The following is a 144,179-nucleotide window of genomic DNA, read 5'->3' as shown; positions in this document are numbered from 1 at the left end:
GTAGGTATCTAGGAGACTTGCACTGAGCGCACACTAAGCAGGAGGAAACATAAACCCTCACGTCTTTAGCTAAAGTGGGTCACCAGTACCTCCCACTAAGACAGCACATCATCCGATCAATCTCAGGATGACCAGAGGAGGGTGACGTGTGGGCCCAGTAGATCAATCGATTGCGGACAGCAGACGGAACGTACCGACGCACCGACAGCTGGACACTCAGCGGGAACGGGCTCTGCACCTGATGCCCGTTCCATGTCCATGTCCAGCTCCCACACTACTGGCGCCACCAAGCAAGAAGCTGGAATTATGGGAGTGGGATCCATGGACCGCTCCTCTGTGTCATACAGCCGGAACAATGCGTCTGCCTTAACGTTCTGGGAACCTGGTCTGTAAGAGAGGGTAAACACAAAATGGGTGAAAAACATGGCCCACCTTGCCTGGCGAGGATTCAGTCTCCTCGCTTCCCGGATGTACTCCAGATTGCGGTGGTCAGTCCAGATGAGAAAAGGGTGTTTAGCCCCCTCAAGCCAATGTCTCCACACCTTCAAAGCCTTGACGACAGCCAACAGCTCCCGGTCCCTCACATCATAGTTTTGCTCCACCGGGCTGAGCTTCTTGGAAAAGAAGGCACAAGGGCGGAGCTTAGATGGCGTACCCGAGCGCTGAGAGAGCACAGCTACTATCCCAGCCTCAGACGCGTCCACCTCCACTATGAATTGCAAAGACGGATCCGGATGAGCCAACACAGGAACCGAGGTAAAGAGAGCCTTCAGTTTCCTAAAAGCCCTGTCCGCCCCAGCCAACCACTGCAAATGCACCGGACCCCCCTTCAATAGTGAGGTAATGAGAGCAGCTACCTGACCAAAACCCCGGATAAACCTCCGGTAGTAATTGGCAAACCCTAAAAATCGCTGCACCTCCTTCACCGTGGTTGGAGTCACCCAATTACGCACGGCTGCAATGCGGTCACTCTCCATCTCCACCCCTGACGTAGATATGCGATACCCTAAGAAGGAGACGGACTGTTGAAAAAACAGGCATTTCTCAGCCTTGACATACAGGTTAAGCTCCAACAGGCGACCAAGTACTCTGCGCACCAGGGACACATGCTCAGTGCGTGTAGCAGAGTATATCAGAATGTCATCGTTATACACCACTACACCCTGCCCGTGCAGGTCCCTGAAAATCTCGTCTACAAAAGACTGGAAGACTGATGGAGCATTCTTCAACCCGTACGGTATGACGAGGTACTCATAATGCCCTGAGGTGGTACTAAATGCTGTCTTCCACTCGTCCCCTTCTCGGATACGCACCAGATTGTATGTACTCCTGAGATCCAGTTTAGTGAAGAAGCGCGCCCCGTGCATTAACTCAATCGCCGTGGCGATCAGAGGTAGTGGGTAACTGTTTCCCACCGTGATTTTATTTAAACCTCGATAATCAATGCACGGGCGCAGACCTCCATCCTTCTTCACAAAAAAGAAACTCGAGGAGACGGGTGAAATGAAGGACCTAATGTACCCCTGACGCAGGGAATCGGAGATATATGTCTCCATAGCCGCCGTCTCTGCTTGCGACAGGGGATACACGTGACTCTTGGGAAGTGCAGCGTCTACCATGAGATTTATCGCACAATCCCCCTGTCGATGGGGTGGTAATTGAGTCGCCTTCCTTTCACAGAATGCGAGAGCCAAATCGGCATATTCGGGGGGAATGCGCACGGTGGAGACCTGGTCTGGACTTTCTACCGTAGTAGCACCAACGGAAACCCCTACACACCTACCTGAGCACTCTCGCGACCACCCCGTGAGAGCCCTCTGTGGCCAAGAAAAAGTGGGGTTATGACTAGTTAACCAAGGTAGACCAGCACCACGGGATACGCAGGAGTGTCAATAAGGAAAATACACATTTTTTCCTTGTGACCCCCCTGCGTCACCATACTCAAAGGAGCTGTGGCCTCCTTAATCAACCCTGACCCTAATGGTCGACTATCTAAGGAGTGAACGGGGAAAGGCACATCCACGGGTACAATGGGGATCCCTAAACTACAAGCAAGAGCTTGATCAATGAAATTCCCAGTTGCGCCTGAATCTACTAGCGCCTTATGCTGGGAACGTTGCAAAAAATCAGGAAAAGTAACAGACACAAATATATGTGCAACAGAGGGCTCTGGATGAGAATGGTGCCTACTCACCTGGGGTGGTGCCAGAACACCACCCCTGTTACCTTGATTCCCAGAGGAACCTACCCGGCACCGACAAGCAGTGTGACCTCTGCGGCCACCCATGGTGCACAAGCGGGAACCCCCTCCAGTCACCCTGTGCACCCTCCCTCCTAATTCCATGGGAAGAAGAGAGGGGGTGCAGGAGGATGGAACCACGAGACCCCGATCTGGACGTCCGCCAGCAGCCAGCAGGTTGTCCAGCCAGATGGACAGATCCACCAGCTGGTAGAAGGTGAGGGTGGTGTCTCTGCAGGCCAGCTCCCGACGGACGTCCTCACGCAGACTGCAGCGGTAATGGTCGATCAGGGCCCTGTGATTCCATCCCGTACCGGCTGCCAGGGTCCTGAACTCCAGGGTGAAATCCTGGACGCTCCTCGTCTCCTGCCTCAGATGGTAGACGCGCTCACCCGCCGCTCTGCCCTCAGGTGGGTGGTCCAAAACTGCCCGAAAACGGCGGGTGAACTCCTCATAATGGTCCAACGCTGCATCTCCTTCTCCGCACATAGCGCTGGCCCATTCCAGGGCTCTCTCGGTGAGGCACGAGACGAGGGCGAAACTCTTCTCACGGTCAGTTGGAACTGGGTGGACCGTGGCAAGATAAAGTTCTAATTGGAGCAGGAAACCCCCAGCAGTTGGCAGCACTCCCGTCGTAACCCTGAGGCAAGGTTAGACTGATGCCACCGGGTTCCGGTTGGCACGGAGCGCTTCGGATAGACCCCGGTTGGACTGGTGGAGGCGCTGGATGAATTCCCTGTCTCTCCCAGCGGTCCAGATTCTGGACAACGCGATCCATGGCGGTGCATAGATGGTGTAGCTTCTCTGCATTCTCCTGGATGCGCTCCTCCACCTCCCTGTCCGGGGTATCTTCTCCTGCTGACTTCAATATGCTGGTCGGTGATTCTGTCATATTCGTATATGTAGGTGGCAAAGAAGTCAGGCACAGGAGAAACCAAGTTGGTTAATAATGGAGTATTTAATTTAAAAAAAAACTCCAAAACCAAAGTACAAAATAAATGGCTAAAGTATACCCGTCGCACACCGATACACAAACCCACGTAACATAACATCACAAACAATCACCGACAAGGACATGAGGGGAAACAGAGGGTTAAATACACAACATGATTAATTGGATTGGAAACAGGTGTGTAGGAAGACAAGACAAAACCAATGGAAAATGAAAAACTGATCAATGATGGCTAGAAGACCGGTGACGTCGACCACCAAGCACCACCCGAGCAAGAAGGGGCATCGACTTCGGCAGAAGTCGTGACACTCACACAAAAGTTCCGAAAGAATAAAGACATTTCAAATGTCATATTATGTATAGTGTTGTAATGATGTGCAAATAGTACAAGTACAAGGACAAAAGAGAAAATAAATAAACATAAATATAGGTTGTATTTACAATGGTGTTTGTTCTTCACTGGGTGCCCTTTTCTTGTGGCAACAGGTCACAAATCTTGCTGCTGTGATTGCACATTGGTATTTCACCCAATAGATATGCGAGTTTATCATAATTTGATTTGTTTTCGAATTCTTTGCGGGTCTGTGTAATCTGAGGGAAATATGTATCTCTATAATATGGAAACAGGAGACAAAGGGCTGTGAGACATGGATTTAGATCTAGACACATGAAAATAAGTAAGTTTACAGATGGTGCGGGGCAACAGAGGATGAACAGCAGAGGCGATAGTGATTTTGAAGCAGGGAGGAAAGGTCTCGGCTTCCGGGGTTGTAGCCGCTGGGCTATAGCGGAGTGCCAGCGCATCCGGCTTAACATCCTTGGGTACCGGTCGGTGTTGTGGAAGTGAAGAGGCCTGGGCCTTACTGAACCCCTCCCAGAGGTCTTGCCTGCCTCAGGAAGATGTCCCAGGGCAGGCAGAGCTGATTTCAGGATGAGCGTGGCAGAACAGGCTCCAGCCCATGATCGAGGGATTGTGTCACTGGAGCCAAGAGAATCCCAATACCACAGGAACCTGCGGAGACTCAATTAGCAGGAATTGGATCGTCTCGCTGTGGTTCCCCGACACTCATAGGTTGATGGGGTGGTATGGTGGGTGACCCAGCCTAACGTCCATGGGAATGAAGAGGGGATGCCCAGCTCAGACGCCAGGGTAACGTCCATAAGACTCATATCGGCCCTCGAGTCGATGAGTATCTAGAGAGACTTGGACTGGTCGCCCCACAGCAGGGTGACATGGAGAGGGGGGCGAGAAGGGGGAGAAGCAAAATTATCCTTAAGACCCACCAGAGTACTCATTCCTACCAATGAACTAGGTCTCTTGAAGGGACAGGTAGCCACATAATGACTGGCAGTGCCGCAATACAGACAACTCTGGGTGTTAAGTCTGCGTACCCGTTCGGCTTGGGAAGAGGCAAATCGGCTATCTTCGGAGGAACTCGGATAAGCTCGGATCCTCTTGGGGACGAAGACGTCGGGGACTTCCGAAGTTCATCAGATGCAAGGTGGGATCCTTGAGTGAGCGATTGCGACTGCAATCAGACATCTTCTCCCTCCTACGGTCCCGTAGCCGACCATCAATCCAGATGGCTAAAACAATGAGTGAGTTGAGATCCGTCAGGGTTCCAGGCACCCTCCGATGCTAGTGTGCGGAAATCCACCACATAGTCTGCCACACTGTGGGAGTACTGCCGAAGCAGAAGTAACTTCCAGGCAGCCTCTCTCCCGGACACCGGAGCCTCGAAAACTTTTGTCACCTCCGCCACGAATACCTCCAGACTGAGGTAGATGGCGGATTGTTGCTCCCACATCGCCATGGCCCAGGCGAATGCCCTCCCAGACATAAGCGTAATAATGTATGCTATCTTCGAAAGGTACGAGAGGAACAAAAAAGGCTGCAGCTCGAAAACGGGGGAGGTAAGCGGGGTTCCCGGGAAACCGGGGTGACGGCACTGCTACCAGCTGGGTTACTGAGGGGCTGGGAGGATACCGTCGTGGTAGGCTGCCTAGTAGGTAACCCACGGAATTGCTCCCGCAAAGCGACCAATGCTAGATTGTGACGTTCGGCCACATCCTGGACCCCTTCCATCAGACCGTGAAGCAACTCTTCGTGTCAACCAATGAGGGTTCCTTGGGATGAGATGGCACTGCGGAGCTGGTCCAAGTCTGCTGGGTTAGTCATGGCCAGTTCGTACCATCACATTTCAAGTAAGACCCAAATGCAGAATGTGTTGAAGTAACAATGTTTATTACAATAACAGGGGCAGGCAAACGACAGGTCAAGACATGCAGAGGTCGATAATCCAGAGTAGTGGGGCAAGAGTACAGGACGGCAGGCAGGCCCAGCTTCAGGTCAGGCAGAGGTCGGTAATCCAGAGTAGGGGCAAAGGTACAGGATGACAGGCAGACTGAGGGTCAGGGTCAGGCAGAGTGGTCAGGCAGGTGGGCTCAGAGTCAGGACAGGCAAGGGTCAAAACCAGGAGGGCGAGAAAAGAGAGACTGGAAAAACCAGGAGCTGAGACACAAAACACTGGTATGCTTGAAAAAACAAGACAAACTGGCACAAACAGACAGAAAACACAAGTATAAATACCCAGGGGATAAATGGGGAAGATGGGTGACACCTGGAGGGGGGTGGAGACAAGCACAAGGATAGGTGAAACAGATCAGGGCGTGACACATTGCCTGTCTTCTCTTGAGAGCCAGGTCTGCCTTCGGCGGCCTTTCTCAATAGCAAGGCTATGCTCACTGAGTCTATACATAGTCAAAGATTTCCTTAATTTTGGGTCAGTCACAGTGGTCAGGGTTTCTGCCACTGTGTACTCTCTGTTCAAGGCCAAAGAGCATTCTAGTTTGCTCTGTTTGTTAATTCTTTCCAATGTGTCAAGTAATTCTCTTTTTGTTTTCCCATAATTTGGTTGGGTCTATTTGTGTTGCTGTTCTGGGGCCCTGTTCACAAACACAAACAGACCCCACAGAGCCCCAGGACAGCAACACAAATAGACCCAACCAAATTACGGGAAAACAAAAGGACCAACTTGCTAAGGGGGCTCTTTTCCAGGATCATTTCTCTGTAGGTGATGGCTTTGTTATGGAAGGTTTGGGAATCGCTTCCTTTTAGGTGGTTGTGGAATTTTACGGCTCTTTTCTGGATTTTGATCATTAGTGGGTATCTGCCTAATTCTGCTCTGCATGCATTATTTGGTGTTTTACGTTGTACCAGGAGGATATTTTTGCAGAATTCTGCATGAAGAGTCTCAATTTGGTGTTTGTCCCATTTTGTGAATTCTTGGTTGGTGAACGGACCCCAAACCTCACAACCATGAAGGGCAATGGGTTCTATAACTGATTCAAGCATTTTTAGCCAGATCCTAATTGGTATGTCGAATTTTATGTTCCTTTTGATGACATAGAAGGCCCTTCTTGCCATGTCTCTCAGTTTGTTCACAGCTTTGTGGAAGTTACCTGTGTCACTGATGTTTAGGCTGAGGTATGTGTCGTTTTTTGTGTGCTCTAGGGCAAAGGTGTCTAGATGTAATTTGTATTCATGGTCCTGGCAACTGGACCTTTTGTGGAATATCATTATTTTTTACTTACTGAGATTTACTGTCAGGGCCCAGATCTGACAGAATCTGCGCAGAAGATCTAGGTGCTGCTGTAGGCCCTCCTTGGACAGAAGCACCAGATCATCAGCAAACAGTAGACTTGAGATCCTAGTAGAGTGAGGCCTGGTGCTGCAGACTGTTCTAGTACCCTCGCCAATTCGTTGATATATATGTTGAAGAGGGTGGGGCTTAACCCCTGGCCCTGTGGAAAGACGTGTGTGTTTTTTGCCAATTTTAACCACGCACTTGTTTGTGTACATGGGTTTTATAATGTTTGTACCCCAAAACCCCTTTCCATCCAATTGTATAGAAGACCCTCATGCCAAATTGAAAGCTTTTTTGAAATCAACAAAGCATGAGAAGACTCTGCCTTTGTTTTGGTTTGTTTGTCAATTAGGGTGTGCAGGGTGAATATGTGGTCTGTCGAACGGTAGTTTGGTAAAAAAGCCAATTTGACATTTTCTCAGTACATTGTTTTCACTGAGGAAATGTACGAGTCTGCTGTTAACCTCTATGGGCTAGGTGGGACGCTAGCGTGCCACCCGTGGTGCACTCCATCAACAGCAGGTGCATTTCAAGAGCGGCAAATTTGAATCCAAATAAATGTCAAAATTCAAATTTTTCAAACATACAACTATTTTACACCCTTTGAAAGATAAACATCTCCTTAATCTAACCACGTTTTACGATTTCAAAAAGGTTTTACGGTGAAAGCATAAATTTAGAGTATGTTAGGACAGTACATTTACAAGAGTTGTGTGTAATGTTTTGTCAAGTCAAAGACAGGGTCACCAAAACCATAAAACCAGCTAAAATGATGCACTAACCTTTTACAATCTCCATCAGATGACACTCCTAGGACATTATGTTAGACAATGCATGCATTTTTAGTTCTATCAAGTTCATATTTATATCCAAAAACAGCGTTTTACTATGGCATTGATGTTGAGGAAATCGTTTCCCTCCAATAACCGGCAGTCAAGTCAGTGTCACAAATTAAATAATTAAAATTAGAAAACATTGGTAAAATATTATATTGTCATTTAAAGAATTATAGATTTACATCTCTTGAACGCAATCAACTTGCCAGATTTAAAAATAACCTTACTAGGAAATCACACTTTGCAATAATCTGAGCACTGCGCCCAGAAAAATACGCGTTGCGATACAGACTAGACGTCATGTTGGGGAGATCTAAAATCGAAAATACTATGTAAATAATCCATTACCTTTGATTCTCTTCATCAGATGTCACTTCCAGGTATCACAGGTCCATAACGAATGTAGTTTTGTTCAAAAAAGCTCATCATTTATGTCCAAAAATCTCCGTCTTGTTAGCACATGATCTAAGCCAGCCGGACTTCTCGTCATGAACGAGGGGAAAAAATATATTTACGTTCGTTCAAACATGTCAAACGTTGTATAGCATAAATCATTAGGGCCTTTTTTAACCAGAACATGAATAATATTCAAGGTGGACGAATGCATACTCTTTTATAACGTATTGGAACGAGGGTACCCAACATGAACTCGCGCGCCAGGTGTCTAATGGGACATCATCGTTCCATGGCTCTTGTTCGGTCAGATCTCCCTCCAGAAGACTCAAAACACTTTGTAAAGGCTGGTGACATCTAGTGGAAGCAATAGGAAGTGCCAAAATATTCCTCAGCCCCTGTGTTTTTCAATGGGATAGGTTTAAAGTCAATACAACACATCAGGTATCCACTTCCTGTCAGAAAATGTCTCAGGGTTTTGCCTGCCAAATGAGTTCTGTTATACTCACAGACACCATTCAAACAGTTTTAGAAACTTTAGAGTGTTTTCTATCCATATATAATAAGTATATGCATATTCTAGTTACTGGGTAGGATTAGTAACCAGATTAAATCGGGTACATTTTTTTTATCCAGACGTGCAAATGCTGCCCCCTAGCCCTAACAGGTTAATGATAATGCAGAGGATTTTCCCAAGGTTGCTGTTGACGCTTATCCTCTGGTAGTTATTGGGGTCAAATTATTCTCCACTTCTGTGGATTGGGGTGATCAGTCCTTGGTTCCAAATACTGGGGAAGATGCCAGAGCTGAGGATAATGTTAAAGAGCTTTATTATAGCCAAATTGAATTTGTGGTCTGTATATTTTATCATTTAATTTAGGATACCATCAACCCCACATGCCTTTTTGGGTTGGAAGGTTTGTATTTAGTCCTGTAGTTCATTCAGCGTAATTGGAGAATCCAGTGGTTTCTGGTAGTCTTTAATAGTTGATTCTAAGATTTGTATTTGATCATGTATATGTTTTTGCTTTTTGTTATAGGGCCAAAAAGATTGGAGGTGGTTTATCCATACATCTCAGTTTTGGATAGATAAACAAACAACAACACAAAGAGTTAAGGTTTTCCAATTTTCCCAAAAGTGATCAGATTCTATGGATTCTTCAATTACATTGAGCTGATTTCTGACATGCTGTTCCTTCTTTTTCTATATAGTGTATTTCTGTATTGTTTTAGTGATTCACCATAGTGAAGGCGTAGGCTCAGGTTTTCTGGGTTTCTATGTTTTTGGTTAGATCGTTTTCTCAATTTCTTTCTTAGGTTGTCTGCTTGAAATGTTTTGATTTGATAGGGAAGCTGAGAGGTCAACTATACTGTTTAGGTTTTCTACTGCGAAGTTTACACCTTCACTACTACAGTGACAGCTTTTGTCCAGGAAGTTGTCTAGAAGGGATTGAATTGTTTTTTGGTATATTTCCACACAGTGGACTGACTGTGAACGCTCTAAGAGACTCTAAGTTGAGGTCATTGATAAAGTAGTCTACAGTACTACTGCCAAGAGATGAGCTATAGGTGTACCTACCATAGGAGTTCTCTCGTTCTCTCTCTCTCTCGTTCTCTCTCTCTCTCTCTCTCGTTCTCTCTCTCTCTCTCTCTCTCTCTCTCTCTCTCGTTCTCTCTCTCTCTCTCTCTCTCTCTCTCTCTCTCTCTCTCTCTCTCTCTCTCTCTCTCTCTCTCTCTCTCTCTCTCTCTCTCTCTCTCTCTCTCTCTCTCTCTCTCTCTCTCTCTCTCTCTCTCTCTCTCTCTCTCTCTCTCTCTCTCTCTCTCTCTCTCTCTCTCTCTCTCTCTCTCTCTCTCTCTCTCTCTCGCTCTCTCTCTCTCTCTGGCCATTACTCAGTCACATTTGTGACTTGGGATCAACGGTTTTGATGCAATCAATTACAGTTCTATTGATTGAAAGCAGAATGTTGATAGGATCTCTCCATCTCTCTCAGATAGGATTTATTTTCTCCTCCATATTGGCCTGTATAGCCATTAATTGGTGGCTGTGGCCGGGGGGAGGAGCTGGAGAGGATCTGTTACCTCTAATACTGAGACTCCAGACAGCGTTGATGTTCCCCTGTGGGGCTGGAGTGGTTCATTCTAGCTAGATTGGGAATGTCTTTTAGTAATGGGTAAAGATGTCAGGAATATCAACATTGGGAATGGGTTGGGTCAATATTTGGGAAATCAGAGGTGTTGGTAGGAATAGGTTCTCTCTCTCCTCTTACTTCAAACTTCTTCCACAAGCACGGCCCTCCTCTCTCCTGCTCCTCTCTTTCCCTCACTGCTCCACTATTGTTTGTCTCAACTCACTGTTTATCTCCTCTCCCCTCTCTCTCCCACATCTCTCCTCTCTCTGCAGTGATAGATTAATGAGGGTAAACAGTTGAAGGAGAAGGGCTTCCCTGCACCTGGCTGGGAGACACACACAGAGAGAGAGAGAGAGAGAGAGAGAGAGAGAGACAGAGAGAGAGAGAGAAGGGAGGATGGGACTCTCCTGCACCTGGATGGGAGACAGAGAGAGAGAGACAGAGAGAGAGACAGAGAGAGAAGGGAGGATGGGACTCTCCTGCACCTGGCTGGGAGACACAGAGAGAGACAGAGAGAGAAGGGAGGATGGGACTCTCCTGCACCTGGCTAGGAGACAGAGAGAGAGACAGAGAGAGAAGGGAGGATGGGACTCTCCTGCACCTGGCTGGGAGACACAGAGAGAGACAGAGAGAGAAGGGAGGATGGGACTCTCCTGCACCTGGCTAGGAGACAGAGAGAGACAGAGAAAGGGAGAGAGAAGGGAGGATGGGACTCTCCTCACAGTGGTGAGGGCTGCAGCTGTCTTTGTGCTCTTCCGCTACAGATATGTTCATATATTATATATTCCATGTATAATTCAATGTGGACACACAGAGAAAAATCTATATACTGTACATTGAAACATTCATTCAATCTTACAACAAGTGTTTGTCACCCACTACTGTAAATGTGATAGGGAGAAGCTGGAGTAACATACAGTTCTTTACTGTGTGTGAGTCAGGAAAGGCCTCACTGCTGCAGTCAGCATGCCCCCCCCCCCCCCCCCCCCACCAAACTAATAAGGCTGCTTATTGGCTGCGCAGTGTAAAGTAAACTTCATGAGGCTGAGTGGATGTTGACTCAGTCACAATGTTGCATCACTGTTTCTGTTTTAATGGAATAAATGAGTGTAAGTCTTCTGTTGACTTATAGCCACACACACACACACACACACACACACACACACACACACGATGATCTGTGAGCTCCCCATCCGGTTGGACGTCATTTATTCTTCACCCACATTTGATACTAATAGGACTTCTTGGATCAGTTTTATTAGAATGGAAATGAGCCGTTTGATTAACTGTATTTTTCCTTGGGGGAGGAACATGCATGTTTTACTGAAACACCATTTATTTTAGTGGTTTAGCAGACTGATTCAGACAGGTTTTGATGAGCATATGTTTGATTTAGGAATTGCAAATGGCAAGGTGTTTTTCTGCTTTGTGCTGATTTGGTCTGATTAACCGTGGTAAGGTAGTGTGTGTCTGTGTGTGTGTGTCTGTCGTGACTCTCCAAGCTCTCTGTCTGGCCTCACAGCTCTACAGAGAAAGAGAGAGGATCGGAGAAAGGGAATGCAGAGAGAGAGAAGGAAGGAAGAGAGAGGAAGTCAATGATGAAGAACTAACAAGGAGCTCTTTGCTTCTCCCCTCCTCTCCTTTCTTCTTCAGCTGAAAGAGGAGTGATGGAGTGATAAAGAAAGATGGAGCGTGTTCTTTCCACTTCTCTGACCCCCTGACATCTCCATCAAAATCAATAATCAATCAATCCCTCTCTCTTTCTCTCATCCCTTCTTTCAAGCTCCTCTACCACCACCTTTTCTCCTGTGATATCGAACGCACACACACACACACACACACACACACACACACACACACACACACACACACACACACACACACACACACACACACACACACACACACTAAAAGAGAGTCATCGTCCAGTGTAATGTCCTCTGTGGCCATGCATCAGCCATGGGAAGAGGCTGCTGCTACAGAGAACCACTGAGGCAGAAATAAAGGCTCTTCAATGCCTTCCCCCTGAGAGAGATGCTGCAGTGAACAAACACTCACTCTCACACACACTCACACTCACACAGAGCTGCAAACACATACACACACTCTCTCTTACATAAAGGCACGCACACAGAAACGTACAGACGCATACACCCTGGCCGCACAACGCAGTGCCACTCAACGACCTCTGTCAGATCTGGACAGATAGAAGGATAGGTTATGGTTCTACCTCTATATATATATATATATATATATATACACAGTGCATTCAGAAAGTATTCAGACCCCTTGACTTTTTCTATATTTTGTTACGTTACAGCCTTATTCTAAAATGAATGACATTCATTTTTTCCTTCATCAATCTACAAACAATACCTCATAATGACAAAGCAAAAACAGGTTTTCAACATTTTTGCAAATTTATAAATAAAACCCCCTGCAATATCATATTTACATAAGTATTCACGACCCTTTACTCAGTACTTTGTTGAAGCACCTTTGGCAGCGATTACAGCCTTAAGTCTTCATGAGGATATGATGCTACAAGCTTGGCAAACCTGTATTTGGGGAGTTTCTCCCATTCTTCTCTGCAGATCCTCTCAAGCTCTGTCAGGTTGGATGGGGAGCATGTTTGATCGGGCTCAAGTCCGGGCTCTGGCTGGGCCACTCAAGGACATACAGAGTGTTGTCCCGAAGCTACTCCTGCGTTGTCTTGGCTGTATGCTTAGGGTCGTTGTCCTGTTGGAAGGTGAACCTTTGCCCAATCAAGGATCTCTCTGTAATTTGCTCCATTCATCTTTCCCTCGATCCTGACTATTCTCCCAGTCCCTGCTGCTGAAAAACATCCCTGCAGCATGATGCTGCCACCACCAATGTTCACTGTAGTGTAGGGATGGCGCCAGGTGTCCTCCAGACGTGACGCTTGGCATTCAGGCCAAAGAGTTGAATCTTGGTTTCATCAGACCAGAGAACCTTGTTTCTCATGGTCTGAGAGTCCTTTTGGCAAACTCCAAGTGGGCTGTCATGTGCCTTTTATTGAGGATTGACTTCCGTCTGGCCACTCTACCATAAAGGCCTGATTGGTGGAGTGCTGCAGAGATTCTGAAAGCTTCTCCCAACTCTACAGAGAAACTCTGGAGCTCTGTCAGAATGACCATCGGGTTCTTGGTCACCTCCCTGACCAAGGCTCTTCTCCCCGATTGTTCAGTTTGGCCGGGCGGCCAGCTCTAGGAAGAGTCTTGGTGGTTCCAAACCTCTTCCATTTAAGAATGATGGAGGCCACTGTGTTCTTGGGAACATTCATTGCTGCAGAATTTTTTGGTAGCCTTCTCCAGATCTGTGCCTCGATACAATCCTGTTTCGGAGCCCTACGGACAATTCCTTCAACCTCATGGCTTGGTTTTGGCTCTGACATGCACTGTCAACTGTGGGACCTTATATTGACAGGTGTGTGTCTTTCCAAATCATGTCCAATCAATTGAATTTACCACAGGTGGACTCCAATCAAGTAGAAACTTCTCAAGGATTATTAATGGAAACAGTATGCACCTGAGCTCAATTTCGAGTGTCATAGCAAAGAGTCTGAATACTTATGCAAATAAGGTATTTTTGTTTTTTCTGCAAAAATGTTTTAAACCTGTTTTTGGTTTGTCAATATGGGGTATTGTGTGTAGATTGATGAGGGAAAAAACGATTTAATTCATTTTAGAATAAGGCTATAACGTAACAAAATGTGGGAAAAAGGGAAGGAGTCTGAATACTTTCCGAATGCCCTGTATTTCCAGCCTGGTATCAATGATATTTCACCAGAAATAGAAGAGACGTACAGAGAAAGATATTATTACTCTTTCTCTGCATAGACGGGTCAAGAAGTATCTACTGTAGTTACCATAAAAATCAAATAGATTTGCAGTTGTCTGAGGGGCTTTTTCCCTTCCCCTAATTATATTTATATGCTACTAACTAGGCCTCTCTCACACATGTTGCATGTCTATTCTTCCCTGATACCCTGCTGTGTCAATATGTGTGTGTTGTGAGGATCGGTGCCCCTACCCATCAGCCCCCCTGCTACCCAGTCTGGGTTAATGAGGAAGAAGTGGCGTCAGGCTCTGCACCTGTCCAAGAGGTTGTTGTGAACAGTTCACAGTCAATTCAGTGAAGAAATATAAATAAGGAGATAACAATTTATGTCTGGCTGCCTACAGGCTCTGATTATAGGAGGTGGGAGTGAGTGAGGCCAGCAAGGAGTATGCATGTGCATACACACACACACACACACACACACACACACACACACACACACACACACACACACTGAAAATATGGGGCACACACATTCGTGCACGACACATTGACGGGCACATACACCCTTTACCATGACCAAACACCCTTTACCATGACCAAACACCCTTTACCATGACCAAACACCCTTTACCATGACCAAACCCCCTTTACCATGACCAAACATATTTGATGACTTTGTCTCAGCTGCATAATGTGAATTCTCTATATTATAATCATCATAGTGACATTATATTCACCTATCACAGCATATCTTCCTGTAACCTCTAACCAGTAATGACTCAAGAACGAATCGGTCCCTATTTGCAAACCATCACTAGTTAGGGACATACAAATAATTTGATGGTCCATTCTGGCTTTCTAGCTGTAACAGCCACAACAGCTGAATAGAATGAGACTAGAATGAAACTAGTCTAGAAATGGCATTGACTGTACATAATGAGATTCCATTAGCCTGGTATAGTACACTCTGAGTGTTCATCCCACCTCTCCCTCTCCTCGTCACACACACACACACCACTATTCTTCTGTTTAGCAGTATGCACTGTAGAGTTATAGATTCAGGGCTGAGATGACTTTATAATGGAGGACTGGTAATTGTCTTTAGATAGACTAGGAACACCACCCTGCCATTTGACTACATCATACCCCCTTCTACCCTGCAATATGATTATCCTGATAGGCTGCTATAGAGGTCGACTGCAACCTTCTACCCTGCAATATGATTATCCTGATAGGCTGCTATAGAGGTCGACTGCAACCTTCTACCCTGCAATATGATTATCCTGATAGGCTGCTATAGAGGTCGACTGCAACCTTCTACCCTGCAATATGATTATCCTGATAGGCTGCTATAGAGGTCGACTGCAACCTTCTACCCTGCAATATGATTATCCTGATAGGCTGCTATAGAGGTCGACTGCAACCTTCTACCCTGCAATATGATTATCCTGATAGGCTGCTATAGAGGTCGACTGCAGGTGTGTGTGTGTTACCCAGCGAGCAGCAACAATCCAATCACTATGGTCAGCTAAAGCCAGAGCGCTGTGCACACAAAGCAAGGAGACGTCCTTTCTTTGGTCAATATGAACCTGTCCCCAGTTCCCTGTCTGTCTGTCGATGAAAGACAATTACCTTTCTCTGGACTGATAAGATGGTTGTCTCTCTCCCCTCCAGGCTCTGTCAACAATACAAGCCTCCTCGTTCGCTGTCTCTCACACCGACGCATGCAAGCACACACACACGCGACCACTGATAACACCAATGTAATTTACATTACACCAAAGTCAACCTACATCCGTTTACCTCATCTCAACGCTGGCATAATCTAAATCAATAACCGCCTCAGGACCCCAGCGACAACCCCTCCCCACCCAAAAAAAACTAAACACTTAATAACCACATGTTAATGAACTCTAGAGAGAGGTCAAGTCTAAACAAAAGATTTCCTCCTTATAAATATTTACCCTGATTAGCGATTAGAATGTAAACAGGAGCTAGCTAATGAATCCATCAGTGGTGACAGGAGAAAGGCCTCAGTCTGTTGATTAGCTCTTAGCTGTTAGCACTCAGGACAGGTTCCCTTGACTTGGAGTGATCCTCCACGGGGTCTAATGGGTCTGTCTGCTCCAGATGGGATAACAACCCTGTCGGATTTTTGGAGATGTCGGCTAGAACTGGAGGTAAGGCACAGAGACACAGGTGAGGGACAAACACACACGCAAAAACACACAAATACAAACAGAGACACGGGCGAGGGATAAACACACACGCAAAAACACACACACACACACAAATACAAACAGAGACACGTGCGTGCGTGAGCGCACACACTTGAATCAATACAGACCCTTAAGAGAATACCAAACCACTCTAACTCTCCAGTCAAATAGAGAATACCAAACCACTATAACTCTCCAGTCAAATAGAGAACACCAAACCACTATAACTCTCCAGTCAAATAGAGAATACCAAACCACTCTAACTCTCCAGTCCAATAGAGAATACCAAACCACTATAACTCTCCAGTCAAATAGAGAATACCAAACCACTATAACTCTCCAGTCAAATAGAGAATACCAAACCACTATAACTCTCCAGTCAAATAGAGAATACCAAACCACTCTAACTCTCCAGTCCAATAGAGAATACCAAACCACTATAACTCTCCAGTCAAATAGAGAACACCAAACCACTATAACTCTCCAGTCAAATAGAGAACACCAAACCACTATAACTCTCCAGTCAAATAGAGAATACCAAACCACTATAACTCTCCAGTCAAATAGAGAACACCAAACCACTATAACTCTCCAGTCAAATAGAGAATACCAAACCACTATAACTCTCCAGTCAAATAGAGAACACCAAACCACTATAACTCTCCAGTCAAATAGAGAATACCAAACCACTATAACTCTCCAGTCAAATAGAGAACACCAAACCACTATAACTCTCCAGTCAAACAGAGAATACCAAACCACTATAACTCTCCAGTCAAATAGAGAACACCAAACCACTATAACTCTCCAGTCAAATAGAGAACACCAAACCACTATAACTCTCCAGTCAAACAGAGAATACCAAACCACTATAACTCTCCAGTCAAATAGAGAACACCAAACCAGTATAACTCTCCAGTCAAATAGAGAATACCAAACCACTATAACTCTCCAGTCAAATAGAGAATACCAAACCACTATAACTCTCCAGTCAAATAGAGAACACCAAACCACTATAACTCTCCAGTCAAATAGAGAACACCAAACCACTATAACTCTCCAGTCAAATAGAGAACACCAAATCACTATAACTCTCCAGTCAAATAGAGAACACCAAACCACTATAACTCTCCAGTCAAATAGAGAACACCAAACCACTATAACTCTCCAGTCAAATAGAGAACACCAAACCACTATAACTCTCCAGTCAAATAGAGAATACCAAACCACTATAACTCTCCAGTCAAATAGAGAACACCAAACCACTATAACTCTCCAGTCAAATAGAGAACACCAAACCACTATAACTCTCCAGTCAAATAGAGAATACCAAACCACTATAACTCTCCAGTCAAATAGAGAATACCAAACCACTATAACTCTCCAGTCAAATAGAGAACACCAAACCACTATAACTCTCCAGTCAAATAGAGAATACCAAACCACTATAACTCTCCAGTCAAATAGAGAATACCAAACCACTATAACTCTCCAGTCAAATAGAGAACACCAAACCACTATAACTCTCCAGTCAAATAGAGAATACCAAACCACTATAACTCTCCAGTCAAATAGAGAACACCAAACCACTATAACTCTCCAGTCAAATAGAGAATACCAAACCACTATAACTCTCCAGTCAAATAGAGAACACCAAACCACTATAACTCTCCAGTCAAACAGAGAATACCAAACCACTATAACTCTCCAGTCAAATAGAGAACACCAAACCACTATAACTCTCCAGTCAAATAGAGAACACCAAACCACTATAACTCTCCAGTCAAACAGAGAATACCAAACCACTATAACTCTCCAGTCAAATAGAGAACACCAAACCACTATAACTCTCCAGTCAAATAGAGAATACCAAACCACTATAACTCTCCAGTCAAATAGAGAATACCAAACCACTATAACTCTCCAGTCAAATAGAGAATACCAAACCACTATAACTCTCCAGTCAAATAGAGAACACCAAACCACTATAACTCTCCAGTCAAATAGAGAACACCAAACCACTATAACTCTCCAGTCAAATAGAGCACACCAAACCACTATAACTCTCCAGTCAAATAGAGAACACCAAACCACTATAACTCTCCAGTCAAATAGAGAACACCAAACCACTATAACTCTCCAGTCAAATAGAGAACACCAAACCACTATAACTCTCCAGTCAAATAGAGAACACCAAACCACTATAACTCTCCAGTCAAATAGAGAACACCAAACCACTATAACTCTCCAGTCAAATAGAGAACACCAAACCACTATAACTCTCCAGTCAAATAGAGAACACCAAACCACTATAACTCTCCAGTCAAATAGAGAACACCAAACCACTATAACTCTCCAGTCAAATAGAGAACACCAAACCACTATAACTCTCCAGTCAAATAGAGAACACCAAACCACTATAACTCTCCAGTCAAATAGAGAATACCAAACCACTATAACTCTCCAGTCAAATAGAGAATACCAAACCACTATAACTCTCCAGTCAAATAGAGAACACCAAACCACTATAACTCTCCAGTCAAATAGAGAACACCAAACCACTATAACTCTCCAGTCAAATAGAGAACACCAAACCACTATAACTCTCCAGTCAAATAGAGAATACCAAACCACTATAACTCTCCAGTCAAATAGAGAACACCAAACCACTATAACTCTCCAGTCAAACAGAGAATACCAAACCACTATAACTCTCCAGTCAAATAGAGAATACCAAACCACTATAACTCTCCAGTCAAATAGAGAACACCAAACCACTATAACTCTCCAGTCAAATAGAGAATACCAAACCACTATAACTCTCCAGTCAAATAGAGAATACCAAACCACTATAACTCTCCAGTCAAATAGAGAACACCAAACCACTATAACTCTCCAGTCAAATAGAGAACACCAAACCACTATAACTCTCCAGTCAAATAGAGAACACCAAACCACTATAACTCTCCAGTCAAATAGAGAACACCAAACCACTATAACTCTCCAGTTAAATAGAGAACACCAAACCACTATAACTCTCCAGTCAAATAGAGAATACCAAACCACTATAACTCTCCAGTCAAATAGAGAACACCAAACCACTATAACTCTCCAGTCAAATAGAGAATACCAAACCACTATAACTCTCCAGTCAAATAGAGAACACCAAACCACTATAACTCTCCAGTCAAATAGAGAATACCAAACCACTATAACTCTCCAGTCAAATAGAGAACACCAAACCACTATAACTCTCCAGTCAAATAGAGAACACCAAACCACTATAACTCTCCAGTCAAATAGAGAACACCAAACCACTATAACTCTCCAGTCAAATAGAGAATACCAAACCACTATAACTCTCCAGTCAAATAGAGAACACCAAACCACTATAACTCTCCAGTCAAATAGAGAACACCAAACCACTATAACTCTCCAGTCAAATAGAGAACACCAAACCACTATAACTCTCCAGTCAAATAGAGAACACCAAACCACTATAACTCTCCAGTCAAATAGAGAATACCAAACCACTATAACTCTCCAGTCAGATAGAGAGCAAGATTTTGAACATTGAAATGGTGTTTTGTCCCTCAAATGTGTGTGTGTGTGTGTGTGTGGATTCTTTTGGTCTCACAGTGACCTCACCTACCCAATATTAGTCAATCATAGATACTGTAACTGAAGGAGATAATCATGTTATGTAGACAAAGGATGTCTGTCTGTCTGTCTGTCTGTCTGAGCACTGTCCTGGATGTCCTGATGTGTAATATCAGGGTTGCCTATAGGGATAACATAAACAGTGTGTTGGTTTTCTTATGGGCAATATTTCTACCGCAGCACTACATATAGACCCTCGACACAAAGCAACGAAAAAGACCACTGACACACAAACCTACCTTCACAACAGTGTGTGCGTGTGTGTGTGTGTGTTTAATAGCAACATGCACATCCATTGCATTGATGTGTCCAGTTTGTCTGAAGCAAAAACAAACAGACAGGATGGATGGATGCACAGTTGCAGCCTACTAAGAAGCCTCCATTGTTAAAAGGGGAACAATCTTAACGTAGTTAAAACAACAGCAAATCCCCACGGAGCCACACAGAATGGTCGGGGTAAAGCAATAATGTTAGGGTGAAAAATAATTTCAATCCCTTTGATAGAAGATTTTTATATATATATATATATATATATATATATATATATATATATATATATATATATATATATAGTTCAGGGGGTTAAGGCGTAAAGGGGATCCCATTTTCCAGCTGGATGGGTTTATGCATGGACCCTTTAACTGGTTTAGTGGCCACTGGCTGTCTGATATTCATGGGGCGAGTATCTCCTCACTGCATCTGCCTGGAGTCCTGTGGACAAAGCAGCATGAAGATAATGTGGTTGTTTGGTGAAGTTTAAAATGGCCGTCCAAAATGGCCACCTTTGAAGCTTTTGGACTACCTGTTGTGAGATTTCATGCCCAGGGTCTGATTAATGCAGGGGCTTACAGAGGCTGAAGCCCCAGGGCCCAAATCCATAGGGGGCCCTTGAGGCAGAGAAAAATAGAAATGTATACAGTATATATTTTATATTTTTTTACTGCAACCGCCATCCACAGGAGCCCGCTCTCAGTGAGTGTAGATAGTCTGCTGCCACTCTGCTAGTCATCAGATCAAATCAAATGTAATGTCACAGACCTTATCGTGAAATGCTTACTTACAAGCCCTTAACCAACAATGCCGTTCAAGATAGAGTTGATCAAATATTTACTAAATAAACTAAAGTTAAAAAAAATGTAATCAATCAAAAAGTAACACAATAGTGTTACTATTGGGGGTCACTGCCTAGTATATGGGGGGGTCACTGTCTAGTATGTATATAGGTCCTGGATGTCAGGAAGCTTAGCCCCAGTGATGTACTGGGCCGTACGCACTACCCTCTGTAGCGCCTTACAGTCAGATGCCGATCAGTTGCCATACCAGGCAGTGACGAAACCGGTCAGCATGCCCTCGATGGTGCAGCTGTAAAACCTTTTGAGGATCTGGAGACCCATGCCAAATCTTTTCAGTCTCCTGAGGGGGAAAGGGTGTTGTCGTGCCCTCTTCACGACTGTCTTGGTGTGTTTGGAACATGAGCATTTGTTGGTGATGTGGACACCAAGGAACTTGAACCTCTTGTTCCGCTCCACTACAGCCCCGTCAATGTTAATGGGGCCTGTCCACCCTCCTTTTCCTGTAGTCTACGATCAGCTCCCTTGTCTTGCTCACATTTAGAGGTTGTTGTCCTGGCACCACACTTCCAGGTCTTTGGTTTCTGGGGGAAGTAGAGGAAGTAGGGGATGCTGCCTTGGTTGGGTAATTGATTCAGGACCAGCCCTAGCCTTTTGGGGGCCCTAAGCAACATTTACCCACCTCGCAGGCAAAACACTTTAGTCACCCCCCTCTTGATAGCATATAGAAAGTTAATTTCTGGTAATTCGACACATTTTGCATTCGACATAAAGAAAATGTTACCTTTTTAAAGCAAGTTTTTTTGCAATTCTACACATTTTGCCATGGCACGTAAATCAAATGTTACCTTTTTAAAGCATGTTTTCTGCAATTCTACACATTTTGCCATGGGACATAACAAATCAAATGTTACCTTTTTAAAGCACGTTTCCTGCAATTCTACACATTTTGCCATGGGACATAAATCAAATGTTACCTTTTTAAAGCACGTTTTCTGCAATTCTACACATTTTGCCATGGGACAGATAGTAATTGTTGCTTTTTTAGAGCTAACTACCTGCAATTCTACATACAGCTGTAAAAACCAAAGCCTCGGGGCCTATGATTTGTTAATCCAGCCCTGTTTATGTAGCTGTGTAGCTCAACTAATCAGTTTAAAGTTACTTTGAGATTATTTGGATATGACATTTTAAACATGCTAATATCAGGAATATTCCCTATAACAGCAATATTAAAAGCCAAAGCCAGATACAATGTTTGGGGCTGGTTTAGACAAGTCAAGGAATGATCTTTCTGTCATTCATATTGGTGTAGCACAGATCCTCCAAACCCACTCATACACTCATTAGTTTGGTGATTGACACTTCCAGTCAGCAGGGTCATCCTCCTCTCCTTTCCCCTCTTCCTCCTCTCCTCCTCCTCCTCTCCCCTCCTCCTCATTTCCTCTCCTTTCCCCTTATCCTCCTCTCCATTCATCCTTCTCTCCTTTCCCCTTATCCTCCTCTCCCCTCCTCCTCCCCTCCTCCTCCTTTCCCCTTATCCTCCTCTCCCCTCCCCTCTCCCCTTATCCTCCTTTCCCCTCCTTTCCTTTCCCCTCCTCTCCTTTCCCCTTATCCTCCTCTCCTCTCTTCTCCCCTCCTCTCCCCTTAACCTCCTCTTCCTTATCCTCCTCTCCCTTATCCCCCTATCCTCTCTCCCTCCCCTCCCCTTCCCTCAATCTCATAAGGAAGAGAGTGTGTTGAAGGTAACCTTGTCACACCCTTATCTGTTTCACCTGTCCTTGTGCTTGTCTCCACCCCCTCCAGTTGTTGCACATCTTCCCCACTTATCCCCTGGGTATTTATACCTGTGTTTTCTGTCTGTCTGTGCCAGTTCCTCTTGTATTTTCAAGTCAACCAGCATTTTCTCAGCTCCTGTTTTTTCCCCAGTCTCTCTTTTTCCTGTCCTCCTGGTTTTGACCCTTGCCTGTCCTGACTCTGAGCCTGCCTGCCTGACCACTCTGCCTGACCCTGAGTCTGCCTGCCATCCTGTACCTTTGCCCCTACTCTGGATTACCAACCTCTGCCTGACCTGACCCTGCCTGCTGTCCTGTACTCTTGCTCCACTACTCTGGATTATCGACCCCTGCCTGCCTCGACCTGTTGTTTGCCTGCTCCTGTTGTTACAATAAACAGTGTTACTTCAACACAGTCTTCACTTGGGTCTTACCTGAAACCTGATAACCTTGGCTTTGGGTAAATAAGCCATGCACGCCACACACACGCGCACACACCTTTAATCAATTCAAATTGTATTTGTCACATGCGCTGAATACATTGTTGGTTAAGGGCTTGTTAGTAAGCATTTCACTGTAAGGTCTACACCTAGACCTTACAGTGAAATGCTTACTAACAAGCCCTTAACCAACAATGCAGTTTTAAGAAAAATAAGTGTTAAGTAAAAAATATATAAGTAAAAAAATCTAAAATAACAGTAACAAATAATTAAAGAGCAGCAGTAAAATAACAATAGCGAGGCTATATACAGGGGTACCGGTACAGAGTCAATGTGGAGACTATATACAGGGGTACCGGTACAGAGTCAATGTGGAGACTATATACAGGGGTACCGGTACAGAGTCAATGTGGAGACTATATACAGGGGTACCGGTACAGAGTCAATGTGGAGACTATATACAGGGGTACAGGTACAGAGTCAATGTGGAGACTATATACAGGGGTACCGGTACAGAGTCAATGTGGAGACTATATACAGGGGTACCGGTACAGAGTCAATGTGGAGACTATATACAGGGGTACCGGTACAGAGTCAATGTGGAGACTATATACAGGGGTACCGGTACAGAGTCAATGTGGAGACTATATACAGGGGTACCGGTACAGAGTCAATGTGGAGACTATATACAGGGGTACCGGTACAGAGTCAATGTGGAGACTATATACAGGGGTACCGGTACAGAGTCAATGTGGAGACTATATACAGGGGTACCGGTACAGAGTCAATGTGGAGACTATATACAGGGGTACAGGTACAGAGTCAATGTGCGGTGGGGAGGGGGGTGGGGTGTTCAGGAGTCTTATGGTTTGGGGGTAGAAGCTGTTAACAAGTATTTTGGACATAGACTTGGCGCTCCGGTACCGCTTGCCATGCGGTAGCAGAGAGAACAGTCTATGGCTAGGGTGGCTGGAGTCTTTGACCATTTTATGGGCTTTCCTCTGACACCGCCTGGTATAGAGGTCCTGGATGGCAGGAAGCTTGGCCCCAGTGATATACAGATAGCCACAGACAGTCACAGACAGACAGATGCAAGAAAATGAGAAAGAGAGAGAAAGGAAGGAAGGAAGGAAGGTGGCTGATAAATAGTATTGGTAGGGATGTAGAGCGGTGATGTAGAGTGATGATAAATAATATTGGTGGGATGTTGGTGGAATGTTGTTATAAATAATATTGGTGGGATGTTGGTGGGATGTTGTTATAAATAATGTTGGTGGGATGTTGTGATAAATAATATTGGTGGCATGTTGGTGGGATGTTGTTATAAATAATATTGGTGGGATGTTGGTGGGATGTTGTTATAAATAATATTGGTAGGGATGTTGTTATAAATAATATTGGTGGAATGTTGGTGGGATGTTGTTATAAATAATATTGGTGGGATGTTGGTGGGATGTTGTTATAAATAATATTGGTGGGATGTTGGTGGGATGTTGTAATAAATAATATTGGTGGAATGTTGGTGGGATGTTGTTATAAATAATATTGGTGGGATGTTGGTGGGATGTTGTTATAAATAATATTGGTGGGATGTTGTTATAAATAATATTGGTGGAATGTTGGTGGGATGTTGTTATAAATAATATTGGTGGGATGTTGGTGGGATGTTGTTATAAATAATATTGGTGGGATGTTGGTGGGATGTTGTAATAAATAATATTGGTGGAATGTTGGTGGGATGTTGTTATAAATAATATTGGTGGGATGTTGGTGGGATGTTGTTATAAATAATATTGGTGGGATGTTGGTGGGATGTTGTAATAAATAATATTGGTGGGATGTTGGTGGGATGTTGTTATAAATAATATTGGTGGGATGTTGGTGGGATGTTGTAATAAATAATATTGGTGGGATGTTGGTGGGATGTTGTAATAAATAATATTGGTGGGATGTTGGTGGGATGTTGTAATAAATAATATTGGTAGGGATGTAGAGTGGTGATAAATATAACCATCAGGCTAAAAGAGCCTTTAGAGCAGGCTGCCATCTGCCTGCCATTACAATAATGAACTGGCTGACTCTCTCTCTGCCACTGCCTGATGCCCGAAAACACAAGGATCCATCGGCACAGCCTGCCACGCCATAACAGCCTTTCTTAAGTGTGTGTGTGTGTGAGTGAGTGAGAGTGTGTGTGTAACTGAGATGAAGCTACCCCTCCGAGCAGAGGTACGGCGGCGCGGTGGCAGAAGCTTTACACCTCATTGGCTTGCGAGGAGCGCCAATCACCACCCACCGGTCCGCCCCTCAGCCTCCCAGCCAGCCGGCCACTCACAACCCTGAGCAGTGATTTAGAGAACAAGAGAGAGAGAGGGAAAGAGAGAGAGTGAGAGTGAGAGAAGGGGGAAGAAAGAGAGAGTTGGCAGCTGGGGAGGGTTAAAGGGAAAAATTCACTAATGGAAATGGGATTGGTGAGTCATTTTTGAGGATGCTGTTGTTGCTTTCTGTTTGGAGGCTCTGCAAAGTGCTGCTCTGGATCTGAACCAACTTAAACTAGCACTGAAGTTGGCCAGCCGCAGGTTAGTGTCAATAGGCAATAGGCTAATGCCACAGCTATTGAGCTAAAGTGTGTGGCAGATCGTAGGGCAGTGAACATACAGCCATGTGGTAGCAGAGAGAACAGTCTATGCCTAGGGTGGCTGGAGTCTTTGACAATTTTTAGGACCTTCCTCTGACACCGCCTGGTATAGAGGTCCTGGATGGCAGGAAGCTTGGCCCCAGTGATGTACTGGGCCGTACGCACTACTCTCTGTAGTGCGTACGGTATAGCTGTTGCCATACCAGGCAGTGATGCAACCAGTCAGGATGCTCTCGATGGTGCAGCTGTAAAACCTTTTGAGGATCTGAGGACCCATGGCAAATCTTTTCAGTCTCCTGAGGGGGAATAGGCTTTGTCGTGCCCTCTTCACAACTGTCTTAGTGTGTTTGGACTATGATATTTGTTGGTGATGTGGACAGCAAGGAACTTGAAGCTCTCAACCTGTTCCACTACAGCCCCGTTGATGAGAATGGGGGCGTGCTCGGTCCTCCTTTTCCTGTAGTCCACAATCATCTCCTTTGTCTTGATCACGTGGAGGATGAGGTTGTTGTCCTGGCACCACACGACCAGGTCTCTGACCTCCTCCCTATAGGCTGTCCCATCGTTGTCGGTGATCAGGCCTACCACTGTTGTGTCATCTGCAAACTTGATGATGCTGTTGGAGTCGTGCCTGGCCACGCAGCCATGAGTGAACAGGGAGTACAGGAGAGGACTGAGCACGCACCCCTGAGGGGCCCCCATGCTGAGGATCAGCGTGGCGGATGTGTTGTTCCCTACCCTTATCACCTGGGGGCGGCACGTCAAGAAGTCCAGGATCCAGTTGCAGAGGGAGGTGCTTAGTCCGAGGGTCTTTAGCTTATTGATGAGCTTTGAGGGCACTATGGTGTTGAACGCTGAGCTGTAGTCAATGAATAGCATTCTCACATGCAGTTGAAGTCAGAAGTTTACATACACTTAGGTTGGAGTCATTAAAACTCGTTTTTCAACCACTCCACAAATTTCTTGTTAACAAACTATAGTTTTGGCAAGTCGGTTAGGACATCTACATTGTGCATGACACAGGTGATTTTTCCATCAATTGTTTACAGACAGATTATTTCACTTATAATTCACTGTATCACAATTCCAGTGGTCAGAAGTTTACACTAAGTTGACTGTGCCTTTAAACAGCATGGACAATTTCAGAAAATGATGTCATGGCTTTAGAAGCTTCTGATAGGCTAATTGACATCATTTGAGTCAATTGGAGGTGTACATGTGGATGTATTTCAAGGCCTACCTTCAAACTCAGTGCCTCTTTGCTTGACATCATGGGAAAATCAAAAGAAATCAGCCAAGACTCCAAGAAAAAAAATTGCAGACCTCGACAAATGCCTGAAGGTACCACGTCCCTCTGTACAAACAATAGTACACAAGTATAAACACCATGGGACCACGCAGCCGTCATACCGCTCAGGAAGGAGATGCGTTCTGTCTCTTAGAGATTAACGTACTTTGGTGCGAAAAGTGCAAATCAATCCCAGAACAACAGCAAAGGACCTTGTGAAGATGCTTGAGGAAACAGGTACAAAAGTATCTATATCCATAGTAAAACGAGTCCTATATCAACATAACCTGAAAGGCCGCTCAGCAAGGAAGAAGCCACTGCTCCAAAACCGCCATAAAAAAGCCAGACTACGGTTTGCAACTGCACATGGGGACAAAGATCGTACTTTTTTGAGAAATGTTCTCTGGTCTGATGAAACAAAATAGAACTGTTTGGCTATAATGACCATCGTTATGTTTGGAGGAAAAAGGGGGAAGCTTGCAAGCCGAAGAACACCATCCCAACTGTGAAAGACAGGGGTGGCAGCATCATGTTGTGGAGGTGCTTTGCTACGGGAGGGACTGCTGCACTTCACAAAATAGATGGCATCATGAGGATGGAAAATTATGTGGATATATCGAAGCAACATCTCAAGACATCAGTCAGGAAGTTAAAGCTTGGTCACAAATGGGTCTTCCAAATGGACAATGACCCCAAGCATACTTCCAAAGTTGTGGGAAAATGGCTTAAGGACAACAAAGTCAAGGTATTGGAGTGGCCATCACAAAGCCCTGACCTCAATCCTATAGAAATTTTATGGGCAGAACTGAAAAAGTGTGTGCAATCAAGGAGGGCTACAAACCTGACTCAGTTACACCAGCTCTGTCAGGAGGAATGGGCCAAAATTCACCCAACTTATTGTGGAAAGCTTGTGGAAGGCTACCCAAAACGTTTGACCCAAGTTAAACAATTTATAGCCAATGCTACCAAATACTAATTGAGTGTATGTAAACTTCTGACCCACTGGGAATGTTATAAAATAAATAAAAGCTGAAATAAATAATCCTCTCTACTATTATTCTGACATTTCACATTCTTAAAATAAAGTGGTGATCCTAACTGACCTAAGACAGGGCATTTTTACTAGGATTAAATGTCAGGAATTGTGAAAAACTGAGTTTAAATGTATTTGGCTAAGGTGTATGTAAACTTCCGACTTCAACTGTAGGTGTTTCTTTTGTCCAGGTGGGAAAGGGCAGTGTGGAGTGCAATAGAGATTGCATCATCTGTGGATCTGTTGGGGCGGTATTCAAATTGCATTGGGTCTAGGGTTTCTGGGATAATGGTGTTGATGTGAGCCATGACCAGCCTTTCATGACTACAGACATGAGTGTTACGGGTCGGTAGTCATTTAGGCAGGTTACCTTAGTGTTCTTGGGCATAGGGACTAGGGTGGTCTGCTTAAAACGTGTTGGTATTACAGACTCAGTCACGGACAGGTTGAAAATGTCAGTGAAGTCACTTGCCAGTTGGTCAGCGCATGCTCGGAGTATACGTCCTGGTAATCCGTCTGGCCTTGCGACCTTGTGAATGTTGACCTGTTTAAAGGTTTTAAAGGCTACGGAGAGCATGATAACTCAGTCGTGCGGGTACAGCTGGTGCTCTCATGCATGTTTCAGTGTTACTTGCCTCAATGCAAGCATAGAAGTAATTTTGCTAATCTGGTATGTTCGTGTCACTGTGCAGCTCGTGGCTGTGCTTCACTTTGTAGTCTGCAAGTCCTGCCACATCTGATGAACGTCGTAGTCGGTGTAGTACGATTCAATCTTAGCCCTGTATTGACGCTTTGCCTGTTTGATGGTTCGTCGTGGGGCATTGCAGGATTTCTTATAAGCTTCCGGGTTAGAGTCCCGCTCCTTGAAAGTGGCAGCTCTACCATTTAGCTCATTGTGGATGTTGCCTGTAATCCATGGCTTCTGGTTGGGTTATGTAGATACGGTCACTGTGGGGACGACGTCGTCGATGCACTTATTGATGAAGCCAGTGACTGATGTGGTAGAACGAGAGAGAGACGAAGAGAAAGAGCCAGAAAGATCAAGAAAGAGAGCCAGATAGAACAAGAGAAAAAGACAAATGGGAGAGATAGAAAGGGAGAGAAAAATAGAACGAGAAAGAGAGCCAGATAGAGCGAGAAAGAGAGAGAAAGCCAGATAGAACAATTGACTGTGGACAGAAAGAAAATAGACTGAGGCTAGCTCTGTGTACGTTTGTGAGGAGTAGTGGCACAGAACTGTACTAAGAAGCAGTGAAGACCGAGGAGTTGGACCACAGATATACACTGAGTAAACAAAATATTAAGAACACCTGCTCTTTCCATGACATAGACTGACCAGGTGAAAGCTATGATCCCTTATTGATGTCACTTGTGTAGATGAAGGGGATGATTTTTAAGCCTTGAGACAACTGAGACATGGATTGTGTATGTGTGCCATTCAGAGGATGACTGCCTTTGAACGGGGACTGGTAGTAGGTGCCAGGCACACCGGTTTATGACAAGAATTACAACGCTCCCGGGTTAACAGTTTCCCGTGTGTATCAAGAATGGTCCACCACCCAACTCAATATGAGGAAGGTGTTGGGTATACTCAGTGTAGAACCCTGGTACATTTAACCTGCTATAGTGTCTATGATTAAGACGGGGAGAGTGAGGAGACGGAAGCCTAGAGGTCTAGAGGCCGGGTAACACCTGCTCCGGCCTGAACTCCCACCCCCTCTGAACCCCAGTCACCCCCACCCCCGCCCTAACCACCAAGTCAAACAGTGACTGACATGGAGGGATCAGACACAGAGACTTACTAATGCGCACACACTCCATTCTGTAGACTCTGTGTGTGTGTGTCTGACACGGAGTTGAGATCAGGTTCTTCTCAACATCTCCAGCTGGGATAATGCACCTGACATCCCAACAGACCAGTGGATATCACACTCACACGACACGCACACACACACAAACACAGGCACACAATGTCTGGTATAGAGTGCAGACGGCATTGTGAAGCAGTCTTGTCGCTGGTAGTATTAGTTTGTGTGTGGGGAAAGAGAGAGTGAGAGGAGCGGTAAAGAGATTTGTAGTCCTCCACTGAACTGGAGCAGCACAGAGGACTGATGAGATGTCAGAGGAAGAGAGGAGGATACAAGTGTGAGGAGTGTTCCCTCTCTTCCTTTCCATCTCTCTCTCTGGGTGGGTTTCGCCATCTCTTCGTCTGCCAGGTGCGTTGTCGCCAGGGAGACAAGATAACTGCGGCTCCGTCGCTGAAGAACAGTCGTCCTTCTGATGTCACTTACATAGAAATACACAACACAGAGACTACACAATAGGGAGTCTCTTTCACATTTAACATTGAAAGGAGTAATAAGCACACACACTCTCTTTCACATTTAATACTGAGAGACACATTCAACGACAACAAGGTCAATTCCGGTATCATTCTTTAATTTCCTCTGTCAGAAGTGATTGTGACACGGTTGGGATGAAAACAAAACAAGCAGATGCATTATTAACACACTGGAACACACACAACGCTCAGACACAACGGTGTGTGTGCAGGACAGTGCACAGGGATACAGTAGGGTGAAGCCTGGTGGATAGAAGTCATGTGATCATGAAGGTTTATATAGTGGATAGAGGGATACAGTAGGGTGAAGCCTGGTGGATAGAAGTCATGTGATCATGTAGGTTTATATAGTGGATAGAGGGATACAGTAGGGTGAAGCCTGGTGGATAGAAGTCATGTGATCATGAAGGTTTATATAGTGGATAGAGGGATACAGTAGGGTGAAGCCTGGTGGATAGAAGTCATGTGATCATGAAGGTTTATATAGTGGATAGAGGGATACAGTAGGGTGAAGCCTGGTGGATAGAAGTCATGTGATCATGTAGGTTTATATAGTGGATAGAGGGATACAGTAGGGTGAAGCCTGGTGGATAGAAGTCATGTGATCATGTAGGTTTATATAGTGGATAGAGGGATACAGTAGGGTGAAGCCTGGTGGATAGAAGTCATGTGATCATGAAGGTTTATATAGTGGATAGAGGGATACAGTAGGGTGAAGCCTGGTGGATAGAAGTCATGTGATCATGTAGGTTTATATAGTGGATAGAGGGATATAGTAGGGTGAAGCCTGGTGGATAGAAGTCATGTGATCATGTAGGTTTATATAGTGGATAGAGGGATACAGTAGGGTGAAGCCTGGCGGATAGAAGTCATGTGATCATGTAGGTTTATGATAGAGGGTGTGGTGATGGGGCGGACTACTGGCTTTGTAAGAGGGGTGAGCTGGTTGGGTGGTGGTGCGTGTTGGTAATGATAGTGGTTCAGTCCGTGAGGATATCTTCAGCGCTGGGCCTGCATTGGTTCTGGTGGACTCCGCCTAGGCTTAAACTCTCCGCCACTGCATGTATTCATGCGTCTCCAACATGGCGGACAGTTGCACTTCTCCTACTGCTGCTGTGTCATGGAGCTACTGCGCTGTACTCTTTAGGAAGTGCTACCGTTGTCCTCCTCCCTCGTGGTAGTAGAGATAGACATGCAGTGGAGTGGGGTGGGGGAGAAGGGGTGTAGGTACTGTAGGTGGGATCTTACAAAGGAGTAAAGGGTTTGGGGGTCAGTGGGGGTGTTGGGCTAAGGGGTGTCCATCTCTCTCTCAGGGTTGTCTGTTTGTCTTGTGTTCCTGGTTCAGGTCAGGTTGCGGTTCTGTTTCTACCTCGACTCGGGGTTGCGATCTCTTAGCCCCCAGTCCTCAACTTGTTCTGGAACAACAGGATAAAAAAAGAGAGAATGTGAGAGAGGGGATGAGGGAGGTAGAGAGGGAAAGAGGGGATTTCATATTAGCGATAACTCTTGCCACAAATCCCCAACACATCACGCTCCCTGTCAATCCCCAACACATCACCCTCCCTGTCAATCCCCAACACATCACCCTCCAACACATCACCCTCCCTGTCAATCCCCAACACATCACCCTCCCTGTCAATCCCCAACACATCACCCTCCCTGTCAATCCCCAACACATCACCCTCCAACACATCACCCTCCCTGTCAATCCCCAACACATCACCCTCCCTGTCAATCCCCAACACATCACCCTCCCTGTCAAACCCCAACACATCACCCTCCATGTCAATCCCCAACACATCACCCTCCCTGTCAATCCCAACACATCACCCTCCCTGTCAATCCCAACACATCACCCTCCCTGTCAATCCCCAACACATCACCCTCCCTGTCAATCCCCAACACATCACCCTCCCTGTCAATCCCCAACACATCACCCTCCCTGTCAATCCCCAACACATCACCCTCCCTGTCAATCCCCAACACATCACCCTCCCTGTCAATCCCCAACACATCACCCTCCCTGTCAATCCCCAACACATCACCCTCCCTGTCAATCCCCAACACATCACCCTCCCTGTCAATCCCCAACACATCACCCTCCCTGTCAATCCCCAACACATCACCCTCCCTGTCAATCCCCAACACATCACCCTCCCTGTCAATCCCCAACACATCACCCTCCCTGTCAATCCCCAACACATCACCCTCCCTGTCAATCCCCAACACATCACCCTCCAACACATCACCCTCCAACACATCACCCTCCAACACATCACCCTCCAATACATCACCCTCCAATACATCACCCTCCAATACATCACCCTCCAATACATCACCCTCCAATACATCACCCTCCCTGTCAATCCCCAACACATCACCCTCCCTGTCAATCCCCAACACATCACCCTCCAACACATCACCCCCCAACACATCACCCTCCAACACATCACCCTCCAACACATCACCCTCCAACACATCACCCTCCAACACATCACCCTCCCTGTCAATCCCCATTTCATACAGGCTATAGCATTTGATGCCTCACAATGAAACATTCCAGGAGAAGTGTGGTGAGAACAATTAGAGGAGATGGGGAGGGGAGAGGAAACCAATGTCGGGGGAGGGGAACACAGAAAAGTGGCCCCAAAAATGTTTTACTTTAAAGAGGGAGAACAAAGGAGAAAAACACAAATCGACTGAATAAAGATGGGGGAGAGAGAGGGAGGGGCAGTAGATAGATTTTTGTGTTCTAGATTAGATTCATCCATGTCGGTGCCTCCCTATAGCTGTCCAACACCAAGCGGATCAATTCATTCTACACACTAGACTACACTCTATACTACCATGACACCAGTCATTACAGATGAACAACATTTACTCTGTCCAACCTAACAGGCAACAACAAGCAATGAGGGCTCCAACAAGTCACATTTCTGAAGGCTGGGGCCTAATATAATGCTGTGATGTGACAGAACGGAGGTAGCCGATCTGAATAGATATGGTCAGAGAGCATGCTAACTGGTTTACAGCAGGATCACGTCAAACATAGAACAAGCTGTTTTAAACCCTGTTTAAACTCTGTGCAAAGACAGTCAACAAGGAAGATGTATTTGAAATTTTTACATCCCAAAAAAGCTATAGCAGCTAGTAAGACCTCAGATCCAAGATGACTGGGGGAGGCAGCAAGGCAAGAAGTGGGCATGCGGCAAGAATATGCAATGAAGAGAGAGAGAGCGAGAGAGATCGGCCCCCGTGATAAACGTTCTATTCATGGGCCTCTCAAAAGAGAGTCTTCTTCCTCTTTATCTGTCCTTCCAGTCGCTCTATTCCCCCTCTTTCTATATAATAACCCCAGTCAGTCGCTATCTGGACCCGTTTAGCATTGTGTGTATTATAAAGTGACAGGGAGTGTGTGTGTGTGTGTGTGTGTGTGTGTGCGCGTGCGTGCAAGAGAGGCCATCAAGATCTAAATATTATCGCGGGCCGATGATAAGGAATACTAGTAATTATCAGTCACAAAGGCCTGTCTGATGACAACCCTATAGTCTTTCCCCTCTCTTGGACCAGTCAATATTCAGACTGATATTATGTCATGTCATGTTATTATGTGTTCAATGGTGATGGAGTGGACAATCCTATCTGGGGGTAATTCATTACGGGCCTGTTTAGTGGTTTAGTGGGCCGTTTGAAGCTTGAAGGGTGCTGGGGTTTTGTGTGGAGTGTGGAGTGTATCAGGGCTTGTGGAGGGTAAGTTTGTCTTTTATAGCTAAACTGGGGCTCCTTCTCAATTCATCATCTTCCGTCGATTAACCTACTCCCTCTCCTTGCCTCCTTCCCAAAACACGTTGGAGAAGGTCAGAGGGGAGGGACATTGGGCTTTCTCCTTCAAGATTGAGAAGGATGCAAGGAATCACAGAAAGATGAATTGAGACACAGCTAAGAGTAGGAGTGAAGGTTGAGAGGCAGAGATTTGACCCCATCTAGGTCTTATCTGGTGCTTGATAAATTTGACCTTTTGACCCCTCCACATAGCTTCCTGCTCGGTTACTGTGTAGCTACTCTACCGCATCTGCTATAATAATAATAATAATAATAATAATAATAATAATAATAAACCATTACGACCCCGCTTTCATTACTTGTATTACCTCTTCCCTATTCTATTTACTAGGTTATATTGTCCCTCTGCAGTGGGCTGTATCACCTCTTCTCCTATTCTTTTAACTAGGTTATATTGTCCCTCTGCAGTGGGTCACTAGCTGTAGAGCTCTATCAGGGCTCTGTTTTATCTCTCACCTGATGATTGTAACAGCTTTCTTACACAGATAACACTCTCTACTACGAGTGTATTTGGATTTCGGGAACCTGATCAACTCTGTGGATTACCATAATATTCCAGGCTGATTTCCACATTTACAAGATCAGAGCAGTGAATGTGTGCGGCAAGGAACACACAGCCTTGTGGGATTCCAAAGAGGCTACAGGTAGGTAGCACTCGTACAAATGAATAATACATAGTGTTATTTACATGATGTATAGCTTAAAACCTAGCCGCACCCAGCAGCCCTAGACGTATTACTAATACCCGGGGGAGAGCGGCGGAACACAGTTCTCTAGAAACTGTCAAATTGTAAAAGAAAAAATCTAATAGAAAACCTATCTGAATATAAATTGGGTTTTGTCTGACTCCACTACTGTATATTGAAAAGTGCCAGAGGAGAGAGTGTGTGTGTGTTTACGTCTATCCTTGTGTGTTTTGTGTGTGTGTGTGTGTTTTGTGTGTGTTTTGTGTGTGTGTGCCTTTAATATCAACGTTGAGACAATACCATTTCCATATTACTAAAACACGTCCACTTTCCAATGACTTGAGAGAAATAAAGAAGAACGAGAGGACAATGGTCGTCTGGCCTGGTCGTCTGGCCTGGTCGTCTGGCCTGGTCGTCTGGCCTGGTCGTCTGGCCTGGTCGTCTGGCCTGGTCGTCTGGCCTGGTCGTCTGGCCTGGTCGTCTGGCCTGGTCGTCTGGCCTGGTCGTCTGGCCTGGTCGTCTGGCCTGGTCGTCTGGCCTGGTCTGACCTGGTCGTCTGGCCTGGTCGTCTGGCCTGGTCGTCTGACCTGGTCGTCTGACCTGGTCGTCTGACCTGGACCTTATTAAATTAAACACACACTTAAGCAGTGAAGGAAACCAGCCAGCGTCAGCAGGTATTATGGAAATAGACCTTTCCTCTGAACCTATAGTTTAGAGTGAGTTTTATGCAAGCGAGAAACACTATGGTCTCAAACGCAGGGGCAGCCAAGAGTGTTTGTTAGTGTTTGTTAGTGTGTGTGTGTGTGTGTGTGTGTGTGTGTGTGTGTGTGACCAGTCGAGCTATGCGAGTGTGTGTTTATTGACAGTGCTTTAAGATGTACATTTTTCAATGAGAGGGGTGAAGAGAGAAAGACGTGTATGTTTGGCCGGCAACAACCATTAAGTCATGTAGGAAGGAAATGAACTGTTCTAGTGGTAATACACACAGTTACCTAAGTACATCTGGGGTTTGATGAAGCTACATGTCTAGACAACACTGAGCTACTCTACTAGGAGAGACAGATCCTGGAACAGTACAACTTACTTTCTAATGTCTGTAGCGGTTGCCCATAGCTACTCTACTGGGAGAGACAGATCCTGGAACAGTACAACTTACTTTCTAATGTCTGTAGCGGTTGCCCATAGCGGGGCAAGATCATTATTGCCATTCTTTTCAGACAACAAAATCATGCAGCAATATGGGAATAAACAGAAGTTTTCATTAGATGTAGAACTCATTCATGTTTCACTTTTGAGACAGTAGAGATTTGTAAACAAAACAACATGTCTTATAAATTACAGTAGATGGGGATAGACACCAACAAAAGTTATTCATACGTATCCCAAGGTACGTACACACACACACACACACACACACACACACACCCTCCCCGTGGGCCCACCTGTTTAGCTTGGTTAACACACTGCAGGTAGCGGGAGGCGATGGTGGAGCAGAGCAGCGTCTTCCCACTGTGTTCCTGGTAGCACTTCAGGATCTGCCCCTGCAGATCAGCACACACTGGACTCGCCTCAAACCGCCTGGAGGAGAGAGACTTTACTATTTACAATCAATATCATACACTACACACATTAAAAACAATCACATCAGCCCTCACATACACACCTGCAAAACAAGCAATTACTAACATTCCCCATTTACTGACAGGAGGAGAGAGAAGAGAGCGAGAGACACACAAAAACATGAAATTGTCCTCCTCATTCTGCCCATTCCCCATCCCACAGCAGTGGTTCATCTGGGATCAGTCAGACTGTAGAAGAGATGGGGCCAAAGGTTGATCCAGCCAATGGAAGCAACCGTCAGCGCAACAGTGACGGGCATGCCAATCCATTCATTAGAGGCTCCCCACGTCAATGGAAGGGCCAGAGGACGTGTGAATATTGGCAAGCCGTGCTATTCTGTCACCAGGAGAAAGGTTCTATACCTGTCCCTCTGGAAACAGGAGATCTATCCAGGGTTTATTTTCTATGGACAATTGTGTTCTCTTTTCTCCTCAGAAAACACACTGGCCAATCAAAGTCTAATACGGACACACCCAGAAAATAAAACAGAGGAGAAAAAAAAGGATATAGAAAATGAACAACAATAAAAAGTTGTTGTACTGCGATAGGAAACCCCTCGTCATAGTGATGAAGATGATGATGACTCTTGTGGGTTTAATGACGACAGAACTGAGTATTGAATCAGTATTGATTGATAGAGCCTGCATGATTATAGGTTTCTGACTGTATTGACACACCCTCTCCTATAGCTAGCTGTCCCATTGGTCGTGCTAAGTGGACATTTTTTGACTGATGATTGATTATTGTACTGCACTGTTAAAGGGAACTGGCACAGACACATTTTCACCGCACCTTTTATACCTGTAAACCGTGTACTTGACAAATAAACATTTATTTGAGGAATACAGCACCCAAAGGGCTAGTCCTTACTTCTGACACCAAATAGCCATTGACACCGCGGCAACAGCTACTGACACCGCGGCAACAGCTACTGACACCGCGGCAACAGCTACTGACACTGAGGTGTCAGTGTATCAAACATCACAACTGCGCTAATGCTAACCAAAACTGTCTGCATAGTTCAGTACTGTGGAGCCACCAAATTGTTCCACTTTCGTGCTAGCTGTACATCGCAATGCTTATCTTATGCTAAAGGATATCTTCAGTCCAGAAATGGTCTTTCATCACCACTGCAATGCCATATGGGTCCCAAAGCTTTAGGGCCTTTTCGCTAACCTCAGCAGCAAGGACTATCAACTGCACCAATGATCTCATGCTAACAGCTAGCAGGATCTGTCTCTTGACAGTTAGCACACCCCATAAACCACCCATACTTAAAAAGATACACCTGCACATGTTAGGGCCATTATGCTAATGTTGGCATCATCCTTTAGCAGTTAGCACACAGAAGTGCTGATTTCACCTGTCAGCACCTTTCTGATCCTTGGAGAGGCATTAGGGGCACAGCTGAGCCCCTCCAGTTCCAATCAGGTGTTGGATTTACTGTCTGTAGTGAGAATTCACACTCCTGTAGTGAGAATTCACCCTCCTGTAGTGAGAATTCACCCTCCTGTAGTGAGAATTCACCCTCCTGTTGGGTTTGAAAGGACACAACGGCCACATGGTTCATTACCCAGGGTGCAATGCAGGGGGGCTGGATGCATGGGACTTCTGAGTATGGCCGCCAACACATGGCCACAGTATTATGGCCAAAGGGATGTCAGTCAATAATCCATCCTCCTCACATTTCTTGTCACCAGACGCCACTGCATTTAACAGCATGTAGGCGAGTAAGGCACCTATTGATACAAAGCAGCAAGTACCGGATGATCAGAAATAAATTCCTAACATTGTTAACCTTCCATTTAATGTATATTTCTGATGATACTGTAGGTTGTCACTATTCCTCACATTTGAACAGCGATCGAACATAACGCGCCATCTCATATACATAGAAGCTCTTCAAGCACCAAGAGAATCCACTCATTGCCTTCGGAGTGACATGCCCATTTCTCTAAGCGGTGAAGGATGACAGTGTGTCTCACACACACACAGACAGCAGAATTCTTCTCCTGCTGCTCCTATAACGTAGCATTCATTCCACTGCCTTTGGGCATCTTCAGGGACCAGGCAGCCACGTACACCCGCTAATTATTTTCTTAAGCGTTTGCGTTAATGCCAGGTGCAGCCTGCTGATACAACACAACTGTTTGTTTCTCTTAGAAGCCATTACAGATGACAGAGAGAGAGAGACCTTGAAGAGCAACTGGGAGATAAACCTCTGTTTTCTCGTTCCTTCCTTCTCTTTCCCTACTCCATAGAGAGACCCGAGACATTGTTTAGTTAATCAGGACAATAACACTGTCACACACACACTCTGGCTCACGCAGGGTCATTCATCATCCATCATTAAGATTAATATTAACTCATTCTCACAGCCACTGGTAGAGGAGAGAAGAGAAAGAGACCGAGAAAGAGAATTTCTGCCTTCTCAATATTACATTAGGCTCTCCCTCATCAGTTACTATCACCTGTAATACAGTCGGCCTGTGTGCTACATAGCCACAGCACAGCAACTGTATCTTCCCAATACAACCTCAGAGAAAGGTTTTGTAGTTTTGTTAGTACAGTAGTCAAGGGGAAGGTACTGTAGCACCACATAGTGAATACCATTCCTATGGAACTGTCTATGATATTCACTGCTCAAAAAATAAATGGAACACTTAAACAACACAATGTAACTCCAAGTCAATCACACTTCTGTGAAATCAAACTGTCCACTTAGGAAGCAACACTGATTGACAATAAATTTCACATGCTGTTGTGCAAATGGAATAGACAACAGGTGGAAATTATAGGCAATTAGCAAGACACCCCCAATAAATGAGTGGTTCTGAAGGTGGGGACCACAGACCACTTCTCAGTTCCTATGCTTCCTGGCTGATGTTTTGGTCACTTTTGAATGCTGGCGGTGCTTTCACTCTAGTGGTAGCATGAGACGGAGTCTACAACCCACACAAGTGGCTCAGGTAGTGCAGCTCATCCAGGATGGCACACCAATGCGAGCTGTGGCAAGAAGGTTTGCTGTGTCTGTCAGCGTAGTGTCCAGAGCATGGAGGCGCTACCAGGAGACAGGCCAGTACATCAGGAGATGTGGAGGAGGCCGTAGGAGGGCAACAACCCAGCAGCAGGACCGCTACCTCCGCCTTTGTGCAAGGAGGAGCAGGAGGAGCACTGCCAGAGCCCTGCAAAATGACCTCCAGCAGGCCACAAATGTGCATGTGTCTGCTCAAACGGTCAGAAACAGACTCCATGAGGGTGGTGTGAGGGCCCGACGTCCACAGGTGGGGGGTTGTGCTTACAGCCCAACACCGTGCAGGACGTTTGGCATTTGCCAGAGAACACCAAGATTGGCAAATTCGCCACTGGCGCCCTGTGCTCTTCACAGATGAAAGCAGGTTCACACTGAGCACATGTGACAGACGTGACAGAGTCTGGAGACGCCGTGGAGAACGTTCTGCTGCCTGCAACATCCTCCAGCATGACCGGTTTGGCGGTGGGTCAGTCATGGTGTGGGGTGGCATTTCTTTGGGGGGGCCGCACAGCCCTCCATGTGCTCGCCAGAGGTAGCCTGACTGCCATTAGGTACCGAGATGAGATCCCCAGACCCCTTGTGAGACCATATGCTGGTGCGGTTGGCCCTGGGTTCCTCCTAATGCAAGACAATGCTAGACCTCTGGAGTGTGTCAGCAGTTCCTGCAAGAGGAAGGCATTGATGCGATGGACTGGCTCGCCCGTTCACCAGACCTGAATCCAATTGAGCACATCTGGGACATCATGTCTCGCTCCATCCACCAACGCCACGTTGCACCACAGACTGTCCAGGAGTTGGCGGATGCTTTAGTCCAGGTCTGGGAGGAGATCCCTCAGGAGACCATCCGCCACCTCATCAGGAGCATGCCCAGGCGTTGTAGGGAGGTCATACAGGCACGTGGAGGCCACACACACTACTGAGCCTCATTTTGACTTGTTTTAAGGACATTACATCAAAGTTGGATCAGCCTGTAGTGTGGTTTTCCACTTTAATTTTGAGTGTGACTCCAAATCCGACCTCCATGGGTTGATAAATTGGATTTCCATTGATTAGTTTTGTGTGATTTTGTTGTCAGCACATTCAACTATGTAAAGAAAAAAGTATTTAATAAGATTATTTCATTCATTCAGATCTAGGATGTGTTATTTTAGTGTTTCCTTTATTTTTTTGAGCAGTGTATTTACATGTAGTCAGAAACAGCAGTGATTCATCCTGTTCCCATGAAACCTAAACACTGGGGCATCCGTAAACATCCCCCCCTCTCTCTCTCCACCCCTCTATCGATTTCTCGACCCCACAGGAATCAAAAGCACAAAAATGTTCAATGCTGTGACCTTTGAGGAGGAAACAGTTGGTTGTGGTCTAAGATCAGACTTGTAGCTAATATGTTCTGACGTAATGGGTCAGAAATCTGACGGGGACCATGGTTCATATTTGTTTTACAATGCTCTTTGTTCAGGGTTGGGAAGAGACCGAATGGCTCCTCTGACCTGTCAGTCATATAGATTTGTATGATCTCTGCCTCTCGGTTTATCTCCCTCTCGGTTTCTCTCTCCCTTTCCGTTTTTCTCTCTTTGTCTCGCAGTTTCTATCCCTCTTTCTCCCTCTCTTCCCCTTCTCTAACACAGACAACCAGATGATTCAGTCGCAGGTCAAATCCATCCGCTGTCAATCAAAAATCCCCTCTCACTGCATGGCCATCCCACCCCCCTCCGAGGCGCCTGGGATATTTAATAAAACTTCAGAGAGGGAGAGATTGAAACAAATGGAGACGTGTAGCTGAGCGGGGTGAGAGAGGGAGGTGTGTGTACTGTACCTACGGAGTGGGGGGACAATACATCTCTGCTTATATAGGAGGCCATCAGTAAAGGTCTCCATGCCAACATAGCTCTATTGATACGAGATAAGTTTCCCTCCATCCTCCTCTCTCTCCTTTCCTCCCTCTCTCCCTCTCTCCCCCCTTGATCCATAGATAGAGCAGGAGAGAGGGGACGCTTAGGGTTTGTTTCATATAGCTACAGTATGGTTTATACACCACAGCCACATAAATCAAGCTGGAGAGGGGAGACATATGACAGACCGCAGGGAGCCGCATTGAGATGAGATGCTTTATCAGAGACGGGGAGAAAGAGAGAGAGGGGTGGGCAAGAGAGAGGCTGAAGAATATGAACATGTAAAAAGCGAAAGCACACAGGAGAGGGTGGTCGGAGAGGAGGGGGCAGGGGAGAGAGATACACAAAATAAAGCCAGTAGAAGATAAAGCATGGGAAAGAGGGTGAAGGAGGAGGGAGATAAAAAAGGATAATGAAGCACGTAGGTTTGAGGGATGAACAGAAAGGTGAAGGAAAAGAGAAAACAAAAAAGAGGAGGAAGAGGGGAATTGATTCTATACTAAGCAACTAGTTGGTTAGCTATGCTGTGTTACTTCTAGAAACAGACCAACTAGATATGTCCCTCTATAGGGCGTAGAAACAAACAGTTAGCTCATAGAAAACCATCCTTTCGTCTCTCCTTCCCCTACACCAGTCAGCTCATTGAAAAAGCATAGCTATTCCACTGTACTATGAGTACGGTAGTCTCTCTAGCCAGACAAAAACGATCTTAACCAAATCGTACTAATGTATTGTATAAATATGCATGGACAGCAGTAATAGCAAATCATTGCTTCATTTTTTCAAGAAAATAAAACAGAGGCATACTGATATCTAAGTGACTTTCTCACTGTACAGTATTTTGTCACACATATAGGAGCAATACGTCTCCATCCATTTATCCAAAACCATATGTTGACCATAAACTGACACCCACAGTAGGATCTATCTTCCCTACATCCATGAGTATGGATTACAAGGCCCAGATTGAGTTCTCAAAAGGCACAAGGTCCATTTATCATCATTTACAAGCACTTGGGCTATAATAGGGTTAGGAGGTGAAGCTGGGGCCTCTTAAAAAGCCTTCATGTTCTCTCTGGTTAAGACCGGCTCCGTGACAGAGTCAGGCAAATAAATACAAATGATCCATTTAGAGAGAAAAATGACACACTTAACTCTCATCGCTTTTTAAAGAAGACCTGGCTGACCCCCTATGGTGATACCCATCAGGGAGGAGGGGGGGGGGGATAGAAGAGAGATACAAAAAGTAGAGATTGAGAAAGAGTGAGACAACAAAAGGAGAGAAAAATATGAATAAATGAGCACCAGAGAGAAATAAATAAGAGAGTGAGATAATGAGAAGGAACAGAAGAAAGGAGGCCTGGGCCCCCCCACTGACACTCAACCTAGCGGACATCTCCTGAGAGCGCTTGGAATGGAGTTTTGCTGTTTTTACCATTCACTATCACTTCCATACTATGGCTCTACCTTTGTCATCCCTTGCCAACGCACACTAACTAATGTTTGGTATGACAATCAACACGACAGAGAAGGCTGCATTGTAGTTTAGTTCTCTCGACTACTCAGACCACTCATAGCACAGGAAAGGGCTTTATGTCATGTGAATTTCATTCACGCACAGAAGATAAAGTGTCAAAAAATAGAGTTTACGATTGTTCTTACTCTCTCGCTGCTCGGGGGATGGGTTGTTGAGGGAAAACTACAAAAGGTTTTGGGAAAACTGAAACTTAGTCAAGATGTCCAGCCCTGTCCAAACCAGTGAAGATGAAACTGTACAGAACATCAGCAACAAAACAGAACTCTTAACCATGGCATCGAAGAACAACAAAGTAGAACTATTGTATTCCTATGATACATTACTGTTAAAGTAGAACTGTTGTATTCCTAAGATACATTAATGTTAAAGTAGAACTGTTGTATTCCTAAGATACATTACTGTTAAAGTAGAACTATTGTATTCCTATGATACATTACTGTTAAAGTAGAACTATTGTACTCCTAAGAGAATTTACTGTTAAAACATCATTTGTAGTCCACACAGAGATCTACAGATTTTATGATGTGCCACAGTCTGCCCAACAGTCCTTTTACAATGTGTTCAAGTCAGTTATTCAGTCACTAAAAGGTGTGTGAGATCAGAGAGCAGAGAGGGAGGCTTTACAGCCAGTACATAAAGGCTTTTAAGTGTGTGTGTGTGTGTGTGTGTGTGTGTGTGTGTGTGTGTGTGTGTGTGTGTGTGTGTGTGTGTGTGTGTGTGTGTGTGTGTGGGGGGGGGGGGGGGGGGGGGGGGGGGGGGGGTAATGGCAGCAGGTTGATGTGCTATCGTCAGGCGGGTCAAGTCTTACCTCAGCGAGACCGCACACACACTTACACACGCTTACACACGCTTACATACACTCCTCTGTGCCTCACAGATAACAGAGCCTTTAAAAACAGACAGGTTAGCTTTCTCTCCACATCACATATATCTGTATTGTTAGGGGTGGCTGGAAGAAGATTCAATAGACTCTCAGGTTTGTTCTGTTCCCATTTCCTCATTTAATGACTATCAAAATGCAGAGTTGTGTTAGGCTTTAATCACCCAGGCCAAAACTCTGCTCTAGGACTGTTTGGCTGTTGAATATGTATTTGGGGATGGAGGGATGGAGGGAGGGATGAGTGTGTCTCTTTCTCCAGCAGGGATGGGAGGAGTAGACGGAGAGGTGAAAGTCGACCTGTTGACCTGACTGCAAGGAGCTGAACATTATAAACAGTATACACATAGCTTTAAATGAAACCCGTTTTACACACACACACACACACACACACACACCTGTCATTCAGCTGTAACCAGCACAGTGCAACATTGTGCCCAGACACTAAGAGCCAGTGTGTTGGTAAAGGTTTCACGTACTGGACCAGACCGTATGACAGTCCATCTGGACCGGACCGTATGACAGTCCATCTGGACCGGACCGTATGACAGTCCATCTGGACCGGACCGTATGACAGTCCATCTGGACCGGACCGTATGACATTCCATCTAGACCGGACTGTATGACATTCCATCTAGACTGGACTGTATGACATTCCATCTAGACTGGACTGTATGACATTCCATCTAGACTGGACTGTATGACATTCCATCTAGACTGGACTGTATGACATTCCATCTAGACTGGACTGTATGACATTCCATCTAGACTGGACTGTATGACATTCCATCTAGACTGGACTGTATGACATTCCATCTAGACTGGACTGTATGACATTCCATCTAGACTGGACTGTATGACATTCCATCTAGACTGGACTGTATGACATTCCATCTAGACTGGACCGTATGACAGTCCATCTAGACTGGACTGTATGACATTCCATCTAGACTGGACCGTATGACATTCCATCTAGACTGGACCGTATGACATTCCATCTAGACTGGACTGTATGACATTCCATCTAGACTGGACCGTATGATAGTCCATCTAGACTGTGTTGGATAAGTGGTTAGAAGGACAGCATACAGAGCAGTTAGGAGAAGACACAGTCCTCTAGGGTACTGATAACTACAGGTAGAGAAGACACAGTCCTCTAGGGCCTTGATAACTACAGGTAGAGAAGACACAGTGCTCTGGGGTATTGATAACTACAGGTAGAGAAGACACAGTCCTCTAGGGTACTGATAACTACAGGTAGAGAAGACACAGTCCTCTAGGGTACTGATAACTACAGGTAGAGAAGACACAGTCCTCTAGGGCCTTGATAACTACAGGTAGAGAAGACACAGTCCTCTAGGATACCGATAACTACAGGTAGAGAAGACACAGTCCTCTAGGGTACTGATAACTACAGGTAGAGAAGACACAGTCCTCTGGGGTACTGATAACTACAGGTAGAGAAGACACAGTCCTCTAGGGTATTGATAACTACAGGCAGAGAAGACACAGTCCTCTAGGGTACTGATAACTACAGGTAGAGAAGACACAGTCCTCTAGGGTACTGATAACTACAGGTAGAGAAGACACAGTCCTCTAGGGCCTTGATAACTACAGGTAGAGAAGACACAGTCCTCTAGGGTATTGATAACTACAGGTAGAGAAGACACAGTCCTCTAGGGTACTGATAACTACAGGTAGAGAAGACACAGTCCTCTGGGGTATTGATAACTACAGGTAGAGAAGACACAGTCCTCTAGGGCCTTGATAACTACAGGTAGAGAAGACACAGTCCTCTAGGGTACTGATAACTACAGGTAGAGAAGACACAGTCCTCTAGGGTACTGATAACTACAGGTAGAGAAGACACAGTCCTCTGGGGTATTGATAACTACAGGTAGAGAAGACACAGTCCTCTAGGGTATTGATAACTACAGGTAGAGAAGACACAGTCCTCTAGGGTATTGATAACTACAGGTAGAGAAGACACAGTCCTCTGGGGTATTGATAACTACAGGTAGAGAAGACACAGTCCTCTAGGGCCTTGATAACTACAGGTAGAGAAGACACAGTCCTCTAGGGTACTGATAACTACAGGTAGAGAAGACACAGTCCTCTAGGGTACTGATAACTACAGGTAGAGAAGACACAGTCCTCCAGGGTACTGATAACTACAGGTAGAGAAGACACAGTCCTCTAGGGCCTTGATAACTACAGGTAGAGAAGACACAGTCCTCTAGGGTACTGATAACTACAGGTAGAGAAGACACAGTCCTCTAGGGTATTGATAACTACAGGTAGAGAAGACACAGTCCTCTGGGGTATTGATAACTACAGGTAGAGAAGACACAGTCCTCTAGGGCCTTGATAACTACAGGTAGAGAAGACACAGTCCTCTAGGGTACTGATAACTACAGGTAGAGAAGACACAGTCCTCTAGGGCCTTGATAACTACAGGTAGAGAAGACACAGTCCTCTAGGGTACTGATAACTACAGGTAGAGAAGACACAGTCCTCTAGGGCCTTGATAACTACAGGTAGAGAAGACACAGTCCTCTAGGGTATTGATAACTACAGGTAGAGAAGACACAGTCCTCTAGGGTACTGATAACTACAGGTAGAGAAGACACAGTCCTCTAGGGCCTTGATAACTACAGGTAGAGAAGACACAGTCCTCTGGGGTATTGATAACTACAGGTAGAGAAGACACAGTCCTCTAGGGTATTGATAACTACAGGTAGAGAAGACACAGTCCTCTAGGGCCTTGATAACTACAGGTAGAGAAGACACAGTCCTCTAGGGCCTTGATAACTACAGGTAGAGAAGACACAGTCCTCTAGGGTACTGATAACTACAGGTAGAGAAGACACAGTCCTCTAGGGTACTGATAACTACAGGTAGAGAAGACACAGTCCTCTAGGGCCTTGATAACTACAGGTAGAGAAGACACAGTCCTCTAGGGCCTTGATAACTACAGGTAGAGAAGACACAGTCCTCTAGGGTACTGATAACTACAGGTAGAGAAGACACAGTCCTCTAGGGCCTTGATAACTACAGGTAGAGAAGACACAGTCCTCTAGGGCCTTGATAACTACAGGTAGAGAAGACACAATCCTCTAGGATACCGATAACTACAGGTAGAGAAGACACAGTCCTCTAGGGTACTGATAACTACAGGTAGAGAAGACACAGTCCTCTAGGGTACTGATAACTACAGGTAGAGAAGACACAGTCCTCTAGGGCCTTGATAACTACAGGTAGAGAAGACACAGTCCTCTAGGGCCTTGATAACTACAGGTAGAGAAGACACAGTCCTCTAGGGTACTGATAACTACAGGTAGAGAAGACACAGTCCTCTAGGGCCTTGATAACTACAGGTAGAGAAGACACAATCCTCTAGGATACAGATAACTACAGGTAGAGAAGACACAGTCCTCTAGGGTACTGATAACTACAGGTAGAGAAGACACAGTCCTCTAGGGTACTGATAACTACAGGTAGAGAAGACACAGTCCTCTAGGGTACTGATAACTACAGGTAGAGAAGACACAGTCCTCTAGGGCCTTGATAACTACAGGTAGAGAAGACACAGTCCTCTAGGGCCTTGATAACTACAGGTAGAGAAGACACAGTCCTCTAGGGTACTGATAACTACAGGTAGAGAAGACACAGTCCTCTAGGGTATTGATAACTACAGGTAGAGAAGACACAGTCCTCTAGGGCCTTGATAACTACAGGTAGAGAAGACACAGTCCTCTAGGATACCGATAACTACAGGTAGAGAAGACATAGTCCTCTAGGGCCTTGATAACTACAGGTAGAGAAGACAGTCCTCTAGGGCCTTGATAACTACAGGTAGAGAAGACACAGTCCTCTAAGGTACTGATAACTACAGGTAGAGAAGACACAGTCCTCTAGGGCCTTGATAACTACAGGTAGAGAAGACACAGTCCTCTAGGGTATTGATAACTACAGGTAGAGAAGACACAGTCCTCTAGGGCCTTGATAACTACAGGTAGAGAAGACACAGTCCTCTAGGGCCTTGATAACTACAGGTAGAGAAGACACAGTCCTCTAGGGCCTTGATAACTACAGGTAGAGAAGACACAGTCCTCTAGGGCCTTGATAACTACAGGTAGAGAAGACACAGTCCTCTAGGGCCTTGATAACTACAGGTAGAGAAGACACAGTCCTCTAGGGTACTGATAACTACAGGTAGAGAAGACACAGTCCTCTGGGGTACTGATAACTACAGGTAGAGAAGACACAGTCCTCTAGGGCCTTGATAACTACAGGTAGAGAAGACACAGTGCTCTGGGGTATTGATAACTACAGGTAGAGAAGACACAGTCCTCTAGGGTACTGATAACTACAGGTAGAGAAGACACAGTCCTCTAGGGTATTGATAACTACAGGTAGAGAAGACACAGTCCTCTGGGGTACTGATAACTACAGGTAGAGAAGACACAGTCCTCTAGGGTACTGATAACTACAGGTAGAGAAGACACAGTCCTCTAGGGCCTTGATAACTACAGGTAGAGAAGACACAGTCCTCTAGGGTATTGATAACTACAGGTAGAGAAGACACAGTCCTCTGGGGTACTGATAACTACAGGTAGAGAAGACACAGTCCTCTAGGGTACTGATAACTACAGGTAGAGAAGACACAGTCCTCTAGGGCCTTGATAACTACAGGTAGAGAAGACACAGTCCTCTAGGGTATTGATAACTACAGGTAGAGAAGACACAGTCCTCTAGGGCCTTGATAACTACAGGTAGAGAAGACACAGTCCTCTAGGGCCTTGATAACTACAGGTAGAGAAGACACAGTCCTCTAGGGTACTGATAACTACAGGTAGAGAAGACACAGTCCTCTAGGGTACTGATAACTACAGGTAGAGAAGACACAGTCCTCTAGGGTATTGATAACTACAGGTAGAGAAGACAGTCTTCTAGGGCCTTGATAACTACAGGTAGAGAAGACACAGTCCTCTGGGGTGTCTCTTTTCAACCTCTAACGGCTGTCTCAACCTCTGAATGCTCGGCTATGAAAAGCCAACTGACATTTACTCCTGAGGTACTGACCTGTTGTACCCTCTCTACAACCACTGTGATTATTATTTGACCCTGCTGGTCATCTATGAACATTTGAACATCTTGAAGAACAATCTGGACTTAATGGCCATCTACTCTTATAATCTCCACCCGGCACAGCCAGAAGAGGACTGGCCACCCCTCAGAGCCTGCTTCCTCTCTAGGTTTCTTCCTAGGTTCCTGCCTTTCTAGGGAGTTTTTCCTAGCCACCGTACTTCTACATCTGCATTGCTTGCTGTTTGGGGTTTTAGGCTGGGTTTCTGTATAGCACTTTGTGACATCTACTGATGTAAAAAAGGGATTTATAAATACATTTGATTAGATTTTGGATTCATATGATACTTGTGTGTGTGTGATTCATTATGTGTTTACCACAGGCAAGGGCTATTAACATGAATTGTGCTGATGTGTGGAGGACCTCAGGGCAGATTCATAGAAGCTGGGGAGAGGATGATGAAAACTGAGAAAGTATTAGTGGGAGCCAGGTGTGTGTGCGCAAAATGAGGTCACTCTTAGGTAGCGGCGTTCCGGTTGAAAGAGCTCCATCATGCTCTGCCAGGAATACCGCTGGAACGGCAGGAAACAGCTGCACAACCCCTACACACTGCAAACACACACCTCTCTACAGGCATAATGTGTGCATAAACCACACAAACAACAAAAATGTACCCCTGCAGTGTCACTAGACTTACTACTACTAGCCTACTATTACTTCTACTACCAATACTACCACCACAAATACTACTATTACCACTACGAATACTACTATTACCACTACGAATACTACTAGCCTACTACTACTATTAGCCTACTATTACTTAGTCTACTACCACTACTACTTCTAGCCAATTACTACTACTACCCTACTATTACTTATACAACCCTACTACCACTACGAATACTACTATTACCACTACATATCTACTACTACTACCACCAGCCTACTACTACTACTACTACTTGCCTACTATTACTTCTACTACCACAAAAACTACTATTACCACTATGAATACTACTATTACCACCACTACTACTACTAGTCTACCATTACGACTTTTTCTACTAGCACTACGTCTTCTACTAGCCTACTACTACTACTACAAATACTACTAGCCTACTACTACTACTAGCCTACTATTACTACTACGAATACTACTATTACCACTACGAATACTACTAGCCTACTACTACTATTAGCCTACTATTACTTAGTCTACTACCACTACTACTTCTAGCCAATTACTACTACTACCCTACTATTACTTATACAACCCTACTACCACTACGAATACTACTATTACCACTACATATCTACTACTACTACCACCAGCCTACTACTACTACTACTACTACTTGCCTACTATTACTTCTACTACCACAAAAACTACTATTACCACTATGAATACTACTATTACCACCACTACTACTACTAGTCTACCATTACGACTTTTTCTACTAGCACTACGTCTTCTACTAGCCTACTACTACTACTACAAATACTACTAGCCTACTACTACTACTAGCCTACTATTACTACTTATTCTACTAGCCTACTATTACTACTTATTCTACTAGTACTACTTCTTCTCCTAGCTTATTATTATTATTACTACCACTACTAGCCTACCACTACTAGCCTACCACTACTAGCCTACCACTACTACTACAACTATTAGCCTACCATTACTACTACTACTACTACTACTACTACTACTACTACTACCTTACCACCACTACTACTAGCCTACTACTACTACTAGCTTACCACAACTACTAGACTACGACTAGCCTACCACTACTACTAGCCTACCACCACTACTACTAGCCTACCACTACTTCTACTACTAGACTACTATTACTTCTCGTCTATTACCACTAATACTAGCCTACTATGACTAGAAGCCTACTACTACTACTACTACTACTTCTACTACTAGCCTACTATTACTACTTTTTCTACTAGCCTACTAGTACTACTAGCCTACCATTACTACTTCTTCTACTAGCCTACTATTTCTACTTCTACTTGACTACTAGTACTACTAGCCTACCATTCCCACTTCTACAAGCCTACTAGTACTACTTCTTCTACTAGCCTACTAGTACTAATTCTTCTACTAGCCTACTACTACTAGCCTACTATTACTACTTCATCTACTAGCCTACTTTACTACTTCTACTATCCTACTACTACTAGCCTACTATTACTTCTTCTACTAGCCTACTATTACTACTTCTTCTACTAGCCTACTATTACCTCTTTTACTAGCCTACTACTTCTAGTCTACTATTACTTCTACCACAAATACTACTATTACCACTACGGATACTAATACTAGCCAACTACTACTACTAGCCTACTACTACTACTAGCCTAATATTACTACCTCTACTAGCCTATTGTTACTACCTCTACTAGCCTACTACTTCATAAATTTACCGACTATTACTACTTCTTCTACTAGCCTAGTATTACTACTTATTATACTATTACTACTACTAGCCAACTATTAATGCTACTACTACTAGCCTACTATTACTACTTCTACTAGCCTACTATTACTACGAGCCTACTACTACCCTACTATTACGGATACTTCTACTAGCCTACTATTACTAAGCCTACTACTACCCTACTACTGCTAGCCTATTATTACTATGAGTCTACTATTACTGCTACCAGCTTACTATTACTGCTAGGAGCCCAGGGTCCCTGCTCATCTGCGTGAACGTTCCTTAGGCATGCTGCAAGGAGGCATGAGGTCTGCAGATGTTGCCAGGGCATAAATTGTTGTTACACGTAATCGGTACATCCGAACATCACACCTGCGGGACAGGTACAGGATGGCAACAACAACTGCCAGAGTTACACCAGGAATGCACAATCCCTCCATCAGTGCTCAGACTGTCCGCAATAGGCTGAGAGAGGCTGGACTAGCCCCCCCACAAATATTTACACATATTAAGTTTGCTGAAAATAAATGCAGTTGACAGTGAGAGGTTTCTTTTTTGTTGTTGCTGAGATTACTACTACTACTACTGTTTCTACTACTACTAGCCTACTGTTAGTTACTAATGTTTCTCCTACTACCCTAGAATTACTAATGTTTCTACTTCTACTACTAGCCTACTGTTAATGTTTCTATTACTACTAGCCTACTGTTACTAATGTTTCTACTACTACTTGGCTAATATAACTAATGTTCCTATTACTACTAGCCTACTGTTACTAATGTTTCTAATACTACTAAAATAATATAATTAATGTTTCTATTACTACTAGCCTACTGTTACTAATGTTTCTACTACTACTTGGCTAATATAACTAATGTTCCTATTACTACTAGCCTACTGTTACTAATGTTTCTAATACTACTAAAATAATATAATTAATGTTTCTATTACTACTAGTCTACTGTTACTAATGTTTCTACTACTACTACCCTAGTATTATCAATGTTTCTACTACTACTACTAGCCTACTGTTACTAATGTTTCTACTACTACTAGCCTACTGTTACTAATGTTTCTACTACTACTACTAGCCTACTGTTACTAATGTTTATACTACTACTACTACTACTACTACTACTACTGTTTATACTACTACTACTACTACTACTACTACTAGCGTACTGTTACTACTACTAGCCTACTGTTACTAATGTTTCTTCTACTACTACTACTACTGTTTCTACTACTACTACTACTACTACTGTTTCTACTACTACTACTTTTTCTACTACTACTACTAGCCTACTGTTACTAATGTTTCTACTACTACTACTACTACTACCCTACTGTTACTACTACTAGCCTACTGTTACTAATGTTTCTACTACTACTACTAGCCTACTGTTACTAATGTTTCTACTACTACTAGCCTACTGTTACTAATGTTTCTACTACTACTACTAGCCTACTGTTACTAATGTTTATACTACTACTACTACTACTACTACTACTACTACTACTACTACTACTACTACTGTTTATACTACTACTACTAGCCTACTGTTACTAATGTTTCTACTACTACTACTACTACTACTACCCTACTGTTACTACTACTAGCCTACTGTTACTAATGTTTCTACTACTACCCATTGCCTACTGTTACTAATGTTTCTGCTACTACTAGCCTACTGTTACTAATGTTTCTACTACTACTACTAGCCTACTGTTACTAATGTTTATACTACTACTACTACTACTACTACTACTACTACTACTACTACTACTACTACTACTACTACTACTGTTTATACTACTACTACTACTACTACTACTACTAGCGTACTGTTACTACTACTAGCCTACTGTTACTAATGTTTCTTCTACTACTACTACTACTGTTTCTACTACTACTACTACTGTTTCTACTACTACTACTTTTTCTACTACTACTACTAGCCTACTGTTACTAATGTTTCTACTACTACTACTACTACTACTACCCTACTGTTACTACTGTTTATACTACTACTACTACTACTACTACTACTACTACTACTACTAGCGTACTGTTACTACTACTAGCCTACTGTTACTAATGTTTCTTCTACTACTACTACTACTGTTTCTACTACTACTACTACTACTACTGTTTCTACTACTACTACTTTTTCTACTACTACTACTAGCCTACTGTTACTAATGTTTCTACTACTACTACTACTACTACTACTACTACTACCCTACTGTTACTACTGTTTATACTACTACTACTACTACTACTACTACTACTACTACTACTACTACTACTACTACTACTACTACCCGCGTACTGTTACTACTACTAGCCTACTGTTACTAATGTTTCTTCTACTACTACTACTACTGTTTCTACTACTACTACTACTACTACTGTTTCTACTACTACTACTTTTTCTACTACTACTACTAGCCTACTGTTACTAATGTTTCTACTACTACTACTACTACTACTACTACTACTACTACTACTACTACCCTACTGTTACTACTACTAGCCTACTGTTACTAATGTTTTTACTACTACTACTACTACTACTACTACTACTACTACTACTACTACTACTACTACCCTACTGTTACTACTACTAGCCTACTGTTACTAATGTTTTTACTACTACTACTACTACTACTACTACTACTACTACTACTACTACTACCGCCTACTGTTACTAATGTTTCTACTACTACTAGTCTACTATTACTAATGTTTCTACTACTACTACTACTACTAGCCTACTGTTACTAATGTTTCTACTACTACTAATGTTTCTACTACTACTACTACTACTGTTTATACTACTACTACTACTACTACTGTTTATACTACTACTACTACTACTACTGTTTATACTACTACTACTACTACTACCACCCTACTGTTACTAATATTTTTACTACTACTACTACTACTACTACTACTACTACTACTACTACTACTACTGTTTCTACTAATACTACTACTAGTCTACTATTACTGTTTCTACTACTACTAGCCTACTGTTACTAATGTTTCTACTACTACTACTACTAGCCTACTGTTACTAATGTTTCTACTACTACTACTACTACTACTACTACTACTAGCCTACTGTTACTAATGTTTTTACTACTACTACTACTAGCGTTTCTACTCCTACTACTAGCCTACTGTTACTAATGTTTTTACTACTACTACTACTACTAATGTTTATACTACTACTACTACTACTACTAGCCTACTGTTACTAATGTTTTTACTACTACTACTACTGTTTCTACTACTACTACTACTACTACTACTACTACTGCTTCTACTACTACTACTACTACTACTACTACTAGCCTACTGTTACTAATGTTTCTACTACTACTGCTACTACTACTACTACTACTACTAGCCTACTGTTACTAATGTTTCTACTACTACTAGCCTACTATTACTAATGTTTCTACTACTACTAGCCTACTGTTACTAATGTTTCTACTACTACTACTAGCCTACTGTTACTAATGTTTATACTACTACTACTAGCCTACTGTTACTAATGTTTATACTACTACTACTACTACTACTACTACTACCACTACTACTGTTTTTACTACTACTACTACTGTTTCTACTACTACTACTACTACTACTCTTTTCTACTACTACTACTAGCCTACTGTTACTAATGTTTCTACTACTACTACTACTACTACTAGCCTACTGTTACTAATGTTTCTACTACTACTAGCCTACTGTTACTAATGTTTCTACTACTACTAGCCTACTATTACTAATGTTTCTACTACTACTAGCCTACTGTTACTAATGTTTCTACTACTACTACTAGCCTACTGTTACTAATGTTTATACTACTACTACTACTACTACTACTACTACTACTGTTTTTACTACTACTACTACTACTGTTTATACTACTACTACTACTACTGTTTATACTACTACTACTACTACTGTTTATACTACTACTACTACTACTACTACTACTACTACTAGCCTACTGTTACTACTACTAGCCTACTGTTACTAATGTTTCTTCTACTACTACTACTACTAATGTTTCTACTACTACTAGCCTACTATTACTAATGTTTCTACTACTACTAGCCTACTGTTACTGTTTCTACTACTACTACTAGCCTACTGTTACTAATGTTTATACTACTACTACTACTACTACTACTACTACTACTACTACTGTTTTTACTACTACTACTACTACTGTTTATACTACTACTACTACTACTGTTTATACTACTACTACTACTACTACTGTTTATACTACTACTACTACTACTACTACTACTAGCCTACTGTTACTACTACTACCCTACTGTTACTAATGTTTCTTCTACTACTACTACTACTACTACTACTACTACTGTTTCTACTACTACTACTACTACTACTACTACTGTTTCTACTACTACTACTTTTTCTACTACTACTACTAGCCTACTGTTACTAATGTTTCTACTACTACTACTACTACTACTACTAGCCTACTGTTACTACTACTAGCCTACTGTTACTAATGTTTTTACTACTACTACTACTACTACTACTACTACTACTACTACTACTACCCTACTGTCACTACTACTAGCCTACTGTTACTAATGTTTTTACTACTACTACTACTACTACTACTACTAGCCTACTGTTACTAATGTTTCTACTACTACTAGTCTACTATTACTAATGTTTCTACTACTACTACTACTACTACTAGCCTACTGTTACTACTAGCCTACTGTTACTACTACTAGCCTACTGTTACTAATGTTTCTTCTACTACTACTACTACTACTACTACTACTACTACTACTACTACTGTTTCTACTACTACTACTACTACTACTACTACTACTACTACTACTACTACTACTACTACTACTACTACTGTTTCTACTACTACTACTTTTTCTACTACTACTACTAGCCTACTGTTACTAATGTTTCTACTACTACTACTACTACTACTACTAGCCTACTGTTACTACTACTAGCCTACTGTTACTAATGTTTTTACTACTACTACTACTACTACTACTACTACTACTACTACCCTACTGTCACTACTACTAGCCTACTGTTACTAATGTTTTTACTACTACTACTACTACTACTACTACTACTAGCCTACTGTTACTAATGTTTCTACTACTACTAGTCTACTATTACTAATGTTTCTACTACTACTACTACTACTACTACTACTAGCCTACTGTTACTAATGTTTCTACTACTACTACTAATGTTTATACTACTACTACTACTACTGTTTATACTACTACTACTGTTTATACTACTACTACTACTACTACTACTACTACTACCACCCTACTGTTACTAATATTTTTACTACTACTACTACTACTACTACTACTACTACTGTTTCTACTAATACTACTACTAGTCTACTATTACTGTTTCTACTACTACTAGCCTACTGTTACTAATGTTTCTACTACTACTACTACTACTACTACTACTAGCCTACTGTTACTAATGTTTCTACTACTACTACTACTACTACTACTACTACTACTACTACTACTACTAGCCTACTGTTACTAATGTTTCTACTACTACTACTACTACTACTACTACTAGCGTTTCTACTCCTACTACTACTACTACTAGCCTACAATTACTAATGTTTCTACTACTACTACTAGGCTACTATTACTAATGTTTCTACTACTACTACTAGTCTACTACTACTACCGTTTCTACTACTACTACTGTTACTACTACTACTACTACTGTTTCTACTACTACTACTACTACTACTACTAGCCTACTGTTACTAATGTTTCTACTACTACTAGGCTACCGTTACTAATGTTTCTACTACCAGTACTACTACTACTAGCCTACTGTTACTAATGTTTCTACTCCTATTATTACTACTACTAGCCTACGATTACTAATGTTTCAACTACTACTATTACTACTACTAGCCTACTGTTACTAATGTTTCTACTACTACTAGCCTACTCTTACTAATGTTTCTACTACTACTAGCCTACTGTTACTAATGTTTCTACTACCACTACTACTAGCCTACTGTTACTAATGTTTCTATTACTACTACTAGCCTACTGTTACTAATGTTTCTACTACTAGCCTACTGTTACTAATGTTTCTACTACTAGCCTACTGTTACTAATGTTTATACTACTACTACTACTAGCCTACTGTTAATGTTTCTACTACTACTACTACTACTACTACTACTACTAGCCTACTGTTACTAATGTTTCTACTACTACTAGCCTACTGTTACTAATGTTTCTACTACTACTAGCCTACTGTTACTAATGTTTCTACTACTACTACCCTACTGTTACTAATGTTTCTACTACTACTACTACCACCGTTTCTACTCCTACTACTACTAGCCTACAATTACTAATGTTTCTACTACTACTACTACTACTACTACTACTACTACTACTACTATTACTAATGTTTCTACTACACTCTGACTACTACTAGTCTACTACTACTACTACTACTACCGTTTCTACTCCTACTACTACTACTAGCCTACAATTACTAATGTTTCTACTACTACTACTACTATTACTAATGTTTCTACTACACTCTGACTACTACTAGTCTACTACTACTACTACTACTGTTTCTACTACTACTACTACTACTACTACTGTTTCTACTACTACTACTACTACTAATGTTTCTACTACTACTACTAGCCTACTGTTACTAATGTTTTTACTACTACTACTACTACTACTACTAGCCTACTGTTACTAATGTTTCTACTACTACTACTAGTCAACTATTACTAATGTTTCTACTACTACTAGTCTACTATTACTAATGTTTCTACTACTACTAGCCTACTGTTACTAATGTTTCTACTACCACTACTACTAGCCTACTGTTACTAATGTTTCTATTACTACTACTAGCCTACTGTTACTAATGTTTATATTACTACTACTAGTCTACTGTTAATGTTTCTACTACTAGCCTACTGTTAATAATGTTTATACTTCTACTACTTCTAGCCTACTGTTACTGTTTCTACTACTACTAGTCTACTGTTACTAATGTTTCTACTACTACTACTAGTCTACTATTACTAATGTTTCTACTACTACTACTAGTCTACTAGCACTAATGTTTCTACTACTACTAGCCTACTGTTACTCATGTTTCTACTACTACTACTAGTCTACTGTTACTCATGTTTCTACTACTACTACTAGCCTACTGTTACTAATATTTCTACTACTACTACTAGCCTACTGTTACTAATGTTTCTACTACTACTACTACTAGCCTACTGTTACTAATGTTTCTACTACTACTACCCCTACTGTTACTAATGTTACTACTACTACTACTACTAATGTTTCTACTACTAGCCTACTGTTACTAATGTTTCTACTACTACTACTAATGTTTCTACTACTACTACTAATGTTTCTACTACTACTACTAATGTTTCTACTACTACTACTACTACTCCTACTACTGTTTCTACGCCTCCTACTACTGTTTCTACTCCTCCTACTACTGTTTCTACTCCTCCTACTACTGTTTCTACTCCTCCTACTACTGTTTCTATTCCTCCTACTACTGTTTCTATTCCTCCTACTACTGTTTCTACGCCTCCTACTACTGTTTCTACTCCTCCTACTACTGTTTCTACTCCTCCTACTACTGTTTCTACGCCTCCTACTACTGTTTCTATTCCTCCTACTACTGTTTCTACTCCTCCTACTACTGTTTCTACTCCTCCTACTACTATTTCTACTCCTCCTACTACTATTTCTACTCCTCCTACTACTGTTTCTACTCCTCCTACTACTGTTTCTACTCCTCCTACTACTATTTCTATTCCTCCTACTACTGTTTCTACTCCTCCTACTACTGTTTCTACTCCTCCTACTACTATTTCTACTCCTCCTACTACTGTTTCTACTCCTCCTACTACTATTTCTACTCCTACTCCTCCACCGGCAGGGTTCAAATACCCCAAAAGTGACATCCAAGCCTTCAGGCACTATTGTCAATTAATTTGATACCAATAGAGGCCAAACGCTTTCATGCAGGAGGCAACAGTGCTAGGCTATCAGTACAGTATCTATAGGGAAATACATTACTACAGTATTAGCAGGATATCAAACTACTGTTGACCAGAGCCTCAAATGTTATCAAACATTCTATTAATAAAGTCTGTGGGACCAGCGGGGAAATTAAGACGTTGGGCAGAAAGACATTTCTAACTTCATAAGCCCGATTATCATATCAAACCCATGTTAATTCAATCAATTATGTATATTCCTACTCTTTCCCATTTATCTCCAGGGCAGTTTCAACTTTCAGGAAATCAAAAGGCTCTGAGACTAAACATCTTGCCTTATTATTCCACTGAACGCCAGATACCATCTTATCTCCCTCGTTCATGCACTCTCTCTGTTGTATCGCAATAACGTCCATAGGGACAACTCAGAGACCTCTGTACGCTGCGCTGCACAATACTAAACAAGGTCTTTTCACACTAATACAGATCATGTACACACACACACACACACACACACACACACACACACACACACACACACACACACACACACGTGTGCGATGGCACCAAACACACCCAATGAAACCTGATTAGTGTCTACTAGCAGTAACCCTGTCCTCTCTCTCCCTGTCCTCCTGTAACACCAGACCCTCCCGCCATTTCATTAAACCACACACGCACTCACATCCTCCCTCCCCAGCCCCTCTAATCCAATCACAGCCCTGGTAATGCACCTCCCGTAATCCAATCAACCAATCAGGGCGCTTGCCACAGACTCCACCATCACGTGACCGCGCTAGACATGTGTTAGCAGTTAGCGCGTTGTGTCGCTCTAATGATATTCCAGCAATGCATTTCCTTAATGTGATTTGGGAAGCCTCAACCCCAGCTCTACCCTTAGCTAAAGCTAACCCCAGCGGATGGCTAATCAGTTTCTAGCATTTTGCAGGGAGACAATGATCCTGGCGTTAGCGCCGGCTAATGACAGGCTAACACAATTAGCGCCCCCTTCCCAGACAGAGCCATGGACTCTGGGCCCCATTCGCCCCACCTCCTGTGGACTCCTCATCCACTTTGTTACATTACTATGGAGCCTAATGGTCCCTTATTAGGAGTTATGGAACAGCGATGGACTGGAAATGAGATGTTCTTTAGTTACATGTACGTGATGGTTAATAGGGTCTCTGTGAATCTCACTGACAACCTAACATACAGGGGGGCAAATTGCTAATAGCATTGATGGACAAAGTTGTCTGACACATACAAAGGCATGTTTGTTGAAATATTTTAAAGGATTAGATGCTAGCAAAAAGCATAAGCTGACGCACACCCAAATATGTTGTAGAGGTGCTGACTAACAGAGTAAAATATAAAAAGAAAGTCGCACACTAATTATACTCCCAAACATTTAATGGGTATAGCAACCAACATTTCAGGACGCAGCGCCATCCTCAGGGTGCTGAAAGCACCTTTGTTGTTGGAATGACTAAGCTGGTTATAGTCTGATAAAGTAGGTAAACTCCCAATGATTGGTTCACAGGGACAACACATAGTCTTTAACAGACACACGGGCACACACACAGACACACACCATGGCCGTCACTGCAGCCATTACACATCAGTGTACACCAGAGAGGGCTCCATTTGACCTGTAACTATCAGTGAGCCGCATCATCAACATGAGCTAATAGGGTAGGCTAATCTGGAGCTGATTGAAAGACATGGGTTAGTTAGCATGTGGCTAACGGCAGTACTCTCAGTGGACTGACGAAGCTTTTAAATGGTCACTAACAACACTGAAGGAGAAAAAAAAGAGGGGGGGGAATAACCTGAACTTATCCAATTGGAATTTTCTGATGCAAAATGTTCCGTTACGGTATGCTCTAATGAACAGGACCCTAATATCCAAACCGTACACAAAGTTGACCAACATCCTCTGGACACATCACAAATACAATTCTTAGAATTCTGTGGTGTCTGTGGACCCCTTTGGAAGTTGGTTAGATGTGCTTGCAGTGTGGCCTACTTTTAAACTGACAGAGTAACCTTGGAAGAAAAGCGATACACTTAAAACCTTCATAGCCAACATCAGGTATTGAGCTCTTCATTGCCAACATTGGCCTTGAGGAGGAAGCATTTGAGATGAAAGCCTGTTCATTCTGCAGTGAATGGAGATATTGCCGACGGGGGGGGGGTGTCTACATTCCTTTATCCAGGATAAGTTGATACACTTCTGGTAATTAAACACAATGACGTGATTTTAACTTACTTAAACTTTGCGTTGATTCCGTCGGCAGCCTTGTGGTAGTTCTCTGTGGTCATCTTGTAGAACTGAGCACTCTGGAGGGAGGGAGAGAGGGGGAGAGATAGAGATTTAAAGAGAAAATGTGAGGAAGAGAGAGATGGGAAGAGAGAGAATGAGAGAGAGACAAATAAATGCCAAGTCAGAATCAGATTGGGCCTCTTACATGAAACAGTTTATTCCCATCGTCCCTGGGCCTTTAAGGTGGCCTTTATTTGGCATAGGAAACACTCCAGCTGAGACAAGCCTTTTCCCCCCTCACACACGCTTCCCAAATGGCACCCTATTCTATATATAGTGCCCCCGATACACCCTGGTAAAATTTTGCACCCTATATAGGAAATAGGGTGGTATTTGTGACACACATCTGATAGGCATGTACCCTCCACTACTACACTAGCCCATTAAAACTTGATGGATGGGGATATTGAGGGAGGAACACCATTAAGTAGTTGTGCAGGGGTTTATTTTTTTAATCTGGCTGTATTGCTGAGGGAGTGAGCTGTGTGATCGTTCAGTTTGACGTGTGTGTTCGAGTGTGTCTGTACAGTACCAGTCAAAAGTTTGGACACACCTACTCATTTGAGAGTTTCTTTATTTTTACTATTTTCTACATTGTAAAAAGTGTTAAACAAATCCAAATAATTTTTGGGGGAGATTCTTCAAAGTAGCCACCCTTTGCCTTGATGACAGCTTTGCACACTCCTGGGATTCTCACAACCAGCTTCATGAGGTAGTCACCTGGAATGCATTTCAATTAAACAGGTATGCCTTGTTAAAACTTTATTTGTGGAATTTCTATCTTAATGCGTTATAGTCAATCAGTTGTGTTGTGACAAGGTGGGGTTGGTATACAGAAGATAGCCCTACTTGGTAAAAGACCACGTCCATATTAAGAGAAATGTCCATCACTACCTTAAGACATGAAGGTCAGTCAATACGAACATTTTAAAGAACTTTGAAAGTTTCTTCAAGTGTAGTCGCAAAAACCATCAAGCGCTATGATGAAACTGGCTCTCATGAGGACCGCCACAGGAAAAGAAGACCCAGAGTTACCTCTGCTGCAGAAGTTCATTAGTTACCAGCCTCAGTTACCAGCCACAGAGTTCAAGCAACAGACCTCTCAACATCAACTGTTCAGAGGAGACCTATATGGTCAGCCCTATATGGTTGAATTTCGGCAAAGAAACCATTACTAAAGGAAACCAATAAGAAGAAGAGACATGCTTGGGCCAAGAAACACAAGCAATGGATATTAGACTGGTGGAAACCACTGTGTCTTTGTGAGACGCAGAGTAGGTGAACGGATGATCTCTGCATGTGGGGTTCCCACCGTGAAGCATGGAGGAGGAGTTGTGATGGTGCTTTGCTGATGACACTGTCAGTGATTTATTTAGAATTTAAGGCACTTAACCAGCATGGCTACCACAGCATTCTGCAGCGATACACCATCCCATCTGGTTTGCGCTTAGTGGGACTTTATTTTTCAACAGGACAATGACCCAAACCACACCTCCAGGCTGTGTAAGGGCTATTTGACCAAGAAGGAGAGTGATGGACTGCTGCATCAGATCACAACCCAGTTGAGATTGTTTGGGATGAGTTGGACCGCAGAGTGAAGGAAAAGCAGCCAACAAGTGCTCAGCATATGTGGGAAGTCCTTCAAAACGGTTAGAAAAAAATTCCAGGTGAAGCTGGTTGAGAGAATGCCAAGAGTGCGTAAAGCTGTCATCAAGGCAACGGGTGGCTACTTTGAAGAATCTAAAATCTATTTTGATTTGTTAAACCATTTTTTTGGTTAGTACATAATTCCCAATATGTGTTAATTTCACAGTTTATGTTTTCATTATTATTCTACAATAGTAAAAACAAAGAAAAACCCTTGAATGAGTAGGTGAATGCAAACTTTTGACTGGTACTGTATGTGTAAAGTGCCCTCCACTAATACTGGCAAACTTGGTAAATATGAGAAAAACAGCTGTGAAAATGTTGGTCTTTTATTCAAAATATTCACAAAAATGTAACCTAGTAAAATAACTGAAAGAAAAAATGTATTCTTATAAAACAAATATTTTCCTCAAATATACACTACCGTTCAAAAGTTTGGGGTCACTTAGAAATGTTCTTGTTTTCCATGAAAACATACATGAAATGAGTTGCAAAATGAATAGGAAAAATAGTCAAGACGTTGATAAGTTTATAAATAATGATTTTTAATTGAAATAATAATTGTGTCCTTCAAACTTTGCTTTCATCAAAGAAAGCTACATTTGCAGCAATTACAGTCTTGCAGACCTTTGGCATTTGTTGAGGTAATCTGAAGAGCTTTCACCCCATGCTTCCTGAACCACCTCCCACAAGGTTGATAAGCACTTCTTACGTACTATATTTTTTATTTAACAAGGCAAGTCAGTTAAGAACAAATTCTTATTTACAATGAAGGCCTAGGAACAGTGGATTAATTGCCTTGTTCAGGGGCAGAACGACAGATTTTTACCTTGTCAGCTCAGGGATTCGATCTAGCAACCTTTCGGTTACTGGTCCAACACTAACCACTAGGCTACCTGCCGCCCCATTTGGTCAACCTGCTCCCACAACAGCTCAATAGGGTTGAGATCCGGTGACTGTGCAGGCCACCCAATTATAGACAGAATACCAGCTGACTGCTTCTTCCCTAAATAGTAATTGCATAGTTTGGAGCTGTGCTTTAGGTCATCTTCTTGTTGAAGGAGGAAATTGGCTCCAATTAAGCGCTGTCCACAGGGTATGGCATGGAGTTGCAAAATGGAGTGATAGCCTTCCTTCTTCAAGATCCCTTTTACCCTGTACAAATCTCCCACTTTACCACCACCAAAGCACCCCCAGACCATCACATTACCTCCACCATGCTTCACAGATGGCATCAAGCACTCCTCCAGCATCTTTTCACTTTTTCTGCGTCCCACAAATGTTATTCTTTGTGATCAGAACACCTCAAACTTAGATTCTCCTGTCCACAACACTTTTTTCCAATCTTCCTATGTCCAGTGTCTGTTCTTTTGCCCATCGTAATCTTTTATTTTCATTGGCCAGTCAGAGATATCTCTTTCTTTGAAACTCTGCCTAGAAGGCATCCCGGAGTATCCTCTCCACTTTTGACGTTGAGACTGGTGTTTTGCGGTTACTATTTAATGAAGCTGCCAGCTGAGGACATGTAAGGCGTAGGTTTCTCAAACTAGACACGTCCAACCACCTCTCCATTTACTGAGGCCCCGTCCAACCACCTCTCCATTTACTGAGGCCCCGTCCAACCACCTCTCCATTTACTGACGCCCCGTCCAACCACCTCTCCATTTACTGAGGCCCCGTCCAACCACCTCTCCATTTACTGAGGCCCCGTCCAACCACCTCTCCATTTACTGAGGCCCCGTCCAACCACCTCTCCATTTACTGAGGCCCCGTCCAACCACCTCTCCATTTACTGAGGCCCCGTCCAACCACCTCTCCATTTACTGAGGCCCCGTCCAACCACCTCTCCATTTACTGAGGCCCCGTCCAACCACCTCTCCATTTACTGAGGCCCCGTCCAACCACCTCTCCATTTACTGACGCCCCGTCCAACCACCTCTCACCAATAATCTCTCACTTTACTAGCAAATCTTCCAATTAAAGTAACCAACTGAGTTGTGTTAGACCGGCTAAGAGTTCTATGTGAATGGCATGACTAGAACTTAACCAGTGTGTTTAAGATTTAACCAACGTTAGTGCAGACTATCCAGTCAGGGAACCATCAGTGGCAGTTTCCTCAATGTCACTGACATTAAGACTAGGATTTAACCAGTGTGTTTGTCTGTGTGTGTGTGTAACAGCAGTTGCTAGAATGTGGTGTTGGTCTCTGTGTTGAATACTAAGTGACTAATAATAATAAATAATAATAATAATAATAATAGTAATAATAACAATAACTGGATAAATCGCAGCGCTGCCACTAATCAGAACCCTAATCCATCAGGAAGCACAAACGGCCAGTGATTGCAGGGCCAGCGGGTGCACACACACACACACAGAAAAAAAGCAGACACACACGCCTACAGCCTGTGCTGGGAGACAGAGTGGGAGACAGAGTAGCAGACAGTGTAATTTGTGAGGCTGTTGTGTGTGATTAACGAGTGGGGCTCAAATTGTGATTTCCTGCTGTCCTCCTAACTGATTTAGAGGGCAGCAGAGCCCCTCAATCAGTAGGAACGATAGGACATGACCACCCTCGGGTTGATTTGGGTGCAACACTTCACCAACTCCAAAATCTACTATTTTGGGAGAAAAATACCTCTATTATGATTCAGAACCAATTGGGCTTGATTGGTGTAACACTAAACAGAAATAAGCAGTCTATTTTAGAATAGCCTGCTTCTCGTGGTTTCTAAGCTATAAATCGGTCCTTTTTGGTCTGCAAAACAGACTTCCTGGACTGTTCACAGAGCACCCTCATCCTTTTGATTTCTATTTACATCCCTGGGAGAGCTTTACCTTGTCTGGTGGTAAATAAGGCCGGTGGGGGTGTCATAGACAAATGAAGTCATTATGGCTAATGCACTCGGGTGATACAGAGAGGATAGAGAAGAGTAAGGAACAGAACCGGTGTGTCCAATTAAAAAGCCCTCTCCACCATTTTTAATGAGCAAAACAAAAGAGCTTTGTTAATGGTTATCTGTTCCCTGGCAGGGAGGCGAGGTGAAGACCCCACTGCTTTGGACGGCCCAGCGGCTTGTTACTAAAGGAATGACTAGAGGGAGCGCCACCATATAAAACCCTGAGACTGGCAAACATGGGGACTGACATGGGGAAACAGGGGGATGGCAGGCTGTTGAGTCCATCCCTCTAACATCCTAGGGACGGCGGGAGGCACCGCGGAGACGTGATAGACGGCTAGCTCTGTTATGGTGAATTAAGGACTCAGATGAGCTTGTAACACCGCCAGCCGTTGTAACTTTTCCTAGCCACGTGCTTCTACATCTGCATTGCTTGCTGTTTGAAGTTTTGGCTGGGTTTCTGTATAAGCACTTTGTGACATCAGCTGATGTAAAAAGGGCTTTATAAATACATTTGATTGACTGATTGTTACACTGTTAGCCATTGTTACACTGTTAGCCATTTCACTTCAAAAGGGATACATCAGGGACATGTGTATGGAAGTTGGCTCCTAGGTTGATCTGAATGCAGAACTTTTCTCTGTCAGGTTAGGCCCTTTGCATGTGTGTAGGCATGCATGTGTTAGACTACAGTACTTGCATCTCACACACTCTGAGGGTCAGAGTGTGTGTGTGAGAGTGGGGACAGCTCCTGCTGCGTCGTCCTATCTGCTGATAATGCTACAGTAATTAAATGAGAGAGAAAGGAGAGAGCGAAACACACACACACACACACACACACACACACACACACACACACACACACACACACACACACACACACACACACACACACACACACACACACACACACGCCTGGCTCCCGCTGCTACACACCGTGACTGAAGGACCTGACTGATAATATCCCCACTACACTTCTACTGCAGAGTCCTAATAATGTCACTTCTCTCACTGTGACTTATGGCTGCCAACACCCCATCAACTGGAGCTGGCCTACTGTGTGAACTTGTTGACTTGACCGGTTAAGGGAACGTCCTGCCTGGCCTACTGTGTGAACTTGTTGACTTGACCGGTTAAGGGAACGTCCTGGCCTACTGTGTGAACTTGACGGGTTAAGGGAACGTCCTGCCTGGCCTACTGTGTGAACTTGACGGGTTAAGGGAACGTCCTGCCTGGCCTACTGTGTGAACTTGACCGGTTAAGGGAACGTCCTGCCTGGCCTACTGTGTGAACTTGACCGGTTAAGGGAACGTCCTGCCTGGCCTACTGTGTGAACTTGACCGGTTAAGGGAACGTCCTGCCTGGCCTACTGTGTGAACTTGACCGGTTAAGGGAACGTCCTGCCTGGCCCACTGTGTGAACTTGACCGGTTAAGGGAACGTCCTGCCTGGCCCACTGTGTGAACTTGACCGGTTAAGGGAACGTCCTGCCTGGCCTACTGTGTGAACTTGACCGGTTAAGGGAACGTCCTGCCTGGCCCACTGTGTGAACTTGACCGGTTAAGGGAACGTCCTGCCTGGCCTACTGTGTGAACTTGACCGGTTAAGGGAACGTCCTGCCTGGTCTACTGTGTGAACTTGACCGGTTAAGGGAACGTCCTGCCTGGCCTACTGTGTGAACTTGACCGGTTAAGGGAACTGGGATTGATACAAACTTGTTTTGAAGTTCCTATTATGTGATGGTTTTAGACAAGTTATTCAGATCCACTGGATCAGAGCAGCTGCTATTTAACTAATATGTCATGTGTTCACATCTAAAATGGTTTAGTTAGGGGAATGGGGAGATCATACATTTGGCTTTGGAGGGTAAAAAGTATCTAGAGCTCCTGTTACTGAGAAGGACCAGCCAACGCTTCTATACTGTGACAGTATGTTTAAGACCACACCAGCGATTCCAGCAGGAATCACACATTGTTGCTCTGTTGTCGTTCGTTCCACATAGATTTTAAAAGTCCTTTAAATCATTTGGTCTACACTGCCTGAGTCTCAGTATGATGCAGACTCATAGAAGGCTGGGAGTCATTGAAAAGTAAAGACACATTGTCATCCTACGAGTACAGATACTTCTGCTCCCAGTTAGAAAAAGTATTGATCAGCCGGAGAATAGGAGCTATTACTGAGACTAAACACTCCATCTCTGTATCTCTTTCCCTTTCACACAGGAGTTTTACTTTACTTGAAGGACTGTGAGGCGGCAATTGTAACGGTGATTTTCCCCCCAACGCGGGGCGAGAGGAAAATCCAATTCCATCAATAGAGATGGACTAGAGCGAGCAAAAGAGATGAACATGAAGAAGAAAAAAGCGTGAGAAGAGCGAGAGAGGGAGAGAGAGACAAAGAAAAAGGAATGAGAGGCTCATTCTCAACACGGGGAACAAAACTGAAAAACAGGGAAAGAAAGAGAAAAAAAACACATGAAGTGCAGATTGTTAAATATGAGATTGTTTTACAGCAGATATTGAGTGAAAATGTAATCTATATATATATATTGTTTTCAGAGTCAATTTGGCCGCTGTGGCCAATGAGCACAGCCATGGTGCGCTGAGCTGTCCAGACCCTGGTGATGGCCTGTCACTAGGAACCCTCTGATGAATGGCTGTGTTGAATTGAAAGAGACATGTAATATATATCAGAGACTTTTATTCTCTCTGTGTGTGTTTGGTTTAGAGGGTGTGTGTGTGTGTGTGTGTGTGTGTGTGTGTGTGTGTGTGTGTGTGTGTGTGTGTGTGTGTACGGGAGAGAGAAAGAGAGATGCTGTGAGCAGCCAGGAGAGAGAGAGAAAGAGAGAGAGAGCGAGAGAGAGATAGAAGGGTATAGTGAGAGAGGGCTAAAGGTTATGACAAAAGAATATGAGCGAGTGACAAAGACAGCAGGAGAGAGGGAGATGAAAGAGGTAGGAGACCAAGAAGGAGAAAAGGACAGAGGTGGGAAAGGAAGAAGAGAGGCTGTTAAGAAGATTCTAACCAACAGCAACTCCAGCAGTTTCCCTGAGCGATTCACAGCAAGACAACATGCAATACGCCCGCCATTGATCCACAAGTCACACACAGAATAACACAAACTCTTATAACGACACACACAAACACACCTTTGTTTTTCTGACAGTTCTAGTCTAGTGTGCCACCATTTCAAGACCTTTAAATAAAAGACCCCCCAATGGAGCTATCCAATAAAGAGGATTGATGAACCAAAACAAGCATGTATGCTGCTTGTGCAGTGCCTTCAGGAAGTATTCACACCCCTTGACTTCTCCCACATTCTGTTGTGTTACAGCCCGAATTTAAAATTGATTACATTGAGATTTCTTCCTCACAGTACCCCATAATGTCAACGCTGAAATTTGCTTTTTGAAATTTGTATAAATGAATAAAAAAAAGTGAAATGTCTTGAGTCAATAAGTATTCAACCCCTTTGTTATGGCAAACCTAAATAAGTCCAGGAGTAAAAAGTTGCTTAACAAGTCACATAATAAGCTGCATGGAATCACTGTGTGTGCAAAAATTGTGTTTAACATGATTTTTGAATGACTTCCTCATCTCTGTACCACACATACAGATAAATGTAAGGCACCTCAGTTGAGCAGTGAATTTCAAACACAGATTCAACCACAAAGACCAGGGAGGTTTTCCAATGCCTCGCAAATAAGGCCACCTATTGGTAGATGGGTAAAAAAAATATTTAAAAAATAATAATCAGACATTGAATATCCCTTTGAGCATGGTGAAGTTATTAACTACACTTTGGATGGTGTATCAATATACCCTTCCGGAGAGGAAGGAAACCGCTCAGGGATTTCACCACGAAGCCAATGGTGACTTTAAAACAGTTACAGAGTTTAATGGCTGTGATAGGAGAGAACTGAGGATGGATCAACATTGTAGTTACTCCACAATACTAACCTAAATGACAGAGTGAAAATAAGGAAACCTGTACAGAATAAAACATATTCCAAAACATGCATCCTGTTCACAATAAGGCACTAAAGTAAAACTAAAGAAATTAACTTCATGTCCTGAATACAAAGTGTTATGTTTGGGGCAAATCCAACACATCACTGAGTACCACTTCATATTTTCAAGCATGGTGGTGTCTGCATCATGTTATGGGTATGCTTGTCATCGGCAAGGACTAGGAAGTTTTCCAACAGACACTGGGATACATATTCACCTTTCAGCAAGACAATAACCTAAAACACAAGGCCAAATATACACTGGAGTTGCTTACCAAGATGACATTGAATGTTCCTGAGTGGCCTAGTTACAGTTTTAGCTTAAATCAGCTTGAAAATCTATGGCAAGACTTGAAAATGGCTCAGCTGGTAGAGCATGGCACTTACAACGCCAGGTGTGGATTTGATTCCCACGGGGGACCAGTATGAAAAAGGAAGGAAATGTCTGCACTCACTACTTACTGTAAGTCACTCTGGGACAGACCGTCTGCTAAAACGACTAAAATGTAAACAACCAACTTGACAGAGCTTGAAGAATTTTTTTAAAGAACAAATGTTAAAATATTGTACAATCCTGGTGTGCAAAGCTCTTAGACATACCCAGCAAGACTCACAGCTGTAATCACTACCAAAGGTGATTCTAACATGCATTGACTCAAGGGATTGAATACTAATCTATTTTACAAAATGTATTTTACCTTTATTTTAACAAGGCAAGTCAGTTAAGAACAAATTCTTATTTTCAATGACAGCCTAAGAACAGTGGGTTAACTGCCTTGTTCAGGGACAGAACGATTTTTACCTTGTCAGCTCGGGGATTCGATCTTGCAACCTTTCGGTTACTGGTCCAACACTCTAACCACTAGGCTATAGTATTTCTAAGTACCGTAAATTCCGGACTATAAGCCGCAACTTTTTTCCCACGCTTTGAACCCCGCGGCTTATACAATGACGCGGCTAATATATGGATTTTTCCCGCTTTCAAATTTTCTTTCTCCAAAAAAACACATTCTGTGACGTGCTCAGTTTTTTGGCGGCACGAAGCTTTCATTAGACCAATGAAATTGCCGAATGGGTTAAGGTCAAACAACTTTTTTGTTTACTGTTTAGATTAAATCGAGCGCTCTCAAACTTCCCATCATTCTGATTACGGTAGTCATTTTGTCACCCTCATCATGGCAAAGACACGGAGAAATACATATGATGCAGTTTTCAAGTTGAAGGCGATTGATCTGGCTTTTGGAAAAGGAAATAGAGCTGCTGCACGGGAGCTTGGTCTGGAGCAATGACTTTCTTGGTAGGCTAGTGTTTACTGCTAATTTTTAATTTTTTGTTACAAGCTGTGTTTCGTTAAAGCCTATTTATTTTTGTTACAAGCCGTGTTTCGTTAAAGCCTATTTATTTTTATTACAAGCCGTGTTTCGTTAAAGCCTATTTATTTTTGTTACAAGCCGTGTTTCGTTAAAGCCTATTTATTTTTGTTACAAGCCGTGTTTCGTTAAAGCCTATTTATTTTTGTTACAAGCCGTGTTTCGTTAAAGCCTATTTATTTTTGTTACAAGCCGTGTTTCGTTAAGGCCCATTTATTTTTGTTACAAGCCGTGTTTCGTTAAGGCCCATTTATTTTTGTTACAAGCCGTGTTTCGTTAAAGCCTATTTATTTTTTGTTACAAGCCGTGTTTCGTTAAAGCCTATTTATTTTTGTTACAAGCCGTGTTTCGTTAAGGCCCATTTATTTTTGTTACAAGCCGTGTTTCGTTAAGGCCCATTTATTTTTGTTACAAGCCGTGTTTCGTTAAAGCCTATTTATTTTTGTTACAAGCCGTGTTTCGTTAAAGCCTGTGTAAAGTTCATTTGTTTCAATGTACCGGTAGGCACCTGCGGCTTATAGACATGTGCGGCTTATTTATGTTCAAAATAATAACTTTTGAAAAATTCAGTGGGTGCGGCTTATATTCAGGTGCGCTCAATAGTCCGGAAATTACGGTAATTGTCAGATTATTTTAGGGGACAAACTTATACAAAGCAAAGTATTAGACCTCTCCTCCCTATCTAGAGGGGACAACACATTGGGAAACAGCTTGGGGGTGTCAGTTTAAGTGCACTAAACAAGGTATTTGACCCCTCGTACCCTTCCTAGGGGACATATCTGACTGAGAACAGCAGCATGGTCTGTCTGTACGGGCCAGATCTCGCACTGTGTTTACGGTGGGTCTCTCTCTGTGTGTAATTTGACCTCTCATCTTTAGCTGGAGGGGGAGAAGAGAGCGCGAGAGATCACACTGGCAGCAGCATGAGGTTTTCACTTTGAGGACGGATACCAAGGCCAGTTGGACAGCAGTGGCAGAGAAAAAGGGAGAGAAAGTGTTGATGTTTCCCCTCATCTTTAGTCTGATAACACCGTAGGGGCTTATGGTGTAGAGCGAGAGGGGGGAGCGAGCGAGGAGGGAGGGAGCGAGGACGCAGAGCTGCAGAGAAAACTGTTTCTCTATCAAACGTTCCCTCAGGCAGCAGAGATGGTGTGAGGTGTGATGCAGACTCCGTATGGTGTAGTGTGTTACAGTGTAATGCTGAGTGGAGTGAAACAAGCTGTTTTAAGTAGGGTGTATGCTGATTAGATATAATGTGCTGTACAGAGTACTACTGGATAATGTGCTGTGTAGAGCACTACTGGATAATGTGCTGTATAGAGCACTACTGGATAATGTGCTGTATAGAGCACTACTGGATAATGTGCTGTATAGAGCACTACTGGATAATGTGCTGTATAGAGCACTACTGGATAATGTGCTGTATAGAGCACTACTGGATAATGTGCTGTATAGAGCACTACTGGATAATGTGCTGTGTAGTGGGCTGTATAGAACACTACTGGATAATGTGCTGTATCGAGCACTATTGGATAATGTGCTGTGTAGTGGGCTGTATCGAGCACTACTGGATAATGTGCTGTGTAGTGGGCTGTATCAAGCACTACTGGATAATGTGCTGTGTAGTGGGCTGTATCGAGCACTACTGGATAATGTGCTGTGTAGTGGGCTGTATCGAGCACTACTGGATAATGTGCTGTGGAGTGGGCTGTATCGAGCACTACTGGATAATGTGCTGTGTAGTGGGCTGTATAGAGCACTACTGGATAATGTGCTGTGTAGTGGGCTGTATAGAGCACTACTGGATAATGTGCTGTGTAGTGGGCTGTATAGAGCACTACTGGATAATGTGCTGTGTAGTGGGCTGTATAGAGCACTACTGGATAATGTGCTATGTAGTGTACTAAGTAGTACGCTGGGTGATAGCGTTCCCTTACCCTGTCCTCCAGCCTGGCAACCTGTTCCCTGTAGAAGGCATCCTGTTTCTTCAGTTCCTGGTCTCTGAGCTCCAGCTGCTTGGCCTACACACACACGAAAGAGAGAGGAGAGGGGAGAGAAGAGAGATCAGAGGAGAGAAAGGAGAGGCGAAAGAAGAGAGGAGGAGAGAAAGGAGAGAGGAGAGCGAGAAGAGAGGGGAGACATTACTAGAGCATTCAGTCAACCATGGACACAGAAGAGACACAGGACACACTCGGGATAACTCAGTCAACAGCAGTTACAGGGGATACAGAACACAAAAAATGGACAGCACACTTTCCATTACCAGAGCCATGAGTGGATGTGGACGTGGGGTATTGGGAAGTGATGGGGGATGCCAAGAGACAGCCCTCTCACTCATTGCCTTCTGCCACTTTCAAGGACATCGGTGTGTGTGTGTGTGTGTGTGTGTGTGGTGTGTGTGTGTGGTGTGGTGGGGAGCCACACTGCAGTCTGACAGGGGAGATAGCATCAGACCAGGACAATGGAAGGCCTGCTCTCTTTATTTATGACCCTGTGATACCAGTACTGCTCTTTTCTACAGTGACCTTCAATAAACACCCATCTGATCTCCCCTATGATACCAGACTGTCAGCTCTGAGGAAATCAACCTCACAGCCTACACAAGACCCTATACACTAAACTGCCAGAGGAATATGAGCGAGTGAGTGAGTGAGTGAGTGAGTGAGAGCAAGAGAGATGTGGAGCGAGAGAGAGAGTGAGAGAGAGAGAGAGAGAGAGATGGGGAGCGAGAGAAAGAGATGGGGAGCGAGAGAGAGAGAGAGAAAGAGATGGGGAGCGAGAGAGAGAGAGAGAGAGAGAGAGAGAGAGAGAGAGAGAGAGAGAGAGAGAGAGAGAGAGAGAAAGAGATGGGGAGCGAGAGAGAGAGAGAGAGAGAGAGAGAGAAAGAGATGGGGAGCGAGAGAGAGAGAGAGAGAAAGAGATGGGGAGCGAGAGAGAGAGAAAGAGATGGGGAGCTGCACGCTCCAGTCTTACCTTCTGTGCAATCTCCTGAAGACAGGAAGCATTTAAACCTGTTTGGTATAGGGGGCAGTATTTTCACATTCAGATGAAAAGCGTGCCCAGAGTAAACTGCCTGCTACTAGGGCCCAGAGTCAAATATTTGCATATTATTAGTAGATTTGGATAAAAAAACACAGAAGTTTCTAAAACTGTTTGAATGATGTCTGTGAGTATAACATAACTCATATGGCAGGCAAAAACCTGAGAAAAATCCAACCAGGAAGTGGGAAATCTGAGGTTTGTAGTTTTTCAAGTGATTGCCTATCCAAACTAGTGTCTGTGGGGTCATTTTGCACTTTCTAAGGCTTCCACTAGATGTCAACAGTCTTTAGAACCTTGTTTCATGCTTCTACTGTTACTGGGGAGAGAATAAGAGCTGACTCAACAAGTGGACTGCCTGAGACCAATGAGTTGTTTAATGCGCGGTAACGCAAGTGCACCCTTCCTTCTTTTTCCTCTGTAATGAATACGCTATTGTCCGGTTGGAATATTATCGAATATTTATGATAGAAAGACCCTAAGGATTGATTGTAAACATCGTTTGACATGTTTCTACGAACGGTAATGTAACTTTTTGACTTTTCGTCACGGGTTTTGCGCTCACGCATTTTGCCTTTGGATAGTGATCTGAACGCGCAAACAAAAGGCGCTATTTGGACATAAATATGGAGTATTTCGAACAAAACAAACATTTCTTGTGGAAGTGGGAGTCCTGGGAGTGCATTCCGACGAAGATCAGCAAAGGTAAGTGAAGATTTATAATACTATTTCTGAGTTTTGTTGACTCCAGAACTTGGCGGGTAACTGTATAGCTTGCTTTGATGGCTGAGCACTGTACTCAGAATATTGAACAATGTGCTTTCGCTGTAAAGCTGTTTTGAAATCTGACACAGCGGTTGCATTAAGGAGAAGTGTATCTATAATTCTTTCAATAACTGTTGTAAATTTTATCAACGTTTATGATGAGTATTGTAGTAAATTGATGTGCTCATTCACCGGAAGTTTTGGAGGCAATACAATTTCTGAACATCACGCACCAATGTAAAATGGGGTTTTTGGATATAAATATGAACTTTATCGAACAAAACATACATGTATTGTGTAACATTGAGTCCTGGAAGTGCCATCTGATGAAGATCGTCAAAGGTTAGTGATTCATTTTAGCTGTATTTCTGGTTTTTGTGATGCCTCTCCTTGCTTGGAAAATGGCTGTGTGGTTTTTCTTGTCAAGGTGATGTCCTAACATAATCTAATGTTATGCTTTCGCCGTAAAGCCTTTTTGAAATCGGACAATGTGGTTTATCTTTAAAATGGTGTAAAATAGTTGATTGTTTGAGAAATATGAATCATGAGATTTTTGTTGTTTTGTATTTGTGGCGGTCAGTCACTCCCAGATTTTGAATACTAAACCAGTTGAAATGTAATTTTGAAGATGTTCAACGTTTTATCAGCACTCTGCTCTCTGCATTTCTTTCTCCCTCTTGTTCTCTTTAATAAATCCTGTTGAGGACAGACGTTCTGCTAGCGGAACACCGTTCCGCCAGCGAGACCCCTCGCCAACAGCCAATGGAATAGCAGGGACCTGACTGACCGCCACAAGGCTTTATGCTTGAGCAAACACAAACTCATGTTTATTCACTCTCTCTCCATCTTTCACACATACAGATGTAGGATCTTAATTTGATCTATAGTCACAGCTAAAATAATCCTGCAGCAACATGATTTGAACATTTAGTTCATAATGTTGCTTGATCGGTGGTTAGGCTATTAGCTGGACAAAAGTTGGCTACATGAAAAGTGCAATACTGTTAATATAAACGTGTGTTAGCGTGGGTTTTCAGTTAAAGCTGCAATAACTAACTTTTCCTGTCTACACCAGGGTTATTCAACACTTACCCTACGAGGTTTGGAGCCTGCTGGTTTTCTATTCTATCTGGTCATTAATTCCACACTACTGGTGTCCCAGGTCTAAAATCAGTCCCTGATTCGAGGGAAACAATAAAAAAATGCAATGGAACTGACTTCCAGAGTTGAGTTTGAGAGTTCTATACTACACTTGCTCGTTTTGTCACATAAACTAAACTTAGGCGTACTATGAGAATTATAGCAACCAAAGAATGGTGAAGCAATGTCTGCATAGAGCATCTTTAATTTATGGAAATCACGAAACTCATCTGTAATTCCTGCAAATTCTCAGCAACAAAAGGAGAGATTCAATTAAGATCCTACATCTATATACGCATTCAAATCCACATTCAAAATAACACATACACGTTCCTCCTTCACAATTCTCCACTGTAACCATCACCAGCCCTTAGGTCAAGTCAAAGCCATTATAACCACTCGACCTATTGAGTCCTGTTGTAAAGGCGACGGCTACTATTCTACTGAGGGCCGTTGTGAAGGCGACGGCTACTATTCTACTGAGGGCCGTTGTGAAGGCGACGGCTACTATTCTACTGAGGGCCGTTGTGAAGGCGACGGCTACTATTCTACTGAGGGCCGTTGTGAAGGCGACGGCTACTATTCTACTGTGGGCCGTTGTGAAGGCGACGGCTACTATTCTACTGAGGGCCGTTGTGAAGGCGACGGCTACTATTCTACTGAGGGCCGTGGTGAAGGCGACGGCTACTATTCTACTGAGGGCCGTGGTGAAGGCGACGGCTACTATTCTACTGAGGGCCGTGGTGAAGGCGACGGCTACTATTCTACTGAGGGCCGTGGTGAAGGCGACGGCTACTATTTTACTGAGGGCCGTCGTGAGGGCGACGGCTACTATTCTACTGAGGGCCGTCGTGAAGGCGACGGCTACTATTCTACTGAGGGCCGTTGTGAGGGCGACGGCTACTATTCTACTGTGGGCCGTTGTGAAGGCGACAGCTACTGAGGGCCGTTGTGAAGGCGACAGCTACTGAGGGCCGTTGTGAAGGCGACAGCTACTGAGGGCCGTTGTGAAGGCGACAGCTACTGAGGGCCGTTGTGAAGGCGACAGCTACTGAGGGCCGTTGTGAAGGCGACAGCTACTGAGGGCCGTTGTGACGGCGACAGCTACTATTCTACTGAGGGCCGTTGTGAAGGCGACAGCTACTATTCTACTGAGGGCCGTTGTGAAGGCGACAGCTACTGAGGGCCGTTGTAAAGGCGACAGCTACTGAGGGCCGTTGTAAAGGCGACAGCTACTGAGGGCCGTTGTAAAGGCGACAGCTACTGAGGGCCGTTGTAAAGGCGACAGCTACTGAGGGCCGTTGTAAAGGCGACAGCTACTGAGGGCCGTTGTAAAGGCGACAGCTACTGAGGGCCGTTGTAAAGGCGACAGCTACTGAGGGCCGTTGTAAAGGCGACAGCTACTGAGGGCCGTTGTAAAGGCGACAGCTACTGAGGGCCGTTGTAAAGGCGACAGCTACTGAGGGCCGTTGTAAAGGCGACAGCTACTGAGGGCCGTTGTAAAGGCGACAGCTACTGAGGGCCGTTGTAAAGGCGACAGCTACTGAGGGCCGTTGTAAAGGCGACAGCTACTGAGGGCCGTTGTAAAGGCGACAGCTACTGAGGGCCGTTGTAAAGGCGACAGCTACTGAGGGCCGTTGTAAAGGCGACAGCTACTGAGGGCCGTTGTAAAGGCGACAGCTACTGAGGGCCGTTGTAAAGGCGACAGCTACTGAGGGCTGTTGTGAAGGCGACAGCTACTATTCTACTGAGGGCCGTTGTGAAGGCGACAGCTACTATTCTACTGTGGGCCGTTGTGAAGGCGACAGCTACTATTCTACTGTGGGCCGTTTTGAAGGCGACAGCTACTATTCTACTGAGGGCCGTTGTAAAGGCGACAGCTACTATTCTACTGAGGGCCGTTGTGAAGGCGACAGCTACTATTCTACTGAGGGCCGTTGTGAAGGCGACAGCTACTATTCTACTGAGGGCCGTTGTGAGGCTCAGGGTCAGTCAGAATTCCATTGCATATTATAGTGAAGCCACAGTCTTAATAGCCTATAGGGGACCTATTCTGACTGACTAAAATACAGAGTGACTTTACTGACTGACGGACTTGACTGACAGACTAGCAGACACGACTGACTGACTTGAAAGATATACAGAAAGACTGAACTAAATTGACTGACAGAAAGACTGAACTAAATTGACTGACAGAAAGACTGAACTAAATTGACTGACAGAAAGACTGAACTAAATTGACTGACAGAAAGACTGAACTAAATTGACTGACAGAAAGACTGAACTAAATTGACTGACTGACTGAGCTGTGCTATGCGTGACTGTTAGAAGACGCGCTCCATGAAATCTAATAGTGTACTGGGCAGCCCAAACGGTGACCCTGTGTGCCAAAAAACTGTCTCCCTTCCACAGCTCAATCAAGCTTGAAACAGAACATCTCTGAGAGGGACGGGTAGGACTTTGTATCCCCATGATTACAGATGGAGAAAGACAAAAGAAACACACACGCCCAGACACAAACATGGCTCAGACACGTCAACACACACACACTGATCCCAAACACACACACAGCACACACACCCGGCAGAGCAGCTGTACTCACAGAGGAGGTAGAGAGAAATGCGTAGTAAAAAGGAAACTAAAGGGACATTAAAAAAGGGAAGCAGCGACAGAAATGTGTCCAGGGACTTTGTTTTTCTTCTCTGTGTGTCTGATTGTGAAGCAGGTGTTAAGAGTTTCTCTTTGGACTACAGTAGTTCATATGGTCTAATTCAGACAACACACACACACTGCACGCTGTCAGGATTACTTCCCACTGATTAACCCCATTCAGTGGCCCTAAAGATAATCTAATCATACCAAAGCCCAAACAATGGGAGAGACTTCCATGACCACCGATCCACGTTTGTTCCCCTAATGAAAAGGCTGTAGGGGGGAGAGAGAGGGCGGGTGAAGTGGAGAAAGAAAGAAAATGGAAGCGAACTTGAAAAAGGGAAGATAGAGGGAGAATGAAAAGGGTGGATAAAAGGTGATTTATCATAGTGAGCTGTCTGACATGTGGCCCATCATTGTGAGCCATCAGGCTGGCCACCGCTCCTCTGACATGTGGCCCTCATAGTGAGCCATCAGGCTGGCCACCGCTCCTCTGACATGTGGCCCTCATAGTGAGCCATCAGGCTGGCCACCGCTCCTCTGACATGTGGCCCTCATAGTGAGCCGCTAGGCTGGCCACCGCTCCTCTGACATGTAGCCCTCATAGTGAGCCATCAGGCTGGCCACCGCTCCTCTGACATGTGGCCCTCATAGTGAGCCGCTAGGCTGGCCAACGCTCCTCTGACATGTGGCCCTCATAGTGAGCCGCTAGGCTGGCCAACGCTCATCTGACATGTAGCCCTCATGAGGAACAGAGAAAAAGGGGAAGTTGTGAGAACAAAGAGAGAGAAAGAAATAAAGAGAGAAAAGTAAAGACCAAGAGGCACTAAAATAGACATATCCTCTCATGTTTGGGACCATGTCCAGGGCTGGTTTCCCAAAAGCATCGTAGCACTAAGATCATCTTAATTACAACTAAACTAAATGGACGAAAGGTGATCTTAGTGCTACGATGCGTTTGGGAAACCAGCCCTGGACATTACACCAAAGGTACTGTAGTTACACAAACTTTTCTCATAACGTCTCCATACTGTCTGCATCTGGCTGACAGAGCAGGCCTTAGAGACCCTATCGTCAGATTAAACACATCGTTTAGGGGGCTGAACGTCTCGCTGAATATCAATTAGCTGCCGGCGAATAAATAAGAGGCAGCCATGTTTTTTAATTAGCAGAGTGCTGCAGTTTGGCTGCTGTGTGAAGGAGGCAAAAATGCAAACAGTGTGTGTGTGTGTGTGTGTGTGTGTGTGTGTGTGGTGTGTGTGTGTGTGTGTGTGTGTGTGTGTGTGTGTGGCACAGGCACAATGTGCTGTGTCAGGAGCCGACTATCATTCCAACTCCCTCACTCTTTAAAGACTTCTAAAGGAAGGTAAAGAGTGGGAATAAAAATAACTGCCGCATTGAGAGAGCTTAGAGCGTTAGCGAACGTGATGATGGCATGTACACACAATTTCTAGTCAGGATTCATACGCTCTCCCAACTTTTGCACACCCTGAAAGATAACTCACTCGGTTTAGTTACAAAAAACTAATTAACATATGGCTTTGATGACATCCTTGTATATGATGGCATTGCAAACAAAGCACACTAAATTGGAACCACTTCTTCCACAACCTTCTCTCAGTCTTTGACCACTGCTGAGCCTGTCTATGAATGGCCCCATCCCTCACTACTGAGCCTGTCTATGACTGGCCCCATCCCTCACTACTGAGCCTGTCTATGACTGGCCCCATCCCTCACTACATCATAATCAATGCTCTCTCACTCAGGCAGCCCATCTAAATGACCGGTACAACACACAGGTCAGAGTTGCACGGTGGGGCCCATACATCACGGAGCTGCTTGACAGGGCCCGGTGACAAACTAATTCTGATGCGGTACCCTGTCCGCTCCAGCAGGCAAAGGGTCAGGGGTCAGGCCAATGTGACCGCTGGCTGGTGTCAATTGGCTGAGGAACAGAGGTGGTGTGTGGGAAGTGAGAGATGGAGGGAGGAGAGGGACAGAGAGAGATTAAGGGAGAGGGGGAGAGAAAAAGAGGGTGTCCAGTGCAGGTCAATGAATATGGATGAACATGGCAGAAAGAGAGGTGAATTTGAGTTGTCAAATTTGTACGAGGTGAATATTTGAAGACTTGTCAATCAATAACAAACGAGCAGTGCCGGCAAACAACTTCACTACCATACACACACTTCATTCACCATGCACAGATATGCATACACACACACACACACCATTCACTAGACATACATCCACCCACACAGACAAACCCCCTCCTAAACCCAATACACCACATCACCCACCACTATCTTTAATGGTATCATCCACAGATCAAATCAAAATGATGGCAGAGGATACGATGTCTCTCTTACTGGCAGCATTACAGCAACATATTACACTAAGAGTGGCTCTTAAACATCAGGAGAGAGCAGCCCTTCTGTTAGGAGTCCATTGGCTCTCCCCACTAAAGTCATTCCACCACCTTGCTAATTAGACTTAAGAGGCAGAGTTCTACAGAGGAGCGGTGAAGTTCATCACCAGCTATTACTCTCTCTAGGACAGGTTCTATAGGACACCTATAATGATGGCAGATATACGATGGCCCGTAATCAACGGAAACTCCCTTTGCCCCTCACCCCGCACACAAACACAGACACACACACAAACACACACACACACACACACACACACACACACAAAGGAGAGTTACATTTAATTCACTCAACTTTCCCGACATATGCAAGCACGCCACGGATGCCGCACGCGCACACACACACACTTAAACGTCATCGAGGTGTGGCTGAGACCCACAGGCCTACAGTGAGGGAAAAACGTATTTGATCCCCTGCTGATTTTGTACTTTTGCCCACTGACAAAGAAATGATCAGTCTATCATTTTAATGGTAGGTTTATTTGAACAGTGAGAGACAGAATAACAACAAAAAATCCAGAAAAAACACATTAAATGATTTGCATTTTAATGAGGGAAATAAGTATTTGACCCCTCTGCAAAAACATGACTTAGTACTTGGTGGCAAAACCCTTGTTGGCAATCACAGAGGTCAGATGTTTCTTGTAGTTGGCCACCAGGTTTGCACACATCTCAGGAGGGATTTTGTCCCACTCCTCTTTGCAGATCTTCTCCAAGTCATTAAGGTTTCGAGGCTGACGTTTGGCAACTCGAACCTTCAGCTCCCTCCACAGATTTTCTATGGGATTAAGGTCTGGAGACTGGCTAGGCCACTCCAGGACCTTAATGTGCTTCTTCTTGAGCCACTCCTTTGTTGCCTTGGCCGTGTGTTTTGGGTCATTGTCATGTTGGAATGCCCATCCACGACCCATTTTCAATGCCCTGGCTGAGGGAAGGAGGTTCTCACCCAAGATTTGACGATACATGGCCCCGTCCATCGCCCCTTTGATGCGGTGAAGTTGTCCTGTCCCTTTAGCAGAAAAACACCCCCAAAGCATAATGTTTCCACCTCCATGTTTGATGGTGGGGATGGTGTTCTTGGGGTCATAGGCAGCATTCCTCCTCCTCCAAACACGGTGAGTTGAGTTGATGCCAAAGAGCACCATTTTGGTCTCATCTGACCACAACATTGTCACCCAGTTGTCCTCTGAATCATTCAGATGTTCATTGGCAAACTTCAGACGGGCATGTATATGTGCTTTCTTGAGCAGGGGGACCTTGCGGGCGTTGTAGGATTTCAGTCCTTCACGGCGTAGTGTGTTACCAATTGTTTTCTTGGTGACTATGGTCCCAGCTGCCTTGAGATCATTGACAAGATCCTCCCGTGTAGTTCTGGGCTGATTCCTCACCGTTCGCATGATCATTGCAACTCCATGAGGTGAGATCTTGCATGGAGCCCCAGGCCGAGGGAGATTGACAGTTCTTTTGTGTTTCTTCTGTTGTCACCTTCTCACCAAGCTGCTTGGCGATGGTCTTGTAGCCCATTCCAGCCTTGTGTAGGTCTACAATCTTGTCCCTGACATCCTTGGAGAGCTCTTTGGTCTTGGCCATGGTGGAGAGTTTGGAATCTGATTGATTGATTGCTTCTGTGGACAGGTGTCTTTTATACAGGTAACAAACTGAGATTAGGAGCACTCCCTTTAAGAGTGTGCTCCTAATCTCAGCTCGTTACCTGTATAAAAAGACACCTGGGAGCCAGAAATCTTTCTGATGTAGAGGGGGTCAAATACTTATTTCCCTCATTAAACTGCAAATCAATTTATAACATTTTTGACATGCGTTTTTCTGGATTTCTATGTTGTTATTCTGTCTCTCACTGTTCAAATAAACCTACCATTAAAATTATAGACTGAACATTTCTTTGTCAGTGGGCGAACGTACAAAATCAGCAGGGGATCAAATACCTTTTCCCCTCACTCTAAGTGTCTGTCCCACCGTGTGTGTCTGTCTGGAGCAGTGAGTAATGGATAAGGATGCCTCTGGAGGTCAAAGGGCAGACCTGGGCAGGACAGAGGGTGTGTGTGCTTGTGTGTGTGTGTGCTTGTTTAAGGACAGTGAATAAAAATTAACTTTCGCTCCTAAGTCACTAGCTCAATGGCTGTGAGTAGAGCTCACATTAGGCCTGGTCTACAGCAGCTGTCCTTAAATCACTGATGGGGGCTGATAGAAAGATGTTACCCCTTCATCTCCGTCTCAGCTCCCCTGGGGCTTGTGGAAAGGGGGGCAGGGGGGGACCCCAGGAGGATCCCACCCATCTGTCACTTTCAGCAGGCGCTAGTGTCTGAGGCGGCCCTGGTCGTTCATTACCTCCATGGTCCTGAAGTGTGGACAACAACCACACACAGACCAAACTAGGGCCAGAGCTACATGGAGCCATCCACAACAACGGGGAGAAAAATACACAAGGGATACAGACTGGTGGGGAGGCAGAAAACTCCCCGGTTGCATCTCAAATGGCAGCTCATCCATGGAAAAAGTACACTACTTTGGACCTGAGCCCTAGTGCAAAATGTAGGGAATAGGGTGCCATTTGGGACGCAGACCTTAACCTGAGTGTAGAGGACACACTGTGTGACGTGAAGGAACAGGTTTACTGCCTTCAGAGGAGAGATTCCCCAGGGGGACTGTGAACAACAGAAGGAAAGAGGGGGAAAACAATCCGGAGAGGGTCAAAGTGATGCAGTGAGGGAAGACAATGGAAGGGGTTGACAGAGAAAGAAAAAAAAGAGAGAAAGAGAAAAGCAAATGCTAAAAGAGATGGATGCCCTCAGGATGTGCTGGTGCCATTGGGACCTCACGCTGGTGCTGCCGATGCAGCGGCTGGCCGGCTGCTACAATAGACCTCCGCTGGCTGGCTGGCTGCTTCAATAGACCTCCGCCGGCTGGCTGCTTCAATAGACCTCCGCTGGCTGGCTGACTGCTTCAATAGACCTCCACTGGCTGATGTCGTAGGAATATTGGTCCAATAATATTTTTCAGATACCGGAACTTGTGAATTCAAAGAGACTTTATTACAAAGTAACAAGCCAAGCTGGTCCATGGATGAACGGTCTTCCCAGCCTCGGCACACTCCTTTTATACAGTTTTCATTCTTATAACACATACATAGTTACTCCTCTTTATGCTAATGATCAATTATTTTTGGCTTTGCGCCACTATTGTTCTCACACCCTAAGTTCTTCTTTGAGGCTTTTTCCCGCCTCTACAAATCACTGAGCCGATTATATTTTTGGCGCAACTGACAGTTTGGTTAAAAAAAATATATAGGGGCCTCTACCAGGCTGCAGTCACAAGTAAATTCATTATATAGATTATATCAGCACCCACCAGGCTATAGTCATAAGTACATTCATTTTTATGACATTTCTTATCCAGGCATGCATCTGGATTACAATGCGTGTCTATTTCTTTTGTATATTGGCTTTTCTTATGCTATACAGGTGTGGTTACATGTTCCTTTAAAGCTTTTAATGATTCTGTTTCATTACATTATTATTTCACAACATGCTACTGAAAAGAATCACCATACTGACCGCTTCTATAGACCTCCACTGGCTGGCTGACCGCTTCTATAGACCTCCACTGGCTGGCTGACCGCTTCTATAGACCTCCACTGGCTGGCTGACCGCTTCTATAGACCTCCACTGGCTGGCTGACCGCTTCTATAGACCTCCACTGGCTGGCTGACCGCTTCTATAGACCTCCACTGGCTGGCTGACCGCTTCTATAGACCTCCACTTTCTTCTTACTCGCTTGCTGTGTGTTCATCCACGTTACTTATTCATCTCTGGTTTCCCTCCCTTCTACATCTGTCCATTCTTCTCCCATCCATCACTCAATACCTCAGCACTTCCTCACCCTCTCCATATGGTTCCAATACCTCTGGTATACACCCTGCAACCTCCACATAAGTCTCTCCCTCTCTCCCCTTAAAAAGATCTACTGTCATTAGCTAGGCCAACTGTTCACTTCCAAACAGACTCATTAATATGATTTATCCTGCAGTTAAACCATGAGGGAGAAGCAAGAAGGAAAAAACAAGCTAACAAACAAGCCCGGAGAGTGCGGAGCGAACGCTGGTCGCCTGGGTGTACGAGGGAGTTCACTGCGCAACACACACACACACACACACACACACACACACACACACACACACACACACACACACACACACACACCCCCCTTAACACTAACAGAACAGTGACCCATCTGGCCCACTAGACTTCTCATTCCTGCTCGCTTCCCTAACTTTTGGACACTCAATAGCTAGACAATTAAGGAGCGGCGGGCAATGTCTCATGGGGCTTGCAGCAATTATCAGAGCAGTTTAATAACCACGCTGTTACTCTGTGCCATTACTCTGCCAAGAGAATTTTACATTCTTCTAATGTAAAACGCCAAAAAAAGACAACGTATAACAAAACAAAAAGGTGAGGAAAAATATTCATACACCATCTGTTTCCAGATCCCTCTTGAGCAAGGCTGATTCTGATTCCATCTCAGCTTCAGAAACTTTTACAATAACTAGCGTTTCAAAAATACTTCAACATCACCCGCACCGCAGCCGCCCGCTGCTTCCGAGGCTGTAAATTGACTTTACAAGCTCTCTGTCAGAAAGCAGCTTTCCTGACACCTGCATTCATCCATCAATCCAAGCCAGCCATAGATCAGCTGCCCGCTTCTGGCAGCCAGCCATGCCAATTAGCTGCTGGGGTGAGGCAGCCGCGCCCGCCACAGCCCATGCCAGCCACAGGTCCTGCCAATTAGGTCTGACCTCTGTCTGACCAAATACTGGCGCTGACACATTGGCACCGCGTGTGGGCATCACAGGCTGGATGGACCAGGGCAGAGTGGGCAGTAAGTAATGGCTAGTCAACAGGCACTCCCAGAGAGAGAATGTGGCATGCGCGCGCACACACACACACACACACACACACACACACACACACACACCACACACACACACACACACACACACACACACACACACACACACACACACACACACACACACACACACACACACACACACACACACACACACACACACACACACACACACACGCCAGCGATTCATATCCTTTGATTGGATGTCAGCTGCCTAATAGCGCTGACACACACACACTTACTTTCGGACTCCAACACATAAAGCCCTTGTGAGTCCCCCAGATAAAGAGGTTAGCAGAAAGAGCAGCACCTCCAATGGCAGGGGAATGAGATAGCAGTGTGTCCTTCAGAAGCCAGTCAGTCTAACATGACTGACAGCTAAAACCAAGGACACACTGCTAACATGACTGACAGCTAAAACCAAGGACACACTGCTAACATGACTGACAGCTAAAACCAAGGACACACTGCTAACATGACTGACAGCTAAAACCAAGGACACACTGCTAACATGACTGACAGCTAAAACCAAGGACACACTGCTAACATGACTGACAGATAAAACAAAGGACACACTGCTAACATGACTGACAGCTAAAACAAAGGACACACTGCTAACATGACTGACAGCTAAAACCAAGGACACACTGCTAACATGACTGACTAAACCTAACTCCAGATGTTACATATGCTCCACCATAGCTCATAAGGTTAAGGAATATACAGTTGAAGAGGTTTCTGAAAGAGACATATTCTCATCTGGGAACACAGAACTAACTCTAGCATAGAACCAAATCTAGCATACCCCTTTCCATTTATTGTGACAGTCTGTCAGTCACAAGACAGACTACATACTATTGGATGCAAGCTGAGCAGATTTGCCTCTCGTATTAAACCATGTAGTAGTAGTCTTCTTCCCCTGTTTATCTGACTCCAAACTAAAGACATGGAGGTGGATTCTTCCCCTGTTTATCTGACTCCAAACTAAAGACATGGAAGTGGATTCTTCCCCTGTTTATCTGACTCCAAACTAAAGACATGGAGGTGGATTCTTCCCCTGTTTACCTGACTCCAAACTAAAGACATGGAGGTGGATTCTTCCCCTGTTTATCTGACTCCAAACTAAAGACATGGAGGTGGATTCTTCCCCTGTTTATCTGACTCCAAACTAAAGACATGGAGGTGGATTCTTCCCCTGTTTATCTGACTCCAAACTAAAGACATGGAGGTGGATTCTTCCCCTGTTTATCTGACTCCAAACTAAAGACATGGAGGTGGATTCTTCCCCTGTTTATCTGACTCCAAACTAAAGACATGGAGCTGGATTCTTCCCCTGTTTATCTGACTCCAAACTAAAGACATGGAGCTGGATTCTTCCCCTGTTTATCTGACTCCAAACTAAAGACATGGAGCTGGATTCTTCCCCTGTTTATCTGACTCCAAACTAAAGACATGGAGCTGGATTCTTCCCCTGTTTACCTGACTCCAAACTAAAGACATGGAGCTGGATTCTTCCCCTGTTTACCTGACTCCAAACTAAAGACATGGAAGTGGATTCTTCCCCTGTTTATCTGACTCCAAACTAAAGACATGGAAGTGGATTCTTCCCCTGTTTATCTGACTCCAAACTAAAGACATGGAAGTGGATTCTTCCCCTGTTTATCTGACTCCAAACTAAAGACATGGAGGTGGATTCTTCCCCTGTTTATCTGACTCCAAACTAAAGACATGGAGGTGGATTCTTCCCCTGTTTACCTGACTCCAAACTAAAGACATGGAGGTGGATTCTTCCCCTGTTTATCTGACTCCAAACTAAAAGACATGGATGTGGATTCTTCCCCTGTTTATCTGACTCCAAACTAAAGACATGGATGTGGATTCTTCCCCTGTTTATCTGACTCCAAACTAAAGACATGGAGGTGGATTCTTCCCCTGTTTACCTGACTCCAAACTAAAGACATGGAGGTGGATTCTTCCCCTGTTTATCTGACTCCAAACTAAAGACATGGAGGTGGATTCTTCCCCTGTTTACCTGACTCCAAACTAAAGACATGGAGGTGGATTCTTCCCCTGTTTACCTGACTCCAAACTAAAGACATGGAGGTGGATTCACTCCATGGATTTCTCTTGCTCCCTGGTGGAATCTTTTTTTTTTTTTAAATTGGAAAAAATGGAACGCTGTTTTTCAAATGCCACCTACAAGTCCATCTAATTCAAAACCCAGCAAGTCTCCTCTAATACCTGGGAAATTCAATTGTGGTCCATTATCAGCAGGGCCCAGTAGGCTGTATGTAAAACGCAACAGCATTTGAAGTACACGTTTGTGCAAAGGGGACATTTGCTGGAGACGGCACTTTTTCTAAGGAAGAGGGAAGGAGAGAAAGAGAGAAGAGTGGGAGAGGGGTGGTGGTTGTTTAAGCTTAACGAAAGTCATTTTCAGGCCAGCCGAGCATCAAATGAAGACAGTTTAACTGGAGCATAGGTAGATTTTACGCTGGCAGGGAGAGAAGATGGGCTTGAGGGAGAGAGCAGTCATCACGCGTTACATTAAACCCCACTGTTAGCTAGAAAGAAAGGACTTCATGCCAACTCACATTAAAGCCTGGTTATATTGATAGGGCAGACAAAGACAGAGATATAATGGCAGTCTGAAGCGGTAGCCAGGTTATCATCCGACTGCCATCATCAAGATAATAAGATACTGATAACTATGACAACAGTAATCGTGGTCATTCTGTTATAGTAGGAGGATAAATAACAGGAGTGTATAATTGGATGCAACATATGAGATGGGATAACAATCCACAGGCTTGGTGGTCCATTCTATATTTCTGTTCAGAGGAGCCTTCAAATAATTGTCTAGAAATCAACCACCGTTTGTTCTTCATGTCACATAAAAGCAATGTGACCGGTAACGGCGTTATGAAAAAAGCAAACACCTGCTGCTATTCCACCGACTTCTTAACGGAAGTGAAGAAAGGGCGGCCATTTTACACTTTCTTATGCGTATATTTTAAAAGGAGGGCTTCTGTGAGGGGGACTCTTTGACAAATCACAAACTCATTCGCCACTGTGGACCGTGGAGCTCAAGATGGATGACTCAGGGTTTGATTGAAATGTCTGCCTCAGGGTTGAGCCTGTGTCTGGACTGGAATGGTGTGGCTCGTGATTGATTGGCTGTTCTGAGAGTTTTTGACTCCAGAGGGCAAGAATCATTGAAAAGCACAAAGGGATGGCGAAGTTTATGATTTCATTGAAGAGCAGACACACGGACGGACATGCAGACTGTGAACCCGTTTTGTCTGGTGGCGTATGTCATACGTCAATGTCCTTTTCTCTTCCTCATTGGTTACCATTCACAGCATGATTAGACTACACTGAAGTGGATTAGCCTAATATTTATACTGCTACTGGTCAGGAAGTACTGTGCTGGTTTGCTTAAAGCTTACACAGGCATTACACATATTCAAATCAGCGAGACTAATAATTATGTGTTTTTTGTGTGGAACTTAACCCATCATTCCTTCAGGACTGAGATACTAACCAGCAAATGGCTGCAACATACTCCACTTGAATAACATACTGTTTACTCATCAACAACAACAAACGGGACTGTTTGACGTGCTTTTGTTATGAAATTTAATTTCTATGAGAGAAAAAAATCCCATCAAAAAACGCACATCCTTTCAACCACTCCATTGCGTCCGGTTATAGAAGACTGTACTACAGTTTAAGTGTTTTTTCTATATTGAAACCCCTTCTATCCATGTTGCCTCCAACCTTAACACACACATCCGCCTGAGTGGCAGAACACATGTGAGCCTTCACACAGTGGCATGTTCCCCAGCTATAGGACTGGTACATACGGCTGCTGCCTGCTGAGAGAACAACAAACAATGCCTGGCGCTTCCTAGTTTAAATTACCGTGGCAGCAGTACACCTTAGGGCAGGGGTGTCAAACTCCTTCCATGGGGGAGTATCTGCTGCTTTTAGTTAATTCCTTTAAATTTGTGTCCAATTAAAGACCTAGACAACCAGGTGAGAGGGCTTCCTAACTAATCAGTGACCTTAACAGATCAATCAAAGACAAGAGAGGAGTAAAACCTGCAGACACTCGGCTCTCCGTGGAATGACTTTGACACCTGTTCCTTAGGGGAATACAGTTACACAAGGGAAGCAGAGAGACGTGGGAAGTCAGGGGGAAACGTCTTATTAACGTCATAGGAGCAGGGGGAACGGGTTTTATTAACGTCGTAGGAGCGGGGGGGGGGGTGGTAATTGAAATGTTCTGAAGATTCTAGTGGGACTAGTATAGGTGTGTGATAGTGATAACGAGCTGACGCAGATCCTCAAGTCTGTGTACTGGACTACGTAGAGATACTGTGGGTTGAACGTATGATACAGGCAGCACAAAGGTCTAAAGAAAAACACAACAAATGCTTTGAGTTTGGAAGTCAACCTCCAAATCACAAAAGATATAGTCATAAATGATTCTTAGTCACAAGGCATATGGCCATCAATGTTAGAAATAAAACGGAAACATCCAGGCTACTAGCCTATACAGCCTTGTGTGTGTGTGTGTGTGTGTGTGTGTGTGTGTGTGTGTGTGTGTGTGTCCCCACTCAGGCTTAAATGGCCATCGAGGCAATTCTCCTGGAAGGCCGCGTAATTGGTGGCTAATGCCATGGCGGTGTGGTCATTACAGGAAGGCATGGGGAGCATTCGAGCACAGTACACCTCTACCACTGTGTGTGATGTACCGGGGGTTCTATAGGGCCCTGCTGCCGTGGCGACGCGACATGCATCCTGATGAGAAGACCAATCAATACCTCGTTGGATCAGGAGACTGAGGACAGAAAACACAACAACTAGCGCTTTCCTCTACCGCTCCAGCCTTACTTATGTAGAGCTTATGTAGGCTAGCCTCTATACCCTGTCCTTACTTCTTCACCTGCTCTCCTCTTCCCATCCCCTCTATCACCTAGTATTCCAATCACTCCCCTTACAACCAGTTTCACTGACATTCCTCCATGGAATAAATCCAGCCTCTCTCTCTGATTATATGCTGTAACGGTGTAGCACATTATTTTCTTCCCAAGATTTAACAATAAAACCAAGGTGTTTCTTTATAATTGGGAAAAAAATACACTTGCTATAATAGCAAAGCAGCACATTTTGTAGATCCAGGGACAGGCTTGCTAAGAACCAAATCCCACAATAGGGTAAGGGTTGCAGCCCTGCAGTGGTGTGGGCTTATAGAGAAGACATTTAAAGCTTCTCTAACTGGTAATGTAGCACAGGTTCCTTTAGCTCAGTGGTTCCCAACCTTTTCCTTTCTAGGGACCACCAAATCACCATCAAAAGCTTGAGGACCACCAATCACAGAGTGTCTGAATTGTTTTACATAAAATATCTTAGCGGTCAAATTTTGTCTTCATATTATGAGTGAACGTAGCAGATTAAATATATTACAGATGGATGTTTGTTAAAACAATTTGTATTGTGAAAAGTAATGTAAAAACTGTTTATAACAGGTTGAAAACCACTGCTCTAGCTGAATGTAAAATGGTGGTTCCATAGGAACACCATTAATGATCAAGCTGGGCTTTATCAATGACCAGAGAGCATTGATTTGATAAATGTGCTATGCTAAGTGCAGGGCGGTGGTACGGCAAATGATTTCACAAATCATCTCTGAAAGCACCATCTAGGCCGCACCGTGTGCTTAGTACAGCTACCATGCTGCTCCCAAGGGCCCGTTTTCAAATCCTTTGCGACAATTTTACATTTCCCATTACAAACGCGTTATGTACCGTAATTTCCGGACTATAAGCCGCAACTTTTTTCCCACGCTTTGAACCCCGCGGCTTAAACAATGACGCGGCTAATATATGGATTTTTCCCGCTTTCAATTTTTTTTTTCTTCAAAAAAACACATTCTGTGACGTGCTCAGTTTTTTGGCGGCATGAAGCTTTCATTAGACCAATGAAATTGCCGAAGGGGTTAAGGTGAAACAACTTTTTTGTTTACTGTTTAGATTAAATCGAGCGCTCTCAAACTTCCAAACATTCTGATTACAGTAGTCATTTTGTCACCCTCATCATGGCAAAGACACGGAGAAATGCATATGATGCAGCTTTCAAGTTGAAGGCGATTGATCTGGCTGTTGGAAAAGGAAATAGAGCTGCTGCACGGGAGCTTGGTCTTAATGAGTCGATGATAAGACGTTGGAAACAGCAGCGTGAGGAATTGACTCTGCAAAAAGACAACTAAAGCTTACTGCTAATTTTATTTTTTTTGTTACATGCCGTGTTTCGTTAAAGCCTATTTATTTTTGTTACAAGCCGTGTTTCGTTAAAGCCTGTGTAAAGTTCATTTGTTTCAATGTACCGGTAGGCACCTGCGGCTTATAGACATGTGCGGCTTATTTATGTTCAAAATAATATATATTTTTAAATTCAGTGGGTGCGGCTTATATTCAGGTGCGATCAATAGTCCGGAAATTACGGTAGTGTCCGTGTCGTGCGATGTAAAAGGTAACACACTGATTGACCCATGTTGGAACGGTACATACACACAGTTAGGGGTCATCACCAAAGCATTTCACGTGCTCCATGTGGAAATGTAGCTTGTATCTACACCAACCTCATATTTAAAAAGTCTACAGGGAAATACATTATTCAGAGTGTCTGTACATTATTCTGAATATCAATCATGAAGTCAGAGTGAACATACTTCTGTAATGAAACTGCTTATTTTTTCCCCATTTTAAAGCACTGTGCTACTTCAAAAGACAGTTGGGGAAGTGTCTTGGCGGCTGAAGAGAGACTGGTAGATTCCCAAATGACACCCTATTCCCTTTATACTGCACTACTTGTGACAAAGGCAGAAAGGGAATATGGTGCCAATTGGGACGTAGAAACTGAAGAGAGAGAGACAGCCGTCCCAGAGTTAACACCGAAAAATGACAATGAGGGAAGAAGGCGGGCGACTAGGCTGTCTTTTAAAGGGAAAAGTCCATTTCCAGTTGAAAAGAACAGCGGGCATATGAGAGGACTGACAGCCTTGACAATTACATGAGTAAAATAGGCGCAGACTCGGTGATAACCCCTCGGATTCTATTAAACTCCAGAACTCTAAATGAATTCTCAAACAGGGAAATCATCACACACACTTTCTGCTAAAAGAACAGACTGTCCCTCCTCTTCTGCTCTTTGCTCCAGTGTGAGAGAGAGACAGAAACAGAAGTGTAAAAAATTATGTTGTCTGTGTGCAAATATATGTGAGAGAGTGTGTGTGCTCAATTTGCATGCACCCACTCATTTTAACACCCGGCTCCAGTCTCTTGGGGCACCCGGCTCCAGTCTCTTGGGGCACCCGGCTCCAGTCTCTTGGGGCACCCGGCTCCAGTCTCTTGGGGGGGCGTGTTAAAAGATGGTAAGGGTTAACCTTGGAGCCAGGAATAGAGTTTTAAACTCTCTCTCTGTATTACTGCCACTGCTGTGACGTGTAATTAGAGGACAGCCGCTGCTGTGACCTGTACTACAAGGACTGCCGAAGCTGTGACCTGTACTACAGGGACTGCCGAAGCTGTGACCTGTACTACAAGGACTGCCGAAGCTGTGACCTGTACTACAGGGACTGCCGAAGCTGTGACCTGTACTACAGGGACTGCCGACGCTGTGACCTGTACTACAGGGACTGCCGAAGCTGTGACCTGTACTACAGGGACTGCCGAAGCTGTGACCTGTACTACAGGGACTGCCGAAGCTGTGACCTGTACTACAGGGACTGCCGAAGCTGTGACCTGTACTACAGGGACTGCCGCCGCTGTGACCTGTACTACAGGGACTGCCGAAGCTGTGACCTGTACTACAGGGACTGCCGCCGCTGTGACCTGTACTACAGGGACTGCCGAAGCTGTGACCTGTACTACAGGGACTGCCGAAGCTGTGACCTGTACTACAGGGACTGCCGAAGCTGTGACCTGTACTACAGGGACTGCCGCCGTGACCTGTACTACAGGGACTGCCGCCGTGACCTGTACTACAGGGACTGCCGCCGCTGTGACCTGTACTACAAGGACTGCCGAAGCTGTGACCTGTACTACAAGGACTGCTGAAGCTGTGACCTGTACTACAAGGACTGCCGAAGCTGTGACCTGTACTACAAGGACTGCCGAAGCTGTGACCTGTACTACAAGGACTGCCGAAGCTGTGCCCTGTACTACAGTACAGTAATATTACTGCTGTATACTGATAGTTCTCTCTGGTGGACAGAAGCATGTAACAGTACTGGTAACTTAACGTCTGTCAGACATGATGTCTCACCTTGAACCTTATCCCAGAGCGCAGGTTTTTCCTCACTGATCATCTGGACAAATCACCATTTCGCAGGTGTTCACATCTTGCAAACTTCCGAAGGGGAGGGGACATTTGGCCCACAGACCTGCCCAGAACTCGCAGAGAGAGGGAGGTGGAGCTACCGCCCTGCTTCCGTTCCCCGTTGTCATATCTTTTTGGAACACGTTGGCCCCCAGAACTGGAGCCCTGCCAACTTGTTGTTGTAAACACATACCAACTTGTTGTTGGCAGGGCTACAGTCCATATGACTGAACTGAGCTACCCGGACATTATTTTAACAGCACCAAGAGAGGACAGACACTTACATGGAGATACATGGCTGGTCCTATCCCTCCCTCCATTAAATTAAAGATGACAAAGAACAAAACAGCTCTCTTCACAGATGCTGAAGGCGTATAGAGTCCCTGCTCTCCCTCCCCACCTCCCTCACTTTTAAAAATGTTCGATTGGATCGTCGTTCCGAGCGAGGGATCCCTGATACACTCATCCCGCGGCGTGGTGGAATCGTGGCACGCCATGGCGTCTCGGCCACCCAAAATGATTCATTTTTCTATTACGGCGATGAGCGTGTGAAATGAGCTATACAATCAATAGCGTAGGTTTGTAAACAGGGCCCGTTCTCCGGGGAGCGTGTTGTTCTTATGTGTGTGTGTGTGTGTGTGTGTGTGTGTGTGTGTGGTGTGTGTGTGTGTGTGTGTGCGCGCGCCTGTTGTGAGAGAATCTGTTGGCTGTCAAGGCAATGCGGGGACAACGCTGGTCTTGCTATATGTTTACTAGGGCTATTTACAGCAAATAAAGCCATAACTCTCTAAAATGAGGGTGGCTTTCTCAGACACAACATCATAAGGGAAATAAGGGGACAGTGAAATACAAGAAGGCCCTGTAGGAAGATCAATTTCAGTTGAACCTAATCATATAGTGGTAATCATCACAATGATATGGTAGAAGTGAAACCCCTCATTTCTCAGGTCTCTGAGGGGCTAGCGCGTGTGTGTATGTTCGTTTGTGTGTGTATGTAAGAATCATCAATACATTTAGCGGGTGCTTATATTTGTCCTGTTACACACTTGTATTAGTGTGTAATGCAAATTATTTTATTGCGTGTGTGTGTAAGGGGTCACACAGGTCAGACGGCTCTATAGACTTCAGTTCACGGCTATGCTCACACACCCGACATGTGTCACCGCTCCAGTCGTGACCTGTCCATTACCACATATGGCTGTGTGCGTTTGTGTGTGTTTAACCAATGATGGAAAGGAGCAATATTTAATATGAAAGAAGTGTAATTTCTATGCATTCAAGCTAGAATACAAAAATACATGACTGGTTCCTGCTAAACTGCCCTAATAACAGTGCAGCCATTTAATTCTAACCTCCTGTACCTCTTGCTGTCCTCAGAAGAGTATTAACAGCACTGGAAGCCATTTGCTAAGTAGTTTCAACAGAAGTTATTTGAAGGGCACAGCCCCAAGATCCAGACAAAATGTGAATATTATCTGCAGATCAAAAGCTAAAAAGTGGTAAAACTTGGAACTCTTCAAATGTAGCCGACTGGTCATGTTTCAATGGAGTACGGTATAGCATTAGAAAGCCCAGCAATGGAGTACAGTATAGCATTAGAAAGCCCAGAATGGAGTACGGTATAGCATTAGAAAGCCCAGCAATGGAGTACAGTATAGCATTAGAAAGCCCAGCAATGGAGTACGGTATAGCATTAGAAAGCCCAGCAATGGAGTACGGTATAGCATTAGAAAGCCCAGCAATGGAGTACAGTATAGCATTAGAAAGCCCAGAATGGAGTACGGTATAGCATTAGAAAGCCCAGCAATGGAGTACAGTATAGCATTAGAAAGCCCAGCAATGGAGTACGGTATAGCATTAGAAAGCCCAGCAATGGAGTACAGTATAGCATTAGAAAGCCCAGCAATGGAGTACAGTATAGCATTAGAAAGCCCAGAATGGAGTACGGTATAGCATTAGAAAGCCCAGCAGAACAAGATGTTTTACAGATACTAAGATAATACTATATAGTCCTCTGTTTTGGTTATGGAAATGGGCCCACATATGAGGAGCTCAGTGATCATCACCCTGGTTACAGAGGGAAATGAGCTGCCATCAGGGCCATTACAGTCATCAACCCTTAGCTAGTGGGCGTACAGGCATTTGTTCCAGCCCAGCACTAAAACACTTAATTCACCTAATCAACAGCTTGATGATTGTGAAAGTCAGTGTTAGTGCTGGGCTCAGACTGGAACAAAACCAATTGACGAAGGGGGGGGGTTGAGAAACGGTTGGAGGGGGTTAGGGACTTACGTAAAGCTGGGTGCGTAGCCTCTCGTCCTCAGCGCTGACCTTCTCCCTCATGACAGCCTGCGTCAGGGTATTATGGGTCGTGGCTCTCTCCAGCTCCAGGATACGACCCACCTCATCCTTCACACTGGCCTGGGCCTCAGCCTCAGCAAAGGATGCAGCATGGACCTTCTCCTCCTCCAGCCTGACAGAGACAGACAGTTAACATTTACAATACTAGACAGACAATGGACAGACGCACATAAGCATACGCAAGCAGACATGTACACAGACACACACAATGTACACACAAACATACACAGCTCAAGTTTACAAAATCTGAAAAGTAATGTGTGTAATTATTCATTATAATTTTGGTGAGTTTGATATTCACATTGTTTCTTGTAAGTGAACATCTCAGGAATAGTTAAGTGAGGTGTCAGGACTATAATCATTTTAATCACATTAAATAAGAGCTTATCAAGGAATGTCCTCTGTCGTGGCCACCCGGATGCCATAACTATGTTTTTCACCTACTGTACCCATTGACTGTAATGTACATGTTTTCATATGTACATCCTAATGACCATTACAGATGACAATTTTGCACATACAACAAACAAAAAAAATCCCACCCCAAACACTTACGTTATGTCCAAGTATAATAACAAGGGGTAATCCAATGAGCAACACTGCAGCTGTTGAATGCACCGGTCATCAGTCATCAAGTATATTATACATAATCAATACGCGACATTCAAGGAGTAGGGTATTTGATGCAAGGGTATTTGACGCAAACATAGGCTTTATTTTATAAATATTTATTTTATTGCCTACATTATCTTGCTGACTGGAGGAAGGCAATTTGGCAAAGGCTTGCAAATGAAATCCGCTGCATAATTTTTAAATAATTGTCATTATTCTACCGATTAAAAAAAAACTTAAATATAGGCTAATAGTGTAGTAGAGTTAAAATGGTTATTCCATCAAACGATTAGAATAGTACACAACACAACCAGGTTGAGGGTCAGTGGCCAAAGCCCGCGAACGGGAATATTCCAAGTTCAGACAGAAGGGGGGAGTCAGATCGCTATGATCGCCAGGAACTTTACTTTTGGTGTCTATTTTTTATTGTTGCGCTACTGGTGCTGCCTGCTGATGTTAGGTAGGCAGCTACAGTAGCTGAATGATGTTAACATCGTCGGGTTTTGTTTCATTAAATGTATTTTATTTAATCTGGGTGCTTGCGTCACCTACTAACACCCTGGTACTATCCGTAGCTCCCGTTCTCCTCAGTCCGAGAAAACACTGAAAGGTATGTTGCAGATTACTCCTTTGTAGAAGTCCATAACGTGAAATAAATAAAACATCCCAAGGTTAATGCTGTAGATAGTTATAAGGGAGTGTGAGACTATTGAAACATGTAACTTTCAGAGTTTTATTGTTATTAATATAGTTTACAGAGTGTTAAAGTGCTGTTGTTGCTAGCTAGCATGCCTTTCTGTGATGCAGACGGTTAGCTGAGCTGCCGACTGGTGCTGGCATTGCATTATGGGAGATGTAGTTTGGTCCTATAAGGTCTGAATGGGATAGAGGCCATTTCACGTTGTAACTTGTTTGTGTTGCAGTGTTTTTGTACATGAGTTGTTGTATTTTGGTACTGTCAACACTGAAAGCACCTAGCAATGTATTGGGGATGCGAGACAGGATATGTGTTTTACCTTTCTTCATGCTCCTGTGTAGAACAACTTGTCAGATGGTGCATTGGAGACTGATGTGTTCCTGTCCTGTCTTTTCACAATACTATTGCAGATATGGTTCTATTGTCTAAGAATAAAGATTATACATTCTTTGTATTAAGGACTGGTTATTATTTTATAGTATACATTATGGCTTTATGTATGAATGTGATTGTGTGAGTGCGAGAAAACACAGAGAGAAAGAACAACTTGTCAGATGGTGCATCGGAGACTAGAGGTCGACCGATTATGATTTTTCATCGCCGATACCGATTAATCAGCCGATTTAAAAAAATATATATGTATTTGTAATAATGACAATGACAACAATACTGAATGAACACTTATTTAAACTTAATATAATACATCAATCAAATCAATTTAGCCTCAAATAAATAGTGAAACATGTTCAATTTGGTTTAAATAATGCAAAAACAAAGTGTTGGAGAAGAAAGTAAAAGTGCAATATGTGCCATGTAAAAAAAGCTAACGTTTAAGTTCCTTGCTCAGAACATGAGAACATATGAAAGCTGGTGGTTCCTTTTAACATGAGTCTTCAATATTCCCAGGTAAGAAGTTTTAGGTTGAGGTTATTATAGGACTATTTCTCTCTATACCATTTGTATTTCATATACCTTTGCCTATTGGATGTTCTTATAGGCATTTTAGTATTGCCAGTGTAACAGTATAGCTTCCGTCCCTCTCCTCGCCCCTACCTGGGCTCGAACCAGGAACACATCGACAACAGCCACCCTCGAAGCATCGTTACCCATCGCTCCACAAAAGCCGCGGCCCTTGCAGAGCAAGCGGAACAACTACTCCAAGTCTCAGAGCGAGTGACGTTTGAAACGCTATTAGCGTGCACCCCGCTAACTAGCTAGCCATTTCACATCGGTTACACCAGCCTAATCTCGGGAGTTAATAGGCTTGAAGTCATAAACAATCGGTCGACCTCAATCGGAGACTGATGTGTTCCTGTCCAGTCTTTTCACAATACTATTGCAGATCAACATAAAAGCCTAAAAGACAGCCGTGGTGTCACTCTTCATTTCTTGGTTCTCCTGTGGTGCATATAAGACCCGCTACAATAATACAATGTAATAATAGCATATTTGTGAGCATAAATCACATTTCGATAGATGCATGCGTCAGTACCTAGGCTATCTAGTAACGTTATATCTGCAACGGAAATTAATTTACAAGGATGTGTGTACTGGCTACTGTAGGAAAGTTACAAATCTAAATGAAACATTAGTTCCATAAATGAGCCTTTTAGTCCATACGTGTCATCCTATGACTTGGACGTTATGTTGAACACTCACTAGTCTTTCCCTCTCATTTTAGTAGATGTACTTTGCCGTAATGATCTGATCACACCATGCAACGAGGGATGTAGCCTACAGTCAGAGGGAAGATGGACAGTGTTGATAGGCAGGTGAACTGTCCAAAGGGGTTACAAGGTAAAAGTGGGAGGCGGGATTAGGTTGTCTCCTGTCCTCCTTGCTTGGCAGAGATATCAGGAAAAAAAGGCAACTTCATAACATAAAATGTACTGTGTATGCCATATCAAATAATCGATTGGACTTCCCGAATTTAGTATTTGCGCTGTGACAGAACGTCATTTTTTTGTAGATATGCGTTATTCCACAAAGTTCTATCTAGCTCTGCAGTGAGTGGGAGGGGTCTGTATAACCACGTGATGTAGCTCTACCTCGCTCTCCCTGAGTGAAAGAGGTGAGCACTTTGACAGACAGTCCAACGAGTCAGAGGGGTTTAGGAACAGACAGATTTTGCCTTAATTCTCCTTGAAATCCACAAGCTGGTCTTGTGGTTCGCCAGCTGGCAGAAAGAGGGCGACATTGAAGACTTTACAGTTGAAAATGACAAAGGGTAAAAAGAAAGGTTATGTCAAAAGATGATCATTTGAAGTTTGAAAGCTATGACGCAGTTGGTTTTTCTAGTTAAAACAGATCAACCAAGTCTGGCTTTGAAATGCCTCAAAGCCCTAAGTTTGGAGATTCATTAAGACGTGATACTTTCCTGCGAAAAATCCCCCGGACATATTTACACAGGAAGAGTGCAGTGTTATTTTGAGCTGTTAAACCTGCACACACTTCCCACCAGGTAGTTGGAATGATGCAACTTTTTGAACCGTCACTAGGCATTAGATTCTCATAGTTGCCTAGCAACATGTTCATCACTACACTGCACTGGTGTGAGTGGTGAAGTAAAGGAAGGTCCCTGAACAGTGAGATCCAAACTGTTCCTCTGATTAGAATCAAACACACCAGCCTAATATACAGTGCATTCATAAAGTATTCAGACCCCTTGACTTTTTCCACATTTTGTTAGGTAACAGCCTTATTTATTCTAAAATTGATTACATAGATTTTTTTCCCCTCGTCAATCTACACACAATACCCCATAATGACAAAGTAAAACCTTTTGGGGGACATTTATACAAATGTATTCAAAAATAAACTATTTACACAAGTATTCAGACCCTTTACGCAGTACTTTGTTGAAGCACCTTTGGAAGCAATTACAGCATCGAGTCTTCTTGGGTATGAAGCTACAAGCTTGGAACACCTGTATTTGGGGAGTTTCTCCCATTCTTCTTTGCAGATCCCATCCAGCCTGACAGAGCTTGAGAGGGAGCGTTGCTGCACAGCTATTTTCAGGTCTCTCCAGAGATGTTCGATCGTGTTCAAGTCCAGGCTCTGGCTGGGACAGTCAAGAATATTCAGAGACTTGTCCTGAAGCCACTCCTAAGTTGTATTGGCTGTGTGCTTAAGGTCATTGTCCGGTTGGAAGGTGAACCTTTGCCCAAGTCTAAGGTCCTTAGCGCTCTGGAGCGGGCTGTCATGTGCCTTTTGCTGAGGAGTGGCTTTACGTCTGGCAACTCTACCATAAAGGCCTAATTGATGGAGTGCTGCAGAGATGGTTGTCTTTCTGGAAGGTTCTGCCATCTCCAGAGGAACTCTGGAGCTCTGTCAGAGTGACCATTGGGTTGTTGGTCTCCTCCCTGACCAAGGCCCTTCTCTGACTGCTCAGTTTGGCCGGGCGGACAGCTCTAGGAAGAGTCTTGGTGGTTCCAAAGTTCTTCCACTTACGAATGATGGAGGCCACTGTTCTTGGTGACCTTCAATAATGTAGAAATGTTTTGGTACCCTTCCCCAGATCTGTGCCTTGACACAATCCTGTCTCGTAGCTCTACGGACAATTCCTTTGACCGCATGGATTGTTTTTTTTCTCTGACATGCACTATCAACTGTGGGACCTTATATAGACAGGTGTGTGCCTTTCCAAATCATGTCCAATCAAGTTAATTTACCACAGGTGGACTCCAATCAAGTTGTAGAAACATCAAGGATGCTCAATGGAAACAGGATGCACCTGAGCTCAATTTCAAGTCTCATAGCAAAGGGTCTGAATACTTATGTAAATAAGGTGTTTCAATACATTTGCAAACATTTAAGACTGTTTTCACTTTGTCATTATGGGGTATTGTGTGTAGATTGATTACATTATTTTTTCTCATCAATTTTAGAATAAGGCTGTAACGTAACAAAATGTGGAACATGTCAAGGGGTCTGAATACCTTCCGAAGGCACTGGAAGTGAAGTAAAGACACACTGAACCACTGAGGAGGAATGTGGGTGTAATTAGCCGACAATACTGACTGAAGAAATATATCAAATCAACAATGTTGACCTACGCTCTAAAATAGAACTTAAACTATTCTATGGCTGAAACAGTAACAGGAAGGCTAGAAATCACAGATAGATGGGTAGTCCGATAGTGATCAACCAAAGTTAAAATAACATTCCTATGACCACCAGTCCACTACAACCCACCATTAAACTGATAGACGAATCAAAAAGTCCATCATCCACCACAAAGACCTTCTATATGTTGACTGGCCCTGGGTGAAATGGTCCAATATACAGCTGATGCTTGGTCTGCTACCTCTGATGTCAGCAAGCAGGGGGGAACAGGGGTGACGTGCAATGTTTTTCAGAGTGAAGCAGAGCGAGAGGAGAGAGGGAGAGAGTCTAGCCATGTCCAGTCTCGCAGTCTACTGAGCTGCACATGTCAGCACTCTCCATCCATCATGGGCTCACACACACACACACACCACACACACACAGCAGAATAACATTCCTTTTCAAAAGATAAAACCATTCTGTTCTCCCTCTCTCCAGTGTAATAGTGAGTGAGCTTGCGGGTCTTCTGTGTGTGTTTACATGCCTGCCTGCCCGCGTGTTAGTGTCAGGTGTGTGTGTGTGCTCTGAGATCATCTTTAATGGCCCCTTCCCTCCACCAGGTCCTACAGACCTTTAAAGACACGGAAGGAGCCCAGGGAGTCAGAGGAGATCGGGTTGAAGGCAGCTAAAGGAGCGGCCATTAGCCCTGGCCAACAACAGAGCAACTCAGACAATAGATAAGTCCACACCGCAACAATGAGAAGTAATGGGAGTGCCTTGCTGAGAAACAACAGCAAAGCAGAACCTTTAAAACCCACACACACCCTTAACAAGTGCAAACCCAAGCAAAACGGCTATCGCAGGGCAAGGTGCTATCTATCCACCTCATCTCTATTGCTTTCTGATCATTATTGCCCGTCTAGGGATATTGGACACATTTTTCATTCGCTGTGGAAGACTGGCAAGAGAGAAAGTGTGTGTGTGTGTGTGTGTGTGTGTATACCTACCAGGGGGAAGGAATCATCTTCCTGGGAATAGGTGGATGCCTTCCCCCCTCCACATGTTGAGATAGAGAGACTATAATCTTTGGTTAAAAAAACTGGGAGATTGGCTGTTTGGGGCTGGGTGTGTTTTTAGATGGCTCAGTGGTTTGAGACTTGAAAATAGGGCAAGGGTGTGTAAAAGAAGGTTATTGAGGGGTATCATCACTTTGGAGAGGACTGCATGTGCTCCTCTCCCCAGCCACTCCAGAGCGGCACCCAAAACACAACACTCTGCTTTCAGCACGTTGAAAGTGACCTTGAACAAGCAGTACTTGAAAGTGCTTCACTTTTGGTGACACAGAGTGAAATGTAGGAAAAATAAACTGCTGTGTGACAAATATTATGGCGAGTCCTTAACGAGTCCTTAAAAAAAAAAAACAATTGACTGGGATGTTCAGTCAGTCTGAAGGTTGAGGGCATGTACATACAGTAGGTGTTGAGGTTAAGGCCAGAAAAACAGTGATCATGTTAGGTCAACATGTACTAAGGTCACCACTATGTGGTAAGGTCAATTAACTTCTTGGTGACGGGGCAGTATTCAGAAATTCAGATGAATAACATGCCCAAATTAAAAACTGCCTGCTACTCGGGCCCAGAAGGTAGGATATGCATTATTAGTAGATTTGGATAGAAAACACTCTGAAGTTTCTAAAAGTGTTTGAATGATGTCTGTGAGTATAACAGAACTCATATGGCAGGCAAAAACCTGAGAAAAAAATCCAACCAGGAAGTGACGTTTTTCTATCTAATCCCTATTCAAACTACAGTGTCTGTGGGGTCATTTTGCACTTCCTAAGGCTTCCACTAGATGTCAACGGTCTTTAGAACCTTGTTTTATGCTTCTACTGTTGCTGGGCAGAGAATAGGAGCTGACTCAAGCCTGGGACCAGTGAGTTGTTTACTGCGCTAGCACGCAGGCGCGCCCTTCCTTCTTTTTCCTCTGTAATGAATACGCTATTGTCCGGTTGGAATATTATCGAAGATTTATGTTAAAAAGACCCTAAGGAATGATTGTAAACATCGTTTGACATGTTTCTATGAGCGGTAATGGAACTTTTTGACTTTTCGTCTCTGGTTTTGCGCTCTCGCGTTATGCCTTTGGATTAGTGATCTGAACGTGCGAACAAAACTGAGGTATTTGGACATAAATATGGAGTTTATCGAACAAAACAAATATTTCTTGTGGAAGTGGGAGTCCTGGGAGTGCATTCCGACGAAGATCAGCAAAGGTAAGGGAAGATTTCTAATACTATTTCTGAGTTTAGTTTCCAGAACTTGGCGGGTAACTGTATAGCTTGCTTTGATGGCTGAGCTCTGTACTCAGAATATTGAAAAATGTGCTTTCGCCGTAAAGCTATTTTAAAATAGTCCCACTGTAGCTCTGTTGGTAGAGCATGGCGCTTGCAACGCCAGGGTTGTGGGTTCGATTCCCATGGGGGACCAGTATTTAAAATGTAATAAAATGTATGCACTCTACTGTAAGTCGCTCTGGATAAGAGCGTCTGCTAAATGACTAAAATGTAAATGTAAAATCTGACAGTGGTTGCATTAAGGAGAAATGTATCTATAATTCTTTCAATAACCGTTGTAAATTTTATCAACGTTTATGAGTATTTTTGTAAATTGATGTGCTCATTCACCAGAGTTGGAGGGAATACATTTTCTGAACATCACGCGCCAATGTAAAAATGGGTTTTATGGATATAAATATGAACTTTATCAAGCAAAACATACATGTATTGTATAACATTGAGTCCTGGGAGTGTCATCTGATGAAGATCATCAAAGGTTAGTGATTCATTTTAGCTGTATTTCTGGGTTTTGTGACACCTCTCCTTGCTTGGAAAATGGCTGTGTGGTTTTTCTTGTTTAGGCGCTGTCCTAACATAATCTAAATGTTATGCTTTCGCCGTAAAGCCTTTTTGAAAATCGGACACTGTGGTTGGATTATGGAGAATCTTATCTTTAAAATGGTGTATAATACTTGTATGTTTGAGAAATTTGAATTATGAGATTTTTGTTGTTTTGGATTTGCCGCCCTGCTATTTCACTGGCTGTTGATAGTGTGTACCGCGGGTGGGACGCTAGCGTCCCAGATGTCCAAGAGACACGCTCTTATTTGTAGGCGTTCCAAACCATTCTCTACTGCCCTATGGCCTCTTGCTTCTCAAAATACCCAAATACGCTGACAGATCTTTTAAAGAGCAGGTTTAAACACACTCTTATGGACTTTGCACCGATTTAACTTCCATTCATTATTATGTGTTATGTAGTGTCTCGTGTAACTATGAATGCTGCCATCTTGGTCAGAGCTCACTGGAAAAAAAAAGATGTCAATGTGACTTCTCTGGCTAAAGACAAACACACATACACCTCTATAAAATAACATCTGGGTCAACAAACTGTTGAATTCCAAAATACTGTACCTCAGATCTACTCAAAGACCCCTCTCCTACACCCATCCCCCTTAAGAGTTGTACATTTACATTTTAGTCATTTAGCAGACGCTCTTATCCAGAGCGACTTACAGTAGTGAATACATACATTTCATTAATTTTTTCTCCATACTGGTCCCCCGTGGGAATCGAACCCACAACGCTGGCGTTACAAACACCATGCTCTACCAACTGAGCCACACGGGACCGTGTAGATATGGATTGTGACAGTCTTGTGTAACGGTGCTGAGGTGTGCCCAGGGCCCGAACCAAACGCCTCTGAACAAAGAGGTTTAAAAGGCACCATGCAATTTTAATGTGGGAATAATGTTGTTGAACGCTGGGGATGAATCATTGATGGGTTAGCCCCCCCCCCCCCCCCCCTCGACTCCTAGGAGCAAAAGGGGCTATGGGGGGGTAGAGGCTGGTATAACCAGAGGATGGAGGGTGGCTCTAGATACCTTTCAGTCAGTCAGTGAAGTAGTACCACCTTTCTATAGGAGTTGAGCCCTTCTTACACCTGGGCAATGAGGAAGCCTGGTGTGACCTGTACTGTACTAACGCTAAGCTGCTTCTCTCACTATGGAGACAGAAAAAGCAAATGTGAATTCTAATTATTATAGCTTTGTTTTCTGCTAAAGAATCAAACGCAAGGGACGACCAGGTTGTGGAGAACATCATTTCTGGCAGAAAATGCTATTAATGGACTGTGTTAGCGGGAAGAGGACAACTTAACTAATTTGTATTGTTGTTTACAGAAATGTCAATTAACTAGAGGGGAAAACCACACTCCTCCCCAGAGAGAGGCAGGCAACATGTGGAAATGTATCAGGTGTGAAATGATCTCCAGTGCTGGAGCCTGAGGGCATATAAGACCTGTGCTGTGTCATCCTAATGGTGAGCTGCTCTAGAGATTATCTGTAGGCAAAGAAATATAGTTACTAGAATGGACATACCCATTCAAAGTCAACATTCTGTGATGAGTGGATTCCATGGTGACAGAAGGGAGGGACACACTCCATAAGTGCAACACATTCAATCACACAACCAGCCATGTATCAAGTCATCTACATGTTGATAAGGCTACTAAGTTAATGGTGTGAATGCATCTCACCTCTGATAAAAGGGTAGTATTGAAAAGAAAGGAGAGAAGAGGCCTAGACAGCTGCTAGTGGGTGATACATCTTCACTTTCGTCTAGGCGTAACGTACCCAGCCGGTAAAACACTGGTATCCCTCTGGGACCGGTTCGTACATAAAACATCCTCCATTCAGGCTGCAAAGGCATCCGTTTCCTCTTTAAGTAGTTTTAATAACGTGCTGCTGGATTTGGGGGGGGGGGGAGGGGGAAATATGCGTACTGTCTTCTGCCTTAATAAAACTAAATTTTCCACAACTGTTTTCAGATATATTCCGGAAGATGCACACTGCAGCAGTCTTGTTTACCCCTGGCTGAGCACGGGCACAACATCAGGAAGTAGCAGTAGCCACTCTAGCATGATGGTGGAAAATTAGGTTTATTTTCCCGTTTTTGGGGGAGGGAGCAAAGGAAATTAATAGAAGGAGGTGTGAGAGTGAGTGAGCGAGTGAGCGAGTGAGAGGCTCAGTTGGTAGAACGTGGCGCTTGCAACGCCAGGGTTGTGGGTTCGATTCCCACAGGGGAACAATATGAAAAATGTAGGCACTCACTGCTGTAAGTCACTCTGGATAAGAGTGTAAGCTAAATGACTAAAATGTAAATAGTGAGAGAGAGAGAGAGGAGTAAGCGAACAGATATGACCTCAATCATTAAGAGTGATCTAAAATAGAGAAAGAAGTCCAAATGTCAGGCTGGTTAAAGAGGAGAGACATGCTGGGAGGAAGTTAATGCCATCACTATATTATCAAGCAACAGTGGGAATATAAACCTCTGCCTTAGCAACACGCACCAATTACTAGCCAAACAAGGAGAGGGAGCCTAGCCAACAGGGTCATGGTACAACAATTATTTGTATTTATTATGGATCCCCATTAGCTGCTGCCAGCAGCTACTCTTCCTGGGGTCCAGCAAAATTAAGGCAGTTTATACAATTTGAAAACAATACATTCACAGATTTCACAACACACTGTTTGCCTTCAGGCCCCTTCTTCACCACTACCACATATCTTCAGTACAAAACGTGTACATAGTGCGGCAGGTAGCCTAGTGGTTAGAGTGCTGGGCCAGTAACCAAAAGGTTGCTGGATCGAATCCCCGAGCTGACAAGGTAAAAATCTGTCGTTCTGCCCCTGAACAAGGCAGTTAACCCACTGTTCCCCGGTAGGCCGTCATTGTAAATAAGAATTTGCTCTTAACTGACTTGCCTAGTTAAATAAAGGTTAAATATATATATTTTTATGTTATCGTGCGTGTGTGTACACATGCATGTGTCTATGTTTGTGTTGCATCACAGTCTGCTATTCCATAAGGTGTGTTTTTATTTGAGGGGAAAGTTCAGCTTTCTGAAGTTCCTCATCTCTAGTTCGAACTTTGAAGTGCCATTGTGGGACAAATGTGGCGTCTGTGATAGTACATACACACACACACTCCACTTAACAGTAGAACCGCTGGGCCTCGAGGGACCCCTCTTCAAGCTAGTGAGTAGTCATTCTGACTGCAACATTCTAACACTGTAATTAATACATTTCATATAGGCGATCACAAAAATGTTAATTTGGTTGTGTTTATGATGGTCTCAGGTAACATGAGAACAATAGCATTTTCATTAGTTTATGTTACTGTAGACTATATGTAAAACATGTCAATAATAAAACAAAAAATAATGAATCAAGTGTTCAATCAATTGTATTTTTGGAGGCTGTGGTACAACTATTAAACAGAAAGCATGTGTGCTGGATAGGGTTGCACATTTTGGGGAATATTCAGAAGTGGAAACTTTGCGGGAATTAATGGGAATATATGCAAATTAATATTAATACCATTTAAATGTAGTTGTTTTTTGCATTGTATATGTTTACCATATGGAGACAGAAACATAAACCTTTTACCTTATCATAAGTAGACATAAAGCCCTTGCTTGGAAGTGTACTCCGCCAGACTGCCAAGAACCTTGTCCTCATCCAGGCCAAGGTGTCGAGACACGGTAGTGACGACTCCATTGGCCTTGTTGATCTCTGCACCAGACAGGATGGGGGGGTCCAACATGTACGCTGCAGTGTGAATGGGCTTCAGGCAGAAGTCTTCATGCTTTTTGATGTATTTCAGAACTGCAGTTTCCTCTGCTTGGAGCAACATTGAAGTGGGCAGGGCAGTACGGATTTTGTTCTCTTACATCTGCAAGCAGAGTCTGAACATCAGACAGGATGGCATTGTCTCCCGCAATCAGTGCAATGGCTACTGCAAAAGGTTTCAGGCTGCTTACCAGTGTCGCCCAAAATACATTATCCAGGAAGATCCTCTTGATGGGGCTGTCCATATCGGCAGACTGTGATATGGCCATTTCATGGAGAGACGCCTTCCCCTCCAGGAGACTGTCAAACATGATGACAACACCACCCCAACGAGTGTTGCTAGGCAGCTTCAATGTGGTGCTCTTATTCTTCTCACTTTGCTTGGTGAGGTAGATTACTGCTATAACTTGATGACCCTGTTTCCTTGGCTCTCTTGCAGAGTGTATCCATGGTTTTCAGTGCATGATGTCCTTGAGGAGCAGATTCAATGCATGAGCAGCACAACCAATGGGTGTGATGTGAGGGTAGGACTCCTCCACTTTAGACCAAGCAGCCTTCATGTTCGCAGCATTGTCTGTCACCAGTGCAAATACCTTCTGTGGTCCAAGGTCATTGCCTGTGAGCATCAGAGGTGAACCAGTTGCATACACAGCTCGAGCAAGACATTCATCAGCATTTCTCTGACTATGTTCCTCCATTGAGTCAAAAAAACGTCCGATTCCAGGAGGACCATGAGCTGTTGCTATCGATAAGGTGTCTGAGTCATAATTTTCACCTCGAATAGAAGTAGAGGGACTTCTGTCAGAGGTTGCTTGTTGTGAGCACTGAGGGAACTTTATGCACTTGGCCAGATGATTCTGCATCTTTCTTGCATTCTTCACATATGATTTGGCACGGCACTTGCAAATGTACACAACTTTTCCTTCTACATTAGCTGCAGTGAAACGTCTCCAAACATCAGATGGTGCCTGTGGCATTTTCCTGTAAAGATTAGAAAAATATGAGTAAAAAAAACACAAATACAATTCCATGTACAGATAAATAGTTAAGAAGTTAGATTAAACATGGGGCAGCAGGTAGAGTGTTGGGCCAGTTACTGAAAGGTTGCTAGATTGAATCCCCGAGCTGACAAGGTAAAAATCTGTCGTTCTGCCCCTGAACAAGGCACTGATCCTAGGCCGTCATTGTAAATAAGAATTTGTTCTTAACTGACTTGCCTAGTTAAATAATGGTAAAATTAAAACAAACTCCTTTGTAAGATAAATGTTTTTCAAATGAAACCTGTATGGAAATGGGTGAATAAAACACCCAGTTAGCAGGCAAGCTAAAACCCACCTGGTAGCAAAAACTAACTAGCAGAAACTGTTAACAAGTTAGAAATTATTTAAACACACTTTGCTGTAGGCTACTATATACTAGTTAACAAAAAATGATGCGTGTCATATAAAATATATTCACTCCACCCAGTATTGTATTCAAAACTTACCAGAAAGCATGTAGTCCTTGGCTCAGACAGTGTAGTAGTATGGGCTCAATAGCATCTCATTAGTGTGCAAGATCTTGAGAATCAGCTGTACATGTGATGGAAGAATGCACTGTGCATGCAGAGGGTTTCATTTCCATTGAATTGGGGATAGTTTAACCAAAATATGCCACAAAACCTAGAATTGCCTTGTGTATCCCACAAAAAAGGTTCACCGTTATAAGCTAACTGTTTTGATTTATTTAAGCAAAATTCCCTGGCGTAACTTTCCATGGAAAATGTTCGGAAATTTCCTGGAAAGTTTCCGACCCTTTGCCACCCTAGTGTTGGAACACCCTAACATATCATTTTTACAAGGGCAAAATAAAAATACCCCAACTACCAAGATGCACAGTCAACAAGACCAACGGTCAAATTATGAAAACATCAGTAGCCACATTATAAAGCACAAAGTGTCCTTGATAAATAGTGAAAATCTGCACAAATTCACCAATGACATTACAATGAATAGAAGTGTCGATTTGACAGCAGTCAAAAATAGTAAATTATTGTCAGCTTGTGCTTACATGGTGTGCATCTTCACGTAACGGCATCAGTTGGAGCGTGTCCATGTCACAAACAAGGAAAGCTGGTAAGTGTGTGTTGCTGAGATGTAGGGCCTGCTCTCTCAGTGATGAGATTTTGTGCTGCTAATCGGCGCGTAGCATTGTCACCAGCTTGTTCTATCATTTCCTCTCTCCTGTCTCACCGTTTCATTGGTGGAGGCGCAGGCACCTGCTCAGTGCATACCGTTACGGCTGAGGATCAGAATAAATCAGCAGAGATGCCAGGATATGTATTTCTTCCTCACCATCCGAGTCGTTTTCATTCAGATCTCGTAGCAGAGCTAACGCAGCATGTACATCCCATGCGTCTTTGTCTTCTTGCCATTGTAAATTACGGACGCTCACACTGTGTATTACAAGTAGACCAGAGTAGACTGATAAAAGTGCTTGGATTCAGTAGACTGATAGAGTAAATACCATATAGAGATTGTAATTAGAATATATCAATAGAATGACCCGCCCTGCTCTTCATTCAACCACTGGTGATGACCTAGGCCTAATTATGCATCCTCTTCCCCTCACTCATCAACTCAACCTTTCTCCCTCATCATACTTTCACTTCATTTATTTAATCTGTTGTTGTATCTTTGAAATTAGTGTCGATATAGTTTAACCGGTTCAGTTTCGTGGAAATTATCAGCGTGATTATCAACGGACCACGGCACCTTCAATTCAACTGTCGGGAGGGGCAACGGAGGAAAACCTTTCAAAAAAATGACATTCCCTCCTAAAACGGATTAATATTAAGATTCTAAGAATGACAGTGTGTGATAGACTTACTTAGGAAAAGTCAAGATGAGGGAGGGGGTCAGGACATTAAAAATGGCAGAGTAATAAACTCAGCAAAAAAAGAAACATCCTCACTGTCAACTGCATTTATTTTCAGCAAACTTAACATGTGTAAATATTTCTATGAACATAAAATTCAACAACAGACAAACTGAACAAATTCCACCAGACATGTGACTAACAGAAATGGAATAATGTGTCCCTGAACAAAGGGGGGGTCAACATCAAAAGTAACAGTCAGTATCTGGTGTGGCCACCAGCTGCATTAAGCACTGTAGTGCATCTCCTCCTCACGGACTGCACCAGATTTGCCAGTTCTTGCTGTGAGATGTTACCCCACTCTTCCACCAAGGCACCTGCAAGTTTCCGGACATTTCTGCATTTCTGGGGGGGAAAATGGCTCTAGCCCTCACCCTCCAATCCAACAGGTCCCAGATATGGGATTGAGATCTGAGCTCTTCGCTGGCCATGGCAGAACACTGACATTCCTGTCTTGCAGGAAATCACGCACAGAACAAGCAGTATGGCTGGTGGCATTGTCATGCTTGAAGGTCATGTCAGGATGAGCCTGCAGGAAGGGTACCACATGAGGGAGGAGGATGTCTTCCCTGTAACGCACAGCGTTGAGATTTCCTGCAATGACAACAAACTCAGTCCGATGATGCTGTGACACACCGCCCCAGACCATGACGGACCCTCCACCTCCAAATCGATCCCGCTCCAGAGTACATGCCTCGGTGTAACGCTCATTCCTTCGACGATAAACGCAAATCCGACCTTCATCCCTGGCGAGACAAAACCGTGACTCGTCAGTGAAGAGCACTTTTTGCCAGTCCTGTCTGGTCCAGCGACGGTGGGTTTGTGCCCATAGGCGACGATGTTGCCGGTGATGTCTGGTGAGGACCTGCCTTACAACAGGCCTACAAGCCCTCAGTCCAGCCTCTCTCAGCCTATTGCGGACAGTCTGAGCACTGATGGAGGGATTGTGCGTTCCTGGTGTAACTCGGGCAGTTGTTGTTGCCATCCTGTACCTGTCCCACAGGTGTGATGTTCGGATGTACCGATCCTGTGCAGGTGTTGTTACAGCTGTCCGTCCTGTCTCCCTGTAGCTCGGTCTTAGGTGTCTCACAGTACGGACATTGCAATGTATTGCCCTGGACACACCTGCAGTCCTCATGCCTCCTTGCAGCATGCCTAAGGCACATTCACACAGATGAGCAGGGACCCTGGGCATCTTTCTTTTGGTGTTTTTCAGAGTCAGTAGAAAGGCCTCTTTAGTGTCCTAAGTTTTCATAACTGTGACCTTAATTGCTTACCGTCTGTAAGCTGTTAGTGTCTTAAGGACTGTTCCACAGGTGATTGTTCATAAATTGTTTATGGTTCATTGAACAAGCACGGGAAACAATGTTTAAACCCTTTACAATGAAGGCCTGTGAAGTTATTTGGATTTTTACAAATTATCTTTGAAAGACAGGGTCCTGAAAAAGGGAAGATGCTCACACTGGTTCTGGTGTTAAATTACTGCTCTAGTGGTTCTGGTGTTAAACACAGTGGCACTCAGAGACACCTACTGCCACATTCACCACACATCACAGTGACACCTGGACTCACCACTGTGTCCCACTTAATTCAACATAGGCATGCCTGGTGGTGACAGGAACAACCTGAGAAGTGAGACCTGTGTCTGTCTGTCCCTGTCTCAGTGGCATCCTCGCTGAGCCTCTTTTTTTCTCCCACAGTATTTAGGGGCCACCACAGGTCAACCCCAATCAGACGGAACAGCAGTGAGTGCTGACAAAGCAGAGGAGAAGAGGGACAGAGAGGAGAAAGAGATAAGAGCTGTGTGGTATTTGAGAGGAAGAGGAGAGTAGAGGTAAATAGAGCCTAGGAGGTCGAGAGAGAGAATAGGTAAATATAGAGGATAGAGGTCAAGAGAGAGAGCAGAGGAAGTAAATATAGAGGAGAGGTCAAGAGAGAGAATAGAAGAGGTAAATATAGAGGATAGAAGTCAAGAGAGAGAGAGAGAGAATATGAGGTCGAGAGCGAAAAGAGTACTGCATATTTCTTTCACTCTGCAGCCTTTCTGCTCTGACGCCTCTCAGAGGAGTCTTCAGAAAATCTGCTCCCTGCAGCCACCCCGCCTTAAATGAGATAGGGCCGCCCGCAAATGAACACTCCACACATATTCTGTGTGTGTGTGTGTGAGAGAGAGAGTTATTCCTGAAGCCAATTTTGGGGGTTCTTCTGTATTGGTTGTGTGTTCTAACAGAGGTTGTAAGCAGCAGTAGCAGTTTCACTGCAGATCTCTAAATTTAATGAAGCATGGCACCATCTGGCCAGCTCAGTGGCGACACCAAACACACACACTAGGCTTGGGCGATATACCGTATACAGCGGGTTTTTTTTTCGAAATAATGACGGCATGATCTTCAATACAGTATAATTTTTTGTTGTTGTTGAGGCAACTCACAGGGGCTGTGGGGGTGCGTGCTATGGCACTGCTTATTTAAATAAAAGGTTCAATTAAAAAAAAAAATGAACTAGACAAGTCAGTTAAGAACAACTTCTATTGACGGCCTACCCCGGCCAAACCCGAACGACGCTGGGCCAATTATGCGCCGCCCTATGGGACTCCCAATCACGGACGGATGTGATACAGCCTGGATTCGAACCAGGGACTGTAGTGATGCCTCTTGCACTGAGACTCAGTGCCTTACACTTAACTTATAGTGGTGCAGCGGTCTAACTATAAGAAATCTTAGAGGTGTCAAATACAGTGCCTTGCGAAAGTATTCGGCCCCCTTGAACTTTTCGACCTTTTGCCACATTTCAGGCTTCAAACATAAAGATATAAAACTGTAATTTTTTGTGAAGAATCAACAACAAGTGGGACACAATTATGAAGTGGAACGAAATGTATTGGATATTTCAAACTTTTTTAACAAATAAAAAACTGAAAAATTGGCAGTGCAAAATTATTCAGCCCCCTTAAGTTACTTTGTAGCGCCACCTTTTGCTGCGATTACAGCTGTAAGTCGCTTGGGGTATGTCTCTATCAGTTTTGCACATCGAGAGACTGAAATTTTTGCCCATTCCTCCTTGCAAAACAGCTCGAGCTCAGTGAGGTTGGATGGAGAGCGTTTGTGAACAGCAGTTTTCAGTTCTTTCCACAGATTCTCGATTGGATTCAGGTCTGGACTTTGACTTGGCCATTCTAACACCTGGATATGTTTATTTGTGAACCATTCCATTGTAGATTTTGCTTTATATCATTGTCTTGTTGGAAGACAAATCTCCGTCCCAGTCTCAGGTCTTTTGCAGACTCCATCAGGTTTTCTTCCAGAATGGTCCTGTATTTGGCTCCATCCATCTTCCCATCAATTTTAACCATCTTCCCTGCCCCTGCTGAAGAAAAGCAGGCCCAAACCATGATGCTGCCACCACCATGTTTGACAGTGGGGATAGGGTGTTCAGGGTGATGAGCTGTGTTGCTTTTACGCCAAACATAACGTTTTGCATTGTTGCCAAAAAGTTCAATTTTGGTTTCATCTGACCAGAGCACCTTCTTCCACATGTTTGGTGTGTCTCCCAGGTGGCTAGTGGCAAACTTTAAACGACACTTTTTATGGATATCTTTAAGAAATGGCTTTCTTCTTGCCACTCTTCCATAAAGGCCAGATTTGTGCAGTATACGACTGATTGTTGTCCTATGGACAGAGTCTCCCACCTCAGCTGTAGATCTCTGCAGTTCATCCAGAGTGATCATGGGCCTCTTGGCTGCATCTCTGATCAGTCTTCTCCTTGTATGAGCTGAAAGTTTAGCGGGACGGCCGGGTCTTCGTAGATTTGCAGTGGTCTGATACTCCTTCCATTTCAATATTATCGCTTGCACAGTGCTCCTTGGGATGTTTAAAGCTTGGGAAATCTTTTTGTATCCAAATCCGGCTTTAAACTTCTCCACAACAGTATCTCGGACCTGCCTGGTGTGTTCCTTGTTCTTCATGATGCTCTCTGCGCTTTAAACGGACCTCTGAGACTATCACAGAGCAGGTGCATTTATACGGAGACTTGATTACACACAGGTGGATTCTATTTATCATCATTAGTCATTTAGGTCAACATTGGATCATTCAGAGATCCTCACTGAACTTCTCGAGAGTGTTTGCTGCACTCAAAGTAAAGGGGCTGAATAATTTTGCACGACCAATTTTTCAGTTTTTTATTTGTTAAAAAAGTTTGAAATATCCAATAAATTTCGTACCCACTTCATGATTGTGTCCCACTTGTTGTTGATTCTTCACAAAAAATTACAGTTTTATATCTTTATGTTTGAAGCCTGAAATGTGGCAAAAGGTCGAACAGTTCAAGGGGGCCGAATACTTTCGCAAGGCACTGTAAATGGTGTCCAGCTCAGGACTCCAGCTATGGATTTAGTTTGCTAACTTGCTAACTAAGTGGCTAGATGTCAAGATCAAGCTTCTTGGTTACAGCAGAGACATTCAATCCCCTTCTGGATCAAGATCCCTGTTGCCTAAATTGTTTTGTGCACTTCCGGTAATACTGTATACCCTGGTATGGTATGGACATCTGGATACAACCCTAACACACACACACACACACACACACACACACACACACACACACGACAGGAATGATAGAGGAGGGAATGAGTGAACTACTGCAAAGTGAGACCCAGGTAAGTTCATAGGTCACTAAATGCCTGTGACAGCTTCACATTATTGGCTTTGACCAACGGTCAATTCATTCATAACTCCACACCTTGACTCTTCAGTTTGTACTACATTCAACACTACCAGTTAAGTTTAAAACAATCCAATCTTAGGCTAGCTGGTCATGACACCTCTATTCCAGCACAGGTTCCTGATCACAAGTAGTCTGCTAAACACCATCGCAGTTCAATTACCTTTGATGGCGAACCTGTGAAAAAGCCTTCTGTGCCGACATCTCTTTCAATTAAAAGATAATGGTGGACCTTTTCCCCATAAATTCAAATGAATAGAAAACTCAATGATAGAAAGAAAATATCAAAAAAGTAGACATGACATATTAAGGATAAAAAATGTGCAGAGAAGGAAGATTTGATATCCTTGAGAGAAGAGAAGGCCAATGCCTCAGAGTAGAGAGTTAACCTACTGTACCATTCACCTTCCAACTCAGACCTTACAGAGTAGAGTTAACCTACTGTACCATTCACCTACCAACTCAAAGACCTTAAATGCAGACCAAACCAGCTCTGCCCGTGCATCTGCATGTGCCACCGCGCATGTGTTAATTGTGTCTATCCCCACCAGACACCTTCATGACACGCAGGTTAAAAAACCAATAATATTAATTCGGGGAGAGGTCGAAACACACATGAAACATTCATGGACATTTAGCTAGGTTGCTGTTGCTAGATAATTTGTCCTGGGAGATGAACATTGGGTTGTTATTTTATCTAAAATGCACATGGTGCTTTTCTGTTTTTGCTGGATCTTTGAACAAGTCTGACCCATGTTGAGTCACGCAAAATCATGTGTTCTCTACTCTGACAACTATCCACAGATAAAAAAGGGGAAACCTAGTTTGTTTATCTCCTCATTCATTATTCTTCTATGGATTTTATATGGTGGTTGGCAACCAACTTTAAGGTGCATTACCACCGCCAAATGGACTGAGTGTGGACCTCCATCTTTCATTCACTCACGTGTGTATATGCTCCTAAAAACCAATGAGGAGATGGGAGAGACGGGACTTGCAGCGTGTCACACGCCCAAATTAGAACCAAGTTCTATTTTAGTGCCTGGCTATGCAGACGCTCGTTGGCGCTCGCGAGTAATTAGGATGAAATGATTGAATAACGTGTACATTTATTTTGCAACGCAGGCGGTGTGGTCAGCATGTTAGGCCCATCTGTTAACAGCTACAGTTGCTGAAAATCCACATCCAACATCCTGGAGACACTCTGTTCCAAACTGTATGCTGGCCATTTGCATCAACCACCTCTTCCCCCTCCACCATTTTGAAAAGTGAACATTCACACAATGTCTTCAGGCCTAAACATGAGTGAGTCCCACAGCAAAGGGAGTTAAACATCTTATAGGTCAAAAGTAGTGCACTAAATAGGGAATAGGGTGCCATTAGGGCCTCAGCCCTGGGAGATGCGGCAGGACTAAACATGAGCGAGTCACACAGCAAAGGGAGTTAAACATCTTATAGTGGATTATCTTCTCCAAGTCTCACTCCCACGACTCGTTGGCTCTCCTAAAGCCAAATGAAAACACAAACATCATTAAAAAAAAGTCAGAGGAGAGAACTTGGTGGGGACACGACATTAAGGGAAATATTGATTCTGTCCATCCAAGCAGCACAGCATCATGGTCAATAAAGCGCCGTACTTTCCTTTAATGGTGTTGCTTCCCAAATGGCACCCTATTCCCTATATAGTGCACTAAATGTTACCAGAACCCTATGGGCCCTGGTCAAAAGTAGCACACTATATACGGAATAGGGTGCCATTTGGGACTCAACAGTGGGAGATGCGACAAGCACTACCTCTTCCCATCCCTGTTGCTTCAGCCAACAATGCCATATAAACCAAGACAGATGCTCGTTCTAAATTCTATTTTATTATGGCTGACAGGAAATACATTTCTTTATCAATAGCAATTTGTCTAGGTTAGTGCCTGGGCCCGACTGGAAAGACCAGCCAGATCAACAAAGATGACCCGTAAAGCTGTTTTACTAATGTTTACGCCACGGTATTAAGAGGGACACACACACATCGTTGGAGAGCATGCGTGCTGGCAAACAGCTTACAGATGATTGATTTTTAATTTTGAATGACCGTTGTTCACAAAAAAGCACCTAAAACAGTGAAGAAGTAAACCAAATAAGTGGAGGTCTTGAGGCAGTCTGAGCGAGCCCACAGCGACATCACCATCATAATGAACAGAATTAATTGCAGCCCACAATTTACACTAAATTGGTACAGTACGTTTACTTCTCTGAATAGAGGTCCATACACAGCACACATTTACGTCAATAAAAGACAAAACAACTCAAAAACGAAACAATGATCTTTGTCCCTGTGAATAGCCTCCCTTAAAACACACCTCAAAAAACTTTAATAGCCATAGCCTAATGCTAGCACCTCCCATTCACTCTATAGGGGCATTTCCCATCCATACTGTAATAGCAGCTACATTAAGCGCTAGGCTAAACGACTTAGTCATTCACTGGTAGGTCTTTGGAGCCCATCCAGTACCATTAGAGGGGAATGATGTGTTTATCAGACTTGATGGGACATGCACCTGCTCTATTGTGGCAAAGTGGGGAGGAAAAGGGAGTTTTGTACCCCAAATGGCACCCTATTTCCTACATAGTGCACTACTTTTGACCAGAGTGCAATGGCTACACCTACGGGCCCTGGTAAAAATTAGTGCACTATATAGTGAATAGGGAGCCATTTGGGATGCAGCCGAGAAGTGGGGAAGGCGCTGGGAAGGAAGCCACGATGCCTCATCAAGGCTGGCTAATAGATCACCCACTCAGCACCCAGGAAATTACATCTCGATGGCGCCCTCTCCCAGGCATGATTAATTGAGCCCCAAAAAAAGGATAGGAGGTAAGGGGGACGAAATAAACGCTGATGTGCTTCGGAAGATAAATAGATTGAACACATGTGGGAGAAGGGATGAATCTGACCTTTTTTACTATTAATGGAACACAGAATTGGCAGGAGGTTTCTGCAAAAGTGTGCTTTCTCTCCCTTTCTTTTGGAATAAGGAAATTATACAGTACATTCAGAAAGTATTCACACCCAATGACTTTTTCCACAGTTTGTTGTGTTCCAAAGTGAGATTAAAATGGATTGAATTGCCATTTGTCGTCAATGATCTAGACCAAATACTCAAGTCAAAGAAAAATTCTCACATTCTCAAAAATTATATGAAAAGTAAAACACTAATATACTGCATCTTGATTATATAAGTACTCAACCATGTTAGAATCACCTTTGGCAGCGATTACAGCTGTGAGTCTTTCTGGGTAAGTCTAAGAGCATTCCACACCTGGAATGTGCAACGTTTTCCCATTATCATTTTCAAAATTCTTGAAGCTCTCAAATTGGTCAATAAAAGTAAAAACTAACTCAGCCAATCAGGAACATTCACTGTCCTCTTGGTAAGCAACGTCAGCACAGATTTGGCCTTGTGTTTCAGGTTATTGCCCTGCTGAAAGGTGAATTCATCCCCCAGTGCCTGGTGAAAATAACTCTTCAGTCCCAAAAGATTAAAAGAATACCCATAACATGATGCAACCACCACTATGCTTGAAAATATGGAGAGTGGTACTCAGTAATGTGTTATATTAGATTTGCCTCAAACATAACACTTTGTATTCAGGAAAACAATTGAATTGCTTTGCCACATTTTTTGCAGTATTACTTCGGATGCATGTTTTGGAATATTTTTATTCTGTACAAGCTTTGTTCTTTTCACTCTGTCAATAAGGTTAGTCTTGTGGAGTAACTACAATGTTGTTGATCCAACCCCAGTTTTTAATCACAGCCATTAAACTATGCAAATGTTTTAAAGTCACCATTGGCGTCATGGTGAAATCCCGGAGCGGTTTCCTTTCTGAGTTAGGAAGGAGTCTGTATCTTTGTTGTGACTTGGTGTATTGGCACACCATCCAAAGTGTAATTAATAACTTCACCATGCTCAAAGGGATATTCAATGTCTAATTTGCTTATTTTTACCCATTGACCAACAGGTGCCCTTCTTTGCAAGTCATTGGAATTTGAAATTCACTGCTCGACTGAGGGACCTTACAGATAATTGTGTGTGGGTTACAGAGATGAGGTAGTCATTCAAAAATCATGTTAAACAACTTATTAGGTGAATTGTTAAGCAAATGTTTGCTACTGAACGCATTTAGGCCTGCCATAACAAAGGGGTTGAATACATATTGACGCAAGACATGTCAGCTTTTCATTTCTTATTCAATTTGTAAAATTCTCGAAAAACATAATTCCAATTTGAAATGGGGTATTGTGTGTAGGCCAGTGACAACAAATCTCAATTTAATCCATTTTAAACTCAGGCTGTAACACAACAAAATGTGGAAAAAGTCAAGGGGTGTGAATACTTTCTGAAGGCACTGTAAATACAGCATGAAATACCCTTGATATATTTTTTCACATTTATTTTACTAAGTCAATATGTATTCATTGACAATGTTTTGGGGTCAAACTGGTGGCAGTTGTGAAAAAACGTCAATAGTTGGAAGAGTTGCAGTTGTAATTTAAAATAATGTCATTGTTGGTTAGATGCGTTTTTCATTAATTAGGCTATTTTCTCTTGAACCATACCCACTGGGAAAACACTGGTTGAATCAACGCTGTTTCCACATAGAAACTCATGGACAATAGACAAAAAAAATGAAGACATTTTTTCATTATTCAAGTATAAATTACCAAAAAGACTGCGATTGCCATATATTTTCTGTTAATGACCAAAATTACTGAAGATTCCAGTAACTTTGGTAAATTACCGTTTGGCTTCACAACCCTTCAAAGAATGCAACAAACCAAAGGACCAGTCAGAGAAGTAGAGGGTGTGGCTCAGTCCCATAGAGGTTAATGGAAGGGCTAAGGTCAGGGGTGGGGCTTAGACAGGATACATTCTAACACCTACTGCATTGCTTTGTATGAGGCTGTTCGAAGACAGTTACTGTACTACAGTAGACAGGTAAGGCTGATGTGGTGGTGTTTAACCATGGAGGTTCATAGGGACATGTGTGTGTCTCTCACCATGCTTGCAGCTCCTGCTCAGCCTTCGCCCTCTCCTTCAACAGGCCTTTCTGCAGATCCTCTGTGATCTTCTTCCTCAGCTCCTCTTCATCAACTATAGGAAAGAGACAGACAGATAGGCCAGGGTGAGGCACTGTGGACCAGTGTGTGTATGTGTGTGACATGTACTGTATGATGTGCCTGTTTACCATGCGTATGTTGACTAGCTGTGGGCAATAAAACATGGTGTGTGTACTGTGAGGGTAGTGAGGTGGGACTGGCCTCTAGCCTCTCTAGCCTCTCAGGCTCTCTAGCCTTATGAGCTATAAAGCCAGAAGAGATTAGAGGAGGGCTATACAGCCAGAAGAAAGGAGGGCTATACAGCCAGAGGGGAGAAGGGAGGGTTAGATCTGCCACGCAGGTGATTGGTGGTGCGCTATTAAAACCTCATCACATACTCACACACAACCTCCCCACACATTTTATATAGCTTTACTTTTTCCCCAATCTCCCAAACTCCTTGCATTTATGTTACTGGCGTCATGGCGTGTTTGACCGTGTGTCTTCTTGGTCCTATCTTGGCAGGTAATTAAGCATGAAAGTAAGACGTGGGGCGAGCTAAGAGGCCAAGACGTGCTCTGAAGGCAGAAGTGCCATGCGGTGTGTCGGTGCAGCAGCAACACTGCAGTGCTGGGAGAGAGAGAGAGGGGTGTGTGCTTACAGATGACTCAAGTGAGACTGGCGCATTACAGAGAGATGGGATAATCGCCATTGTCAGAGAGCCTCTTATTACCAGGTAGACCCGGTCGCAGTGTAACGGTGAAGGACACACACACACACACACCACACACACCGAAATTGGCTGGCTGGCTAACTCTCATTTGCTGAACAAGTGGAACACCTATGATCTCTAACACACTGTAGAGCAGAGCAGGAAAGCCCTTGGAGACGGTTTGTGACTGGAGCTTGTTACAGCCCAGCTTCTAGTCTGCTGGGTACCCCCCCCTTTAGTCCCGAGAAGGATAGGACCTAAAATAAAAAATTATTAAAAATATTTTTAAAAAAGTAAAAATATATATATTTTTTTAAATAATAAAAATGCCTCTAATGGGGGGGATTGAGGAACAAGAGAGGGAGGGGAACAGACAGGGATAGAGGGATGAGTGTAGGAGGGAGGAAAATGAGGCATGAAGCCTCCCTAATCAATTCACCGGATCTGAGGTTCAGTTAGCTTGAGAGATGTCCTTGGCAAGGCGCTTCCGTGTGTGTGTGTGTGTGTGTGTGTGTGTGTGTGTGTGTGTGTGTGGAGCATGCGGAGTACCCCCCTAGGAGTGCAGTAGTCTCAGTCTCTTGAGTTAATTCAACTCTCAGGCTAACAGAGCCCAGGCACAAGCAGGTGTCCTTCCATGTGTTAGCTAAATAGTGCATAATAGTCAACCTGACTCATTACTATGACCCCTCCTTGGTTCAGGTGAGTCATTATCTCAGACCGGATTGACACATTAAAATAGACGAGCATGCCATTGCAGCTCTGTTACAATAATTCTAATGGGGCCTTAAGTCAATGGGAACTTTTATGTTCCCTTTGAGTATCAACGAAGGGGTCTACAGCCTCCCCTCCTGTCTTTCCTGTGCCCTCTACTGACTGTCGCATCAATAAAAACAGAGACTAGAATCCTTCCAAAAGAAAGTGTCAAAAAGGAGGGTCTAAGTACCTTCTCATCAAGGCCAAGAATAGATAGCTTCTTGTTACCGTGAAGATGCCTGGGCTCAATACCATATTTCTCTGCGGGCAAGGCATTAATCAAACAGTGGGTTGAGGGTAATGGATGCCGGGGTTAGGGGCCCCTCCATGTATCATCTCTCCGGGAAGCTGATATTTGATAAGTGAATTAAAGATACGGTTCTTAAAACAGAAAAGAGCTCCACAGGTAGTACTCTGGAGTCCCAGCCTGCTGCAAGTAAGGTCAATCCTATTTCTCCCGCTCTCTCATTTTCTCCTTCTCTCTGTCTAACCACCTGCCTCTCTTTCTGTCTCTCCTTCCCCTTTGTTTCTCCTTCCATCTCTTTTCCTTCCTCTCCCTCCTGTTCTCCCCCCCTCTCCAACCTAATTTCAGAGAACAGAATGAGAGCGTAAAGGCGGGTAGACAGAGAGCCGTCCGTAGAAACTTGGAGAGAGAATGCTAAGGGAATGTTGTCATGTTGTGCAAAAAACATGCGGCAAATAGTGTATTCCTCAGCGTACACAACACTGACCATCTGAAATGGTCAACTGCAGGGCTCTCTAGAGGATGGTGTGGTCTCCACAGCACATCACAGGGGGGCAAACTACCTGCCCTCCAGGACACCTACGGCACCCAATGTCACAGGAAGGCAAAAAATATCATCAAGGACATCAACCACCCGAGCCACGGCCTGTTCACCCAGCTACCATCCAGAAGGCTAAGTCAGTACAGGTGCATCAAAGCTGGGACTGGGAGACAGAAGCTGTTTTTCAATCTCAAGGCCATCAGACTGTTAAATAGCCACCACTAGCCGGCTACTCAACCCTGCACCTTAAAGGCTGCTGCCCTATATACATAGAATCACTGGTCACTTAATAATGGAACACTAGTTCCTCGTTTACATACTGCTTTCCTCATCTCATATGTATATACTGTATGTTAGTCAATGCCACCGAGATATTGCGCAATCTGATATTAATATATTTCTTAATTCCATTATTTTAGATGTGTGCATTGTTAGATATTACTCCATTGTTGTAGCTTGGAACACAAGCATTTCGCTACTCCAGCAATAACATCTGCTAAATATGTTATTGACCAATAAAATATAATATGATTTTGATGATGCTAATCAGTCAAGAAAGTTTGAAAACATGGTAAACAAATGACTGCAATCACTTCAATTGACCCTGAAAGTGAGTAGGCCCAGCACAACTGTCACCAAGAATACGTCAGAAACACTAGCTGTAGAGCTAACTGCTGACAGCAACCAACACATTATCTGAAGCAGGCTGAGTGTTGGAAGACTACAGAGAAATAAACCTGTGTTATCGGTCTTGACTGGAATCAATTTTACAGCCTCCCCAGACTACACTTACATTATCATTGGATGTTATGTAGCGTTTGGCCTGACTCAACAGTTCTGGTGGTCTTACACAATTTTGTGAAGACTATGGACCAAACTGCGTAGGTCTGCAATTACAACCCTCCTCATCATTATCATACTCCATGTTCTCCCCGTACTTCCCTACTCCGAGGAAAAGGGAGTCAGCCGTAGAATGGGTTCTGATAGGATAAACATGTCAAGGGTCCTTCAAGGATCCTTCGGGCACTCCGTTGGCTAGGCGGGGGTCATAGACAATTCCAGATCAACAGAGCCCCCATGTCAATCCTGAGTAGAACATGGAAATGTTAAAGAGATTAAAAACTGATCTTTGAGATTTTTTCCCCCATTTAAACCCCGATGAGAAAAAAAAAAAACTGCTAGAAAGGAGCTGTTTCTTGGCAAAGGGAGATAGACGGGAGGCAAACTGCGCTTCTCATCAGACGTTTCATTAACCCCGTGACCCGCATAGAGGGCATAATCTGCAACATTACCACTTCTGCACGCCTCACCACCACGTTGCAGACGCACTGTTTCCAACACCTTCAAAAAGAAAAACTACCCTCGTAGCCGCTGTCTCGTGCAAAAACGTCCATCTATTCATTTCACTAATTCGCTCCCCTACCTTCGCCTGTTTGTAACGCCAGGGTTGTGGGTTCGATTCCCACGGGGGACCAGTACGGGGGGGAAAAAAATGTATGAAATGTATAAGAGCGTCTGCTAAATGACTAAAATGTAATGTAATCACAAGAATAACTGATCACTTCCCATTTGATGATGAAGACCAGGGAAGCCATTTTAGAGGGAGAATTATGCGTTGGCGGGTGTTTTATACCGCTCCACTCACCTTACAACTCTCTCTCCCTAGTCATCTATAAGCAGGCTATTAGGCCGGGCTAGCCAGTATGTGGGCGCAGGAGTATGAATATTTATAACCTGCATAGAGCGGTGTAGGAGACTCAACCTTGACCATACTGTAATCAGCACACACGCGACTAGGTCGTGATTTAGAGACAGCCAAGAGGTCTAACTCCATACCACCACTCGTGGGCACACAATCAACACCGCCCCCTCCCCTCATTAAATTGCAACCTTTATGAAAATGTGGTATTGGGCTCGAGCCTTGGTGACTGTTTAACAAGACTTGCAGAGTTGCAAGAGAGCAGAGTTTTTCAAAAAGGTAAGACGCGATCGATACGCCAAGTTGACTTTTTCCTGTTGAGTGCATTTAAACAGTGTATAAAACATCAGGAACACCTCTTTCCATGACAGACCAGCTGAAAGCTATGATACCTTATTGATGTCACCTGTTAAATCCACTTCAATCAGTGTAGATGAAGGGGAGGAGACAAGTTAAAGAACATGGATTGTGTATGTGCGCCATTCAGAGGGTGAATGGTCAAGACAAAAAAATGTAAGTGGTCTTGAACGGGGTATGGTAGTAGGTGCCAGGTGCACTGGTTTGAATGTGTCAATAACTGCAACGCTGCTGGGTTCGTCACGGCCAACAGTTTCCCTTCTGTATCAAGAATGGCCCACCACCCAAAGTACATCCAGACAATCTCACACAACTGTAGGAAGCATTGGAGTCAAGATGGACCAGCATCCCTGTGGAACGCTTTTGACACCTTGTAGTCTATGCCTGACAAATTGAGGCTATTCTGAGGGCAAATGGGGGTGCAACTCCATATTAGGAAGGTGTTCCTAATGTTTTGTGCACTAAGTGTATAATGAACATGGGACAACCTTTAAAACATGTATCCTTTCTTTCAATGTCGACTTACATCACTGTGCTTGTAGGCCACACGTTGAGAAGAATTTGAAGCCGTCACAAGAACACAACGAATGAAGGTTATAGCACTATAGAAAAGCTCCACCTGTGTACTGCAGTCATCTAATAACCAAACCACCATGCACCTGACGAACCCCTGACATAAAAAAAATTATAGTACTTTCTACCACACATACTGAGGGAGGGAAGGAAGAGGAGAGAGAGAAATCTTTTTCCTCCAACTCAAAGCTCATTAGTCAGATGTGAGTGTTATTACTGTCTGGTGACGTGGGCAGGAACAGAACACAACTCTTACTCTGATTGCAATGGTAACCTGTGTGGAAATTAATATGCAGCTCTGCATTACCTAACATACCAACTTAGGTAAGTTAGGAGAGAAACTGAAACTGACTCATGCACCAAAACGTACAACTTGATTTGTACTTGGTTAAACTGACTTATTAATGCGTCTGGGGTCTGTTACTTTCACCTAAATTCAAAAAGACACGTGGTCCAACCATGACCCGTATCGAAAGATGTGGAGCTCAAATCAACGGTTAAAAACAAAACTACACTGCCAAAAACACTAGCTCCTTGGAGACCTTTGCCTCATCTCAAATGTTAAGTCTGGACATACTGTATACATGCTGTACTGGGGCGGTAGGTAGTCTAGTGGTTAGGGTGGCGAGCCAGCAACCATAGGTTTGAAAGTTAGAATCCCGGGTCCAACTGGAAAAATGTGGCGGGAAGTGAGCTGGCAACCGGAGGGTTGCTGGTATCAAATCCTACATGCCATTTCCTGCCATTGAGCGAGGCACTTAACACCCCACAACAAGAGCTCCTTGCGTGTCCAGTGTGGCATCCTACCGCACCTCTCCAAAACCTGTATTGGTATGTAAGCATGTGTGTCTTAAAAAGCAGAAGTCAAATTTCAGTTGGACCTTCTGTGCAATTAACCAATAAAGTGATCTTATTAATATGATGATGAATAGGGTGAAAATGACACGCAGGGCTAATAGACCTCTCATCTGTTAGTACTATAAACAAGGGTCCTTTACTGGCCGAAAAGGAGAAAAAAATTTAAATAGAAAAAGCGTATTACCTTTTCAAAGACACTAAAGACAATTCTTAAAATGTTGCTTTTTAAGTGGAACTAACTGACCATTTTTTTCCAATAATACACAATCCCCCAAAAACAGTTCATACAAATCCCTGATAAAAAAAATGTAGTGAGACATTGCCGTGTTTATCTTTTAATCTGCAAAGCAATTAACGTGGACAATAGGGAGTGATTTTTTTGACAGACAGAAAAACGGAGAGCGATTGCGTGAATGGCCGGGCGCTAATGAAAACAAATTTATACAAAAGTGTTTTTGTTAAGAACGTGTGAGTAGCATGCTGTTACAAGACCAATTGTATTAACAATGTCCTCAAGTAGAGAGCCCAAACAGCATATTAAGAAAGACCTGATAGCGTTAACTTACAGTACAGCATGGCTGACAGTTGATAAGTGGCTTGGGAGTTTTGCTAGGGAGATTTCTATTCCAGATGAACACTTAAGCAGCAAATGCACGCCCACAGCCTTTTCATAATGATGCCCGGCTGATTTGTTGTGTGAAACTGAGGAGGTGTCGTTTTAATCACCAGAGGCAGTGCAGCATGCCTTTAAGATGGCCACTTTTTAATTATCACACCCATTGTTTGCCGTCAAGGATGGGGAAACCTCTTCGCCCACCGTTGTCATCATCTGTGATGGAACCTCCCACGTCCCCATCGTTTCCTGCCTTACCTTCAACAGTCCTTTCCCTATGGCAAAAACCTGATACACTCCGATACCAGTGTAAGGTGACCCTTAACATGCAAGATGCAAAGCATCCCTAAGCAAATGGGCTAGTGGATGGAAAGAATGCATCTCATTTAACAGTGAAAAACAGTCAAATTTGCTAAAGGATTTCCACAAAACAGAGGAGGAAAAAATGGCAATGGTTTCTGCTGCCTAGTGGGCTAAAATATAGGAAATGGGCTTAAGTGCGGCATCAATTCATTAGCTTTATTACAAGTAAGAATTCATCGTTTCATTAGCGCTTTGGCGATGCCAATGAATCATAATACCAGAGGCCACTGTGAGCGGAATCCTGAGAACGAAGACTAATTACAATCAGAGGGGAGAGAACATTTGTGCTGTATGCGTGGGCTGACTTAAAAGTAAGGTCAAGATTCCCAAATGATCATCGAGTATAGATCCCAAAAACTGGACTTCTAACCCACTGAACAGTGTGATGCCTGGGGTCATGACTGTGACCTGCTGTGTGAACATGTCAATTTAAGCCAAATTGCTTTAGCTCATTTCAGAGGAAGTGGAGGCAGCAATACGATTGACCACCTCTGAATTAGTTACGAGGTGGTCAAATACCAGCACACAGTGCAATAATCCAACTGAACCAGTAAATTAACTGACAATCTCATTGACAGGTTGAGTGGTGTGAATGAATGTATGCGTGTCAGGTAAGCATGGTGCCACCGAGACCCTTATGGCAACCCTTGGTTGTGATCTTTACAAAATAATTATTTTGGATGCAGCAGTTGTTAGCTAGGATGCTAACAATCATTGATATAGGGTGTAGCAAAGGCTAGCCAAATGTGTTTTTTAAGTATAATGCAGTTGATTTGCGATGATGACAAACATAGTAAGCAGGACATTCATACAAGCCTTAAAATCCAATTATAATCCAAAAGTAGTGTGAAATGCACTCAAGCAACATTTTTGCTGCCGTTCTATAACAACTCCCCCTTGTTTTGCCACCAAATTGCGTGCGTCACCCTCGTGCAGCAATGTTTGTAAACACATTAAGGAGACCCTTATGTCTGTACGCTATAGTAGAACTCACCTGCATGTGCTGCTGGAGGTGCTGCAGCCACTGGTTCTGGCTCTAGGGTGGGAGGAGGAAGAGGGGGGCCAACAACTTCCACTGGTTCTGGGGCAGGAGGAGGAGCAAAAGCTTCCACTGGGGGCTGAGGAGGAGGGGCAATGGGTTCACAAGGGGGAGGAGCAATTAATTCAGCTGGGGGAGGAGGCGGAGCGATGGGTTTGACTGCAGGCTGCAGGGAGAAAGCTTCCATTGGAGGAGCAGCAGACTCAACAGCAGGGGAGGAAGAGATGGATGCCAATGAAGAGGAAAGGGGAGGCGGAGCAATGGGTTCAATTACAGGTGGGGGAGGAGGTGCAATAAGCTCAATTACGGGAGGAGCAGCAGCAGTGGGTTTGATTACAGAAGGATCAGCAATGGGTTCGATTACAGGAGGACCAGCAACGGGTTTGATTACAGGAGGACCAGCAATGGGTTTGATTACAGGAGGAGAAGCAACGGGTTCGATTACAGGAGGAGCAGCAACGGGTTCGATTACAGGAGGAGCAGCAACGGGTTTGATTACAGGAGGAGCAGCAACGGGTTCGATTACAGGAGGAGCAGCAACGGGTTCGATTACAGGAGGAGCAGCAAAGGGTTCGATTACAGGAGGAGCAGCAACGGGTTCGATTACAGGAGGAACAGCAACGGGTTCGATTACAGGAGGAGCAGCAACGGGTTCGATTACAGGAGGAGCAGCAACGGGTTCGATTACAGGAGGAGCAGCAACGGGTTCGATTACAGGAGGAGCAGCAACGGGTTCGATTACAGGAGGAGCAGCAACGGGTTCGATTACAGGAGGAGCAGCAACGGGTTCGTTTACAGGAGGAGCAGCAACGGGTTCGATTACAGGAGGAGCAGCAACGGGTTCGATTACAGGAGGAGCAGCAACGGGTTCGATTACAGGAGGAGAAGCAACGGGTTCGATTACAGGAGTAGAAGCAACAGGTTCGATTACAGGAGTAGAAGCAACGGGTTCGATTACAGGACGAGGTGCAGGTATGGTATTGAGTTCCACAGCAACAGGAGCGGGAACAGGGATAGGGGCCAGGGGTTCAACCTGTGGTGGGAGGGTTACCTGCTCAACAGATGCAGGTGGTTGAGGGGACGCCACAGGCTTTAAAGCAGCTAGGGTAGGAGGTGGGATCACCATGTCAATGATGGTCGGAGCTGCTACCTGTTCCATGGAGGGTGGAAGTGGAGGTGGGGCCACTACTTCAGTGACAGGTGCAGGAGGTTGAGGTGGTAGTGCGATGGGTTCTATGGGTGGAAGCGAGGTGATGGGATCGAAGGGGGGTCTGAGGGGAGGCACTGGAATGAGGGGGGAGGGAGCAGCAACAGGGGGTGGGACCTGTGGAAGGGAGGGGGGAAGAAGGGGAGCTATGGGCTCCCTCATTCGGTTGATGACATTCTCAGAGAGCTGCAGAAGAGAGAGAAGAGCAATATGTGAGAGAAAACCAACAGGAGAGAAAAAAGCTCAAATAACAAGGATACCAGATCTGAGCAACACTAAACACTTCAACTCCACCACACTCCAAAGTCTAAAAGGCAAGTTCTCACAATCTACTTGCCAAGCCAACTTAATCACACAAGGCTACAACTCTAGGTGCACTAGCTCTATTACAACAGCCTGCGCAGTGTTATCCCAATATGCACTTAGCAGTGGCACACACCCCCAATTAGTTAGGCCTAGGCTAGCCTTGATCATGACCCCCTGTTCCATTACATAACACATATGAGTGATTGGACGAAGGCATCGGTCTGAACATTAACAGGCGTTGCTTGCGGTATGGTTTTGGAAGCATAAAGACTTTGTCTTTCATATCAGCGAGAAATAATTTCAAACAACAACAAAAAGGTTCAATAGATTAACCCTATCAAGGTGTGTGTGTTCCCACACGGCCATATCTCCATGTTACAGCAATGGTTTACAGAAGACTAGAGGTAACCGACGACCTGTGTTAATTAGCTATCTAGCAACTCTGGAAGTGTAGTGGAAGTGTAGTTTAGTCGAATGGTGGCACCCATAGCTGTATGGATCTGTGCAAACCTGCTACAGTAAGTGTATATTTTACATTTAAAGGATTCTTCCTTGCTGATAAAAGGGCGTTTCAAAAGCCTTATCACAAGCGATGATTATTGACATTTCTAAATGTTAAAACACAGTCTTGATTGTGGTTGGCTGAAAACTGTAGAGCGAAGGCAGAATGCTGCCATTGTATAACACTGGTTGTGATATGTGGGTGTACAATCTACAACCCTAAGGTATGTTTTGTTTATTGATGTGTACAAGCACGCGTGGCAAGAATGCAGAGGGAAAACACAACAGCAGATTATTCCATGTAAACAAACATTGTCTCGAGTCTTCTAGCAACAAGGTGCTTCACAATAGGCATGTTCGTGCCAGCTAGTCTTAACTTGAAACTAAACTAAAGCCTCTCAACCTATATTTAACTTCAATAGGCACGCAGGGTCCACTGCAACAGTTAAACACTTATCAGCTTACACGTCAGAGAGAAAGTACACGACACGTGTTTTTCATGACATGGATTTAATGGTGTAACATGGACTAAGCTAATGTTAATAACAAGGTCATAAAATAAAAGTATTATCTATTATAAACTAAATGTCGTCATTACTAAGAACTAGGTCTAGCTGTATCCAGTCATTCATAATTTAGACAACGCGAGGCCATTGCATAAACCCCAGTGTCAAACTGAGAGCAAGCCTAGCCTAGCTACCATAACAAACGTTACTCTGGCATAACATTGTCTATTTGTTTGGTAATAAGGATATAATAATGCAGTCAGTCGTTCCTATCGTTTTTAACGCGCTTCAATACTTCAGAGCAGCATTGGGTTATGCAGTACCTCATTGTTGTTATCCTTTCAGTACTCACCCTTATGCCCTTCACAACCGTGATGTTGTCATTTTCATCCGACTCAAAGGAGACGCGGCGGGTGCTATTGTTCGCTCCCATCTCTGACTACAATCAGCGAAAGTGATACCTAACTGCATGCAATGGAAATTGTTGTCATCCACCTGTTTTTAGCCAAATTTGTGAAGTCGTACACCCGGGACAGGGAGCTGCAGGGCCGCACACACGGAGACACTTCCGTAGCATGCCAGCTGTCCAATAAAGGCTGCGTTTATTGGAGGTGCGAATACGTCTTGTGCAACAGAGATGTCCATTGGTTGGGTAATATTTTAAGAGCCAAAAGGATCATTACAGTGCACTTTCAATTGTGTATGCATACACATTAACCAACAAATAAATAGATATTTGGTGGGGAGAAGAAAGAAGACATGATGTAACCCACTCAAAATAAATGCAACACTTTATAGTTAGCTATATATATATATATATATATATATATTAGGTCTTTAAAACCATACAATTGTTAATCAGTTTGGATTATACTTTCAAAAGACAGAGGAGTTTGGGCTATCTGTCATATTCACTGCTGTTCAATGGTAATTTCAATTGGCCTAATGATTTTGGGAAAAATAAACGCATAAATAGCTCCGTCAGCTAAAACTCCATCAAACCCCATCAAGCACAAGCTAAGGTTATTTTATTAAATTGTCTATGTTTTTGTTGTCATTTCAATTTTTGTAAACAAACAATGTACAAATTCAAAATATGTTGAAAACTGTCAATGATGCATGGACAATCAGTCCTTGCACCTATAATCTAGGTCCATCTTTGAATTTGACAGTGGTAACATTTCTCCAGACCCATCCCTCAGCTTTATAGCAAAACCCAGAGGTGAATTCCATATGGACTACTAAGCCTACGCATATAGCTTTCAATGAGCAAGGCAATCAGTACATATGTGGGTTCGTAGTAACGTTTTTAGAATATTTTGAGCATATGGTTTTGTTGGGTATTAAACCGGGGATAGTGAAAAAAATAGGGGATAGCATTTTCGCAGACCTTTTTGTTTACTAAATCCGTTTTTTATTTTTGTTAAGCAGACAGCAGCAAAGCACAACCTTTCACAGCTGTGTGATCTAGAGGCAGACACACACACACACATTTGTTTTACTGTCCCTGTGGGGACAAAACAATTGATTCCCATTCAAAATCCTATTTTCCCTAACCCCTAACCCTAACCCTAACCCTTCACACTTAACCCTAAACCTAACCCCTAACTCTGATTCTAACCCATCACCCCCAACCCTAAACCTAACCCCTAACTCTGATTCTAACCCTAACCCGTCACCCCTAACCCTAAACCTAACCCCTAACTCTAATTCTAACCCTACCTGGTAGCCTAGTGGTTAGAGTGTTGGACTAGTAACCGAAAGGTTGCAAGATTGAATCCCTGAGCTGACAAGGTAAAAATCTGTCGTTCTGCCCCTGAACAAGGCAGTTAACCCACTGTTCCTAGGCCGTCATTAAAAATAAAAATGTGTTCTGAACTGACTTGCCTAGTTAAATAAAGGTAAAATCTATTTAAAAAAACGAAAACTACCCCCTAACTCTAATTCTAACCCTAATTGGAACCCTAACCCCTAAAATAGTATTTTTCCTTGTGGGGACCAGCGAAATATCCCCACTTGTCTGAATTTCCCTTGTTTTTACTATCCTTGTGAGGACTTCTGGTCCCTACAAAGATAGTAAAACCAAACACACACACATACACACACAGAGCATCCCCATGTGTTTCTATTTCTCTGGATAATAGGTTTTTAAAGGTTTTTAATGAAGCCAAAAGTGGGAGAAACATTTCCCCTGTTGATATTATCTTATCTCCAGACAGTGGCTTTGTGTGAACATATTACATAATAAACATTTACCCTGGGCAGCAATGCCCTCAGGAGCACATGGTTAGACATCCAAGAGACATATTGTATACAGATTGGATTGAACAACTGACTGCAACTATGATCCTATAGGTAACCTTGTGAGAACTTCATTATAAAGAGGATGAACAGTATAGTTATCTGTATTGCTGATGCTATGATATACATGGTTGGGTTACTTACAGTCCTTGTGGTGAAAGTGGGGGTTTTCTTCTGGAATGTTGTACAGTTGGGGGTTTAGTGCACAGCAAATTCTCCAGTGTTAAATCAACACTGAGAGTGTTCAATTTAACACGGTTCCAGTGTCTATACGGGTCCACAATTTTCAGTGTTAAATTAACACTCTTCTTAGTGTAAAGCCTTATTTGCATATTTCCTAGTGTGCCTTGCCTTTCAAGGGAATTGTAGAGTTACCACACAAGACTGAATTTGTAAGTGACATGGTTGTTGCATTCATTCAATTTCAGTGCTATGGCATTCACCAAGTGAGATCCTAAGTGAATATGTTATCATTGAAATAAAATTCTTAAAGACAATACAATATGCTTTATTTTGAGGGCCTAGTTTTACCCTAATAGAGTGGCCTGAAACTCATGTCTTTACATCAGTCCTGCAAGTCACATTTTGCTGGCTTGCAAAGTGATGTGTAATTTCTATTGGAATCCTGCCAGAGTTTGGGATATCCAACAATTTTTTGTCACCCGCAACCTGCATTTAGAATGATTGTCAGGGTTTGGAAGACTAAAATATGAGACTACCTAAAGCATCTAAACTGGAACAACCATTTCAATAATGGGTGCAATAAACCCAAGTAACAGATTGGATTAGTTTAGAAAAACACATGTCAATCAATGTACATGCAAAAACATAAATATTGAAACAAACAATAATAAAAATCAACCCGCAATAGAGCATGCTGGGAAATATTACATTGATGGGCGTGGTGTTGGTTCAACTCAGGTCCACGTTCAGTTGCCAAACATTGTTGAACATTGCAGATAGAAATGCCTTGATGTCACGTCCTGACCATAGTAAGATGTTATTTTCTATGGTAGAGTAGGTCAGGGCGTGACAGGGGGTGTTTTGTGCTTTTCTATGTTTTGTATATCTATGTTTAGGTTCTAGTTTTTCTATTTCTATGTTGTTGTTTTTTGGGTTGATCTCCAATTAGAGGCAGCTGGTCCTCGTTGTCTCTAATTGGAGATCATACTTAAGTAGGGTTTGTTTTTTCCCACCTGTGTTTGTGGGTTGTTGTCTTCTGTTTAGTTGATGTACCTGACAGAACTGTGCGCTTTCGTTTTTCGCTTTGTTATTTTTCCTTTAGTGGTTTGAGTTAGAATAAATATTCATCATGAGCAATCAACACGCTGCGCTTTGGTCCCCTCTCTACGACAGCCTTTACACTTGAATAGAGCTGACGTGATTCCCTATCCTACATGTCAAGAGAGGCATGTTTGTTCTACATAGCATATTTCTATCTAAAGGTTCCAACATGTCGCATCCCACTGAACATGCCAGCGGTTATTAACACCAATACTAGAGTTCTTTATTTACACCTTTATTTACAAGTTAAATCTAGAATTGGCTTCCTATTTCGCAACAAAGCATCCTTCACTCATGCTGCCAAACATACCCTCGTAAAACTGACCATCCTACCGATCCTCGACTTCGGCGATGTCATTTACAAAATAGCCTCCAATACCCTACTCAATAAACTGGATGCAGTCTATCACAGTGCCATCTGTTTTGTCACCAAAGCCCCATATACTACCCACCACTGCGACCTGTACGCTCTCGTTGCCTGGCCCTCGCTTTATACTCGTCGCCAAACCCACTGGCTCCAGGTCATCTACAAGATCCTGCTAGGTAAAGTCCCCCCTTATCTCCGCTCACTGGTCACCATAGCAGCACCCACCTGTAGCACACGCTCCAGCAGGTATATCTCTCTGGTCACCCCCAAAGCCAATTCTTCCTTCGGCTGCCTCTCCTTCCAGTTCTCTGCTGCCAATGACTGGAACGAACTACAAAAATCTCTGAAACTGGAAACACTTATCTCCCTCACTAGCTTTAAGCACCAGCTGTCAGAGCAGCTCACAGATCACTGCACCTGTACATAGCCCATCTATAATTTAGCCCAAACAACTACCTCGTCCCCTAATGTATGTATGTATTTATTTGTTTTGCTGCTTTGCACCCCATTATTTCTATTTTGCACTTTCTTCCACTACAAATCTACCATTTCAGTGTTTTACTTGATATATTGTATTTACTTTGCCACAATGGCCTTTTTTGCCTTTACCTCCCTTATCTCACCTCATTTGCTCACATTGTATGTAGACTTATTTTTCTACTGTATTATTGACTGTATGTTTGTTTTACTCCATGTGTAACTCTGTGTTGTTGTATGTGTCGAACTGCTTTGCTTTATCTTAGCCAGGTCGCAATTGTAAATGAGAACTTGTTCTCAACTTGCCTACCTGGTTAAATAAAGGTAAAATAAATAAATAAAACACCAATGAGTGTTAATTGAACACTTACAGAGCTAATTTAACTTCTGAATCAACACTAGAAATGGTACACTGAAAGATATACACTACTGTAGGTATCACTGGCCAATTTGCTGTTTGTGTGGATGATTAAACCTAATTTAAAAAAATTACATAACCAGGTTTACGTTGAAATGATGTGACAGAAATAAAAAAAGTCACATTGTCTATTGTACAGTAGGCTATGTAATACACAGACATATCCCGTTACCTTGGAAACAACATTTTACTCCTCTATACAAAGAGATACAGATGTAGGATCTTCATTTGAGCCAGTTTGCTATAGCAGGAAAATAATCCTGCAGAAACAGGAAATGTGAATTATTATGTGGATTATAATGAATGAAAAACAAAAGGAGAGCCGCACACTCTTGGAGTTCACATGCAATAATTTAATACTAACGTTTTGACAGCCAAGCTGTCTTCATCAGGGTATAGACAGCTTGGCTGTCTATACTCCGCCAGCCAGCACCTCGCCTAACCAGATTATAATTAACTGACATTTTTCATTAGGGAAAATCAAGACAGAAATTTCAACGTGGAAATTATAAACTTCAGAAGCCTTTTAAATACACTACAAGTTCTCCTGCAACAGGGTGATCCTACACCTGTATCACATCTCACACATTGTCTCCAGATGTGAGAGTTGTAGATGGTATGGGAAAACATTGAATGTAGATATTACAAAACTATTTTTTCACGCCTTTCTCCTGTTTCACCTGTACTGTATTAGTGAGTTTTAATACAATTTGCAGCTACTGTGCCTCCTCCTTAATCTGAAATGAGGGACTCAGACCTGGAACCTGGTTTAAAATATTAAATGCAATATCACACAAAATTGTAATTCTTAAACCCTGGTGTGAACTGTCCAAAAATGCTCCAGTTTTAACAGCAGTGAGACGTTAATATACAGAAATAACAGGCGCCAGGCTGACTGCTGTTGTCCTTTACACCTACAGATGTCAGTCACACAGCAATCATTTAGTGTACATCTACAGAATCTGCTGACAAATTACCTTCGTGCCATGTCATTGGAGCGAGGGCAGAAGATTAGCCCGAGACACGTAAAATGGGACATTGGCTGCAGGGAGGGGAGGGTGATAAGAACTTGAAATTGAACTTGGCCCAGGGAAGTTAGAAGCACGCGCCCATCAAAGAGAAAGTGGCCCTGCATGACACAGTGATTGTTTCTATTTTGGAGGGAACGCAAAGATCTCCCACAATGTTATCTCTGCTGTCCACAGGCACATCAATCAGCACTGGGCCTGTTGGATCGATCCCTTCCCCACCAAAATCAATGCCTTCTCCCATTCGGTTTGTTTCGAGATTGTCAGAGATACAGAGGAGCAGTTCCGGAAAACGCGGAGCTATATGTCCTAAAAACAGAAAGCCATTAACACACACACACTCACACACTCTCTCTCTCACGCGCGCTCACGGATGCATGCACACACTATCTCTATCTTCCTTTTTCTTTCCCCCTGGCTCTCTCTTTCACTGTAGCCTACCGTGAGGGCTAGACTGTAAATCAAAGGGTGTGCTTCAGTACTTTTACTGTAATTGCGTTTAGATTTTTTTCAAGACATTATGCTAGATATCAGTAGTGTTCTTGGTGAAGCAAGCACGATAAGAAGAACGCAATACAACAGAAGGCTTCTTGTGGGATATCAGAAGTGTTCTTGCAGAAGCAAGCACGATAAGAAGCACGCAATACAACAGAAGGCTTCTTGTGGGATATCAGAATTGTTCTTGTAGAAACAAGCACACCAATGAAAGACATTTGCAATAGAACAGTAGTATGATAAATGCAACATGCAATGGTTAGTATGGAAGTGGTGTTTTCAGTGGCGACCCGTCATTTGAGACCCACATATTTAACCAAAAAAATGTAATAATCGTTGCCTGTTTTGCATGATATTTTGGCATTAATACGTGTCACGTATGAGTTTGCAAACAATGTAAAAAATAAAGCTGCATACGAACATGGTCTCTTTTTTGCTTTCTTGAGTAAGGCAGCTCCAAAATGCAGGTGTTTCAGCCGAGCTCAGTGCTTTCTGTGGTGGTGGGAAAGCCAGCAGAAAATACAGAGCATAGGAGTTGGTCATGTTCTCTATCTGCGCCGTGATTGGCTCAGTGTTCTGTCACTCATGGGGACATTACGTCACCGCAAAATCTACAGGGAGAGCTCAAAAATTCAAGCCCCTTGGGTGCTGCCATAGAGTTACATTAGAAGTGCCCATCCAAGAAGCCTCAAGGTCATTGGCCACAGATAAAATGATGTCAAATCACGTTAGCTACCGTAGCGTTGATTGGACTGATCATGTCAACATCATACTTTCAAAATCTTAGCAAGAAAGATAGACCCCTGAGTTTAAGGGTCTCTTTTCCAAGCTTAAAGGATTAACATTCAACACCATGGGCCAGAAAAGGTTGGATACATTGGCCATGCTGTCAATCCAGCATGACTTCTGCCACATTCAAAACAACTGGAACTGGGAAATCTCAGACTTTAGTGATATCAAGACAACTGGGAACTCAGAAAAAAATGATCTCTGACTGGGAAAATAAGCTTTGAACGATCATCCAATTCAGAATTCCATGTCGGGAACTCGGGCCTATTTCTTGACCTCCAACCTGAAGATCACTCATGTCATGATTCAAACTTGTTTTTTTCAGAGTTCCCAGTTGTCTTGAAAGCACCAAAATATCCAGAGAATGCCATACTTTGATTACAAAGTTTGATGACAAAAGTTGCCCACAAGAAAGACCACCTTCCTGTTCAAGTGAGTACAGCAGAAAAAGGTGAGTCCAAAAATGTCTTGTATGCTGCTGCATAAATTATGAAATATGCCAGGGAGATATGTATGCTGTAGATAAGAAAGTAATACTAAGTGTATGTTGTGTAGTATGTTGTTAGTAGCCCATGTGCCTCACCCTAATAATTTGGTCCCTTTGCCCCTCATAACTGAGGCTACTGTTCTGACTTGGTGGTGCACATGTAGCCTATAGCCTGTTTTAGAGAAATGTAATCATTGAATATTGTAAGAGCTTTCATTGTCTGCTAATATGCCCTGTTTATTTATCCTACGGTTTTGTCTTGGTGTACAGGGAGAACACTGTAAGAAAGGCCCATGTTCTGGATTCTGTCACTGTACATTTTAATTTCAAAAGTGCTAAACAAATTGTTACATTGAGTACATCCGCCCTAGCTCTCTCATTAATGTCCTAATCGAAATTACGGATTGCTTCTTATCCGCTTGTCGTCCCCTTATGCCATAGTTTGTACATCTCAATTGTCATGAGAAACCACATTTGTTTAAGCAAGTCAGCCATATCAGCAACGTTTTTTTTAAAGGCAGTAAATGAGGCTGAATTCATTTTTTCTCTGCCAGACAAGGCTCCGCTGATAGTCAGGTGTAGCAGTGGTCAGGATTCACTCCATGGTGCTGTAAAGAAAGCGCTGCTGTTAGGACAGCTTTATGTAGGCCCTAACAGTTTGTCAGTTATCGTGCAATTAATGTTTTGTTGTGTTGTAATGTCGCTTTGATGGCATGCATCTAACATTTTTGTTTTTTTTGTTTGCCCCACCAAGATTTACATGCTAAAATCTCCATGGGCGTTTTGTAAGCACAGAGGATTTGTATTAAAAAAATCTACAAAGAACAATATCAACAAATCGAGACAGATTTTGGACTACAACTCCCAGCTTTCACAGCCACACTACCGAAGCTGAAAACATTTCCTCGTCTCTCATTGGTAGGTTGTCATTCTGTTTGGGTGCAGTAGCTGGAAAAATGGCAGCTGATACAGGGAGATACCGGAGTGCTGTTAGCAAAAGCAAAGACCCTTCAGGCTTACTTATCTCCGTTATAAGGTAAGCCCACTCAAATTGACGGTTGAATTATCCTGTCGACATAAGACGCCAGTGGGCACTACTGTTTTCATTAACTAGGCCTGTCATTTCAGGCCGTGGACAAGGAGAAACATCCTTCCTGTTGTTAGCTTCCTATCGGTTAGCTAGCTAGTTTTATGTCAAGTGAGTTTTGAGGAAATGTTAGTCAGCTACGCTAACTAATGTTTGTCATCGCGACCTGTTAGCGTAATTTAGCAGTGTTTATCATCATTGTGAGTCAAATAACACTCTTCTTCAAAAGTCACAAGGAAGGCGTGAGGAAGAAGCCACTTGCTAGCTAGTCGACCGTTAGCTTTCGTTAGCTAGCTGTCACGCTTTTGACAGCTGACCTCCCCTGCTCATACAACAAGCTCGCGACTTGGTTCAGACACTGAGTTATGAACAGAGACAAGATAACTTATTAGCTAGATAAGACCACATATGCAATGCATGCTTGTTGTTCAGCATCAGCACCCATTTATAGCCTGCTGCTGCCCTTCGCTGACAGGGTGCCATGATCATCACGGGTTGGTCTTGGCTTGAACAGTGTCGTTTATGTCATGACATGTCGTTTACTGTGTGTTTCCACGCCATTTTAAGTAGCCATTGCCGTAACTTAGTAGAGTAGCTCTCTACCCCTTTTTTCTCTAGATTAAACGGAGCTGTAGTCTACTGGGTTTGACAGATATCAGTGTGCATGGGAGCGAGGGTGCAGCATTTTGCAGCCGGTGGCAACTTGACACTGACTGTTGAGACCCCACATTGATGCACTTTGAGGCAAAATCCCATTCTGTATGCAATTGTTGTCTGCGACAAAGATTATCTTCCCTTTCTTATGTACCTTTCCTTATGGCTACTGCTTGCCTAATATGCCAGACTGTTACCATGGTTACCCCATGCCACTTTCATTTTGTAAATGGGACTAGGCTACTCTAAGTCTAGTTTTTGAATTAGTCATGGGTGATGGTGCATGTCAGAGCTAAGGATTCAGGTTTGATAAGTTCAGGTGAGGTTATATGAAGTATGGTAACTAGTTAGGTTGGAAATGACGGCATGGTAAATAACTAGTTATATTACATTAACAGAGAATGGACGAGATCACTTGCTTTGTGTTTCAGCTCTCACTTGTGTCAAGTAGGCATCTCAACTCGCTCTAGGGGGATGCTGCTAAGAATCTTCTCCCCCTTCCAGCTTTCAGCTGTGTGTGAAGAGCGAGGAAGCTTTAATGAGCTCTTGAGGGAGACTTTTACTTCTCCCCTTATTTTATGTGTGGTTTGGAGTTTGATGAAATACAGGGCTAAAACAAGTGTTGTCAAGTCTGTTACTCAACATTGTCCCATCCCCTGGGTCTATGACACACAAGACTGGCATGGTTTTCAGGATATAAAACCTGGCACTTTTATGTTAAGCCAATTTGGTTTGATTATTCTTTACTGTAGGACAGGGGTATTCAACTGGTCGCCCGTCAGCCAGATCCTGCCCGTTTATTTAAGACTGGCCCTTTCATCAATTCATAAACATTAATCAAATATCTGCAACAAAATCTCTGCCAAAATCCAACATTCAGAGCCAAAATGACAAACACCATTGTGGTTGTCTAGTGTGGTTTCTAGAGCCTGTTGATTTTATAACTTTTTTTTCTTCATATGAATTTGACTCCAGCGTTTGAATGGTTTAAGCTACAAAATATTATGAACCCATTCCTGAAAGCTACCACTCTCAGGAACACAAACACCTTTCCCTTTCTGATGCTCTCATTGACTCATTACAAGAAAAACACCTAATGACTGAGGGAAATTAATTCAAAGCATACTTCCTACAGACTGGAATTTGGCATTACCTGATTTGACATATCTTTGTGTTGCTTAGTTTTCACATTCTAAAATACCCGAGTTACTTTTAAGAACCTTTTAATAGGTGAGCGAGTGTTGTGCCTTTTCAATAATAATACTTTTTTGGGGTTGCACCTTGATTCACATTGGTTGAGCACCCTCTACTTCTTTTCTAATTACTTTTAGCAACATTTAATTTGAAGAAAAGTGCTTTATTGGTGTGTGTGCATTGCTTTTTTATACAGTTCTTCTGAAGAATAATCACATGTGGAAAATGTCCGGCACCCATGTAATTAAGTTTTTTACATCTGTAAGAATATAGTTGAATAGCCTGGGGTAGGGTAATGACTGACTTCTGGAAGATCGCAACATACGTGTGAAAGGGATGCATATGTTTACTAGAGGTGCCTGGGTCAAATGTGTTTGACGTATTTGAAGTGCACACTTGATTTTGGTCGGAGTTTGCTCTTCTAGGACTATTCCATCGGTTGCATTTTGTACTCGAAAAATGAAATCAAGCTCAGCCCAATTTGGCCCCTAACTGGAAATATTTGACATAGCCAATTTAATAATAATAATAATTTGGTGGGTGCTTATATTTGTCCTATTTCACACGTGTACAAGTGTGTATTAATACTCATGTGCGAATTGGAAATGTTTTTTTTTGGGTTGTATAGACGTCCTCGGAGAGTGGGGTCACGGCCATGGTCTGTCATTATCAACGGCGACCTTGGACCAATTAGGGTTAAGTGCCTTGCTCAACATATTTTTCACCTTGTCAGCTCGGGAATTCAAATCGGTGACCTTTTGCTTATTGGGCCAACGCTCTAACCGCTAGGCTACTTGCTGCCTGTATTTTACCCAGATCTAGTGACTAGACAAAATGATTAACTAGAAGTTAGGCCTACACAAGATTACGAAAAGGACCACAAGGTGACACCTTGACAGACAACTGATGAGCCTTGGCCTGCTTCCCCCTGTGTCTGTGTAGGACCCTGTCCAGCAGCGATGACAAGCAGGACAGAGAGACGGAGAAGGGCCGCCTGGAGGAGGCGTTTGAGAAGTGCGACCGG

The 144,179-nt window shown here is 43.7% G+C and overlaps 2 protein-coding genes and 1 non-coding gene across 7 annotated transcripts in view; 1 reads left to right on the top strand and 2 right to left on the bottom strand.

Annotated features, from left to right (window-relative positions):
• Window positions 1-30,538: 30,538 nt before the first annotated feature.
• chchd3a (coiled-coil-helix-coiled-coil-helix domain containing 3a) lies at window positions 30,539-133,180 on the bottom strand. Of its 4 annotated transcripts, none has more exons than XM_045722272.2 (9): window positions 132,927-133,180; window positions 131,106-131,447; window positions 130,010-130,220; window positions 122,264-122,357; window positions 97,464-97,644; window positions 73,777-73,860; window positions 61,861-61,931; window positions 36,433-36,568; window positions 30,539-31,876 (listed from the first exon to the last, which is right to left on the bottom strand). In XM_045722272.2, exons 1-9 carry the CDS (start codon window positions 133,005-133,007, stop codon window positions 31,853-31,855), a joined length of 1,224 nt encoding a protein of 407 aa, XP_045578228.1. In that variant the 5' UTR covers window positions 133,008-133,180; the 3' UTR covers window positions 30,539-31,852. The 4 variants fall into 4 exon arrangements, with proteins under 4 accessions (XP_045578228.1, XP_082833918.1, XP_082833919.1 ...); XM_082977792.1 differs by having other exon boundaries at window positions 130,010-130,133; XM_082977793.1 differs by having other exon boundaries at window positions 130,010-130,133; window positions 131,205-131,447.
• trnat-ugu (transfer RNA threonine (anticodon UGU)) lies at window positions 106,497-106,572 on the bottom strand. Its single transcript has one exon. It is a non-coding gene; the product is annotated as a tRNA-Thr (tRNA).
• A 7,944-nt stretch (window positions 133,181-141,124) lies between the features above and the next one.
• Window positions 141,125-144,179, top strand: part of LOC106609608 (exocyst complex component 4) — a 260,309-nt gene continuing 257,254 nt past the window's right edge. For both annotated transcript variants that reach the window (XM_045722267.2, XM_045722266.2), the window contains exons 1-2: window positions 141,125-141,256; window positions 144,098-144,179. The exon at window positions 144,098-144,179 is cut by the window's right edge and continues 108 nt beyond it. In XM_045722267.2, coding sequence (XP_045578223.1) covers window positions 141,177-141,256; window positions 144,098-144,179 — 162 coding nt within the window. In that variant the 5' untranslated portion in view covers window positions 141,125-141,176. The remainder of the gene's footprint in view (window positions 141,257-144,097) is intronic.

This window comes from Salmo salar, chromosome 07 (assembly GCF_965601325.2).
Source record: "Salmo salar chromosome 07, fSalSal1, whole genome shotgun sequence".
NCBI lineage: Eukaryota > Metazoa > Chordata > Actinopteri > Salmoniformes > Salmonidae > Salmo > Salmo salar.
This window is presented reverse-complemented; position numbering and strand designations above follow the sequence as displayed.

Bases quoted from the DNA above. Each gene is read 5' to 3' on its own strand.
- chchd3a (XM_045722272.2), bottom strand. From the start codon at position 133,007: ATGGGAGCGAACAATAGCACCCGCCGCGTCTCCTTTGAGTCGGATGAA. The intron at 122,358-130,009 runs GTGAGTTCTACT...TCTTTCCTATAG, and splicing joins ACCTCCAGCAGCACATGCAG to TTGATGAAGAGGAGCTGAGG. The intron at 73,861-97,463 runs GTAAGTCCCTAA...GTGTGTGTGTAG, and splicing joins GGCTACGCACCCAGCTTTAC to GCCAAGCAGCTGGAGCTCAG.